The sequence below is a fragment of the Natrix helvetica genome (genome assembly GCF_964273705.1).
Source record: "Natrix helvetica genome assembly, chromosome: 4".
Taxonomy (NCBI): Eukaryota; Metazoa; Chordata; class Lepidosauria; order Squamata; family Natricidae; genus Natrix; species Natrix helvetica.
The window spans coordinates 129,509,187-129,653,365 of NC_138550.1; the positions used below are offsets into that span (position 1 = coordinate 129,509,187).

General features: G+C 36.7%; 4 protein-coding genes across 14 annotated transcripts; 1 reads left to right on the top strand and 3 right to left on the bottom strand.

Annotated features, from left to right (window-relative positions):
• Positions 1–410: 410 nt before the first annotated feature.
• On the bottom strand, positions 411–28,061 carry PLAG1 (PLAG1 zinc finger). Of its 5 annotated transcripts, none has more exons than XM_081953006.1 (4): positions 27,828–28,061; positions 14,578–14,681; positions 6,833–7,191; positions 411–6,344 (listed from the first exon to the last, which is right to left on the bottom strand). In XM_081953006.1, exons 3-4 carry the CDS (start codon positions 7,072–7,074, stop codon positions 5,081–5,083), a joined length of 1,506 nt encoding a protein of 501 aa, XP_081809132.1. In that variant the 5' UTR covers positions 7,075–7,191; positions 14,578–14,681; positions 27,828–28,061; the 3' UTR covers positions 411–5,080. The 5 variants fall into 5 exon arrangements, with proteins under 5 accessions (XP_081809132.1, XP_081809133.1, XP_081809131.1 ...); XM_081953007.1 differs by having other exon boundaries at positions 14,541–14,681; XM_081953005.1 differs by having other exon boundaries at positions 14,520–14,681.
• Positions 28,062–28,252: 191 nt separating this feature from the next.
• On the top strand, positions 28,253–53,105 carry CHCHD7 (coiled-coil-helix-coiled-coil-helix domain containing 7). 5 transcript variants are annotated; one of them, XR_014175382.1, is made up of 8 exons: positions 28,253–28,384; positions 31,798–31,905; positions 34,490–34,588; positions 36,735–36,864; positions 37,871–37,915; positions 47,791–47,878; positions 48,734–48,866; positions 52,928–53,092. XR_014175382.1 is itself a non-coding variant. In XM_081953014.1 (5 exons), exons 2-4 carry the CDS (start codon positions 31,855–31,857, stop codon positions 36,837–36,839), a joined length of 255 nt encoding a protein of 84 aa, XP_081809140.1. In that variant the 5' UTR covers positions 28,253–28,384; positions 31,798–31,854; the 3' UTR covers positions 36,840–36,864; positions 37,871–37,941. The 5 variants fall into 5 exon arrangements, 2 of the variants coding, with proteins under 2 accessions (XP_081809140.1, XP_081809141.1); XR_014175381.1 differs by having other exon boundaries at positions 47,791–48,866; positions 52,928–53,100; XR_014175383.1 differs by lacking the exon at positions 28,253–28,384 and having other exon boundaries at positions 31,837–31,905; positions 47,791–48,866; positions 52,928–53,105.
• Positions 41,332–63,500, bottom strand: SDR16C5 (short chain dehydrogenase/reductase family 16C member 5). 2 transcript variants are annotated; one of them, XM_081953011.1, is made up of 7 exons: positions 63,335–63,500; positions 54,124–54,465; positions 53,114–53,245; positions 48,754–48,853; positions 47,506–47,650; positions 45,573–45,698; positions 41,332–43,205 (listed from the first exon to the last, which is right to left on the bottom strand). In XM_081953011.1, the coding sequence occupies exons 2-7, from the start codon at positions 54,439–54,441 to the stop codon at positions 43,061–43,063; spliced, it is 966 nt and encodes a 321-aa protein (XP_081809137.1). In that variant the 5' UTR covers positions 54,442–54,465; positions 63,335–63,500; the 3' UTR covers positions 41,332–43,060. The 2 variants fall into 2 exon arrangements, with proteins under 2 accessions (XP_081809137.1, XP_081809136.1); XM_081953010.1 differs by lacking the exon at positions 63,335–63,500 and adding an exon at positions 63,102–63,304.
• Positions 63,501–84,916: 21,416 nt separating this feature from the next.
• On the bottom strand, positions 84,917–95,389 carry PENK (proenkephalin). 2 transcript variants are annotated; one of them, XM_081953012.1, is made up of 4 exons: positions 95,266–95,389; positions 95,025–95,148; positions 93,920–94,060; positions 84,917–85,878 (listed from the first exon to the last, which is right to left on the bottom strand). In XM_081953012.1, the coding sequence occupies exons 3-4, from the start codon at positions 94,055–94,057 to the stop codon at positions 85,213–85,215; spliced, it is 804 nt and encodes a 267-aa protein (XP_081809138.1). In that variant the 5' UTR covers positions 94,058–94,060; positions 95,025–95,148; positions 95,266–95,389; the 3' UTR covers positions 84,917–85,212. The 2 variants fall into 2 exon arrangements, with proteins under 2 accessions (XP_081809138.1, XP_081809139.1); XM_081953013.1 differs by having other exon boundaries at positions 95,025–95,144; positions 95,266–95,365.
• Positions 95,390–144,179: the final 48,790 nt, after the last annotated feature.

Genomic DNA, 144,179 nt, shown 5'->3' on the forward strand with positions numbered 1-144,179 from the left:
GAAAGGGTCATTCGACCCCCAAAGGGGTCCTGACCCACAGGTTGAGAATCACTGGTGTAGAGGTTGAAACATCAAGCTAGGAACTCAGAGACTGTGAATTTCAGTTCTGCCTTAGATACAAACGGCTTGTCATTTTCTCTCAGCCCTAGGAAGCAGCTGTGGCAAGCCATTTCTTAAAAACCTTGCCAACAAAACTGTAGCAACTAGTTGAGGCAATCTCCAGGAATTAAAAACAAATTCAGCCCCCCCCCCCCCAAACAAAATCCAGGATAATCTTTAAGGTGTTCTAAGATGCAGCATAATTAGTGGCAAACTATAAATTCATTATTTAGGAAAAACCTCTGGTGACTTTTTTGCTCTCTCATACAGAAATTTCTAATGTGGGGTATGCATTTTACCCAGCAGTTCTCCTTATTATTCTCAGGCCAAATGATGCAGTGATGCTATTTATCATTCTTCTTTCAAACAGTAAAACTGACAGTTATCCACAAATATAAAAAGGAACTCAAAGACATTAGTAGTTACCGGAACAACAGATAAACAACATACAGCAGCTTAAATTCAGGCATATTTTGTACATAACTAAAACCATTTGTAGTTTTATTGATATTTTGTGGAGTTCACATACTTTTTTGTACAGCAAACATAACACTGTAGGCCGCAAGAAGCTGCAGTACTATTGTTTAATAGCAGCAAGTTATATTTTTATCAGGGTATGTGGACAATAAATAGTCTGTTTCTTTGGATATGAATGTCTAAAATGAATTTCTGCTGCAGCTTCATAATGTGATAGCTATTTTACAGAGCTTATACACAAAAATATATATGCAATCTTTTGTCTATATTTTATACAAATACAACAGTAGTTTGTGAATACATTGTAAAGTACATATACATGATAAGCAACACAAATTTCCATATCACAAGATAGTAATTTTAAATGAAATACACAAATTCAGTCTGGAATGCATTTTTCTATTTTGACTCAAAATCTGTATCACTGAAACTTTTTAGCACACAAGTTCAAACATTTCTCACTATCTAAAAATATAGTTTCAGCAATCCAAGCTTGTTTCAGATGTTATCCTTTTTATGTTAATTCCCAGTCTGTCAATATTTAAGAGCTTTTATAAACAAGTATGTTCTTCACTTCACACCATATTTAAAAGCCCCATTCTGTTTAGTTTGGATGATAGGTTTATTTGGGCATATATGTCCAAGTTTTTACGTTTTGCAAGTGTATATGAAAAAATTGTGGTATACAAAATTCATTAATGACAAATTAAGTCACAGTATAAAAATATACATATATAAATCTAGTATAGGCCTTTCTCTATGGATAAAAATACATCAGTCTAAATGAGACAGGGAGATTTGTAGCACCATGAGGAGTTGTATCCCAAGTTATATTAGCAGCATGATCCACTATATTTGTAGGAGTGTTTCTGAGAAGATAAACATTCATTCTGGTTCAATTGTACCACTGATGAGGATACTGAAGAATCTTTTGCATGCAGTTAACAATAGTTCTATGTTAATTAGGGTTAAATACTTATTGAAAGTCAAGGACTTTCAACACGTGGGCACCTTTATAAAGGTGAAGGGTATGTTAATCAACATGACTTACTTTAAATGATCTCTAATTTCAAATGGGTGGTTAACTTACTGTATACTGATATGATGTTGATAGGCAGCTGTCATTCATTTACATTTAATGTAAATGTAGAGATCTTTGTACTCAAAGGCACATTATTTTAACCTGATCAACCAGTGTATGAGACAAATAATTAAGAGCTTCATTCTTTTCGTTATATTAATAGACATAAGATCAAGGTATGTTGAATTTTAACAATAGCATTGCATGGCAGGATATCACACTTTGAAATTCTGTTTATTAATATTCTGAAGATTTCCCTTCTATGAATACTAAACTTCACTAAACTTAAAAGGTACTCCAAATGATATGTACAGGGCGGACCTGTTAGTCAAAACCCTGTGCTTAATGTCATTCCCATTGAATTGTATGGGATTTCGCTATCAATTGTGGGCACATGACTGCAACCTCCAAGTTCTATGTATACACCTAAATATGGTTAACCACTCAATTATTGGACTGATATTAAATGGCAGTAAAAGACATGTTTAAACGTGTAAACCTACTGTAAAACTCTTTAAAAAGACACTCTAGTTCTGTGCAATAGAGCAAATTGATAAAAAAAGAATACTTTATGATGTACCTGTTAATAGTTACACTGTTTACCATATTGTACCCAAAGCATTATACCAAAGGCCTGCATATGTCATCTAATGGCACTTGAAAAAGTAATATTCTTTTAAAAAAGCAGAAAGCATAACCTGCAAGAAATTTTTATAAGATTTATATTTTTGTTTTGAAAGTGCTATATCTTGTATTATGTGTAACACAGAAATTGATCGAGCTTTAGTTTAAAACGCACACTCACACACACACGCACACACACAGCGTAAAATACATAAAGAGCTCACTAGGTAAAATATCCTGAAAATATGTACTCTTAACATTCATTATTAGCTTAATAAAGCAATCAGGTCTGGCTCATGTTTTAGTCAGTATATGGTTTTTGGAAACCTCTACTGTCAAATGAATAAATCACTCTATTCCACAATTCACGACTAATAAAACATAAGCAAATTATATATATATGTATATACATATATAATATTTTTAAATCCGTAGCATACAAAGTGTGGTGCATGAGCAGCCAGCACACACAACACTTCATTCTTAAGAGTTAACCAGATAATTATAAAATAGGCTTTAAAATTGAAATTTTAAAGTTGCCAATGTCTCTGCTTAAATGATAGTCATAAAGCACTAGTGTGTAAATAACGCCCATACTGTCATTCTGCTTCCATATATTCATACATCTTCAGTGACAGTCACACAAGGTGTAGCCATTTAGTAAAGTACTAACTGAATGAGGTTCAATATCTTGTCTGAAATTCTATTGCTAATTTGAAATGCACCTGTTCTCTAATTAATCCCATTTTAGAACCTGAAAGAGCTGCCATAACAATATGGACCTTTAACATGGATCAAGGATTACTGGAAAAACAAGTTCTTGTTTTTTAAAAAACAAGGTAACCAGCAACTAATACTGAAAACAGAAAACATTGTTATAACATGATTTATACATACCAACCCTGTCAAAAATTATAAGTAATGTAGTGGTAAATATGAAAAACTTTCACTTCTTTAATGAGTGAAATTTTGTTTTAATTATCTGTCTAATGACAGTATTTTCCTAGGAACACAATTATGAGTAATGAAAAAATCTGGGATAAAGACAATGAAGCTGAAGCCAATTCTATTTTTAAGGGTTGAAAGTAATCACTATCTACAAAAAAGGCACATAAGGACATTTACATTTCTTGTAGAATATGAGTCCTTTGAAAAGACAAAGACTTTTCCTTTCTGAAATCCCCCAACCCCTGGGATTAAAATAACGGTGCTAAAAGCCTGAAAAGCAATATTGAACAAATCATTCCATTAAAGATACATTTTAGCAATCTGTTTCATAGAAACTAAAAGAAGCAATCATGCAGCAGAGCTAATGACTACTTTGAGAAATTATTCTCACAGCATATTGGAGCAGCTTACAAAATTTGAAAAGGTATTTTCCTTATTAATACATCCTTATTTTAATGCCTTTGGAACAAAACACTTATAAAAAGTTACTATTCAGTAATAAAATTTAAATACATCAGTATAAAATAGTAAAATCATACCTGCATATTGTTCCTACGATAAAGTAGGAACTTATGATACAAATATTGGGAGCCAAAGCTCCTTAATGGGAGCAACTTTGTTTCTGTTAAATATATTTCCTTTAACTACTTAACACTCATGTATTTAACCACACTAATGAATAGACATAATTATATGATTTAAAAGTCTAAAGGTATCAGTGGATATGTTTCCAAATTACAGCAAAAGTACATTTTCCATTTTTATATCACAGTTTTTCTTTCTTTTGGTTATTGGGAATATAAGAATGTGTTTTGAAAAGAAATAGCAATTTGACACACAGCATGAATAGCTGTTTTGCTATTAGTTTTTCTAAATACCTTGAATATTAAGTAAAAGTGGCATAAGCAATATGCTTTTACTTCACTCCTGAGAGTCCTGTTTTAAATTCTTGGCATTGAAAAAAAATCACTAGCCAAATACCCAGGTGTGGTAAGGAAGATTACCATCAAAGGTCTTGCAGAGGGGATAATATATGTCATGAAATACAATTCAAAAGTGATTAGCTCCAATGTAATTATGGAAAAAACATATTTGTGGATTTACATTCATTTTCTAACTTCAATTGAAATCAACATGTGAAACCTTTTGGTGGATTTTGACTCATCTTTTAAATGAGAATAGCAAATGATAGCTATTTACAGAATGATGAAATATAAATATTTATATTTCAAGGTAAGCTCTTAATTTTGTCTCTATTTAGATTTGCCAATAAGGCATACTTTTTTTTTTTGCCAAATCGTACTTCTTTGTAATTGCACTTAAATGAAGCAATACATTTACACCCTTAATTGTGAAATTATTTAAGAAAAAATAATAGGTCCTTCAGACCTTCTTAGAAATCTACATGTAAAAAGCTTAACAATTTTTCATACTGGTAACAAATGTACTCATTTATAATTCATTGTTTCAATTGTTTTATAAATTTTTCATGAAACTGAATTTTTAATGTTTTTTTCCTTTCTTAAAATTATCAGAAGAGCCACATTTAATTACCATAAAAATTATCAAATCTCAATGAAGCTTTAAAATAAAAGATCCATAACATTCTGGAAATATTTTTCCATAGACTTTTTAAAAATTGGCAGTGAGGATACAGATTGTTTTAACAACCAGAGTAAACAACTGTGAACAAACACATTCAAACTATTTTAAAAGTTAATTTGAATTTTATACTGGCTTAATGAGACTGGTACTGTACAAAAGTAGATTTACAAATGACATAGTAGGCACTACAGTATTTAAAGTCATCTAAGGCTTTCTACAGATTTGTCACAAGGCCATTTTCGCATCTTATTGGAACGCTTGATGAAAACGTGGTAGAGTTGTGGTTGTGTTTAGACTGCTAGTGAAAGCTGCAGACAATGAGTGAAGAGACCCAAGACTAATACCATTACCAGGGTCTTGAAGGTCTTGTGCCTGTGGAGGAAGCTGAGTCATAGATGAGTGTGCCTCCTCTTGTGAGTAACTCATTCCAAGATTTCCCACAGAAACAGAAGGATTAAAAGGAGGTCCATTTACTGGTATAAAATTGAATAACTGAGAGAAGTCCAGTGATGGGGTATTTAGAGGTTCACTTATAGAAACAGAACTTTTGGAAAGAGAAACATCCCCAGATCCATCATCTAGTGGACCTACTTGAGGATCCAACCCTAACTTAGAAGATGATGCTCGAGAATCTTGGGATGAAGAAGGCATACCACTTTGCAGTTCCATTAAGTAACTTTCCATTTCCCCTTTCAATGGCTGGTCTTTCTCAGTCATAGAAACTGTATATGAGGTAGAACTGAGTGGATATTTTAAAGAAAGCTGGTGAGAAGGATGGATTGATTCCATATCTATTGGACAAGGCATTCCTAAAGGTAATGATGTGGCAACCATTTGGTGTGCAGATGTTGAACTCTGCATGGACTGAAGTTGTGTGTTGTATAGATTTAATTGTAGAGTGTTTGTAAATGGCTTTGATGTCAGTTCAGTGGAAGATAAAGACATCACTGGAAGCAGCTCATCCTTTATAGGCACAGAAACACTGCAAGTAAATGGGTCAAGAAGGTCCATTGGCTCTGTTTTGACCTTCAAAAGTTCTTGATTATGACTTTTCTTCATATGCCGTGTTAGATGATCCTTCCGGCCAAATCTCTGTGCACAATACTGACAGAGGAAGTCCTTTCTTCCAGTGTGTACTACCATGTGTCTTCGGACATCCTTTCGGGTGTAAAACCGTCGATCACAATGTTCACACTGGTGTTTTTTCTCCTTCACTCCACCTGATGATTTGCCTGCATGAGTTTTTAGGTGCTCCAGCAGTACGCCTGTGCTTTCAAATGTCTGCAAACATACTTTACAATTGAGATCACCACTTGTTGCAGCATGCAAAGCCAGGTGACGCTTAAATCCAAGCTTCGTATTGTAGTTCTTTCCACATTCTTCACACTTAAAGGCCTCTTTATTGGGATTATGTGTATGTAGGTGATTCTTTAGATGATCTTTTCGATGAAACATTTTCTCACAATAGTTACACTTGTGGGTTTTCTCAGGAGAATGAGTAGCCATATGCCTTTAAACACAGATATATTCTGTAAGTATTTATTTTGACCAGAAGGTACATATGCTCATTTTTAAGGTACCTAAATACTTAATATTTTTGAAAGAAATTTACATTACATGTCACTACAGACAATACATATCATACTAAAATGTAGCAACACACATTATAAGCTAATTTATTCAACTGATACTTTAAAGATTTTAAGTTACATTAACATTTTATTATGTAGTATTACTTATTAGAGCCATACCCAAAGTGCTCAGTCTATTCATTTCTTTGTAACAACTTTATATAACTGAAATGATTTAAACTTGTCTCTTCAAAAACACACACACAATATTCAGATTTGTTTATAATATTAAGCACTGTAGTTTATAATTGTACAATTTGATGTCTAAATTAACATTTCCTCTCAGAAAAGTCAGCTGAGTGTACACAGATATATATTAAAATGGCCAACACATAATATAATCTGAAAAATAAATAGAGTTTAATACCTTAGTAATTTGTACTTAGAAACAAAGGCCTTGGTGCAGTCTTGTTGTGTGCACTTGTAGGGCCTCTCTCCTGTGTGAGAGTATGAATGAACCTTTAATTTCTCAACACTGTTAAAGGCCTTGTCACACAGTTGGCAAGGAAAGTTTTTTCTTGGTTTGGATTCACCACGCTTACGTTTCCCTGAAGGGACTTTCTGGGTATCTCTTACTTCTGACAAATCACCAGGAATGACAGTGGCCATCGCAGCCTAAACCAGGCCTTCTTGTTGGACACTTGGGAACTGCCCAACTCCACTAAATGATTTAGCTTTAGATGGCTTCTCAAGTTTCATGTGGTCGTTAAAGAAAGCAAAAGGGGACTGGAAAAAAAAATAAGAAACAACTATTTGTAACTACACTTAATTTTGAAGTTTACTTGCTATGTGATGCTTTTGAATAAAGCATATATAAAATTAGGTTCAGCTGGTCTAATGTAATATATGTAGGCGCTTTTTAGACTATTTATTACAGCTCAAAATTCACTGCTCAGGATGGACAGATCCACATTTACTCTGAAGTACCTCATACTGCTTTATAGGTTTTTGAACTAATTTATCTGTTTCATGAAATTTTAGAATCAAAATTCAATTTGGCTAATATATACTTCCAAAGGATTGTTGTCTGAATCATAGCATTGTGAAAAATGAATGCTATAAGATACAGCAATAAGGAAGTAATGCTACAGAATAGAAAGAAGGTCTGCATGTTTGAAGGGTCTCATGTTTATATTATTAATTTTACTTTTTACATCTCTCATCTTCATATAAAGTTGCAAGAGAATTAGAAGTCTTATATAAAAGCAACAATCTGTAAAAAATAGAAAAAAACCCCAAACTTTATATAAAAATAAAAGCATAACAGGCAATCCAAATCATTCTTATTATTTGCAAATCAGAAAATTTTTAATCAAGCTCCTTCTTTAACATCTTATCCTGAATATTTTTTTAAAAAAATATTATGAGAATATTCACAGATGCAGATCCTCCAGGTATATTCTGAAGTTATAAACTATTCAGTAAGTTTTTTTTCTATGCAATGTTTTAACATATGAAAATGGCCTAATATTTATTAGCTAATTATTTAGATATCTTATATCCAAATTACCTAAACCTAAGTATTAGTACTATAGGTGCAATTGCTTTAATTTGTATCACTCTAAGATAGGTAAAATTAAAATGGGATCACAGATAGTAAGGCCACAGAAATAGATTGGAATAACTGACATATAGTTTCAAAAAAGACAAATATAAGTATAGAAGATGCCATAATAAGCTGAATAAAGCTTAGTTTCTTCACAGAATTTGATATATTTTGTATAGTCCTTCTAATTGGTAAATCCATTTTTAAAATGTCCAATATCTTAAAACAGGGGTTACAAACTGGTGGCCTGCACGCAGGATGCGTCACGTGCAGGTCACATCCATCCCATCTCCGTGAATGGGGAAAGCATCACGTTACGGCAACATGATGTGGTCAGTTTGACACCCGTGTCTTAAAACATATATTAAAAATGACAAAAAACTGTAACTTTCCTGAAAAAGGTAGTTTCTTGTAGAAAACACAAATTAACCTAACATTTTTCTTCCTGATTAACTTCAATTTTATTTTAGTTTTAAAAAATTGAATCTGATTTTTTTCTTTTCCTTTTTTTCTCTTAAGGATGTATTTTATATATATTAAAATTTGGTTATTTGCAGAATAAGCTAGCTATTTAGAACAGAAGAACCATTTTTCACTAAGATGTGTTAAGAGCCAGAAAATAGATAGTAAAGATACTTCCTCTGGGTTATGTGGCTTAGTCAGGCAAGACGTTATCAGATAAATCAAGAAACAAGTATGGCTTGTCCCTTCTTACCCCATGTTAGATTTGAAGCCTAAGAAACCTATCAAAAAGGGCTGCGTGAATCCTGAGTTGGGGTTAAAATGAAGTTAAAAACCAACCTCCCTTAGAGCAACCAACAGCAGTGTTTGCAGAGCGCATAAAGGTAGCTTTGAAAGAAGGGCAGGTAGGGGTTGAGGGAGATTGCAAAGAAAAAAACCTGATGAATTATCCTTATTAGGTCAGTAAAATTAAACTCTGCCCACCATCTGGATCAGCAAATTGTCTAGACAGACAAGAAAGTTGGACCCTCAGCTTGCAAATACTTAATCAGAGAAAAGGAAGGGAGCCAGGGACAAGTACGGAATTACGTATATGCCCATAGTTTAGGCTGTAATGCTTACTAAGACTGTTGGGCAAGAGCAGTAAATTTAGCCTTGGACTTCTATTTACTATCTTAGTTAGACATTTTATTTTGAATGTTACTTTGAATTTTGATTTGAATTTCTGATGTTCCAACAGTCAAATGTTTATTTTTAACCAGTGTTCCTGAATTTTGAGCAGCTGGTTAAAATAATTTCTGCATTTCTACATCTTTGAATAATCTAGTATTTGCTTTCTGTTAGTTGCTAGATGTCTACTTGGGTCTCTACTACAAACATAATATTGACTCCAATACTTCTGTAAACATAAATTTCAAGCAATGGAGTGTAATGGATTTTTCCCCGCTTTCTCTCTCTCCCTTCCCTTTTGACATCAAAATCTGTTCTGGAAATTTATGGAGCTTTCATTTGCATGGACATGGTTCTACAGAGTTGGGATTACCGTATTTTTCAGAGTATAAGACGTACCCTTTTCCCTCAAAAAAGAGGCTGAAAATCTGGGTGTGTCTTATACACTGAATACAGCATTTTGTGCCTCCCGAAGCCCCACCCCCTTCACCAAAATGGCCGTGCAGAGCCTGTAGAAGGCTTTCAGAGAGCTCCTGGGGGCTGGGGAAAGCAGAAATGAGTGAAAAACAGGCCATTTTTTGCTCAATTTCCCCCCCCCCAGTCCCCAGGGGTACTCTATAATCCTCATAAAGGCTATGCATGCAATATTCGTGTTGGTAGATGATCTCTGGAGGGCCAGAGATAGGGGTTGTTCCTCTATCCTGGTCCTATTAGACCTCTCAGCGGCTTTTGATACCATCAACCATGGTATCCTATTGCGCCGGCTGGAGGGGCTGGGGATAAGGGGCACCGTTTTGCGGTGGTTCTGCTCCTACCTCTCCGACCGGACGCAATGTGTGTTGGCAGGGGAGCAGAGGTCGACCCTGAGGCCGCTCACTTGTGGGGTGCCGCAGGGGTCGGTCCTCTCGCCCCTCCTGTTCAACACATATATGAAGCCGCTGGGTGAGATCATCCATGGTTTTCGGGTGGGATACCATCTGTACGCTGATGATACGCAGCTGTACATCTCCACCCCGAACCACCCCAACAAGGCCGTCGAAATGATGTCCTGGTGCTTGGAAGCCGTACGGGTCTGGATGGGAGACAACAGACTTAAACTCAACCCCTCCAAGACGGAGTGGCTGTGGCTACCGGCCCCCCGGTTCAACCAGTGGATCCCATCGCTGGCCACTGGGGGTGAGCAACTGGCCCCCGTGGAGCGGGCGCGCAATTTGGGCGTCCTCCTAGATGCCCGGCTGTCTATGGATGACCATGTGGCAGCCGTGGCAAGGGAGGCGTTCCACCAGGTTCGCCTGGTGCGCCAATTGCGCCCCCTATTGGACCGGGATGCCCTTTGCACAGTCACTCATGCGCTGGTGACGTCCCGTCTGGACTACTGCAATGCTCTCTACATGGGGCTCCCCTTGAGATGCACCCGGGGACTGCAGCTGGTCCAGAATGCGGCCGTGCGGGCAATTATGGGGAGTACGAGGTACTCCCATGTAACACCTCTCCTGCGCGAGCTGCACTGGCTCCCTGTAGTCTACCGGGTGCGTTTCAAGGTGTTGATTACCATCTTTAAAGCGCTCCATGGCACAGGACCTAGTTACCTGCGGGATCGCATCCTGCCCCATACATCCCTGCGACCAATTCGCTCTCACAGAGAGGGACTCCTCCGGGTGCCGTCCACTAAGCAGTGCCAGAGGGCGGTGCCCAGGAGTAGGGCCTTCTCTGTGATGGGCCCAGCCCTCTGGAATGACCTCTCCCCCGACATTAGGACAACTACCGATCTCCGCTCCTTCCGCAAGAAACTCAAGACCCACCTGTTCCGACTAGCCGGCCTGGCTTAAATTAGAACTATATTCTCTAATCCCCCTGGCAATTTTAAATGATAAATTTCAAATTTTAGGGTATTTTAATTGTTTTAATTTTATTGTTACTGCTTTTAACTTTATGGCTATTTTATTTATGAATTGTAAAATGTTTTATGTATATTCCTCCTCCGTGTCATATGCTTGTATATTTAATTGTACGCCGCCCCGAGTCCCTTCGTGGAAAGGGAGCGATTTATAAATCGAATAAAATAAATAAATAAATAAAATATTTTTGACAAAAACCAGGCCCATTTTTGTGAAAAACAGGCCATTTTTTGCTCGTTTTTTTTGGGGGGGGGACCCTCCCAGGAACACTCTGCGAAAAAGGGCCGTTTTTGGGAGGTTTGCAGAGTGCGACCCCCCCTTTTTATTTTGCCTCTTCAAAACCTTGGTGCGTCTTATACTCCAGTGCATCTTATACTCCCAAAAATACGATAAATATTTATGTCTCTCTTTTTGCCTCTCACTGATTTTGCAGTGGATAGACTTTTGTTATACCCATGTATACCAATTCACAGGTTTAGATCCTACAATAAACTTGAGTTTAGTAAGTTCATCATTCCCACTTTTCTCCTTGCAAAGCAGGTCTCCTCTTGAACAATTTAAGTGGACTGTTAAGTAAAAGAAAATTACAACCCATCTCATATTGTTCAATAGGGGTTTCAAATATTCAGAGAAATTTTTAGAGGAAAAGGTATGGCAGAAATAAGAAGTGCAATGCTTTTTCATATGATGACTTAATTTACTATGTGATCCAAATGAAGTTTTTGCTAGCTGCTACTACTGCTATGTAGCAAGTATATAATCAATGTAAAATATCTTCTTTTTGTATAATAGCCTTTGTTTAGTAATGGAAAAAGTAATTGCAGTAAGTAATTCTTTTAAAATATACATGATTTTTAAGGAAAAAGTATTCTAAAGAATACATATTTTAAAATCCAAATGTTATAAAAATGAATTATTTTAGGTGTTCTCACAAATATCAAAATATTAAACACTTTAGATAAATAGTTTAAGATATGGACAGATAATTTTATTTGGTCTTAGGTAGGCAGATATTAACTTTTAAGTACATGAATACTCCTAATCTTTCAGATTTATTCTAATTGCAATTAAAGAGGCTATGGAAGTTTTATTTATCACTTTGCAAATATAACTGATGAATTCTTTATAAACATGTTTTAATGCTATGACTGGTAAAACTGCAGCTATACAGTAATAATTATTTTTAACTCAAAAATGATGAGGAAGAAATGGCATTTAAGGAAGAAAAAAATATCAGGTCCACAAAAGACTGTTGATTGCTTAACAACAATTGGCCACCAGAAAAGTCTGAAATCATTCTAAAAACTGAAGTACAGGAGGATGGGGTTATTTATTGGTAAAAGGGTTTGATATACAATTTGTATTTATCAAGCACAAATTTGTCATATCTTAAACAATTCAGTATTATAACTGATATGCTAAGGGAGGGAAGAACATTGAACATTTTCAATCATAAAAAAGTAACTGATACCTGTCTTAAAGCAATAGAAGGCCTAGTTTCTAAGACAACTGAATCTTAACCAAATTAATAATATTGGTATATATGTTGCTCTGTAAATTTCAATATTTAATTCAATTAGACTGAACTTTAGAATCTCATTTTTAAATTATAATTCTACTCAAATTAGTAATACAATCATAATAAGTCATTTTTTTAAAAAAAGCTAGCCTTGTAACTATTCTTATTAACACTAATGCCTATTTAACTAATAAAGTATATAAAGATGTGGAACTAATAAGTGAAACATTGTAGATTCTATTATGATGATTAAAGAACACTAAAAAAACCTGTGAGTAAGCAGAGAAAGAAAAACAATAAAACGCAAGAGATTTTACAGAATTGCATTATGGAGCAGGAAAGAATTGACATCTTGTATTGCTCACTATTTTCCCATTAGTTAATCTTCACATTCTTAAAAATAAATGCACCTTAGGTTGTGATGGCCAACAGAACCCTTACCTCTCAGACTCTACATTCCCATTTTGTAAATTAGCTGTCTCCAACATATTTTTCCTGTCCGTATTTAATATTGATCTTCAAGCCCAGCTGTGATAAAATCTTTTTAGAAAATTCAACTAAGGGTAATAAATTAAACTCTTCTTTCTTACCATCTCCCCTGTTCTTTGTATTAGTTGGCTTCAAATAATGCTTCAGCAGAATTTTGTTGGAGAAAAAGGGACAGTGATTTTCACCAATCCATTCTTCCCACTATAGCATATCCTACAAATAGGGAATTGGCCCTATCAGTTTAAGTCTGCTTTCTTTTCCCCAGTGCACAGCATATACCAACAAATGTTCATTTTTTCAAGAATAACTACAAAAGTTCACAGGACACATAGGTGTTACATTCATTGCATCTTGGAACTATGCAGTATAGGTTCCATAATATTAATAATATGCTACATAATAAGAGCCTCGGGTTCAGATGAAAAAGGAAGCATTTTACAGGTAGTCCTCAAGCTCCTGAAGCCTCCGGAGGGCGTCTAGGGGGAGTGTTGTTTTCACTCTCCCCAGGCTCTTAGAAAGCCTCTGGAGGCTGGGGAGGGCGAAAAAAACTGTGCCAAAAGCAGGGGGGGGGGGCTTGCTGGTCGCGCGCACATGTCACTGGGTCGCACACATAGCATTATTGGTGTGGCACGCTGCACATGATCCCCCCTGCGTTCCCCCTGCTTTGGCATGGGAGCCAAAAAAGGTTAGCCATTATTAGTCTATGGGCTGGATGTGACTTACCATCTGAAATCATGCAGCCTGTGATCCCCAAAAGATGTACATTTATTCAACCCATGAGAGAAAGGAAAATAGCACTTATTGCCTGCTGCTCTAAACTTATTTGATTATGAATTAATTAATTATGAATTAATTATGTGAATTCAAGTTATAATAAAATTCAGAATTATAGGTCCTTTAAAAAACAAAACAAAAGGATTTGGGCCTGGATCGAAAAAGGTGTGGGCATGTGAATTATCTGAAGAGAAAACTGATCTTCCCTTAAAATTACATTATTGAATAATACCACAAAAAATGATTGGTTTTCGAAAGCAGTAGGGAGTGAGGGTTTTTTTTGGTAGAGAGTGAGAAAATATATATGAGGAACAGTGCAGAAAAAGATTATCAGAGAAGTTCTCATGTAAATGATGAACAATGTGCATAGTGTTTTGAAGCCCAGCTGCTTTTGGTTCTGTTATCCCTAGGGTAAATTTCTAAATAATTAAAACACTAGCTTATTATTTGTAGTTGTCAAATATTGCTAATTCAATTGTGGATGTACAGGCTGAGCAATGCAGACAGTATTTAATATTGTTGCTCAAATATTACACTTCTCAAAGACCAGCTGAAAAAAATTTGAGCAATGTCTATCTTCAGCTTCAGTACACATTATTCACATTCGTTCTTTCACAACTGTAAAATGAATAATACAGTAGCAACTACTATTTAAAATTATATAACAAAACAATACTTTCATATATATATATTATACCATTTTAAAAGATGTTCATACTCAAAATAGTTTTATGGTAGCCTCTGTCAGTGCACACCTGGTGATGGGCAACGAAGATAAAACTTCAGATTTTGGTCTTAACCAGTTCCACTGACATTTCTAGAAGTAAACCAGAATCTACTGCTTCCCATTTTTGTTGATCTGAAAAAAAAGAAAGAAAAAAAAAGAGCTAGACATCATATGATCCAAATATTTAACACAATTTGTACTGAGTTTCTGTTATGGCAGCCTACATGGTACCTTTATTTTATGAACATATAACTTGCCTTTCTATTTAAACAATTTTCAGGAAAATAGCTGAATAAACCAACCATGTAAACTGTTCACGCCAAACATCTTGAAGTTAGAGAAACATTATATAGCAACAGATATATGTATAAACACAACTCGGTGCATCAAATATTGCTATACAAAACATGACCCATTAATCTAAAAATCAAACTTGGAAATACAAACTTGGAAATAACTGATTAAAAAAACCCCAAGGTCCAGGATTGCATTGACAAGACAAGAAAATATAGGACAGTGTTTTCAAAAATGCATTTCATGGCATATAGTAAGTGTTAAAAGTGAATCAGATCCACGTTTCCAGGGCTGCATTCATGATAGTTAAATAGTCATTTTTCAGCTGACAGATATTGGATTATGTATACAAACTGCAGTTTTAGATGTATTTGTTGAGGAAAAGATATATGTACACCCATGATTAGAAAAAAAAGTTATTTCAGGAGTACAAAAAGTTTTGTTGAAGAAACAAGTGCCTAGAAATGTATTACTGCATGAAAAAGCATACTCATTTTAAGCTCTGATATTCAGTAAAACTTTCACATGCTGTACGCTGCATTTCACTTTGTATTATGCCTGCTTACAATTAAGTTCTATACCTCTGCATATGTTTTGGTCTGTCAGCTTCAATCTCTTTTCTCTGCAGGTTAGGTTAACAAACTACATCAAACCATACAAAACAAATCAAATAACATTACAACTACTATCTTTTCTCCATCACCCTCCCACATGACACATAAATTACTTTACTGAAAGAAGCCTGTGATAATGAGAGTCTCCTCTATGGTCTTCAATTTTCGATGCAACACCAAGGTTCTTCCCTAGTCTGCTTCTGAAAATTCTTGTTAAAGCATACTGTAGAAGCATGAAAAATGAACAAACATGATATATCACTCAAGCAAGGTACTGGTTTCAAAATAATGTTATGGTGACACACAAGCTCATACATCCAATGTTATTGTTTCCATGTATTAAAAAATATCTCCGTCTATTTCAAGTAAAACTTTCTATATATTCTGCATTTATTACTATTATTGGAATATGCAGAATTTGGTGCGCATGAAAGGGAAAGCTGGAGGAAAACAAAATTATTCACTAAAACAATAGGACTTCATTTAAGTTGACAATGACAGATATAGTTGTCATAACTAAGGACAGATAAGGACAAATCTTCCTATATTTCATACATCTATTTGATGTATTGGGATCAATAATTCTATGTCCCTGTATTTATTCTAACAATTTTTATGATGTCTGTTAATTATAATATATTTGATAGTATTAATGATGCAGCCCTTTGTTTCCACAACTATGAAAACCTGACTGTCATCAAATTTAATTTCATGGTATGCAGAACTTCTAAAATGTTAGTGTCATTCATTTATGGTAATTTTTAGCAAGCCAACCTGATTACTAGAATCACATAATATGTTAAGCAAAATGACCAAACATCCTTTATAACTTAGCTTTATGTGTGAATCCAGTCTTACATTATCACATCTCACTATAAGAATATACTCCTGCTGCATGTGACAAGGACAATGATGTCTCTAGCTTGCTAATTATTTACGGGGATTCTCTGAATACAAAGTATTTCTGATCTCCTGCAAACTTTAATATGCATTCATGACTTAGAGTTGAACAGTTTAAAGTGTTTTATAGGTAACATAATCTAATGTTCAGACAATATGCTTAGTCATTTTGCAAACTAGTTTGCAAAAAGCATTACTTGGCTGTTTATGACATAGAAAGATAGTTGGCTAGACAACTATCTAGCTTCAAACACTTCTGGGCCATGGGTGGATGCAAGCTTCAGGTTGCCACTTCCAGCCTGCAGTCTCTTTTACTCAATCCGTCCAGCAAGTTGAAAAGAGACATTCTCATCTTTCCAGTCATCCTGAATATCAATCTAAGTGCTGGGACTGTAGTGTAGAGGAAAAAAGAACCTTTGCCTGGATTCACATATCATCCTAAAATAGTTTGTCTGGCTTGCGCTGAAGATGAACAACCTCTAACTTGCTCAGACACATTTTTATAAAAGTATCAATATTGTGATGTGTTTCTTATTTCTTTAAGCAATAGCAACAGTCCTTATAGGTCACATTCTTTCGATATTATTCTGGAAAGCCATGGTGTTTGTAATATCTATCAATGTACAAAGTGAGAATGGGATCGCTTTTGAAACATGACAGTTTCTAAAGAAGCATTAATTTTCCTAAAGCAAACATTCTGCTAAAGCAATTTCTCCCAAAGCTATATTTTTAGTCGGCAGCAAAACTAAAAAATCTTCTGCAGCTAATTTAAACAAACAAAAGGCATCCAACCATGCAGGTAGAGTTGTTCAGTGGCTTATTAAAAGACCTTTAATGACCATAATTCACTACAATAGACTTGGGGGGCAAAAAGTATGCCGTATTTCTGTACTGGATAAAAAATTGTTTTATTTATACATCTTTTTCAGCTATGGCAGATTCATTTTTGAGAAATATTCCAATATATTGCAGACACACAGAGGTAGCTTCTGCCTGCTGTTGTTTCATTCCAAATTTTTGGATATATATTTTCTCCAAACCAGGAAACACGTTTTTTAGATGACTACAAATTCTCCTGTTCAACACTATTCTATTGGAAGTTACTATTCATTTTATATGCATTTAAGGCATTTGTCATAAGATGACTGGACTGCCATAAGGAAAAAGCTAGACTATTCTGTAATCCTAAAATTCTACCCACCTTAGGTCCTGCTTCTACCCAACAGCTGATACTCAATCGCTGAGATGACTATTTTTAATTTCCTCTTTGCCTAGGGATGTACCTCATATAAAATTTACTGTTAATGTGATTTTAATATCTTTTATATCTGTACTTTTTATATGTGGTTTCACCCATTTGTTGTGTGTTGTCCAGAACTGCATTTGGTGGGATGGGCAGTTATATAAATTTGATAAATTAAAAAAATGACTTTGATTATCCACTCCATCCTAGGTAGCAATGCAAACTATATGTACATATAAAGAAATGGCTAACAATACTAAAGACAGATCTTGCATTGATTTTGTATGTTGTCTATATATTGTGGGTAATTATTTTTATAACAAAAAATGAACAGTTTAAAACATTACCTGGAGTAAGCAAAAACTATCTTTGTAGTTTGTTCAAAAGCTCCTATTCCTCTGTATTACTTTTGATAACTTCAAAGCGATTACCACCACAATGAACAATTAGTCTGTAATATTACTACAAAATTACTATATTATATTACTAGTAATTTTATATTACAATAAAATAAAGTTATGCAAAGCACTTGCTTTGCATAAAATCGTGGCACAGATGTATGTCTGGAAGGCTTGTGCAGATGATTAAAAATGGTTCCAGTTGCATTCATGTGTTTGCACAGGCAACTGTTCTCTGACTCCATAGACGAGTCTACATATGCATATACAATCCTTCATAGCAGTTGTATGATTCTTCCAAAGCACATGGCTTGTTCATCCTTTCAGGAAAGGTTTTTGTTTTTCAAAAGTCACTAGGACTTCAAAAATAATAATCACATTATTAATAATAATTTTCATTTTAGTAGACTAATTGGGAAGATAGGATCCTCACTATTCACACGACCATACATTTTTAGAACATTATCTTTGTGTTTTATATATATTTTTATTACACAAATTACAAGTAATCACAATTGATCTATTCCACACAGTCTGTTGCATAGAGTTTTGGTAAATTGAGGTTTCATTGTAATTTTTTTACCTTCTAATATTTAAATTAAAGACAATAACATGCTTTGTTATTGTTTAAAAAAAACAAACGTTATTGTTGAAGAAAGCCCAACATTTTATTTTTTACTTAAAAAGATATAAACTAATTGAATTCTGAAAGCACATTTTGAAATTTATATAAGTGGCTTGAATTCTAAACTTCTATACTTGGCCTAACTGTTGTACAAAGGACATAAATGATTCTTCAACATAGAGTAAATTGTAATACTTGAGTTCACATCTTCACTCTTGATACTAAACTAATACCTCCATTCTCCAATTTTGTGTTCATTGAACGTGTAAAATTGCATACCTAACAGCAACATTTTTAAAAAGTTCCTGTTGATGCTATGGATTACAGCTGAGAAGGCAAGACCTAATGAAAACCCTACTGAAAATTTCTCCCACTTCAATATTAAGGCTTTTTTTTAAAAAAAGTATCCTAATGATTCTATTACCGAACAGTAATATCTGGTATAATCTTTATTTGTGGAGCTTTGTTCCAGGTAACTCTTGGAGGCTTGTACTAAGATGGGATGGGAAGGGTTTCCTAAACCAGCAATTAACCATTAACCACTGATAGGTAAAGTATGATTATGTTCCTCAAAGTAATTCTTTGTTTTAATTTCTGTAGATTATGCACTTGTATATAGAAAAACAAATTGCTGCATAAGGAAGCAGTCTTACCATAACAGCGACTTCAAACTAAAATATCTCAGTGAGGCACACCCCCTTAACACCTACTTATGCAGGTGTTAAAAAATATAACTTCTCTTTCCTTTCATATTATCATTATTACATCAATGTTAATGAATTATTTAAGTAAAATTCTTCCAGGCAATGAAACAAGAGATTAAAATTATAATATTATCTCATGCTATATAAATTCTTAAATAATATTTATTTGCAACAATCGTAGGATTCTTTGGACACCAACAATTCTTCAACCATATTGCAAACGTTTATTTTACTGTTATTCATCTTGAACTTCCATACTTGATAGTCATTTATCAAGGAAAAGGTCAAGATCTTCAGGTTGAGAATTCTTTTGGAACTAGCATTGTCTGTGGAAGTGCCGGTTGTCCTAGACTTACAACTATTCGTTTAGTGACCATTCAAAGTTATAACAGCACTGAAAAAAGTGACTCATGACTGGTTTTCACCCTTACAACTGTTGCAACATTCCTATGATCATGTTATCAAAATAGAATCGTTTTTGAAAGAAATTACTAATTTATACTTTTATAAATGATATCAGTATATCTTTTCAGAAATACAATTATTCTGTTTTTCTGCATTAAAACTGATAAATACATCAGTTACAAAAGCTTTCAGGGAATGTCTTTCACATTTGATTTGATATTAATATTGCAAAAATGCAGAACTTTAAAATGGAATGTAGATTTCAGTGTAGTACTGTATTAACTTTACCTAACACTATATTGCCTGTTCATTATTTTTGCAGTTTGCCACACTATCTTCTCAGTTGTAAAAGGCAAAAAGACTGCAGAATAAAGAAAAATGCCTTAGCATTAAAAAAAAAAAACCAGCAAGGAAATTTTGGATCCAGTTCACTGGACTCATTTCTCAATTACATTTAATTCTTTAATTATGACGCAAGATCAGAGTGCTCTTGTGTCTAGAAAAACTACATACATACAGGACTGCTCACTGTCTTATGCAAAAACTAGAATCATATTAAATTGCACTTGTTTTTGCAGTTCAGACCTAAGCAAAATCTAATGTATGTAGATAGTTGAGATTGCTTTAATTTCTTGGATAGAGATGAGTTTCCTAAAACTTTAATAATTTTTTTAACTTAACAGGTTTCGACCACTTTAGTAAATATGAAAACTATTTATTACACACAATTTCCATTAATACTGTCTAGAATGTTATTTATCATATTAAGCAAGGATATTGTTATTCAGAGAGTATATGAAATAGTAATAACTAAATTCTTGTTATATAATTTGCATTTTATTACTGGAAGATTTGTGGAATCTACCACAAATTCATTTACTCCCCTAGAAGCTGTCTGCTATCATACGTATAACTAAGAAAACCAGTTATAAATGAATTGAGCAAACTTTATGGTTTTGAGTATTTTTTTAATACATTCATCTAGAAATAAAAGAAAACTAGGTAAATCACATACTGCAATATTTAAGTAATCTTGTGGCCCTTTAAAAACTCAAATATTTTCTGGGCATAGGCTTTCATTAATTGTAGCCCAAGCTTTTTTTTTCGTCCATACACATAAATTTTACTAAATGTATTTTGTATATATGCAAAATGAACAAGATGTAGATCCAGTTTGTCAGATAGTTAAGTCTCAGAATTTAGTTCCCATTTCAATGTGGTTTATGGTTTGCTTCCAATTTCAACTTCTTGTTATTAAAAGCAACTTGTAGTATAATGAAATCATGGATACTGAAATATAAGTTTGTCTTCAAATGCACAGTTGTAATTTTATTACAAAACCAAATAAATGTCTATCATTTTTTAAAAAAACTAGAACTTGTATTAATATTCCCTGCAACTTTAGGATAATTAAGGAAATTCCCATGTTTGTACCATACTAAAACCATTGCAAACTAATTTCATCTATTACGGACTATTTTTTTAATATAAGAAAATACAAATTATTCCATTACAAATCTTTCCCAGAATCTTTCTTTTAAGCATACATATAAATGGTGTTATGTACAGTATTTAAAACTTTGCTCAGTTTTGAGCAAAATCTAAAATACTGTGATAATACACTTTATATATCTTACACTGTAGGTTAGATTATTTCAACATGTTTTGTATGATTATTAAAGAAAATTAATCATTTTATCTAAGAATCTGGCAAAACTAAAAAGAGAAAATCAATCATTCAGAAGCCAAATTAACTAGTAAGAAGCAGGCATCAGTAAGCTAGCTAGCAAGCAAGCAAGCAAGCATACATATACAACAAGGATATATCCTTTAGTAAGAAAAAAATAATATTGCACTAGAACAGTGTTTGGAGAGACTTGTATGTAACTTCCACATTTGAAATGTCATTCATGACAAATAGTTTTTGTCCATTATTCCATACACTTAGGAGGATGTAAGACAGGAAGTAAATAGGCTTATAATATATGTTGTATGTATTTTAACCAGAATAAACAGTACATGAATAAGGCTAGCAATATAATTTTAATATCTATGGGAAAAATTCACAGTATTCCTAATCCAATTGTACATTTACTGGACCATTAATTCAATGTAATTTGAATTACATAATGGAACATTAGACTGAAACAGTATTTACCAAACATCCAATTCTATTTCGATCAAGAAAAATCAATTTTAATTTCAGTGACACAAAAAAATTAAATCATATATATCATATATCTAAAATATAAATTATTTCTGAACAAATGTGATTCTAGAATATAAGTTGCAAAATTCCTTCCCTTTGAAGTCTCAAACAAAAATATGTAGTTTAAAATATAGCATCAATAAAAAAATACTGTATCTTTGCATGTTATACAAATAATTGTGAAAATGTTAGGAAATGATTTGTCAAAGAATTAAATTTAGCAAAAAGTATCCCTATTATTTTAGAACAAAAGTATACAGTATTTCTACGATTATTTTCATCTATGTATCTTTTTTCCAGCCAATTACAACTCCTCTCTTAGTCATCAATTGTTGTGCTGATATTTTAAAAAAATTGTTTTTACAACAGCATTCTGAATTCCATAGATAAATGTATATCCACATAATGTAACATAAAAAGATACTCTTTTCAATTTTTCAAAAAATATGATAAAAACACAAATATTCCATTTATTAAAATGGAAAGTGATCCAGTTTATCCCATCATTACATAGATCATATTAGCCTTTTAAAAATTAATTTTAGCTGACAACTGCCTAAAAGCTAATGTCTGCTAAAAACTTTTAATCTGATTTCCAGGGATATTCTGCACATACACACCACAAATGTGATTACAATAGTTTTTCCAAATATATTTTCTTTTCGTTTTTTCATTTTTTCCCTTCTAAGTATGTTTCCATTATCTTTCTTCATGTTCCTATTTCTTTTTTCCCCAAGTCTCTTGGCTCATTTAGCTCCAATAGAACAGCATATCCCTAACCTTTCAGAGAGATATGAAATGAAGTTGATTCTCATTTCATATATCTTGCTCCACATTTTTGTTTTGAAAAATTACAACAGATGTCACACTTTAAATTATATCTCTTAACTGTTTGGGTATTTAGTGGTCTGGAGCAAAAATATACAAATACATGGTAAGAGGTTCATTTGGGAACAGATTAAGAAAGCTTTTTAATTTTAATAAACCTTTTTTTCCACTTATAGTACTAAGTTTTATAATTTCTACAAAGTACTAATTTCTACACATTCACAACTCTGGGTATTTTTGCAGTAATATACAGGATTAAGCAATTGTTAAAATAGATAAGAATTGTAATTTTTAACAAATATATGCATACTAGTTGTTTGAAGATAAAGGTCTTTCAAAAATTTATACCATTAACTGAAAGTACTAAGTTATATCATGGTTACCTTAGTACTGTAATTTTGGTTATCTAATTGTTGTGCAGACACAACAGACACACACAGATTATATGAATACATTATACATATAATTGTACTATCCAATAGCAACTAAATATACATAAAATTAAGACAAATTAGTTTTACTGTTTTTCAGAAAAACACTCTTCTGTTTCATCCTCAAAAATCTGCATTATTGCAAAGAAAGAACTACCTTATAACTGCCTTTCTTTCTTTAAATATAGACAATTTTTTGTTTCTTGCATCTTTTACTTAAAGCAGTAGCTGTCTGTAAACTTTTAAACATTCTATTTCAGACAAGTACAAATTATATTTGCATATTTCATTTATTCTCATAGTTCTCTAACACTTTTTAAATTGGTTAAAAGTGACCAGCCTGTCATTCAGATATTTACTAGATCCTTCTGCTGAAATCTACTGGAATTATTAATCCCTATCTTCTTTCAGAAGGATATTGTCATCACTTAAGACATTTTAGCATTTTAGTGTGACTCACTGAAGATTTGGATACTATAAACCTTTAACACATATTCAGTATCCCTTTAAAATTTAACATGTGTGAAAACCATTACAATTAAACTTATCAGATACAAATGATAATCTCTAAGTGTAAAGTACATAATTTAAAGCAGTTTTCAAAAACTTTTCTAAGTGTAAAACAAATTTACATAAATGACTGAGATAATGCATTAAACTGAGCAACTTAAACCTCTATATCAAAAGAGTAAAATTACAATGGAAAGAAACCATTTGATAAAATATTAGTAAGAGGTTGAATATCATAATTGAATTATTCATGCAACAAGCATGAATACCTAACTAAAATTTAAAAGATTTTGTGGAACAAGGTTGAATTATAAAGTAGCATGGAGAATAAAATGCACTGAAGAACTATGAAATTTCTAACATTAAAGCATAATAGAAGGTGGGATTTTATATTAATTCAAGAATTTTATAATCAATATAACTTCTTAAAACATTGTTTTAACTTTTAAAAAAGAATTGTATATTTTCAGTAATAAAATATCTATATTCTTGGAGCTCTATCCAATTTTTAAAAGATTAAAGATTTTAAATGATTAAAAGAATTTAGAAATTCACCTGTTGTTAAAAAAATAAAATATATTCTAGAAGCAAACACTTTTCTCAATATTTTACCTTTAAATATATTTAGGGATAAACAACAGTCTAATTTAATTTCATTAAACTTTTCTATAAATGGAGAACATTCATAAAACAGCAAGAAAATAAAATTCAGGTTGTATTTTTCAGAACAATTCATTTTTTAACAATGAATTTATCATGATATCAGTATACCACATAAAACTATATCAAATACTAGTTCTGTAAATCTATTTTAGACCATTTCTATTATAAAAGGCAGATAAATTTTATTTGTTCCTCTGTGAAATACAATTTAATGTGAACTCCAGAGAAATCAAGATTCATGCTCAAAACTCAGCATTAAGGTAATGGCAATGTTGAAAATTTCTATTCATGATCCGCAAATGCCATAGTGTATCATGTATTTAGGGTAAGAATGGAAGACTATATGTCTATTTCCTATTTATTTCTTTATATATACTTATGAATGTCGTGACTTTACTTGGTGATTCAAAATTGCTTATGTACTGCAAATCTCAGTTACTTAAGTGACATTCTTAAAACACATGGCATGCATCAGTTATTTGAAAGATTGTTTTTCTTAAAGTTTTTTTATTGTATTTGAAGTATTAGATATAGCAAAAATAAGTGAATCTTCATTAGTTTAAAAATAATCTACTCCTTCCCCAAATGAACTTATTCTTTAAAAATAATTGCAATGATTAATTTTTTAAAAAAGAGATAACTTGAAAATTTGGTGTTTTTGTGCAAAGTATTAAGCCACAGGATTGTTCACAGTCAATACATTTATCCAAGGAAGTGACAAGATCACAAGGCTATAATCTTTCAGTTGCTCACATAAAAGACACATTAAAACAGATGTTCATGTACACAAAATAAACAGTGATAAGTTTCATCTCAACATTAAGGTCACCTTTTGGGTAGAATACTTATCTAAATTCACTTTCTAATTTATACTGTGTAAAAGCAAGTGTGTTAGATGTGTGTGCATGAGAAAGGTGAGAGGTGTTACAATATTTTTTCAGGTATACTGCTATAAGCTTTTAAAACATATATGGTAAATTCTATATCACAAAGACTAATATTAAAAGGCACTGGAACTTCAAATTATTAGGTGACTATCAACCACTGATTCTAAAAATGTCACCTGCTTTCATTTTATATTGTATTTCAATGAAAACAACAGAGACATCATAAGCATATGTAAGGATTTCATACAAATTAGGTCCCCTAAGTGATCTAGCCATATATTTTGACCAGGTTTGAATATCATAAAAAGACATACTTTTACTTCATTTCAACTGACAACCTCCCCCACCCCTATATTGTGTAATTATCAGCTCCCGCATGCCTTCAATTGAATTTATGTTACTACAAAGGAAACTTTGTTATTCTAAGTAATTATAATGCTATAACTTGCAGACACTATTTCAGTTTCTACACATAACATTACAAAAACAATTTCCAAAGCACAATTTAATTTAAATTCAGCCACTGTACAATATAGCCTTATGGCATCACAGCATGTAAATACATAGATCCAATCAATATCCATAGGAATCACACTGGAACTAGTGCAACTCTGTCAGCTTAAGGGTCATAGTCTCCCTTCTGAGTTTAATGTGTGGCTTTACATTTTAGCAAATACAGGACAACTGCGTTGCCTTAGCTAGAGTGACATAGGTGAGGATAGCTAAAAGAGGAGCTGTCTCTTTAAGATACCCTGCTCTGTCTCTGATCCCACGTGGAAACCAACATCAGCAGCACTTTCACATCAACTTTAATGTGATGCAAAGAACACATCGTTTTTATCTGGAGAAAACTATAGATTGCAAGCTTTGTAAAATACAAACCAAGTGAAGTAGGTATGCTAGACCAAGTCACCGGTTCTCTCCCAGAATCTCACTACATGTATTTTCTGCCAGTTCATTCTAAGGAACGCTGCTGCTTTAACTCCGCATTGTACAAACAGAATGCACTTTACAAAGAGGAACCCCAAACACTTGAGATCCACAATCAGCCTAAACATATTCTATAGACAGGAGAGGTTTACATTTTTTACACTGCATTATATCATAACTGGGAGAGAGACAGAAAGGCAATCTCGAGGCAATTCATTTCGCGCCACCTCCCCTTTCTTCCATCTATGCTTCTACCACCACCCCCCAGACAAAGAAAAGGAAGGTACAAAGTTTGGCAAACGTAGCAGTTACCTTCTTCGCAATCAGCTCCACATTGCCCTAAAGCTGTGCAGCTCGTGCATTCCCACCTCCCGCCACCATTCAAGGAAGAAAGGGGTTTTTCACGTTCTCGCAGTGTCGGGAATGAGCTGTAAAAGGGCTTTTGCCTTTCTAAAGCGATCATCAACAACAAAAATAGGCATCGATTTTAACTCCTTGCTCTCCGAGAGTATTAAAAATCAACACGAAGGTGTGCGGGTTCAGTGTGATCTTTTCAGGGCCAATTCGGGAGCTCGGGCGACTTGGGGATTTTTTTTAGGAATTTTCAAGCTATTTTTAATTTTGTTATATGCCTCAGTTCTCCCTCCATTTTGGTTGTTTATAATACTGACAACAAGCTGTCCCTGCTCTCTCTCTCCGGATCTCTCCTGCTTTCAGTTAACGAACCCCGCCGCTCCCCTATGCTGCCCACCCTCAACCTTGCTCGCCTTCCTAAGCTTCTCTTCCAAACCCACAGGAGAAAAGGGAAAGAAAGCATCCGGATCCGCCGAAGTCAAAAAGGAGGCAAATTCGTTTCTTTATGCTGCGGGATGGGGGGAAGCGGAAAAAAAAACTTTTGTCCAATGAAAAGAGGGAGAAGGGCGCTGGATGTCCCAAAGTGACTCCAGAGATCCCCCTAAAGCTTCATCTGCGAGCACCCCGGGACTCCGTCCGGGAAGAGCAATCCCCTAGCAACGTTTCTGCGCAAAGTGTGTCCGATTCGGCGACACCGCTGAATTTTCATTAATTTTCTCTCATTTTGGGGCACCGCGGACTCTAATGTCTTCCGCTCCTTCCTCGCTGCTGCTGCTGCTGCTACCGCGGCTGTCACTAGATTCACAGCACAGACGCTGGAGCTCAGGGGAAGGAGGGGGTGGAGAAGACACACATACAGAGAGACGAAGTGTGTGTGCGAGGGGGGGGGACTTTTCTCCCAAGTTTCTGCAAACTCCCCACTTACTGAAACAAGCGCGCGCGGGTGGGGGGGCACTTCTTCACCGTTGCAAGAAACCCGGACCGAGGCAAAGGGGAGGGGGGGAGGGCAAGCGGGGAAGATAGTAGTCCCAGCAAAGTCTGGAGAAAGCGAGGCTTACTTTTAGGGTGCCTTTCCGGGCTGGATTCAGGGATCCCCCAAGAAGCCCAGAAGGGCTAAAAAGAGAGATGGAGCCGCGCAAACCTTCCCCATCCCTGCTCCGGCTGCTGTTGCTTCGCTCTTCGCGTCCCTCCTCCTCCTCCTCCTCCCCCTTCAGAATTTAAATAACCCTAATATTTCCCTGCTGAACCCCGGCTGCAGAACCCCCAACCCACAGCAGACTCACCCCGGGAGCCTCAGCATCCCTTCAGCGCCCGCTTCCCGCCTTTTACAGGGTTCTCCGATTTTTCTGTAATTTTTTCCCCATATTTCGGGCTGGACGCGGCGGGCCTGGAAATTGTTTGCTTTCCCCTCTTTCCAGCAGCCATTGTAGTGTATGCGCTGCGGTGCAGCTCAGCCTGCCGCACACGCCGCGCCCACACCGCCAGCCGCCCACACACGCCGCGGGTTGGACACCTCCCCCTGTCACTCAGCCTCCTAGCCGCGCCCAGTCGGTGGCGCCTTTCGCGCTCACAGCTTGCCCCGTTGGTGGGAGGAAACGCCGCTCGGGATAGGCCGGGGAGGAACCGAGCAAAGATTGGCCAGTCTGCGGCGGCTTGCCGCTGCCTTTCAAAGAGCTTCGGCCGCCTCCATTGGCTCAAGGAGCTGTCATTTTCCGCCGGGCTGCGGGGCCAGAAATGGGTAGGCTGCGCCAGTTATAAGGTCGTTGCCCAAGCCGCTGACGTCTTTCGAATTCGAGACGAGCGTTCGGGCCGCGGGCTGAGTTCCCTGGTGGTAGCCGAGGTGAGTATCTGCTCCGGAGCGGCGTCGTGAGAGCGCGGTAGCTCGCCTGTGCTATGTGAGGCGCTTTCGTCCGTGCAGGTAGTCCTCGCCAGAGCTGCCTTCCTCGCGGCACCGCGGCGTCCGAGAGAGACGCTGCCGACCGGCTCTGAAGAGTCTGAAGAATGCGGGGAAAGGAGCTTAGAAGAAAAAGGTGGCCGAAGCGGGCCTCGCCCTCTTTCCCCCGGTCCGTTTCAGGTACTTGAAGGCTTTTATCTCTTGTCGCGGTGATCCCGAGTCTCTTAGATTCGCTTTTCTTTCGTGGGTGGTCCACAAACAGGCCGGAGTGACTTTAGGGGATCATTATCGCCACTGACCAAGATGCTGCAGGTTCCTGTCGGCTAAATTACATGGGGGCCCCCGGGAGCAGTTCAGTCGACGGAGGCTCAATCTTCCTTCTACATTTCCCCCTGATTTGGGGTTCGGAATTACCCTTTCTGCACCCGCTATTTTTCCTTCCTCAGTCGGTTCCTGTTGAGAATGGCGGTGTGCTCCATTGAATTGTACGGAAAGTTGGATTCCGAAGCTCAGAGACAGCTGTTTCCTTTGTGTTTATAGACTTCCCGAAAGCTTTTCATTGAGAAGTATGCTACGGAAGGAACGTATTCATTTACTACATTTATGTTCCGCCCATTTCACTATCTAAGAAACTCTGGGAGGCTTACAATATAATAAAAGCAAAGATGTAAAAGATATTAGAAACTATTAATAATTAACAGGGGTGAATGAAACTAGGAACCAGTTAATTCCATAAACTGCTATCATAGAAAAATACACAGGAATGTATACAACGATGGGAAGATTTTTTTATACATCTGCAACACAGTTGACCTTGTCAGGTAGAGTTGGGTACCATTGACTTGTACCTCAACGAATCTTGAAAACATTAAACAAGGTTGAATCTATAAGTATATATACCTAGATTAGTGACTAATAGAAAATCTCAGGTCTGTAAAGCCTAGAATAAGACCACTTCCATATACTATTGTCTAGAAAATAACAAAGAAGTGTTATTCGTTCATTAGGGTTAAAGTAGACTCAAGGAATCTTTATTGTATTCTTAAATAGTATTTGCCTTTGTCAAGTCTAACCAGAAAGGTCAGCGCCGAAACATATATAGACCTGAAAGAAAAGTGTTTTGGGGACTTTATTTTCAGTGCTGGGGCCACTTTGTTAGCTTACCCAACTCTTCACTTTTGCAACAGTTTTTTGGAGGAATATGTTGCTATTTGCTATTACCATTTTTAAATCATTGGGAATATAGGCATTTCTCCTATGCACAGAGATCTAATAGAATGGCCATCAATTTCACAGAACTCAGTCTGCATATATTTCCACCAAGGAAGAAACATTTAATAAAGGATTCATTTCCTAATATAAGATGTAGGAATAGATTACAAAGTGCTTTAGCCTGAGTCTGACACAAAAAGAAAAACTATTTTGTGGTGGTAGAAACTCTGTAAACGTAATATATCTTATATTTCAGAAAAAGAAGTTACAGATATTTTAGAGTTCACAAGGCTATAGTTTAGTTGTTAGTATATTTAGTAGTTCTATTTTGTAACATTTAAAGAAAATACAGAGCTTTAAATATAAGCTGTATTTCAGCAATCTGTCAGTTAGCCTGCAAACTTAACATAAATTGTTAACTGAATAAGTAAAAGTCTAGTTTATATAGCTATACTGTATACTGCTTTATCATAAAACGTTTCTTTAAAATTTGTTCTTTTTTTAAAACCAGAACCAGTGTCCAGAATACATGAATGTCTCCTTATTTTGAAATGAAGACATGACCATATAAGTGTTGTAAGAATCATAAGAATTGAGGTAGTTGATCCCTAAAGTCAACCTTGACTTCTGACAGTTTCAGGTGGTTTTTCAGTTTCAGACAGTTTCAGGTGGTTTTTTTGGGAGGGCGGACAATATTAAGTGGTTGCCAGTACTCTGTTACTTGATTTGTTATGTTGAGTTGAGATATATGTTATCTGAGTTGTCAAATTAAGTTATATATGTTGTCCCATTTCAAGAGTGCTGTATTGTCAGGCTCAAGCAAGCAGGTCCACATGTGAAAGTTCAAAACTACTGATTTATTTCTCAAGCCTATGCATTCTCAAACAAAGGGTTTGCACCTCGATAAAATTAGATAAGAGTCAACTGCATTCAAGGGGGTGGGACTTTGTCCCCTTGTGACTGTAGAAACTCTATAAACTGATACCCTGCGTAATTCGTCCCTTGACTGCAAGTCGGCCGCTTATACCATGTATAGGAATCTGGTAGTAGATGTTCAGATTAACACATTTTATTAAAAATTATAATCTTTTGTGTATTTCTGAATTTTGGCTATGCTAACATGGCTCTCCTGCAACATGAATGTACCAAATTTTCAAAAAGTGTATTCTTAATTTAGATACTAAAGCTTGGAAAATTTCTTACTGCTTTGCATCGATCAAATTATAACTTGCTGCATTTTAGTTAAGCCAGTAATTATATACAATTATATCACAATTGATTTGGTATGGAAATTATTCTCATTGTGCTTTGCCTTTCCCTTAATTGTCACTGAAAAGCCATTCTGTAAGAAATAGTAGATAGAGTGACAGGAAACATCAGCTAAGAAAGTTTGCTCTTTTTAAAATTTATTCTTGGGGATTATAATAAATCCAGATTTTTTTTCGATAATATCTATTACAATTGATATTTTTATTTCATAGCTTTTAAGACTGTTAGCCGAAGATCCCAATTAATGCTGTGTAGAAAAAATAGGCCTTGTATTGCACCTCCCATGCCATGGTTATACAAATATATTCAAATGACCTGAACCCCCTAAAGATCTAGCTCCAACATCTTGCCACACTCTGATAGCCATATTCTGTGGAAAATTGTAAATTCCTAACTTTAGGATGGGAAAAATATATATTTCTTCTTTATATTTCTTATATAAAGTGCAAATTTTCTGGAATCAGATCTGTCTGTGAAATATGCTTCACTTTAGTCAACTTTGGCAGTTTCAAAGTTATATCATATTTGCATTACAGATTATTTGTTTTTTTTAAATTGTCACCTATTGCCATTCTTTTCCAATTACTAGGTAAAAAATATTTTTCAGAACTTTGTGCTTTTTTTCAAAGTAATGTTAAACCTCATAAAACCAGAATCTAAAAAAAATAATATTGAACATACTAATACATAATATGCTTAATGAACATGATGTTGATGCAGATTTTCATACTTATTTGCAAACAAAAAAAATATTCAGAATTTTCTACAAAACCTTTACTTTCTTTCCTTAAAATATTATTTACAAATCCCTAAAGAAAAGTATTAAATTTTTGTCAGACAAAAGCTGTCCTGACACGTTGAAATTGTCTTTTTTTTAGCTGCTGCCTTAAAAGAAAAAAACCACACACAGAGAAAAACAATACAATACTGACTTTATGTCCCAAAAACGCCGATTGCAGGATCATGACATTAATCCATGTTTAATGGTAAGTTGAGTTTTTATAAATGGACATTGTGAGTTTTAATTTATTTTTGTGAAGTACCTTTACGTAAGAATGTACAAAATACCGCAAACATAGCAGTTGACTCTGGATAGTTTGTGTCCAAACAGAAACATATATTCTAGATATCTTAGTTTATATGTAGAATGAAATGGGGCTGTGTTCTTTTAGAAAGATTGGTCTAGCTAAGCATGATTCAGAGAAGGGCTGAGAGTTTTTTTTTTTTAAATAGTCTGAAGCAGAGGTGGGTTGCTGATGGTTTGGCCTGGTTCAGCCAAACCGGTAGTGCCCCAGAGCAGCTGAGAGCAAACCTGTACAGTGGCTTTTTGGGCCCTTATGGCAAAAGGCAAATTGCATCTGCGCGCACAGCATGCGGCGCCTGCACAAACCCCAGCAATCATCTGGTTGTCACAGGGGTGGTGAATTCACACACATGCACAGCATGAGTCAGACATGCACACAAACGGAACACGTTTACGCACAATCAGCGAACCGGTAGTGAAGGTGAGTGCAACCTACCACTGGTCTGAAAGGATTTTCTTGGCAACAGCTTGTGAAGACCTAATCAGTGGCAGTTGAAGAGATGCCGGAATGGAAAGGATATGCTGTGCTGAGAAATCAAGGATGGCAGGAAAAGGAAGGTAAAAAGTTGGGAAGATTGGAATGGTAGGCAGGTGGGATATAAGCCACACTAGATTATCATACATTGGGATAGCAGACAGACCAGAACATTGATGGCTGATATTGAGGGGCTCTTGTAACTAGTAATATGTTCTGGGTTTATTTCTGTTGAATTGCAAAATCATAATGGTTTGGAAAACCTCTGAACTTCAGTAGTTTGAAACAAAACATTTCTTATTGTTGACCTTGCCCTCCTGAACAGTATTTGTCAGAGATACTTACAGTGCACACACTCTTTGTATTCTAGATTTGGCTCTGTTCTGATGCCTACAGTTCAAGTGCAAATACCTTAATAACTATTATTATACCTTAATAACTATTATTAATACCTTAATAACTGTTATTAATAACTACTATTAATATAACCTAATAATAACGAATATCTGAATTCTATAATGTTTTGTGACTTGTAACGCAACAATAAAACAACTATAAAAGGAGTGGATAGCAATAATTAAATAAATTAAAATTTAATATTTTTTTTAAAAAAATATGCTGATGTAAGGCTTTTTTGAAGTTTCCATTTGCTACTAAACTAGTTTTAAAGTCTAAGGATTTGTTTTGAAATATTTAAGAAATATTTATGAATTCAAAAATTTCTACCTTTTGAAAAAAATAAACATTTAATATAAGAACATCCTGCTGAATCAGATATAATTCAAAATCTATGTTTGAATGCTTATCTATTCACTTGTTATAATATTGTATTTTATTATAGATTTCCTTTGGTTTAAATCTTATATTCATCATTTTTTCTGTCACATATAGATGTATATAGCCATTCTACTATTGGATATTTTACCGGGATTTATTACTAATAAACTGATTTTATATAATATAATTCAAGATCCATTATTTTCTTTTGATTTATTTTTTCAAGATACATTAGCACAAAGATTAATCCTTTGCAGAACAAGTAAAAATATAATTATCCATATATACCCATAAACAACTTATTTCTTGATAATAGAATATTGATTACATCTAACAACTTTAAATACTAATTATCATTCTATATCTTTTTAAAGAATAATTTTATTACATTTTTTGAAGTTATCATGAATATAATGTTTTTATTGGCTATTGTAATCTGTAATTTAACAACTTAAAATCTTTTTAAAATATTTATACAAAACTTGACCTAAGTCTGGTATATATCCAAATAAAACATGGGCTCTTCAGTGCTATTATGGTTCTGTTTTACAGCAACAAGAATTCTGTGTTTCTTTCCTTTCTCTTCTAATAATCTCTATGACAGAAGCTTTGCTGATGATGCTTTTGGTTTGGTTTTGCAAAGTACGATTTCCTGAGTTCACCTTGTCTTATTTTCTCTCTCTCAACTCCTTTCTATGAATTGAGAAGTAACTCAGTTGAAGATGTAGTTTCTATCTAAATTTTAATTGTGATTTGTTATAGGTGATATTGTATGATATTACAAAACCTTTCAGGAAGCTGTTAAAACTGTAGTCAGATAAGGAAACTATTTCTTGCATATTTCTTGGGATTCTAGTATATCTTTTAGTTTATCAGTTATATTTTAGTTTTTAAAAAGCCAAAGAGTTTGCATCCTTATCAAATTTGGTTTCATTTCTTGGTAACAATATTATTTTGTTGGAAGAATTTTAAGATACCTATTATCTTAATATTTACAAAACTATAGATTTAACTTTTATCCTAAACTTAGTTTTAATGTCTTAGATTAATACTTTGAAGAAACAAATAGTAACACTATTTTTAAGTAGGATTTTATTCTAATATAATTATTTGTAAGATCACAGCCTTATTGTTTAGTTGCCTTTCAACGAATGAAGATGCCAAATTGTGCCATCTTTGAAACCGAGAAAATCAACTATTAGGTTTTAATGTTTTATTTCCTTTCATATTCAAGGAAAGTGATGCTTCTAGAAAGTGTTTGGAAGTGAATCAATCCGATAAGGATATGTGTGCCATCTATTTTTTAAAGTATAAAAGTTGCCGAAAATTTTGGGTAAGTAGATTTGAAAGGCTTTTAAATAAACATTTTCAGGGAAGCAAACAGAAATAAAGCTTTAAGGGTCAGATTATTTATTGCATCATTTATATGAATTTATATTATGTCTATGAGCCCTTCATAGCCACAGAATCTAACAAAATGTCAGTTCAGATTAAAATTTAAATAGTAAAAATTAAGATAAATTAAAATACACATTCATTATACACAACAAATTAAAATAACCAAGTAAACAATTTCCAAGGGTCCAGGAGAAAATGAATGGTTTTCACATACTAAATGCTGACATTGGTTCTTTGAACCTCAGGGGCAAACTAGTCTATTGAGACAGGGTACTTTTAATAAGACTTATCTTCATGCTCACTTCTCATTGTCACTGGGATCCGAAGTATCTCATTCTGGGTTGAATGCATCAGAATGGGCATTTTCTGTTCGGAGAAGGTGGCCCGGAAGATAAAGAACTATAGAGTAAAACCACCAATTAGAACAAATTGGCAACCAATGCACTGCCTGCAATATATCTGAGATGCTGCTGACCTGGCTTTCAAACATCAGTAAGTGGATTACTACATTCCGTACCAAAGGACATTTCCAGGAAGCTTTTAAAAGAAACCTTATAGAATGTGCTGCAACAATTCAATCTTAAATTGGTAAGTGTGTGTGTAACTGTTGCTTGTGCTGGCTGATCAAAAAAGGGCTGCAGTTTCTCCATTAGTTGAAACTGGGCAGGGCTGTCCTTACCCATCCTTTATTTACCGAGCAACCAGATTGATTTATTAATTTGTTGATTTGATTTGATTTGTTTTAAACAGCCATCCATTTCACAAGAGTGAGTCAGATTCTATAAACATGAGAAAATCTTGGAAGTTGCAGCTGCTTTATCATGTAAAAGGAGAAGAGTTGATGTAGGGGGATAGTTTTTGAATGAAAAGTATTTAAAATTTTACTCATATTTAACTTTATATTCTTTTATCCACCTAGTCTCCAGACACTGTTAATGATACCAACCACTTTTCACCTTTGCCCATGTAATTGTAAATATGTAATATATGTAAATACAACCAATTTCATTGTATAAATGTTATACAATGACAATAAAGGCTATATGCTATACTCTAGATAGTTATCTTAATACCTCAACCTAATCAATGAATCACCTGCCCTAGTGATTTCTTATAGAAGTTAAATTACATTGGGAAAAATGCACAGCCTATGGTATCCTATAAAAAAATGACTAGAGATTTAACTGCTTAGCACTACCAGCTGGAACACTGAGACAGTGCCTCCACCCATTTCTCATAGAGGGTAAAGGAAATTATTTCAGGTGATAGTATGAAACACCTTTTAGAGGATGCATCAGAACAAACACATTCTTTATATCCAGGTCTTAAAAGATAAATGATGGGTAGGTGTATCCCAGTGCTTTAAAATATGCATACCTACTAAAGAAAAAGAAAAGGAAGTAAGAGAATCTCATTAATTTTAGTTCTGGTGAATTAATGCTTTGAGACCATTCTTGAATATGTCCATCACATGCTCTCAGAAGTCCAAATGTGACCACTTGCCCAGAGAGGTTGTCTTTCATTCACTTAATATTACGGGTGAAAGCATTTATTCCCATGTGAAAAAACCTAGTTGTGCATACTGTGATGTTATACCAATCTGTTCAACTAAAATCTACCAAACTATATCCCTTTTTTATTAAAAAAAAAGTGACTCTTCTGGTAGATTATTGACATTGAGCCTCTAGGCCTAACCACATTGTGGCTTCATTCTAGTAGTGTCCATGTATATAAATCAGTGTCTATGCATATAAAAAGAGAGAAAGCATGATGTTGTCTGTATAGTTCTGTCATGTGCAAACTCTCCTGACTCACATTTCTATGAATGGCCAAGTTCCATCTCCAAACTATTGAGTGATGACTGTGTATGTTAAACAGAGTGATTTATCTTATACTAATGTTGAAACAGTATTTCAAAAATAAGTACTCTAAATGACAGCGTTAACATTTAATTTAATGGAGCAAGTCTTCTCCAACTATAGCAAGTAGTTTGATTTGCTGAACTAAATATGTAAATTTATTAAATATTCGTTGATGCAAAATGGATTTAATCATAGTGTGTTATCTGTTTTTATTTCTAGCATGGGATTATGATGCAGAGAAAACAAGATGGAATAACACCAAATATGCCTATAGCAGAAGAAAGAAAGAGAATCCTAGCTTCATTGGGAAGAGCACCATATTGACCATACAGTTTTATTAATATAGAATCTAATGCTTTTACGATAACAGTGTGCTTTATTATATTTTAAAACGTGGTTTCTGGATAGCTGCATTGCTACTATTTTGTACTGTTATTTTTTACAAAAAAACAAAGAACCCTGAAACTTTAAATGTCTAAAGAATGAAATGCATTCTTACATGGGAAAAACTTGCAGAAATAAAAAAAAGGTTTTGATTTGATAAATTTGTGTGTTTTTATATTTATTGTACCACATAACGTCATATATTATACATGGAGAAAGTATTTCAAATGAATTACAGATAATGTAAAACTAGTTTTTAAATGAAATAGTTGAAAACTATTTCTCATAGATTTTATTTCTCAAGGAAAGGCAAAAGGTTACTCATTTTAGATCAGTGAATCATTAATTAAGTAAAACTTAATATCCTGTTATCTTAAAAATTACTTTAAAGAATGATATTCTTCACTGTAATGCTGATGGTTATAAATCTATAGATATTTTCACCTTTAACCTCAAGTGTGCCAATTCAGTGGCATTAACTAACATTTTTATTAATATATTAAGTTTGGTATACATCAGGAGTTTCCTAGAAAAGGTGCTATGTAGTATTGTCAAAAAGTTTAGTAAGAACTGGACACTTTCCACATGTCCAGCAGATATCAGCTTGTAATTTATATATAAATTTCAGTATAGATGGAATCAAGAATCACTAAATTCATTTGAAGCATTATATTTAGGGTCAAGATATCACAGCATTCATATTGTTTTATATCTGTTGCATGAGACCTTTAAAAATAGCTCATTAAATGTATTAATTTTGGCAATATTTTTCTTCCCTCAAAATGTTATTTATGAACCTCTTTGGCCTTTATTTTTAATTTTTAATAAAATATTTTTAATACATTTTAATTTAAAAAAAATAAAAAATGTTCAACTGAATAGTATTTACATGTATTTTGATGTACTTGTAAAGTTCTTGAGAAACATTTCAACTTGCTCGTTAAACTCCCTTGTTCATCTCTTGCTTATAGGATATTATTTGAACATTATGAGGAAAGTCTGCAAAGAACAGCCAGGTGAGCTGGGACGTACTTGTTAAAGGGTATGTTGTATAGAAGACTTAAATTAAACACTGTTAGAGTTACACAAATTATTAAAATGAATAGATTTATACCTATCCTTCTGTATAAACCTTTGTATCTGAACCATATTTAATTTTTTGAGAGGAAAGGGTGTTCCAGCAGATTTGATCTTGTGAATTATTTCAGCTGATGTTTTCATTCCTACTTTTATTCGTACTGCACTTTTACAATTTTTTAAAAAATAGTTTTTTGATGCTGAGTAGAAACAGTTCTGCATTATTAACTAGGCAGCTAAACTGAAATTAGAATGTGAAAAATTGACAGCAACATTTCAGACAATATTGAAACTCTTCCCATATTTAGTAAATTATTAAATAAACAATTGTTTATTACTGTACTTAATCCTGAACTCAACTAATGTGTCATGTGTCATCACAAAAGTTTGGATTTTACATTTATGTTTTCTGACCCTGTTTAACTGTTGAATCTTCAATTTTTCAAAATGGCATTATATAGAATTGGATTACAGAGAATTAAGGATGAAAAGTGACTAGAGGGAGGTGACAAGTTGTCAACTATTCTTAGAATGTCTGCAAAATAAGTATTGATGTGAAGTTGTTGGTTGGCTTGATCTTTTAAAATACTCCATTGCTGATTTTTCAGAATCCACCAATATTCATAAATAGTTCAATTGTTTTTTATGATATCCTTCACTCCCAAGATTGTATTTGTTCAGGTCTAGTGGATGGAATGGGTCTATTTAGTTCTGTGAATATACTGGATATATGAAGCGTTAAGATTACAGATAGAGAAGATAAGAGATTTTTCAAAAACCTGAGTATGTCATTTACAAAAAGATCAAGATTTGTTCTCTATTACTATATTACAAGATATAGGCTACTGTGAAATGAATTTAAGATACAGAAAAACAAAACTTACTGAATCTTGGAAAGTAATGCATTTAAATCAGTTAACTAAATAGCTGATAGGCATCTCTTCAGATATAGAAACAAACTAGATGAATTTATTTGAGAAACCGTAATTTGAATTTCTGCATGAGTAGGGAGATTTTATGAGACAATTATTATATTAATGTATTACTAATATAAATATATTATTTGCCTGTTCATGATCTTGAAAGAAAGAATTTGGATTGATTAAGTCTTTCATGTACAAAAACATGGCTCGATCCTTTTTTCTAGAATAAATCGTTATTGGTAAATATATTTGTCTTCTAGATAAGTAAGGTAATTTCAGATGCTATTAGAAATATGACTGATATATTGATATATGTAATTCATTGGGGAAAATAGTAAGGCATGTACACAGCATTGTCGATGTTTAAATTACTAAACTAAAAAAGCATTTATAAAGTTTACTACAACTTAAGTGGCATTGATGCCTGTTTAACAACTAGGTAATATTCCTAGATGCTAAATAGGATTGGCCTGGTTATAATTGATGGAAGGTCTCTATAGAATACAAGGGCTGTAGAATTTAGATTGGTAGGAAAAATAGAATAGATCCCCCCACCTCCCCAGTGGCAACTTCTATATTTTTGTCAAGAAAACTGCATGAGTGAGTTTTCTAGAATTGAGCTTAACAGAAAACACTGTTTTTTACTTGATGACTATCCTAGGATACAATAGTTTATTGTAGAGAAAGACCTAAATACATCAAAATATATTATTTATTTATCAAGCCATTAGTCATGAAGTTACACCTTTACAATGTACAGTGTGGTAAATTATTCTAAAATTATTGAAAATTATTTGTAGGTGAGGATGTGGATGAAACTGTCTTTTTAATGCACATAATCCCAAATCATTGTGAATTGGGCAGCTATATAAATTTGTTTAATAAAACAAAGTCTCAGTAGCTCCTATTTCCTAGCAAGTTTTGGAAGTAAAAGTTAAAGATTAAAAACAATTTAGAAAATAAGAAATATGTCATTAATACACACACACACAGATACATATATACATTCTTTTCATTCTTCCATCATTTCCTGGTTTCTGAAGCTGCAATAATACTTCCTTTTATTGCCAATCACATGCTTCTCATTAAAGGAGTTTAGATTTTTGTTCTCCAGTAGTAGTAGTAGTAGTAGTAACATGCATTTAGTGAACTGGAGAAACTTCTAATTGTCAATAACTCCGCTGCCTCCAGTGGGCCTGGTCACATTTACAGTCATTTCAGAAAAAACATTGCAAAATATAATTTTTCAAAACAAGTAGCAGAAATATTGCTAAATAAATCTTATTTCTTTTATTAATGTGCTTCCCTGTAGCAAATCAACTATGTTACCTAGTGAAATTCCACAGCTGAGAATAGACTTGAATCTATATCACTTTTGTTCTAGAGCAGGGCTGTCAAACTCCTAGCCCATGGATCGGATGCATTATGCTCTGGCCATGCCCATGTACGGATTAGGGAAGGAGAAAAAAGTCCCAATATGTCACATGACGCCGCTGTGATGATGTGAGGTTGACACTGCTGTTCTAGAGTAACATCTTAACAAGTAACATTGTGTCTTTCTGGGCTGAATTCAGAGGTGGTATTCAGTTGGTTCGGATGAACCGGTAGTGCAAATTTTAATTGGTTCAGCAAACCGGCAAATACCACATCTGGATTACCCTGCCACTGGTCACCCTGCCCGCCAGCCGCTTGTCCTGGCCAGTCACTCTTCACTGTGTGTGGGTCCTCACTTGCACATGTGCACTCTCTAAGTTGCCTGCTTAAGCTGCCTTACCATCGGTGCATGTCTGTTGTGCCCCAATTGAGTGGCCCTGATCTGCCTTCTCCTGCCTACAGGTAAGCCTGCGACTCGTGCTAGTCCCCCATCGTCCTCGGAGCTTGCCGTCCCTCCTCCCCATCATCCCTGGGCTCTCCCTGGGGCCTCTGCCTGCTCACCGCTCACCTTGGCTGGGTTGGGGAATGCGCCATTCCATGGCTCTGGCATTTCCCCAGAGCCTCCGCCACTAGCCTAGTGACGCCAATTCCCTAATGTTTTGGATTTAGCTTTGTTTAGGATGTTCAGTTTCCCAGTGAAAAGTCTTGTGTCTGTCTGTCCTACACAGCGGCTGTTACAATCTTTACATTGTATATTGTAGATGACTCCTATTTTGTTTCCTTGGGCTGTTGTCTCTTCTGCTTTATTTAAGATGTTTTGAAGGGTTTTAGTTGCTTTGTGTGCTACTATGATGACATGTTTTGTAATGGTGTGTTGATTGTAAGATGTGAATTCCTGAAAGCTTGGAATTAAAAGAGATCAGCCACCAATTGAAACATAGAAATAAACCATATTTACATACGATGCAAAAGAGACAATAAAAAAACCTAAACGAAAAGACCAGAACACATTCTTTCCAACAGCCAACACCGAAATAAGTAGGAATTAAGACCAGGCAAATAATTAATAAGCCTTTACTGGTTCCTTGGCATAAATTGATCATGTGATGGTCATTTTACTATGCATTTATATGAAATAACTTTACCAGCTAAGGCAGGAATGGCAAATTTGCGGCCCACGGGCCAGATGCATCACACTCTAGCCACATCCAGACCCAGTTTAGCAAAGGGGGAAAAAGTCACAATGTGTCATGTGGCGACAAGTTTGACACCCCTGAGCTAAGGTATCTAAAGTTACTGATTAAATGAAAGAGATTATATATGCTCTGTATTAGGGCTATGTAGTGAGTTGGACGCCTAATCTCTGTAAATTATCTGATCTTTTTCCAGATCAGAAGCCGAATTCAGAAAAAGAGATCTATTCTAGTGAAGTTTCAGGCCTATGAATCCAGCCTAACCTTAACAAGGTTGCTACATTTAGAGTTGCATAGACTTTTCAAATACTCAAGATAAAACTTTTATTATGGACTAGCTCAAAGCTGCATAAAACAGTAAATAGGCTTCTGGAAATATATGATAATTCACTTTTATATTTATGGCAATTTAAACATTTGGGTATGGTGATGGTAGTGGGTTTCTCCCCCTCCCTGCATTTTTCACTAGACTCTGCCCCTATACTTCATAGATTTGAAGTCAATCAGTTGACCCAACTGACATCTATTACCTGATCTCCCATACATAATCTGGAATAGAATAAACAAAACTATGGTACCCACTTCCATTTTTTGCTGGGATGCAATAAAATTAGAGGTATAAGACAAAGCATTTTATAGATCCTATAATATAATTTTAATAATTATAAACAACATTTTAATGAAAGAAAGCATGTTAAGAAACTTTTTGCAAGAGCAGTGAATCAAGACGTTCATAAACTGGTTCCCAACAAAAACAGTTTTCACATCGAAATAGATGACCCTTGAAGTGCAGTGTTAATAAAAAAATGTTGATTGGAGACTACTACATTACACAATTTAAAATTTGCTAATATTAAAAATACTGTTTTTAGTAATTGTATTTTAAAATAGTTAATTTAATTAGATAAAGACCTGTGATTCTTTCCAGAGCATATCCAAGCAGAGGTATAAATATTGTGAAAAATCTGAGCGATAATTGAACTCATAAATATTGCTAGTGCTGTAAGCCTCTTCGTTTAGTATCTAAAATGGCAAGTTAGCTGATACAATGTTGTCATGACTGGTTACCTTGAAGCTAACATTTTTCTACTGCAAGGTCTGGAAAGCCAGAGCCCATGAGATGTTCCCATTCAATTTCTAGGTGGGCAGTTGTAGTCAGTCTGGATTAGGATACAGAACATCCTGTGAACATATGAAATAATACCTGGGCGTTTTTGAGGAGATAACAAGAACCTCTTCTTCTTCTCATCTAAAGTGAAAAACCACAATCTCCTGGGCCAAATGGGGTAATTAGACTCAACTAGGTCTTGAGCATCTTCACCTTATATCATTAGTTTATTAGTTTACATTTTCCTTGTTTCGCTCAGTCCACCAAAAAGTAATTTGTCCCTATAACAAGTAATTTTTATTAAAATAAAGCATCACTATTAAGTTATATTTAGGTAATTGTAAAAACAGTTGTAGTTACAATTATTCATATTCTTTTCCCATTATTTAACTTGTTGCTAGTAAGCTATTTCAGATTTGTTGTTTTAAGTGTACCCTTTCAGCAACAAAATGAAATTGGAAGTTCTATATATTGGATTCTCTATAATTAGTCAAGGGAACCTGGAGGTTTTATTGATTTTGTCTGATATTTGTGATCATCCATCTTCTTTGTCTGACCTTTGAATCTATTCATAACGTTTAAAATTCCAAAATAGTCATAAAGGATATCAAGTGTTTTTGCAGGAACAATGCTAAAAAGAAAAGAGAAGAACATAAGCCACCCTATACTGTATTAAACTTCGAGTTGCTCTCAGTTTTACGTTACGCTAGGTTTACACCAATTTTACACATTGTTTAAGAAGCTAAACAGAATTAGGTGAGATGGACAGTATATAAATTTAATAAATATTAAATGCAAAAGCAACAACATAAAATTAAATTTTATAGCATAGCAAAAAACTAAAATTGTAGACAGCAGATGATCTGTAGAAGCCAATAAAAGCCCCTCCTAGTCATATTAAAAAGATGACAGAAAATAAGAGAACCAATTTAATTCCCTTTGGAAGAGATGTATATAACTCAGGTAGGGGCATACACACATATGAACCTTAAATATCCTAATTTTTGATCTGCTATTCATCAAACAGAAATGTCTTTATTTGCATTTACCAATTTTCTTTGAGATGTAGAAATGCAGAGTATATATATATAGTAAAACTATCTAACCACTCTTACTACTGTTTTGACCCACAAATAAAAATACACTGATATGTAATAATTGTTCTCTGGATTCATGCCACTAGTAGCTGTTTACACTTCTGCAAACTACTGCCTCTCTGGGTTTACCATGAGTATGATTCAGGCATGCATGCTTACAATTTAGAAGCAAATAAAACCTTTCTATTTCTTGTTTTTCAATTAATGTGATTGTTCTTTTTGTCCTCAGGTTTTGCATATAGGAATACAATGGTGATTGAATTGTGGGCTTTCTTCTCTTGAGAATAATGTCCATTTAATCCAGAAATGTTAACCCTATTCCAGGGCTGGATTTACAGTAAAATCCATTCAGGTTCTGTCTCAAAAAAAACCAAAAAAAAAAAAAAAACCCCAGCCTTTCTGAGTACAAAACTAGAAAGACTAATCAATGTTAACTCTGTAAACCTCTTCGCAAGGGCTGTAAAGCATTGTGAAGTGGTATATAAGTCTAAGTACTATTGCTAACTGCTACCTTGTCCATTGCTGGGCTATCACCAAAGCAAAGGTTATTTTGCAGATTCTTAATCTCTACAAGTAACCCCACCCCAAGGGTCAGCCCCTTCTCCTGATGGAGAAACTTACAGTATCAGGCTCTAGTCAATACCTGAAGATGACCACATTTCAATTTTGCTCTAAGTGTGACTGCAGGAAAGCACTGGAAACAAGCTATGTCTGTTCTGCATTATGTATACTATTTATTTTATGCTGGCTGCAAGCAATAAAATGTGCCTTCAACAATATCCTAACTACAAAGTGGTATCTGAACTTGATATTCTCTCTAGAAATGGTTCTATTGTAAAGATGCTTGCCATACTTTTAATTTTTTGTACCCACCAGGTTTATTGCCCCCTACTTTTTAAATTGAAATCAATTAAAATATAATAATAAACTAATAAAATAAAGGAAATAAATCTTCCCAAGGACTGGTGGCACACTCAAAGAATATACATCAGAAATTGGATGCTCCATCTGCTACACTGTTCTTTGCCGTTTTTCTGTGAAGTACCATTCTACTACATTTAAGATACAGTATTCACTCAGCATGTTCCTTATTTTGTGCTATTGGATGAAAATATGTATGACACTAAATATCAACTATTGGTGAATCCATCTTTTTTGTACTTTTATATGAAACTGAGTATCAACTTTAGAATCTGTTCTAAAAGAAAAATGGTGTCATTTAAGTAGTTTAGCCTGGTGCCTTCTTCTGACTAATTCAGTTTAATTCAATTAAAACAACAATTGAATTGGAATGCATGCCATACTTTTAATCTTTTGTACCCACCAGGTTTATTGCCCCCTACTTTTTAAATTAAAATCAATTAAAATATTATAATAAACTGCAAAGCAAAATACCTATTTTTAACAACATATGCATTTCCAACTATGACTTTTTCTATTATTGATAAAGAAAAATGAATGGTTGCAAACTAGTGCTTAATCAAAAGAGGAAAATTAAGACAGTGGTGGGTTCTGGATCCTGTTCCAACAGGTACGGTTGGAACGAGTCCAGCGGCGTCCAAATGGACGCGCGCAGCAAGCACCTGCATCTTAGCGCCTGATGCTCCAGCTGCTCTATGGAGTGTGGTGCAGGCGCTGTATGCGCTGTGTGCAGAAGCGCGAACCTTAAAAGGCAGGTAAGGAGCTCGGGCGGGCAGGCCCTCCGGAGCACAGGAACGGAACGGTATCCGGTGCTCTGGGTGGGCTCCGGTACACCCGTACCAGGGCGTACCACCTGCAACCCACCACTGGCCTAAGAGCTCTTTCAATAGAGAACACAATTTGGGTGTTACCACCTTGTTTTTGTTGTTCAGTGGTCCTTTCTCACACATTTTCAATTAATTCCAGCAGAATAATCTTACCTTTTTAATATGTTAAACAAATGTAGACTTCGTGGTATAAAGATATATCGTTCATTTCGGAGTATCCCAGACACAATTCTTTCAACAGCATACTCTGGATCTATAATAGGCAGCAAGTGAGACCATCTGATGGAATAAAACACCACCATTTTGAATTACATTTTTTTGTCATATTTCGTCTGTAATAATAGCAGTTGAAGCTTAAAGCAATCATCAATACGCTTGGAATCAGCACCAACCAACCAATATTGTCTCCCACTCTTTCTCAGTAACCCCAACATCTTCTCTTGTTCATGCCCTTTTTCTTATGTGTTTATGTGTAATACATATATTCACATACTATTACAATACAATAATTCAAATTACAATAATATAACTTACTACAATAAACACACACACACACACACACACACAGAGGGAGGGATATCTCACATTTGAATTAACAATGGATAAAATGTTCAGACAATCTGCGTTTAATTTTCCCTATTTCATCCTCAATTTGTCATCTGTATTTTACTCAGTTCTTCATATGCCTTCTTTATAAAAGGCTTTCAAGCAAGATAATTTATATAAATAAATCCCTTGGTTTAATTTTTCAACCTTTGTTAAAAATTGATTTTAGATCTGGTATTTTATCAATCCAGTAAATTCTTCCTTTAATATTTTAAGGCATTTATTATCATCTGTCTGTGTACTTTATATACCTCTCTACCTATCCATATTTCTCATTTGGCTTATACTGTTTTATCAGAATCTGGACTCTTTATTTTCTTAGGACAACATTTCCACTTTTTATAGGTAGTTTTCTTAATTTTAATGGGGTAATTTGCAAATATTCCATTAATAAGCATTCAGAAACCAAAACCAGTTTTTACCAATATAGGAAAATATTTATTGTTCAGGGTTGAAATAGCAAATATTATATACCACCTCAAAGTATTTTACAGCACACTCTAAGCAATTTACAGAGTCAGCATTTTGCTCCAACAATCTGGGTCCTCATTTTATTGATCTCAGAAGAATGGAAGACTGAGTCAACCTTGAGCCAGTCAGGATTGAACTGGAAGTGGGCAGGGTTAGCGTACAAATACTGCATTCTAACCACTATGCCACCACAGCTGAGAGGTCCTTGGTGCTCTCTGAGCTTGGTTGTTTTCTATAGACATTTCACTACTGAAACTAGGTAATATCGGTGCTAGAAAGGAGTGGGATTTGCTCTCTGTTTATATACCAGTAACTTGCCCTGTAAAGGTTGGTGTGTGTATGTGGAGTGGGGATAGTCTTGGAGCTTTTTTAGTTGGGCTGTTTACTGTTAACTTGCCTGGCTGTTCCTTGATTAGGGTATTGTTTACTTCTTGATTTTAATGGCCAGATTTTCTCTGCTGAAAGGTCTGGTAGGCTGAATAAAGCAGTGGAACTTGGAACAAAGGAAATCCTGATACCTTATGAACTTTGTCCTCCAATTCTGTCAATAAAGAGAAAGGATTTGATTTGTCCATTGAGCCAATCACCATATCGACTACATGATTCACAATTGAACATGCAATTTCTTTAACAAAGCATGTTCTTTTATTGGCTTTCCTTTTGGGGAAAGTACAAGATGGCTGAACCAGAACCAGTATTGAATACCTCATATTACTAAAAGTATTGTGAGCAGGACCTCATGACCAGGAGTTTCTCCAAAAGAATGTACTTCCATGTATGTGACTTCAACATACAACAGCAGATGTGTGGACTTCAACTGTAGAAATATCAGAAATGAATTCTGGTAGAGAAACTGGAGAAATTCATATACACAATTGTTACTAAGGTTGCAAAATGCTGTAGAAGACCAAGTTCCATTATATTTAAACCTGTCATCGCTATTTTTATTCAAACCTGTCATTATTTTATGTAATCATTTAAGGCCACATATGAAATGTAAACAACTCACTTTGATTCACAGCCTTCAAACATTCCAGTATTAACTAGATATGGACAGACAATTGTAGATTTAACACCATTCTTTTTCATTGCCAACATCTCTAAAGCTAGAGATTCAGCAAAACCCAGAACTGCAAATTTACTTGTACAGTAATCTGAAAAGTGAGAAAGAAATAGAATAATATGTGCATGAAGCAGAATAGTCTTCCTATAAAAATATTTTGGATATCAGATATAAGCATAACTAACTGAATAAAAATCAATAACAATTGGCATCTTTTGTTTGTACTTTCAGAGGTCTATTTTCTATGTTTACAACATTGCTGCTAAAGAGTCTGGGAATTTTGAGGGTAAAGAAGACAGTCTTTCGCTACCCTCCAGATGTGAGAAAATGCAACTTTCTTAATTAATATGCATATGTGTTATACTTAATAGCAACAGTAATTATTTGTTATTGGCTCCTGTCCCACATTTATGATAAAATGTTCTGTACTTAAAATATTATGAAATATGAAAGAAGGAATAATTAAATAAATGGACAACCATCATATTCACGGCATTTAATTCAATTACCGGACTATAAGACACTCCCCCGCCCCCAAAGTGGGGTGCAAATATTGTGTGTCTTATAGACCGAATGCGGCCCTGTTTTTGGCCTCCTGAAATCCACCCACCCTGCACGTCCCACTTTTGGCAAAAACGGGATGTGTGAAGGGTTTGGGAGGCATGCAGAGTGCTCCTGGAGACGAGAGGGCAAAAATGGGCATGTGGGGGCTTCAGGAGGCCAAAAAAACAGGACACGCAGAGGGTTTGAGAGGCCTGCAGAGTGTTCCTGGGGGCTGGGGAGAGCAAAAACTGGACCTGTTTTTGGCAAAAACGACACCCAGAGGGTTTGGAAGGCCTGAGTGTGGGTCAGGGAGGGCAAAAACTGGAGGCACGGAGGCTAAAAACTATTTTTTTCTTGTTCTTTGAAATCTAGGTGTGTCTTATACTCAGGTGCGTCTGAAAAATACGGTACTTGAAGTACATTGCCTTATCATTTTTTTTCAAAAATGTCTAATACTTCTATAAATCTGATTACCTTTCTTTCATATTTCTTTCTTTTTTTCCTACAGTCTTTTATTTCTTGTTCAAAGGAAACACTGACTTGTAACAAAAGTTGCTAACTCTTTGGCCTACCTAACTGTCAAATTAAACTATCTATTAAGATTAAAAGTTATTTTTCATCTGTTCTGCAGCACTTTTGCCATATACTAACCTGCCATTTTGTTGACACCGTAACAACCAGCTGCACTTGAAATAGTCACCACATGTCCGTGATTAGAAGCTACCATGGCTGGAACAAATGCTTTGACAGTCTATGAAGAAGAGGTAAAAACAAATACATTTCAAAATATGAATATATAAAAAATATTTAAAAAAAATTGAAAATTTTACTTCAAAAATGACCTGATCGGGGTAGATACAACAATATTTCAGAGTTTCTGAAAAGTCTTCCAGTCTTTTACTTCAGCTATCTTTCATTTTGGTCTGTTCTGGAATGTTAAAGCAATCTGGAGGTGACCAAGGATGGGTCTAAGTCAGGGGTGTCCAAACTTGGGAACTTTAAGACTTGTGGACTTCAACTCCCAGAATTCCCCAGCCAGCCATGCTGGCTGGGGAATTCTGGGAGTTGAAGTCCACAAGTCTTAAAGTTCCCAAGTTTGGACACCCCTGGTCTAAGTGGTGGTATCAATCTCTTTGAAAGAGGAAAGGGTACATTCTCTCAAGAGGTCACTACTAGATCCCTCTTTATGGGGATAATAATCACCTAGTCTCCAGACTTCTTTTTGTAGAAAATGTGGAAAAGATGATTGGATTTTAGCTACAAAGAGTATTAAGAGAAAACAGATTATCTGGACTTGTGTCAGTTGGATTGAGATACAGTATGGAGAAAGGGTTAATTGTGCTTGTTGATAATCTTTGTTGGGGACAGGATGTGTTATGGCACACCTCCATCCTTGGGCACTTGATCTCTCAGTGGCTTTCAATACCACTGACCATGTTATTCTTGTATCCTTCTAGACTAGCTATGGTAGATGGAAGTGGGAGGAACTGACTTTTACTGGTTGACTTCCTTCCTCAGATGTCAGTCTCAGTCAATGTTGGCAGAAAAAACCCAATGTGTGCACCTCATGACTATAACAAATTTAAATAATAACAGTATATGCAGGGCTATTACAATACAATACAATACAATACAATAGTAGAGTTGGAAGGGACCTTGGAGGTCTTCTAGTCCAACCCCCTGCCTAGGCAGGAAACCCTATACCGTTTCAGACAAATAGCTATCCATCATCTTCTTAAAGACTTCCAGTGTTGGGGCATTCACAACTTCTGGAGGCAAGCTGTTCCACTGATTAATTGTTCTCACTGTCAGGAAATTTCTCCTCAGTTCTAAGTTGCTTCTCTCCTTGATTAGTTTCCACCCATTGCTTCTTGTTCTACCCTCAGGTGCTTTGGAGAATAGTTTGACTCCCTCTTCTTTGTGGCAACCTCTGAGATATTGGAATAATGCTATCATGTCTCCCCTAGTCCTTCTTTCTCTTAAGCTAAACATACCCAGTTCCTGCAACCGTTCTTCATATGTTTTAGTCTCCAGTCCCCTAATCATCTTTGTTGCTCTTCTCTGCACTCTTTCTAGAGTCTCCACATCTTTTTTACATCGTGGCGACCAGAACTGAATGCAGTATTCCAAGTGTGGCCTTACCAAGGCATTATAAAGTGGTATTAACACTTCACGTGATCTTGATTCTATCCCTCTGTTGATGCAGCCTAGAACTGTGTTGGCTTTTTTGGCAGCTGCTGCACACTGCTGGCTCATATTTAAATGGTTGTCCACTAGGACTCCAAGATCCCTTTCACAGTTACTACTACTGAGTAAGGTATCACCTATACTGTACCTGTGCATTCCGTTTTTGTTGCCTAAATGTAGAACCTTACTCTTTTCACCATTGAATTTCATTTTATTAGATAGTGCCCAATGTTCAAGTTTGTCAAGATCCTTCTGTATCTTAAGCCTATCTTCTGGAGTGTTGGCTATTCCTGCCAGCTTGGTATCATCTGCAAATTTGATGAGTTCCCCATTTATTCCCTCATCCAAATCATTGATGAAGATGTTGAAGAGTACTGGGCCTAAAACAGAGCCTTGGGGTACTCCACTGCATACTTCCCTCCATGTAGATGCAGTTCCATTGAGAACTACACGTTGAGTGCGGTTGGTCAGCCAGTTACCAATCCATCTGGTGGTGAGGCTGTCTAACCCACATTCTTCTGCTTTATCTAGTAGTAGGTTATGGTCTACCTTATCAAAAGCCTTACTGAAGTCCAAGTAAACTATATCAACGGCATTCCTCTGGTCCACTAATTTTGTCACATTATCAAAGAATGCAATAAGATTAGTCTGGCATGATCTGTTTTTGACAAATCCATGTTGGCTTTTGGCTATTATTTATTGAAAGAACATTTATGTAAATACTAAGTACTATATTATAAGGCAACATGCTAGATTTTGCTGCAGCCACACTCCTGATATAATATAATACAGAATATATTCAGGAGAAATAAATGTTTATTCCACTATGTAAATAAATAATAATTTATGAGAGTCTACCATAGATTGAAAGTTATATTTCTTTACAATTACCCCAATTTAACATTGTCATTGGCATAATGAACATAATTGTAAGCCATTTTTAAAATTCTGCACATTTTACATTTCGCTAGGGCTGTTATATTTAGCAATGGTTTTAGTTTTCAATTATTTGTTATTTGTCTGTATTGTATTGTATTGTTTTGTACTGTATATTATGTATCATTTTATTTACAGTTATTTGTTTAAAGTGATATCATTTCTGGTTCTATAAATAAATATGTTCATTTATTTTACAAGAAATCTTCCCATCAGGACCAATGAAAAAAATATGCAAGAGGTTAGCCTTTTGCATTATAATACCCTTGTAAAATCTGAAATCTTGATAAATGCTAACACATCTAATCTAGTTCAATTCCAGAAGTTCAACAGTACTTTGTTGTTCGACAAGTAGTTGAAACTTGGAGCCAACTGCCAGTGAAGGTAGTGGATCAATTCTCAGTAACTGGATTTAAATATGATTGGGATAAACACATATCTATCACTTAACAAAAATAAAATAAAAATAATAAATTAAAAATAAAACAAACCTCTCAAAGGGCAGATTCGATGGACTACTGGCTTTTTCTGCTATACATTTATATGTTATTGCTGTGATATGTTCAAATTTAGTATTTCATATATACAGCTAACCACAGCTATGGTTCTTGGGTTGTTGTTTTTTTACCGACCACTAGAGGGCATCAATAGCAAAAATGCAGACTTTAAAACTGCATAGAATTGCCAGGAATAAAAGACTGAAGTCAAAGGTAGAAACAAAGAAAAACAACATTTTTGAATAGCTTTGCAATGGAGACAGAAGAATTTTTATTATTTCTTGATAAATACAATGTTTAGAGAGGCATGACTTAAAGGGTTTTAAAAACTTCTAGGGTTGAACCCGTGATTGCCAACAGCACTAACTGATAGTGTGAATCTTCGTCAAAATCAACATCAATATCTGTTTAAATAATTGGTAGAATTCCAGATTTTGGGTCTTTTTTCTTTCCAGAATTTGTTGGATACCGGCTTACATCTCATATCTGCCTGGCTAATAATCAAGACAGTTAGATAGTATCCTGCCCATTTTGTTTATGTTCACCCAAACTTTCAATTTGTTCCACTACAGTAAAACTTGGTTCAGCTTTCTATCACGTTTACAATAACTATAGTATTCTTCATTTCTTTTATAGCAGCACAAAAGCCATAAATGAATACCAATATTAGAACTGGGGAACTTTTTTTCATTATTTTCAGCTTCTCAAGTTGAGTGACAATAGTAGAGAAGGGTTAAGGGATGTGCTTTAGAGAAAATTGTAGAGCTTTTTTTTTTTTTAATGGAGAAACAAATTACTAAAAATATAATCTTTTGTTGATTGGGGACAGTGGGCTACAAGCCCTCTGCAGGTTGAAAATGATAAGGGGTTTATTAATGGTAAGGAGCTCACTATATGGCTGCATCTTAGAGATCACCATGTAGTCCTTTTGTGAAAGAACATGATCCCATTGTAGAATTACTGCTTTGAAATTATTGAATCGTCTTCTAAGAGAACCTTTGTGCAATTCTAATAGCTTCTTCAGTAGGACAGAAAAGTATTATGTGGTGGTAGAATTGATTGGGGGCTGAGGACGTTATGCATAGCTTTGAAATTGCTTATGAGAAACACGGTTTATAGTTATGATTTTCTTACAATCATGTTCATGTGGTCTCTCTTGCCCTTATCATCTTTCTTGGAATATGTTTTATTTGTTTGCTCTTTAGAAATTTGATCAGAAGCTAGTGAGAGAAGATATTCTACTGTGAAATCATTTCTCTTATTGATCAGCAGATGATGAGAAAAGACAAAGGACTTTCCATGGCAGTTCTGTAAGGCAATTTTTGCTAATAAAAAAAAACAATTCAAGTTAATACTGGATATACTTTCACAATTAATCAAAAATTTGTTACCCAGAAGTGTGCCATTGTGTTCACTTGAATACTCTTCTCTAGAAGCATATCTGGGGTGTCCAAAAACATCCTTCCTGTTATGATGCCAGCATTATTAATCAGGATACCAACATCACCAACTTCCTTTTTCACCTAGAACAGCCACAGAGCAGGCCCAAGTTAAAACAATTGTAGTAAACTTACATAATTCAAAAGAAAGCACAGCTACCAAAAATCTTCATATAGAGATTTTCATACGTTTGCATTAAACATGCAATCAGACATTACAGTACATTAAATGGAGTCTCATCCTTATTTCATCTGTCACTTATAGTCACACTTCACTGTTCAGTAAAGTAGACTTCTTTAAAGTTTCACAGAAGGGAAAAAATACTGGGGCAAGTTGCAAAATAAAACATTTTTTTCTCCGATTTAAATTTCACCTTCATTCCCTTCTATTCAATATGTCATTCAGCATTAAGGATCTGGTAAACTTAGGGGCTTCACTGCTGTTTGAAAAGACATCACTAAGAATTGAGATGCATGTGTTTTATGACAAAATGCTATCCCAGAAGTCTCCGTGAAAAAGACTGTTATCTGAATAAATCAAAGACCACAGGTAGTATTAAATGACATAATGGTGACATATACACACAAGTAATTTGGAATGCCATGTACTTTACTCAGATATTTCTGCATTTCAGCCAGCAGAATATTTCACTTCGTCATGTTGGCTAGAACTACTGGGGATTCTGGTTCAACATCTGGAGGACTACATATTATGCACTTAACAACTGGATTCATACATGTGAACCTATAATATGATTTTGATTTTACATGTTGTATAAACCCAGACAGAGTGCTTTATAAACCATAATCTATTGCCTAACATGCTGGGTCAATCCAGTTTTAGTTTAATGCAATATATGATTCCAGTGATTTACAGATGCCATATTAGCAGATGGAACAAATGTTTGATGGCTAAATAAAATACTTCATGTTGTAAGAAACCTATAACAATATATAATTACCTGGGCTGCCACTTGATAGACATCTTGCCTTTTGCTGCAATCACAAATGTAGTCATGTACTCTCACAGCCCCAATTTTACGTGCTAATCTAACTGTTTCTTTGATTCCTTCCAGATTAATATCCCAAAGAACTAAAGTAGCTCCAAGTCGAGCAAATTTTAAAGCCATCAGCCTTCCCATTCCACTTCCAGCTCCAGTTATAAGCACTATTTCACCAGCAACATTTTTCTTCCGTGCATAGATAAACGATAAGAAAAAATCCATCAGATAATATATACACAGAAAAATGGTTTTCAGTGTTTCCAGGAAGAAATTCATTTTGGAGACCACGTTTCAGATTACCTGTTGAATAAATTCAAAGATGAGTTAAATCCATTGCAAAACATTTATGTCTTGTTTTCACCTCCTTTCAGCTGGGATTCTTTTCTTATTCCTCAGGATCCTCCAGAGGGTAGATCAAAACTAATAGGGTTTATCGGTGAGAAAGAGGCATGTGTATATCATTCCTGTGGGCAGTGTGACTGATGAAGCTAAAGCAACAAAGTCCTCTAAATAATTTTTGACTATTTAACATTTTCAAAATCTTGTATGCATAGAGAAATTAAATAATGAGCAACATTTTTACGTTCTGATAAATGTATTACAGACAATTCAAAGTTCAACATGACTTCATAGAGAAACCTATATAGATATTATATGAACCTTATATTGTGACACGAAGTATCTCTGAAATTATAGAATATCACTGAACAGGAAAGTTATAAAATCATAATTGTTTACTTTCAAAAATGTCCACTCCTAAATACCATTCCCTTTTTATTTGCTTTCTTGGTTACTTCTGATTCTACCCACTTGGTCAAAATACTGGTTTCTCTTTTCTCCATTTGAATATATTTAATGATTAAGAAAGTTCAGGAAAAAATAAGTAAATAATCACTATTTAGGCATAAGTTGTGGGTTTGTGTTCAATGCAGTGGCTGTCAATGTCTTAATTCCAGTTTCTTCCCTTGAAACGGAACTGAACTGAACTGAACAAGTGTGTCTGAACTGAAAAGATTGAGAAAGTAATGGAGGTATATAGAATTTCCATTCCCAGGATACTTTTTGTTGTTGTAGAAAAGGAAGTCCTTGGGGAGTGAGGACATTATTTAAAGGATAAGAACAATATTCATGTAGGAGGGACTCAATTGTTAAATAACAAATCCATATCTTATCACACTGAAATATTCCTTTTGGGGAAGGAGACTGTGGGTCATTGGTTATGAAGTAATTATATTAATAGGGAAATGGAAAGCTTGTTTTGATTGTCTGGTGTCTTGATTGCCTAGGGCAGACCTGGTCATTTTATGGCCCACAGGCCACCTCTGGCCAATTGGCTGTCTTGTCTGAACCATGGCAACAGCAGGAGGGGGTAGTGATGTCAGAAAGGAGCAGTGATGGTGGCAGGTGGTGCTGTGATGGCCCTCCAAAACAGTCTGTTTCTCAAGTGGCCCCTTGGAAAAATTAATTTGCATAATGTGAAGGCATTGCTCTATATAAACTGCTGGACAGTAGTAGCCAGGAAATAGAAATTGTGGTCCATGGCATCATCATCAATAATAGCAAATGTAGTGACCTATCTAGGAAGCCAAATACTAGGAAGGTGAATTATTGAAGATTTTTCAGCCATAATCAGAGATTTCTTCCTTGAGCTTGATCATGGTGATACATGGACATAATCATATTTTCATCTTGGCAATAGAACAGAGGTGCTATACTGTTAATTTCACTCGCTTAAACTTCTCAATTCTATCTAAAACCTTGGGATATCTGTGTGGACAAGTATTAACCAAATCTTAGTTTTCACTCACATTATGTACAGAACACATTTACCGTATTTTTCGGAGTATAAGATGCACCTTTTTCCCTCAAAAAAGAGGGTGAAAATCTGGGTGCGTCTTATACACTGAATACAGCATTTTTTGCCTCCTGAAACCCCGTCCCTTCACTAAAATGGCCGTGCATAGCCTTTAGGAGGCTTATAGAATGCTTCTGGGGGCTGGGGAAGGCAGAAATGAGTGAAAAAGGGGCCAGTTTTTGCTCTCTCCCCCCCCCCCCACAGCACTCTACAAGCCTCCTAAAGGCTATTCATGCCCTTTTTTTTTGAAAAAAAAAACAGGCCTGTTTTCACGAAAAACAGGCCAATTTTGGGAGGTCTGAAGAGTGCAAAAACTTTTTTTAAAAAATTTGCCTTTTCAAAATATTGGTCCGTCTTATACTCCAAAAAATACCGTAAGTGCAGTTGCTGATGATACCTTAGAATCTCTTTAGAATACATTTTTTGAGGAAAATTATGCGCTTTTATTCAGTATATCTACAGCTTCCCTCCTGGCAGAATTCAGTCTCATTTATTGTAGTTAGAATATATCTGTATTATCTAAAATTCTGGCACATTATGAATAGCATAGATAATGCCTGCCTCCCCCACCAATTGGATGGAATGATAGAGATGGGGTTATGGAGTGCTACATTCTGATAAAAGCAATACCACCTTAGCATGCGAGACGTTTGAACAGATGATTATTAACTTACCTAGCTGAACTAGACTTATGATTATTATGGAGATGAAAATGGGACTTTGACTTCTAGTTTTCATGTAAATAGATACTTTAATTGTTATTGTTCAAGGAGAAATAAATTAGAACATTGTATCCATTTCCATTTGTCTTAAAATATGCAGACTTTAACTGAATGGAATTCTAGCAGTTTTCTCAGTTTATTTAATGAGAGGACTTTATAATATTTCTTCGGAAGAAAAGCTTTGCAGTGTTAATTTCAATGTATAGAAGATATCATTCCTTGTATATGGATTTATTTTAAAGCGGTCCTGGGACAAATCTCCCAAAGATTATCGCCGCCTTCCTACTGTCTCCTGCAGCCTCATGGCTCCTCAAAAGCACAGCAGAGGAGGAGGGGGCAGGGGTAACGGGGCTCAGCTCAGATGCTCCGAACAGAGGGGGGCGCCGCCACCGCTGCCACGGGAGGGAGCCAGTAGGAAGGTGGAGGAGGGCAGCAGGGGGAAAAAAGCCTCATGGGGGACGCGCCGCCGCCGCTGCCATGGGCAGGAGCTTTGGCAGCTTCACTTCTCACTTCTCGCGCGTCCCCCTCCACTCGGAGCATCTGAGCTGGGCAGCGCGTTACCCTGCTGCCCCCTCCTCCTCCGCCGTGCTTTTGAGAAGCCATGAGGCTTTTTTTTCCCCTGCTGCCCTCCGCCGCCTTCCTACTGTCTCCTGCAGCCTCATGGCTCCTCAAAAGCACAGCAGAGGAGGAGGGGGCAGGGGTAACGGGGCTCAGCTCAGATGCTCCGAACAGAGGGGGAGGCGCTGCCCATCTAGCGTTCTCCACCCCCAACCCCAAATCTCTCCGGATCTGCTTATTGCTATTTCTGCTATTGCGCCCAGCTACTGTATCTCTTTGGTGCATGACAGATCCGGGCGGATTGGGGGTGGGTGGGTGGAGAACGCTAGATTGGAAAGTTAATGTTTTAGATGAGCCACCGGCTGGAGGGCTGGGGCCATGCAAGAAGCCCGCTCAGGGAGGGAAGGAGGGGAGGAGGGAGTGAGGATAGGAGGAGGGAGTGAGGAAGTTGGGAGTGGAGAACGCTAGATGGGACACAATCAAACTTGATTCAAAGGCTTTGCCTACTGAGATCGGTGCGCTGCCATCCAAAATGCTATTACTACGATCTCTGCCGCCTGGAACCGCCCGGGAAGCGGCAGGTAAAGTGGGCGCTGCAGCGATCGTGGTACCAGCATTTTGGATGGCAGCGCACTGATCTCAGTAGGCAAAGCCTTTGAATCAAGTTTGATTGTGTCCCATCTAGCGTTCTCCACCCGCAACCCCAAATCTCTCCGGATCTGCTTATTGCTATTGCTGCTATTGCCCCGCTACTGTATCTCTTTGCTGCATGACAGATCCGGGCGGATTGGGGGTGGGTGGGTGGAGAACGCTAGATTGGAAAGTTAAAGGTTTTAGATGAGCCACCGGCTGGAGGGCTGGGGCCATGCAAGAAGCCCGCTCAGGCAGGGAAGGAGGGAAGGAGGGGAGGAGGGAGTGAGGATAGACAAGTAAGAGGGAAAGAGGAAAGAAAGCATGAGGGCAGAAGGGAGGTGGAAGGAAGGAAAGAAAAGCAGACACGCTGGAGGGAAAGAGGAAAGAAGGCAAGCAGGCAGGAAGGAGGCAGAAGGAAGGAGGGAAGGATGGAACTGGAAGGGAGGCAGGGAAGGAGGGAGGGAGAAAGGAAGGATAGGAGGATAGGGAAAGAGGAAAGAAGGCAGGCAGGCAGAAGGGAGGGAGGTGCAAGGAAGGAAGGAAGCACAGATAAGCAGGAGGGAAAGAAGGCAGGCAGGAGGAAAGAGGAAGGAGGGAACTGGAAGGGAGGCAGGAAGGAAGGGAAGGAGGAAGGGAGGGTGGAAGGAAGGATAGACAAGTAAGAGGGAAAGCGGAAAGAAAGCATCTGAATGTACTAAACACAAGTCTTCAGGGAAAAGATGGATACATTGTGAAAACTCAGCTGTCAGTTGATCTTAATGTTATGAAATGAAAAGTATGCCATTTGCAATTAACTTGGCATAAAATAATTCATTTGCATTTAATTGTTATTGTTCAAAGAATGTTCAGAAAAATGTTCGGCCCTCCAGCATGTTCACTTCATCCAATCTGGCCCTCTTTGAAAAAAGTTTGGACACCCCTGTGTTACATGGTTGACATAAAATTGTTCTTAAACTGCTGTTAACTTTATACAGTTGATATAAAATATTTTACTATAGTATTTGGTTCAGAATCTTTTTTTTCTAGATTTTCCTCCTTTAAAATTGGGTGCGTCTTTTATTCCGGAGCGTCTTATAGGGCGAAAAATACGGTATTTACTAGGGACTGATAAATTACAGGGACTCATCAACACTGACTCAATGACACAAAATAAATAATTAAACTATCCACAGCTTATAGTAAGAAACAAAAAGGGTCAAGATAGGTGCTATAATGGGGCACCCAAAGCTCTACCTTTTGTTCATGGACATTGCAAAGGCAAGCAGAACTTTTGACTGCAATATCGCTGCCATCACCTAGCTGCAAATGCCATACCATTACCATACCTTGCTTTGCAGACAGATATCCTTGTTATTTGCATGTCAATTTTTTTTACATACAATTCTTTATTAAGGGTTAAGAATAGCTTTATTATATCCTGGCTTAAATCCTATTGAATTTAGTAGGAATACTGAGCAAACTGAGTAAAGGGATTTATATAGTCTTACTCTGCCCATGATTTATTGTATTTCTATCCATCCTTCTAAAGATATTAAATTCTGTAGATATTTCTGTTTGATGTTTGCCTTCTTTATGCCTGCCAAATAATAAAACTGGCTAAGTTACAACAGAAAGAAGTTAGTTATAAACCCTTTTTCACACTTATGGCCAGTGGTGTGTTGCTACCAGCATTACTACCAGTTTGCTAGTGCGCAATGGAATGAAAATTACTGAGAAGAAAGGAAAACAGCTGAGGAGCGGCAATTCAAGCTGCCAGACTGGATCAGCTGAGCTTCAGAAGCTGGAATAAAGGTAAATATAACCCACTTTTTTAAAAAAACAGAGAACCAGTTCACTCTCTGTTTGAAGCTAGCATTACTGGTTTGGAAGAACCGTTTCGAATCGGTAAGAACCCACCACTGCTTATGACCATTTTAGCATCCCCGTGGTCAACAATCAAGCTTGGCAACTGATTCATATTTATGATGGTTGCAGTGTCCTGGAGTCATGTGATGCCCCCTTTTTTTGACTTTCTGACAAGCAAAGTCAATGGGGAAGCCAGATTCACTTAACAACCATATTACTAATTTAACAACTGCAGTGACTCATTTAACAAATATGCCAACAAGAGTCGTAAAATGGAACAAAACTCACTTAACAAATTTCTCACTTAGCAGCAGAAACTTTGGGCCTAATTGTGGTTGTATGTTGAGAATTGTAACCTGTACAGAATTGTAAAATCACCAGCCTTCAATTAACTACAGATTTTTTTTTATTACTATAGACAATCTATACTAGTAGTCCTCAAATTAAAACTGAACCTGCCAATTCTGGTTGTTAATTTGTGACAGTCATAAAGTGTGTCATCATGTGACTGACTCAAATTCCTGACCTTTTTTGTAGTGGTCATTAAGCGAATGCCATGGTTATTAAGTGAATCATTTCTTTGCTATGGGGCATTCTTGCATATCAATTTAAGTTTAGAACCTCCTTTTGAGCTGAGAGTTATGTTGAAAGACTCCTTGTTTTTAACATGTCTGTTTCCATCTTCAATGTTTTTTACAGATATTGTAATACTGCTTATTGTTTCTTCTAACTGTGCTCTTAAATTGACAAACTCATGAGAATATTATCTTTGTTGGCTTGATTTCTCTTCTCTCGAGTATCTCCACAGTTTGTTCTAACATCCTATTTGTTTTCTTCCTTTTCTTCATTTTTGGCAAACTTCTTTTACATTCTTCCTTAATAATTTCTTTTGAGTTATTATTCATAATTCATCTGTCTCTATCAACAAGGTGATTCTTGGTATTGTCCCTTGAAAATGATGGATATATGTTCCAGATCACATACAAATTGCCTGGCTTTCTTCTTCTTTAGCCTAACTCGGAACAATTCATGTCAGCCTTCCCAGCTAAACCACATGGGAAACATGACTAGATGAACTAGTTCTACTTTATTGTAAGAATCTTGCAAGTCTAAAAGTATTCATTTACTACCACTACTTTAAATTGCTTGATACATTAGGGTGGCTCCTTCCTAAAGCTTCTTTCTCTGACCATTAAGCCACTCGGAATGCCTGCCTCTTCAATCCATTTTATTTCTATATATTCGACCTGGTGATGTTCATATGTAGACGTGTTGCCTTGATTGTTGAAGATAATTCAGCACTTTCATTAGTTTTATGCATCTTTAATTACAAGACTCAGTGGTAAACTTGTGAACAAATATTGTTAAATATAATTTCTAGTGGTTCTGTTAAGAGAGAGAGACAGACAGAGAGAGACAGAGAGAGAACTTTTCTAGACTGTCAACAGATAAGCTACAGCTAATATTTACTACATTTCAGCTCAATAGCCAGTTTTGTACTCAGATCACACAACACCTTCTTTCATCAGTTTAAGAACATTGTCTAATACTTCCCAGATAAATCCAGTTTCTGAAATCACAACAGTACAATATATGAAACTGCTCAAAACAGGAAATCTTGACTTTGGGATTTACTGATTTGTTTGTTGTTATAAAAATGTCAAGAATCCTATCCAGTTAAGTGTGACTCTAGAACAGTGATGGCAAACCTATGGCACACGTGCCACAGGTGGCACACGGAGCCATTTGTCAGGGCACGCGAGGCACTGACTTTCAGCTGGCCAGCGCGCATGCATGCACTGGCCAGCTGAGTTCACCGTTTTTAAAAGCCATTTTTTCGCCCTCCCCAGGCTCTAGAGGCTTTATAGGAGCCTGGGGAGGGTGAGAAGAGCCTCCCCCCCCCCACGGAGGCCCTCCGGAGGCTTCAGGGACAGTCCGGAGGCTTCCCTGAAGCCTTCAGAACTCTTAAAATGACCCTCTGAGCAAACCAGAAATGACTTCTGGTTTGCTCAGAGGGTCGTTTTAAGCGTTCTGAAGGCTTCAGGGACCGTCCGGACAGTCCCTGAAGCCTCCAAAGGGTCTCTGGGGGGGCGGGGAGGCTTTTTTCACCCTCCCCAGGCTCCTATAAAGCCTCTGGAGCCTGGGGAGGGTAAAAAAGCATGTAAAAATGGGGTGGTCACGCCTGTTGTGCGCGCATGCACACTGGGGGTGTGTGTGTTGCACATTGCATTATGGGTGCGGCATGCCCGCACACGACCCCCCTGCGCTCCCCCCATTTGTGGCACGCGAGCCAAAAAAGGTTCGCCATCGCTGCTCTAGAAGATGGTGCTTATCTACGTTCCTTAGCTGAGGGAGTCAATGTTTTCCGAAGACAATTTCCGTGGTCATGTGGCCAGCCTAGTTATACTCCAAAGGTGCACGGAACGCAGTTACCTTCCCACTTAAGTGGTACCTATTCATCCACTCGCTTTTGCAGGCTTTCAAACTGCTTAATGGGCATGAGCTGGGGCAAGTAAAGGGAGTTCACCACTCGATCACCTCCATATATAAAAGTGAAAAGACAAGGCTATAATTTTACTTGGTATTTTACAAAACTGAAAAAAATGGACCTGAAAGCTTTCTCCCCCCCCCCATCCTACACTTCTTTCTCTTTCTTTTCATTTTCCATATCCCCACTGCCTTTATTTTCATATGTATTGTATATTATGACAGTTTTAATACAAACAATACAATATACTAAATATACAATATACACTGCATATGCAGTTTGGTGGGAGGTAGTCATGCTGCCTGATTAGAGGATGATGGTTTTTAAGTGGGAGCAGAGATATGTTTGTATTTTTTTTCCAATATGTTGAATAGGTTTGGTTTGTTACCCATCTGATGTTACACTGTATAAAAAGGAAGGGCCTTATACACCCTTTAATTAAAATAAATCAACAGCCCAACACATGGATTAGGCAAAAAGTTTAACATTGCCTATGCTAATTTCAACAAGATGTGGGCCTGACCATACGTAACTTGTGCAAAAACGAGAGGAAATTCCCTCTCAATAAAAAGGAACTGCTCTTGTATTCAGGCCACGTAACTCTGAACTTTGGATTAAAGGAAGCAGTTGACAAAGATTAACAGGACGAATCCGCAGATAGCAGCCGTTTCTATTCTTCCACCACCCTGTGTGTGCGCGCACACACGAAGTGAAATCTATTCGACAGCGTCTCTAGGGTCCTAGCCCTGAGCGTGAAACAACCACAATCCTCCGCGCCCCAGACCCACGCCGTAGAAGCTTTCCAGCTAGTTATCGGCCCCGCGCATCGACTTACTCAGCTGCTTTACTCCTCCCGGTTCGAGACCTCGCTAAAGAGGAAAAGCTTACACCCGTACTGCGAACAAGAAGGCCGCTACGAAGCAGTCCCGCCGGCGCAGATGTCTCTAGATGGCGGTCCAGAAGAAGACCCGCCCATCCACCCCAAAGGCGGTCCTACCACCTGCGCTACGTTCGGACGGCTGCTTAGTCTAATTGTATTCTAATCTGCAGTTCCAGGAGCGAGTTTACCTTCCCCACTGTTCAGCCAATACTGTGGAAAGGAGAAGTTGACGGACAGGGGTCGGTTTCTCCAGGGGAAGCAGGAAATTCTCCTCCACCGTTCAGCACAGTTATCCCAACTTCGCTGCCGAGAGGGCGGGGGGACGGACTAGAAAACCGAACGCCCCTTGGCACCGCGGTGGATGGCGTTAACCCACTTAAGCATCCCTTAAAGAGGGGGAATTGGATCCCTGTCAGCTCTGGGCGCAGTAGTTATTAGTTCTTTCCGCCCTTAAGCGAGCCAGGGTTTAATAATCTTCACTTGAAACTGAAAAAACCGGCATATTCTGTTTCGATCAGGTGAATGTGCTTGAGGCAGTTTACTCGGGCCGCCGCCTTTTGGCACTTTTTCATTGTTGATCATGAGATCCGGTGGAGGAAGGACGGTCGTCTCGGGAAACAAGAAAGACACGCTAAGAAGTGAGAAGCAGGAGTGTGGCCGGGGAAAGACAGTTCGTGAAACTAATCCCCACTATCCCACCTCAAAAATTTGAAAGCATGGGTTTTTAAAAATTTGCCTCATTATAACAGCGATACAACCTAGCAGTTTATGATCATTTGGAATTCAATTAGACTAATTAAACTCTTCCCAAACTTGCGTTATTAAACTGAATTATGTGCCATGTGACGAAGTTAGTGAAAATGCGGAATGAATTTCAAAAAAAGCCAAGTATTGTAAGTCATGAAGGAGTGTGTGTGTGTGTGTGTTAGCAAAGACGAAGATTGATTTTAGGTGATGCAACTCAACAGTTAAGCCAAATTATACCAAAAAATTGGAGAAGGTGGGGCTGTCAAAATGTGAAGTTTCAATTTATCTTCAGCAAGCTTGACATTATTGAATTAGATTATGTAAATAGAATAATACTATTTACATAATCTAATCACTTGTGCAATTTCTTCTTGGAGCTTGTGAAATAGAAGTATTGTTTTCTCCAAGCACCAGAAAGCTACTTATTGCTGTACGCTGTGTAATATTTGTTTTAGCACACATTGCAGATTTCCCCCCCTAATGCACTCAATATAAAACAATAAGCTTTATAACTCATTAGTAAATGTATAAGTTAAGCATCTCTGTAAAAAGCTGCCTGATTAGTTAAAGCAAGGTAACATCTTGGAATATGAATATATTGGTTAAACCACTCTCTTGGGAAGAACAGTACCCTCTCTTTGGGGGGTTAAAAGGAGAAATCATTATTAAAATATGGATGACAAGTCACACATATCTTAGACAAATTTCCATTCAGTACTTTTTCCATATTACATAATCGTACAACTTAAGAAAAATGTAATCAATAATCCTGATCATCTGCCTACTATCCAAAGGTCAAATCAAGTAATTAATATGGTCTAAAGGCTGAGAACTAGCAATTTTCAAGCCATAAATAATTATTATGAAAACATGAAACAAATATTTCAAACTCTTGATAGCCAAAAAAAAAAGAATACCTAAAAGTTGTTTATTCAAAATGGCAAAAGGAAAGGATTTAAGACTCAAAATGTGGAGCTGACATTGATACACAAACACATACTCAAGACTTGACTTTTTTAGTAGCTAGCTTTCTACATATATAGCAATAATATATGCATACAGCAATAATACACACATTGTGATATACCTATGTAGCTATTAGATAGTTATGGAACATGGAGTAGTATTTCTAGAGAGTTAAGACATATTGCTCTAAGAATTCATATAAATTCTTATACCTAATACTATTCCCTTGATATAATATAAAGGTTAGAACATTGGTTATAATGTTAATAATAATAATATGATGTCATAAATGTTATAATATAAATATAATGTAATATAATAATATAAAGTTATAATCTTGTCCAACTCTGTCCAATTTACAAGGTTCAATTATTGTACTATTCCCAACTGATGGCCATTCATCCTGTATAAATACTCCCAGAGATAGAGAGTCCATCAATTTCTGACTCATTATTTTACATTATTGAAAAGCTCTTATCTTTTGTGGGTTTTTTCCTGAAGGATAATTGAAATATTTCTCTAAAACTACTGTTTCTTGTCCTGATTTTTGAATAGTTCTGAACTATTATGCATTTCTGCAGTCTTTCCCCTAATAATTCAGTGACTTGAGCTGTTCATCTTTATCCTAGCATTTCCCATGTGCAGGGTCTGCTTTTTGGATTAACAAATGTCATTTCATGTGATCAATGCAGCAACCAGAATCAAACTGTTGATCCATTACTTGTGATAAAAATTTACTGACAAGCTTGTTGTTCAAGCCTGACACTGGTTGGCCTGTATTCAGCTGGGCATTACTCTTGTGAGAGGATAATTGAAATATTTCTCTAAACCCACTGTTTCCAGAGAAAATTATCCAGCAGAACCAAGAAGGACAAATAAGACTCCCCACCACTCATAACTCACATTGTTTATCATATGATTTTCCTCGCAGAACCGTTGTGCAGTTTGCTTTCCTCTAGACATATTCCACTTTGTCAATGTTCTTCCTAAAAGCAGGCCAGGGCATAATATTTCAGTTGCAGTTTGATCAATGTAGAATTCAGAAGAATAATGTGTTATCTCGACCTTGATGTTGTACATTTGTTTATGTAGCTTAGGACTGTTTTTGCTTAAAAAAAAAAAGAACTTCAACATCCTGTTCACACATGTTCAGTTGTGTTTAACTAAATCTTTTTCACAGTAGTCTGAATTTCTGTATGTTGAAATTCATCTTAATGAATTTTGCCTAATGTTGAAATATGTCAGGATCGTTCTGTGCCTTAAGACTTTTCTCTAAGGCATTTGCTAACTCAAGGCAGTGAACACATACTTCTATTTTCCCAATAGCAACAATCCTGTGAGATGAGTTGGTGAGAGAGAGTGACTTGCCCAAAGTTACTTGACTTTGACTTTCATGCCTAAGGTGGGACTAGAACTCACAGTCTCCTGCTTCTAGTCTGGTGCATTAACTATAGACCAAACTGAATTTGTATTTCTACTATATTTTCTGATGTATACTCATTGATGTAATTTTTCACCTAGCTCTGTATTCATCTAATGGGAGCATCAACTACTATAAGATACTAGCCTTCCCCCTATCTTTGTGTTATAATATCAAATCACAATTTCCAACCCCACATTCAAATCATTTATAAATATGTTGAACAGCATAGGCCCTACCAAAAAGCTCCATTTATTTATGTATTTGCCCCCTGTATTATCACATCTATTAAGATTTCACATTTTTAAGTCTTTGTAAAAAAAAAAAAGACATAAATCAAGACATTCACCATTTGTGACCAATCCTTATTATTATCTGAATTGTGCATTTCTGGGAGCATAGCATACAATTTTCTGTTAAATGAATACAAATTCTATATTCATGCTACTTGAATAGATCATGATATAGCCTTTCTTCCTACTAAGCTACAAAAAGCCAAATGATAGCTTTGTAGCAGTGTAATTTAGAAGCTAGAGAAGAGAATAAAAATCAAAGCTAGTCAGAAAAGCATGAGAGTTATTATATCCTGAATGTTTATCTCAGAAGAAATATTTTTGATAGGTTCTGAAAATGCTGTCCTAAATCCAATTTAGTCCATTAAAACTTTCCTTTATCTGCACGAAATATTGTAATAAAACATTAATCGATCAAGATTCTTTGTGCTCCAATTCCTGGCAAACATGGTCTTTTGCACACTCTTGCAGCAGAGTTCAGAAAAAACTTTCCAGGAAAGGTAAGTCTGTACTAGCATAATTTTGCCCTGTTTCTTGCTGTTTGACTATGAACATGAAGAAATAGCTGGCATGAAACAATACCGAGCTTGATTAATAAAACTCTAGACAAATCAATTTTTTGGCAGCTGTTCTCCAATAGAAGCCCTTGAAGTGGTATATAAGTCTAAGTGCTATTGCTATTATCTTGGTTAGTATCAATTTCCAAATTTCCCTCTCACATATAAGGTTTCTATTGGAGAACAGCTGCCAAGAAACTGATTTGTGAGCTTATATGTGAAAGGAAAATTGGGAAAATTGATACTAACCAACATAATAGCAATAGCACTTAGATTTATATACCACTTCATGGTACTTTACAACCCGCTCTAAGCGGTTTATAATGAATTGGTATTGTTTTTGAATTTCTTCAAATAGGACCCCAGATAAAATTATTTTTGTCGGATAGAATCTGGTATCAGTTTAGATCACAAGTCTTTATTTTAAAAGTGTGTTTCAAATAGAATTACACTATTCTTGGGTTTTTTGTGTGAGGGGGTTTCAAATTCTCCTTTGAATGTATTGGTAGTATTTGCTTTACTATATTTTGAAAGTAATAGATTAGACTTTTAGCATACATTTTCATTGGTAACTATTGAAATCATGTAATCTTTCACTTAATTATTAGAGGAGCCATGGCAGTAAAGTGCTTAGAATGCTGTATGGCAGTCTAATTCTGCCAACTGCCAACAGTTCGATTCTGACACGCTCAAGGTTGACTCTACCTTCCATCCTTCCGCGGCTGATAGAATGAAGACCCAGATTGTTGAGGGCAATATGCTACAAAGCACCGTGAAGTGGTAGTGCTATTGCTATTAAACTGCCATTGTGCTTTTCTTTATCTACCACTTACATGTTGCTTTTGTCAGAAGAAAATAAAATGAACTACCTATTGCTGTCCTGCCTTATCTTTGAAAACATTTTGTTCTAACTGCACTTCAGACTGCCTCATTTGTACATGTAACCATACACTCTGAGAGAAAAGAAAAGTTGAAATCTGACTGTTTCATTCTCCTCTGCATATATATCAGGGACACTGAACATTTTATTCTTGACAGAACATTTCATGTAAAGAAACATAATCACTCTCAAACTACAAATCCTGGAATCAATCACACAAGAATATTCTGCAACAAATTGATCATGGTTTCATAAAAATCTCACAATACAGACCCTTGTAGATATGATCTATCCGCTGCCCCGCTCCGCGCATAACTTCCAAACTCCAAAACTTCCAGCATCGGCCGCTCTAGGAGTGCTCTCTATGGTGGGCCGGCTGCTGGAAGACTCTGTCTGGAAAACTCTCTGTCCGGCAGCCGGCCCACCAGAGAGAGCACTCCTAGAGCGGCCGATGCTGGAAGTTTTGGAGTTTGGATGTTATGCACGGAGCGGGGCGGCGCTGGAGCGGGGCGGCGGCGGCGGCACGGAGCGGGGCAGCGGCGGCGCGGAGCGGTGGCGGCGGCGGCGTGGGGTGGCGTGGGGTGGCGGCGGCAGCGGGCGGCGGCAGCGGGTGGCGGGCGGCGGCAGCGGGTGGCAGGCGGTGGGAGCTGGCGGTGGCGGCGGGCGGTGGCAGCGGGCGGCGGCAGCGGGCAGCGGGTGGCGGGCAGTGGCAGCGGGCGGCAGCAGCAGGCACTCCCCAACCTAGCGGTATACCGAAGGCGGCAAGCAACGTGAGCGCTCCCCCCACCCCCGGCTCCTGTAACTTGGCGCTTTCAGGATAACGCTAGGTCAGTGAGCGCGGGACAGGTTGTATTTTCGGGGAAACACGGTACCTAGGCATTTTTTACATCGGGCGAGGCCGGGGTCCTTGCAAGGGGAATGGGACTATGTGTGTAGGCGGCTCCTCAGCGCACAGCCTCAGATTAGCAGAGCCGCGATCCCCTTCCCCTGCACACATGGTCCCATTCCCCTCCTTCCTGAGGCAAGATGAAGGGCACCGCGGCTGCGCTGATTGAGGCTGGAGCTGAAGAAACTTCTCCGTTTGGGCTGCGCCCCTGCGATCGGAGCAACCACGTGGTTTGATGACGTCACCAGCCTCACCAGTCATAAACGTCACCGCACGTCACTGTTAAAGATGTTACTGAATACATAAGATTCCAGATTTTCTCATGCTACCCATTTTAGATTTTTTTTAACCAAATTGTCTATTTCAGCATGCTCAAATGGAAATATATGTATCATAAAGAAGATAGAAAAAGTAATGAAGAAATATATGAAAAAGCTACATTTTAAAGCCCTCTGATAACATTCCACAAATTAAATAAGGGCATTGGATTGTGAAAATAATAATAATCAGAATTTATTTAGAGGCCCACTAAAAGTGGTGGCTTGTATTCAAGATTATATACAAGATTGCTATTAAAATAAATATCTTCAATACATTGCACTACATAAAACAAATATTGCAAGAAATTAATTCTATATGACAAAAGCTAGAGCCCAAATTCTACCACTGCCACCACCTTTTATAGTTTCTGATTTTTTTGTTATTCCAAATAACCTTTAATTCTTTTTTTGTGATTAAAATTACTTTATCAAAACCCAACAAAAAAACATTTTTCATAAGCCACATTCCTATTTATTCTGTGATAAGATTTCCTTCACTTAAATATGTTTACATTGGTTCTGTTTTACTAAGTTGCGTGATGTACTTTCCTGGAATAGAGCAGACATTTCGAAAAAGAAACAAAATCCACTTAGATACTTATTTTAATGTGGTATCTCTAGAAAAGACTAGATGTAGTAGCTCAGAGTTGAACTGTGGGGTCTTTGGTGCTCTCTCAGCTTGATTGTTTTCTTGCAAATGTTTCATTACCAAACTAGGTAACATCATCAATGATAGAAGGGAATGGGGTTTCCTGTCTTTATATACATTGGTAGCTTGCTCTGTCAGTGGGGGTTCATGGGGGTTCCTTGATAGGCTGTTGTATTATTTTACTGTGATTTGTTACTTAATTTGGGAGATGTTTTCTATTACCTGATGTATACAGAATGTAATAATGGACGTTACTATTCATTTAATATCAATGAAAAAAAGTAATATGGAAGGTAACTTAAATGCCAACTACAATTTTTAAATAATTTGCATTTATGTTTTCATAATATAATCAGTTAACTTCAGTTTATATTTTATTAAGGCACATAGCTTAAAATAACTGAATGGATTTACTTTTAGGAAATGAATGGCTTTATAGTCTTATACATAGGCTGATAACATTGATTTGATGCCTGTTCTTCCAGCCCAAATGTGGTAATGCAGTCAGGTGAGTTGCCATTAATTCCACATTCTGTCAGTCACCTCTGCCAAATCATTTACATAATTCATGTTGTAAAATTGCACCTTATACTTTTGCAACTGCTTATATTTTGAAAGATTTAACTTTTCCCATCCCACTTTTTTCTGTTGCCAATTACATTGTATTTTTATTTTATTGTTATTTTTGTTTAGCACTACTGTGCCTACCTGAGAAATGACATCAAATCCATAAATGGTTTAAGGAAAAGATTAGACTTAAGGAGAAGCCAATCTAAATTAAGCACCCACATAATTTTAATTAAACTGCATCAGTTCCACATGTGAAGCAAAATATGTATTTATTCCCTGTGAAGTAATAGGATGAAGAGGGAAGTGCTGACATGGGGAGCCAAGTTTCATATGTATTTCTTTTTCCAGGCAGTATAAAATGACTCAAGAAAAAGAATTGGCTGAGGAAACTAGACTGTCCTAGGTTGAGGAAATGAGGCAGATCCAGGAGGGACACAAGCAGTGGTGGGTTTCAAATTTTTTTGGAACCTCTTCTGTAGGTGTGGCCTGCTTTGTGGGAGTGGCTTGTTGCCCATGTGACCGGATAGGAGTGGCTTGCCAGTTGCTACCCATGTGACCAGGTGGGAGTGGCTTGCCAGTTGCTACCCGTGTGACCGGGTGGGAGTGGCTTGCTGCCCATGTGACTGGGTGGGAGTGGCTTGCCGCCCATGTGACCGGGTGGAGTGGCCAAGACAATGTCACTGAATTATTTGCCCCAATGGATAAACTACAATAAGATTAAAATAAGTACACAAAATAATAAAAGAGCTACTTACAGAAGGAAGGTGACTGTCCTTGCCAGTCTTCAGTATCACTGACTCCAATGAATGGCCTGCACAAAGAAGAGACACAGAAATGAACTCTTCCATTGCATGCACTGCATTAGGATGAAACAAGCACACAAAACAATAAAGACAGCTACTTATAGAGGCAAGATTACTGCCTTGCCGGGTCTTCTGCACACCACCACCTCACCACCTTGCTCCAATAATATGCACAAAGAAGAGACACAGAAAGGAGGACTTTAATCACATGCACTGCATTAGGATGAAACAAGCACACAAAATAATAGAAAAGGAAGGTTACTGTCCTTTTCTCCGTCTTCTGCACCACCACCTTACCACTTTGCTCCAATAACCTGCACAAAGAAGAGACACAGAAAGGAGGACTTTAATCGCATGAACTGCATTAAGATGAAACAAGCACACAAAATAATAGAAAAGGAAGGTTACTGTCCTTTTGTGTGTTGAAGTCACCCACTGACCACCTTGCTCCAATTAATGGCCTGCACAAAGAGATACAGAAAGGAAGACTTTAATTGCTTGCACTACTATATTAAGGATGAAACAAGCACACAAAGCAATAAAACAGCTACTTACATAGGAAAGATGACTGTCCTAGCGGTCATGCTCTGTTGCCTCTTCATCCTGTTAAATAATACTAACTGCAGAAGAAATAAAACAATATTGGACTCAATTGTGGTTGTAAGCTGAGGACTACACTACAGGTAACAAAAGGGACCTCTGTTTTCACCCAAAAATGTACAGTCTTTTCAGGAAGGATGTCCCCCAACAAACAGGAAAGATATAGTCTTTCATCCAAGAAGTTAGATCAAGAATGAATGTCATAGGTAGATTCACAAAACAATACAGATTTCTTTTTCTGAAATTTAGTTCTCAGTTCAAAAAAACAGGAATTAGTTTCAGTACTTAGGTTGGTCCAAGTAGCTATTCAAGAGTTAGTGGTTAGAAGCAATGGTAAAGCAAGATATGGATTTAAAACCAGAAATATTTTGTTGGTTATTTGAAAGGGAGTACAATACATATTTAATTTTACACATGTTAGCAGCTGCTTAATTGTGTTTGCGCAACAGTGGAAAAACAGAGATATGAAAGTGAATAAATCTTAGAATGTACAGGAATAAATAAATTGACAATTAAAATCAAGAAGGCTTTGAATACTTTTTCACGTGGGATTTGTTTTAGCAATTGCTAACTAACAGAAACAGAAATTAGAAATCTAAAAGTATGAAAGAAAACACCAATTATGTAAGGAAAGGTCACTAAAATGTATAAGGAAATATTATTAGTACTTGATCATTATTAATGCATAGATAACTGTGAGACATTACACACCCACAAACTATGACAGTGCCAGGAAAACAGCAAAAAATAACAATTTCCCCCCAAAAGACTGCAGATGAAACCAGTTTTTTTCTCTAACACTAAGGGCAGGAAAGACAAAGCCACTGGAATAAAAACCATCAAGGCATTGTGGGAAATGATAAAGGACAGTGCCAGGAAGCTCACAGAACCAGCAAACACCTCACAATTACCTAAACAACCAAGTATCACACAGAAACACACAAAATCTGGCAAAGCTCCCTTGCGCCAACCTGGCCTGCCCATAGAAAAGCACCCACTTGGAGACACATAAACCATGCACCAATCTGCACACTTAAAAGCAACATATTGCATCACAAATAAACCATTTGCAAAAAGGAATAACATTTCTTGTAATAAACATATTCTATAAACAATGAATAAATAAAAATTCCCTAAAATAATTTTAAAATATATATTTTATAAATAATAAAAAGAGTCCTTAAAAACCATTAAAATATTCTATACACAATAAATTACAATAAAACCATTAAAAATATTCTATACACAATACTTTTAAATGTATTGAGTGTAGAATATTTTTAAATTGTTTATTTTAATTTATTGTTGATAGAATATTTTTTTTAAAATAGTCTAAGACAATTTAAAAAAAGATTCCACGCACAATAATTTAAAATGAAACCATTAAAAATATTCCATACACAATACTTTTAAATAAAATGATTTAAAAAAATTCTATACACAATAAATAAAATATTCTTTTAAAAAAACATTAAAAGCATAAAAGAAAAAAAAAGGGTCACTTACCAGCAGGCAGAATCAGCAGCTCTCCGATGCGATGGATGCTGCAGGAAGCAGGCAGGCGACGAGGCAGCAGGTAAGCTTGACTGAAGGGACAAGGGACAACCAGGTCAGCTAGGCCCACCGCCTGGCAGGCGTAGCCAGCCAGGTGAGACTAGAGATGGGGGGAGGGGACAGGGGGTAGCAGGAAACCCTCTTTCGGCCACGCGGCATACACCAGCTAGCGACTTTCGCAAGACAAGGCCTGAAAGCCTTCCTTTGCGAAAGCCGCGAGCTGGCGTAAGCTAGCCTCTACCCCCCTGCCGCCGCCCACCTTCTTTCGGCCATGCGGTGTACGCCACTCGCGGCTTTCACGAGCAAAGGCCTGAAGGCCTTCCCTCGCGAAAGCCATGAGCTGGAGTAAGCTAGCCTCTCCCCCCTTCCGCCGCTGCAGCCCACCTCCTTTCGGCCACGTGGCATATGCTAGCTCATGGCTTTCGCGAGCCTGAAGGCCTTCCCTCGCGAAAGCCGCAAGCTGGCATAAGCTAGCCTCCCGCCGTCCCCGCTGCCCCTCATCACGCTTAGTTGCTTACCTGAGGGAAGTAGCAAACTGCTGGAAGGTAAAACAAAATGAAATGAAGTGAGGACCCGCCACGCTTTTAGAAGCAGGCGGGTCAACTCCAGCCTGCTCACTGATTGGTTGGACTCCAGCCAATAAGTGATCGGTGGGCTGGGCTAGTTTACTGCGGACAGGCGGGGGAGCGAGTGAGCTGCAATGGAACGTTCAGGGCAAGTGAGCGACGGGCGTTCCGGAACTTACTTCCGGTTCCACTGGTGGAACCTACTTCCGGGTCCACCGGTGGAACGTCTTCTAACTGGTTTGGTAGATTTGACAAACCTGCTCTACCAAACCGATGTGAACCGGTAGGAACCCACCTCTGGACACAAGCCAACTTCCATTGAGAAAGTATTTTTATTATAAAAAGGAAGGTACAATTTTTTTTTTTTGCTTTTAATCAAACAAAGTTGTGATTTCTTAGTGCAGTAATTCTACATTCAATTCATAAAAATCCTTATGTCCTATACCAGTATTGGCTACCCTTTTCGTCATCTTGTGTGAAAGCGAGTGTGTGCATCTTGGGAAAGCGAATGTGCGCAACAGCCTGCACCCGGGCCCATAATGCAATGTATGCACAAATCCCCCCCATCTCATTTTGGGCCTAGTAGGCATCCCTGCAGCCTCCTGGGACCAAAAATGGGACACGGGGGGGGGGGGGCTGCTGCATATTGCATTATTGATGCACCCCCCACGCATGCGTGGCAGAGACCTGAAAATCAGCTGGCTGGCAGGATGTGTGTGCACATACGTGGTGGAGCTGAGCTGAGGCACGGCTCGTGGGCCCACAGAGAGGGTTCTGCATGCCACAATCCTATACAGAGTTCTACACTGTTCATGTTCATAATTTGTATAGTCCTTATACAAAATAGCCCCTACTATAGTTTTTATATGCTATTTATAGTTACTGTCTTTATTTCTTATACATATTCCCAATTGCTTACTTTTCTAATTCTAGTTTATAAATCTATGCTACGTTAACTGTATTTTGCCTCTCTTGTCTTTTTTGGAATGGGTCTTTATTATAGCCCCCTGCTGGCAATTACCAAGGGCTTAACTGGTTTTGGCTATTCTCCCAACTGTGGAATAGAGAGAAACTAATTATTTCCCCACAACTGAATTTCTGTTCTCTCTGGCTCTGCGCTGCCACTGGGGTCTACATAAGGTTTTGCTGGTGCTGCTAATCCAAGTGTGCCACCCTAGTGTGGAGGGCTGTTTGGTCTAATGGTTAAGGTATCAGGCCCCAAGGCAAGAGGCTGGATTTCAGGTCCAGCCTTGATTATGAAAACCAGCTGGGTGATCTTGAGTCAGTCCTTCTCTCTCAACCCATGTTACCTCACAAGGTTGTTGTGTGGAAAATAGGAGAGGACGGTATGTTTGGTATGTTTGCCAACTTAAGTAATTTGTAAAAACAATAAAGAGGGAATATAAATAAATAACAGATACTTCTGGGGTTGCTGATGCCTATGCTTCACTCACCCACGACCTCACTTCTCCCAGCTTTGCTAGCATCACTCCTGGCTTCTCCTTCATTATTGAAAAATCTTTGGCTTCTTCAGTCAGGGTGTGTTGTGGCCCAGCCGGTGCCGGTGCCGCTGCCACCAGACTCCGACAGCGAGGTGTCCTCTGAGTCGGCTCAAGAGGAGGTGGGGGACCCTGGACAGGGTTCCGACGCTGAGCAGGGCGCAGAGAGGCTGGTTGGCCACCAGGGGGCACCTGAGGCATGGAGCAGTGGTGAAAGCCAAAGGAAGGGGGCTCCTGATGTCATGCCTTGGAGCAGTGGGGAGGAGTCACAGGACAGTGAGTCAGACAGCAGTGAGCTATTAGATGCTCGTTACCGACGTGCTACCCGGCGTAAGGAGCAATTGAGCAATTACCGGAGGTAATGGCTCTCAGCTGCTGATCATTAGACTCCTCTCCAGACTATAAAGGGACTGCTTGTGGACACACCCTTTGCAGGAATCAACTGATCATTGGAGTTGGAGAAGCTCAGATCTGTGTCGTACTTTGGCAGGCTGGATTGCTGCTAAAGGTTTTACCTGGATTACTGTCAATCTGTTCCCTGGACCTTGGCAGGCAGGAGTGCTGCTAGGTGATTATCTGGAGCTTGGTAGCTGGATTGCTGCCAAGGGGTGTCGCTGTAGCTGGATTGCTGCCCAGAGTGCTATCTTGACCTTGGCAGGCTGGATTGCTGCCAAGGTGGAACCTGTATGTCAATAAACATCTTTGAAGAGACTTGGTTTCGGAGTGCCTTGTTTTACAAGAGGAAGGGGGGTCAGAACAGGGTGCTATATATTATTTATTTAGTGCCGACTACACTCCTTTGCTATAGAACTATGTGCCAAGTCCCCTTCTCGTTCCTTGCAGAATACATCCTCCCCTCCGAAACAGATGCTGGGAGACTATGATGGGGATTTTTTTTCCCCACTTCTTCCCGCTTACTTAGTATGGGTTTTGCTCGGTCTTGTAGATTTATAGTCTGACATGTACATGTCCCTGATTACTTACAAAACTAAAATTGTCCAGGCTTCTTTTCTTGTTAAACATTCTTGTTCTTTAAAAAAATATCATTGATCCATGTGCAAGAAGGGGATTCAAGGTACTATGCAGGCTAAATGACTGAGTGATAATTGCAGCATCCAGAACAGGAATGGCAGCATTAGAGAAGAGTAGTAATAGTGTACAAGAAACCAGTATGGCAGCATTTAACAATATTAGTTGACAAAAAAGGCAGTGAGTGGTGGTGCCACAACAGTACAAATGTCAATGGATTACTACACATTTAGAAATAGCATGCATTCAATGGAATGAAACAAAATGGAGGGCACAAAGTTTTCAATGTGTGAAGGAATTGACTAGCAAGCCTGGTCAGTAGGATTTTCTTCAAGATCAAGTCAGAAACCTCTACTCTCAAGCAACCCTAGTTGCAGCCTATGCTGACAATAGAGACATGTGGTGAACAAAATAATAATAATAGGAAAATGGAATAATACCTATAAAAGGAAAACAGAATTATAGCTAGGTTGGATAGAAATCAACAGAGGAGTGCCAAGAACAGAGAATGTAACTAGGTGTCAGCCTCTGCTTTGCTGCTTGCTTTCGGCTGCCATTGAAACGGGCAGGGGGGGAGATAATATGGTATTTGGGAGGGGAAGCTTAAGCACAGAAGTGAATGAAGAAGGGAATGATTTTCTCACCATCTACTGCGCATGCTGCAGATAGTGGAAGTGCCACCAAGGCCAACCGTCCGGCATACCAACCTGATGATGGGTTTTGAAACTGCAGCCCACATGACACCTGTGGGGTGTGGGGATTGGACTGGGGGTTGGGATTACTAGGGGGAGGGAGTTGGGTAACATATTGATATCTATGATTCCGCGCGCTTTTGCCTCAGATCTTGCTTTGCTAGCTGCTTTCTACTCATAACCAGTAAAAGTACTCTTAATTCTGAAAAATGGAGTTGAGTGATTTCTTTCTTGGTTACTGATGGAGGCTGCCCTGACATTAAGCAAGATCTCAGTTTCGCATTCAACCCGGAGTTAACACCTTCCGAGGGGAATGCAATAAAATTTCAAACTTCAAAAGAATGTCCCACCCAGGCAGCGACCAGGAGGAAGACGTGGGAGCAATTGCATCTTCTTGCCCTCTGGAAACGGAGTGAATGGCTGGACTACACCTGGAAGAACAATCCGTTTGCTCCAGATGGACATTGGGAGTGGGGCAGAAGTATGATCCTGAGGAAACTCTGTTTGGGGTCACCACAAGGAGACAGAGGCGACCAGCTGCTGAGTGGCAGGGGGTCGAGAAGGTGAACCTTATGATGTCTCAGGCCATGAAACTCTTCGAAGAGGTGTGTGAGAGATGATGGTTCCGTGAGAGTGGTCCTGGAAGAGAAGATCTTCTCCCAGAAACAGAGGGGAGAACTGCAGAGGGTCTGTTCTGCCTGAGAGAGACTGGGGCTGCGGATGGGGATGATGAGCAGGATGAACGAGACCCAACCCCAGTAGCAGCGGCCACCAGAGACATCCCAAAAGGGGGAGGGGGTCCCCGCAGATGCCAGATGGCCAAAGTTCCTCCACTTGGAACGAAATTCGGTGGGGAGGCAAAAGATTTAGGATTTTTTCTGTTTCAAGTACATGCGTCAGTTTGGTGAGGATTTGCCTACAAAAGAAGCCAAGGTAAGAATTGTTACCCTGGCATTAGAAGCTAGAGCGGCTGATTGGATGGTTGCTCTGCATAACACTAATTCCCCCCTACTGAGAGATTACAATCGGTTTATGGCTGCCCTGAGGAAACGCTTTGATGATCCTCTCACAGAGCGAAAAGCCAGAACTAAATTTAAAACCCTCACCCAGGGAAACAGGCCAGTTGCTGAATATACACAAGAATTTCGTGAATTGTCTGTTTATATGAGGGGTTGGTCCGAACAAGCCCTGTTGGATGGCTTCATGGATGGTTTAAACAAAGATATATACAAGAACTGTGTAAACAGCCGCCCCCCCGCACATTGCAGGACTGGTATGAATTGGCAGCGGATGTAGAAATTGATTAGCCCGAGACAAGTACCGTGATGACAGTGAAAAAGAGAAGGCTACTTCCCCACCAAGCCCTCCAAAGAGTTCCAAAAGGAGGGAAAAGTTGGTCTACTAGCAAGCCCCAAGTCATCACCTGTTTCCGTTGTGGGAAGGAGGGGCACTTCGCAGCAAACTGCCGCACCAAGATGGGACCAAAACCTACTACTGGGGGAGAGAGAAAACCAGACAAACAACCCAGGAAAAGAAGGGAAACCACCATGAAAGGGGTGGAGCCAACTACGCAGTTCCATCCCACCCTAAGGGAGGGGGAACCATCCTCCTCATCGGAAGAAAGTGAAAACAAATCTGACGACGAACGTCTGGTAAGTTCCCGATCAGGCCCCATGACTATCCCAGTAGAACTAAAAGTGCCCTCTACAGGAGGACAAGAGAAAATGTTGGCCCTCTTAGATTCAGGATGCACACGTTGCATCGTTAGTCATGAGGTGATGGAAAAACTGGGGCTGAAATTGAGAACTTTAAAAGTTCCCATTGCTTTTTGCCAGCTGGACGGCTCAATAGCTGGGGCGAGCCCTGCCCATTTTGTAACTGAGCCAATAGACATGTGGATGGTAACTCACCAAGAAACTATAAGTTTTATTGTTGCCCCAGGAATGGATCGGCCTCTCATACTAGGATTACCTTGGTTACGAAAGTGGAACCCACACATCGATTGGCGGAAAGGGTGGTTGGGCATCTGATCCACAACACCTCCCGAGGGTGGGGGGGGATCCAAAGCCCATTAACACTAAACATAACCTAGCAGCCACAGGACAAAAAAAAATTGAGGGGGAGAAGAAAATCCCAAAAGAATATTGGGACCTAAAGGAAGTTTTCAGTGAGAAATCCTCTGATAAGTTACGCTCTCACCACGTGACAGATTGCAGTATTGATATTCTCCCAGGGAGGAAACTTCCAAAACCCCAAATCTACTCAATGACACCCCCCCTGTGAAATGGATGAATTATGGAAATTTATTGATAAAAATTTACGAAGGGGGTTTATTGAACTGGCCAGGCCCCGAGTGGCTGCTCCAGCGCTGTTGAAAAAAAAAGATGGCTCTCTTCGCCTCTGTGTGAATTATAAGAACTTAAATGCGGTGTCTGTACACAATGTTTACCCCCTCCTTCCCTTTACCCAAATGTTGGCCCATTTGGGTAAAGGGAGGATCTTCACAAAATTGGACTTAAGGAAGGCTTATTACAGAGTCAGGATTAAGAAGGGAGATGAATGGAAAACTGCTTTCAACTGCGCACTTGGTTGTTTTCAATTCCGAGTACTCCCTTTTGGCTTACAGGGGGCACCAGCGGTTTTCATGCAACTAATAAATGAAGTTTTACATGACTACCTATACAAAGGTGTGATAGTCTATCTTGATGACATCCTTATTTACTTGGAAACACGTGAGGAACACGTGACATTGGTGCGTTCAGTTCTCAAAAAACTCTGCACGGAGGAGCTTTACGCCAAATTTTCTAAATGTGAATTTCACCAGGAAAAAATTGACTACCTTGGTTATCGCATCTCCCACAATGGCATCGAGATAGACCCAGCTAAAGTCCAAGCCGTTAACGAATGCCCCCCCGCACCTGCAAACAATTGCAGAGTTTCTTGGGATTTGCAAATTTTTATCGTCAATTTATTCCATCCTTTGCCAGCATTGCGCTACCCATTACAAATCTCCTTAAGTCAAAAGGAGAGGCCAAACCCAAACCGGGGAAGGCATTATAATGGACTATGGAATGTCAGGCCACATTCCAAAAATTAAAGTGCCTCTTTGCAGCTTAACCCGTTTTGAAACACCCGGACATGGATGCACCATTTATCGTTCAAGCTGACGCTAGTGATGTGGCGGTGGGGGCAGCATTACTTCAAGCAAACGCTGACAGGCACCTGCAGTCTTGCGCTTACACCTCCCGAAAACTGACAGAGACAGAGAGGCAATGGGCCATATGGGAAAAGGAAGCTTTGCAGTCAGGTAGGGTTTGGTGACCTGGCGACATTTCCTTGAGGGAGCTAAACACCCTTTTGAGGTGTGGACTGATCACAAAAATTTGGAAGCGTTAAAGACCCCTCAAAAATTTTCTCCTAAACAAATGCACTGGGCGCAACATTTCAACCGATTCAATTTCACCCTAAAGTACATCCCTGGAGGGAAGAACTTTATGGCAGATGCATTATCCAGACTTCCACAATACAACAGTTCCAAGTTGAGCGTGGTACTTCCAGTCACCCCAGCAAAACGTCTTACTGCTCCAATGGTTACCAGAAGCCAAAGCGACCCTAAGTTGGAGGTCACAACAGACCTCATCTGCAAACTCAAGGAAAGTCCGACTACTGGTTTAAGGAACATTCAAATGAATGCACCATGAAAGATGGACTAGCTTGGATAGGCGCTAAATTATATGTTACTGCAAGCATGAAGCCTTTGGTGTTACAACGAACTCATGATTCCCACATGGCAGGGCATTTTGGGTTTGTGAAAACTCTGCATCTCATCAAAAGACAATTTTGGTGGCCCTCTTTGAAAAAAGACATTGAATCATATGTGGCCAGTTGTCCTGTATGTGCTGCTGCTAAGCGACCTCCAGGGAAGCCCCAAGGCCTGCTTCAAGGTGTAGCCCGTCCTGAATCCCCGTGGAAGGAAATATCAATGGATTTCATTGTTGAATTACCTGAGAGTCAAGGAAATACCGTGGTCTGGGTAGTCACGGATTTGTTCTCTAAACAGGTTCATTTTGTGCCTTGTTCCAAGATCCCTTCAGCTAGGTCCTTAGCTAAATTGTTTATTACACATATATACAGTTTGCATAGAGTGCTGGAGCACATAATATCAGATAGAGGGGTACAGTTCACCTCCCTCTTCCGGAAGGAATTTTTGAAGTTGATTGGCTCTGCCCAGGGGTTAAGCTCCGCCCACTATCCTAAGACTAATGGTGCTTGTGAAAGGACTAATTCTGTTTTGGAGCAATACCTCCTGTGTTTTATCAATTATCAGCAAGATAATTGGACTGAACTGTTACCACATGCTGAAGTAGCGTACAACAATTCTGTGCACAGCAGCACCGGTTTCACCCCGTTTAGGCTTGTCTTTGGGCAGGACTTTGTGCCAATCCCAGAATTGCCCCGTGAAAAACCACAAGTCTTGTCCCTTTCAGAGTGGAGTGACCAGCTCCAAAAGGTTTGGCCCATAGCCCAAAAAACATTGGAGGCTGCTCATCGAGCACACAAGAAACAGGCTGACAAGAAGAGGGTGAAAGAAAGGGAGTACAAGATTGGAGATCAAGTTTTTCTGTCTACCAAATTTCTCCAAACTACTCAAAAGTCGAAGAAATTAGGGCCTAAGTATGTTGGTCCATTTCCTATTGTGAAGATCATTAATCCTGTTTCTGTACGGTTCGAATTGCCGAAGTATCTCAACCGCATTTACCCTGTGTTTCATGTTAACCTTTTGAAACCAGTGCACACCTCCTCTGTTCGGGCACCCATACCGCTGCCTCCTGCCTCTCTTCTCATTGAAGGAGAGCAACATTTTGAGATCAAAGAAATTTTGGATTCCAGGAGACGTAGAAATCAGGTTCAGTATCTGGTCTCCTGGAAACATTTTCCCCCATCCCAAGCTGAATGGGTTGAGAAGTCCCATGTTAGAGCTCCTAGACTTTTGTGAAAATTCTACTCTACCTATCCCGATAAACCCTGACTCTTATTGCCATACATATGTCTAATCTTTCTTGTTCCTGTTTTCTCTCTACGTTTTTTTTCCAGGGGTGATGTCCTTTCCTGACGGAGGGCCGGAATTCAGCCTCTGCTTTGCTGCTTGCTTTCGGCTGCCATTGAAATGGGGAGGGGGGGAGATAATGTGGTATTTCAGAGGGGAAGCTTAAGCACAGGAGTGAATGAAGAAGGGAGTGATTTTCTCACCATCTACTGCACATGCTGCAGATAGTGGAATTGCCGCCAAGGCCAACCGTCTGGCATACCAACCTGATGATGGGTTTTGAAACTGCAGCCCACATGACACCTGTGGGGTGTGGGGATTGGACTGGGGGTTGGGGTTACTAGGGGGAGGGAGTTGGGTCACATATTGATATCTATGATTGCGCACGCTTTTGCCTCAGATCTTGCTTTGCTAGCTGCTTTCTACTCATGACCAGTAAAAGTACTCTTAATTCTGAAAAATGGAGTTGAGTGGTTTCTTTCTTGGTTACTGATGGAGGCTGCCTGACACTAGGTTAAAATATATAATAAATTATAGAATAAAATAAAAGATACTCCAAAGGATTGAGCATTGACTTTTTACAATGGGTAAATTGGTACCAATTAGGATATGCAGAAATAGATAGAAAATAATAATTTACCACAGTAAGTAAATCAGACTTCAGGCTACTTACATACCCCAAGTCAAATTAGCACACATCATTACTTTTTATAATAAAATTGACTTTTGTTGCAAGGGATAGATAATCTGTATATAAACTAGTCTGTGCTACTGCTGAATCTACACCACTTCACATGAAGAACTGGTTCCTTTCATTTCTCAGCTGACTTTTTTAAAGTAAGGATGGGAGAGTGTTTTTAGTGTCTTTACCATTGTCTCACAAGAATTATGTGTAGAAGCAAAGAACAAACGGGATACCTAGTGTAGTGTTAATTCTAGACAACTCAGAGCATCATTTTTATGCTATTACAGACAGCATGTACCATTTAAAACCTTCATTTGTATCCTCAATACAGAATGATAAAGATTTTTTCTCCAAAGTTTAGATGAAGTGGGCCAAAAGTCCCTTTGATATAGTGCATGATATATAGAATTGTTTAGCTCTCTCCCAATATGTTCAACAAAGTACACTTTATTAAATGTCTTTCTGTAAAGATAATAAGCTGTAGAAAATGTGACAGGCCTGAAGTCCCAAAGATGGCTTCCAGGTCTGACACAAGCATTTTCCTAAATATGCCATCCCTAGGTTAAAAGAGAAGAATGCTGCAATTTTGCGTTTCAGGATATACAATTCTTCTATTCCTACTTGCAATGCAACCAGGGGTGGGATTCAGCCAGCTCGGACTGGTTCCAGCAAAATGGATGGTTCTGCCCTCCATCCCTCCCCAGAGTCTCCACATGGCCCATTCATCATGCCGTGTAGGTACAAGGCCCACTTGGAGGGTCTGGAAGGGCAAAAAGGGCCTTCCTGAAGTTCTGGAAGTCTGGAAACAGGCCTGTTTCTGGAGGGCCTCTGGAGCCCAGGGGAGGCTGTTTTTGCTCTCCCAGAGGCTTGGAGAAGTCTCTGGAGGGTGAAAAATGAACATTCCAGAAGTCTGGAAACGGATCCGTTTCTGGCTTCCAGGGGGCCTGCGGAGCCCAGGGAAAGCCATTTTTGCCCTCCCAGAGGCTCAACGAAAGCCTCCAGAGTCTGGGAAGGGTGAAAATGCCGCCCCCATGGTGCAGGAAGCCAGGTAGGCCATGCCCACCATGGCCACGCCAACCCAGCAACCGGGCAGAGAACCGGTTGCTAACATTTTAAAATCTGACCGCCCCCAAAAGTGCTCAAAAGATGTTATATCTAGGGTGATCTTATCAGCTTTACTATTTCTGGGTGCAGGGTAGGGGGACGAATACAATACGTTCTAGCCTGTTTTCCTTTTATTCATCCATATTCCATTATAAAGTCACAAATTAGTACTAAATAGCATTTAGAGAAACAGTACCCTTACAAATAACTATAGACATATAGACAGTCTCTTATGACGGTAGAAGCTAATATGGATACTGTATGGACTGATGCTGCCCAGGCTTGATCGCAAAAACAAGCAACCAATCTCTGGAGACATGCAAAACTTTAAAATCCTGAAATATAGTGTGTGAATACAATTCTGCATTTAGGAAATATATTTACATAAGTAATTCTGTTACAAGTTTTGTGTTTGCTAAATTTAAGATCTATTAGTAATGTAATTTCATAACTATAAAGCTTTTATGGTGAAAGCCTCAGAAATTATTTTGTAGAATTAATTAAGTCATTGCATAATACAAAGTTATAAGATTGTATTCTTAATTTTCTTAAAGAAACTAACATTTAGGAAAATTGCATTTGCTTACTCAGTTTACAAGCCAATTATAGAAAATGGTTATGAAAATAATATCCCTTTGGATTAAATCAAATTGGATTATTGCTTTGAAGTGATGAAACGTGTTCTTTACAAACATTAAGGCTGGTATGGTAAATAGTAAGCTTAAATATAAATTATTAGAATTTCTCAAGGTGTTGAAATACAGAAGATTTTAAAAGTAACCTTGTGAAATATTTTCAGAAAGTGAATGATTTCTATTTCATGGACCGCATAAAACGCACATAAAACAGTCGACTGTTAAATGTTCATAACTTTAGTGACCACAAAAATTGCCTCAGGATATTTTATGCAGTTAAGATGAAGAATTTATTATATATACAGTTAAACAATTACATTCTTTAAAGAAATGGATATGGTAATTAAAATACAATAGATTTAGCATGAAGGTACAACTAGACAAATTAGACTAAAACAGAAATTATTTTTAACTTAAAAGAGCACAAAACCTGAAATAACACACAATAAGTTGCATTATTAACCAGGACAGTAAAAAACTGTACAGTACAAGCAACACATTACAATAAATTATGGTCAATGAGGCAGTCTTTGATTTGGGATCAAAAGAACAAAATAAGGAAAGCTAAAATCTCATAAATCCACCATATCTCTTTTCCATCTCTGGAGCCTCTTTGGAATAATTTTCTCCATCATCATCTGAAGGAAGAAGAGTATCAGCAAACCGCTTGAGAAATCCACCATATCTTTTCTGGTAGTCCAGCCACCATTCTGGCCTTCCCACTCGTCTCATGAATCCACCATATCTCTTTTGTAACTCTTTGGCATCACCTTCCAGCTCAGGACTGCGCTTTATGCTTCTCATGAAGCCACCATATCTCTTGAGGACCTCACTATCACTATCACTCAAGTCCTGATAATGTCCTACTTCAGCATTTTCCTCTGTTGCAAGAAGCTCCTTCAGAAGATCAGACGAATTAGCTAAACCATCATCATCTGAATCTTTCTTCATAAACCCTCCATATCTTTTAGCAAGAATTTCTCCAACATTGGGTTCCTCCTCTGGTTCTACATGATAGAGCTCATCCATCTTTTTCATAAAGCCACCATACCTTTTCATGAAGCCACCATATTTTTTTGCTAGCAAATGGCTTTCATCCTCTTTTGGACCGTCCACTAGGATGCTGCTGCTTTCTTGGGGAAAGCCCAGTTTAGTAATCTGAAGAAGATCCTTGCAGGTTTCCCAGGCTTTGGCAGAAGGCAATTTTCCTTCACATTCTAGTGTACATGCCTGAAAAATAGTTTGATTTATAAAGTTATTTTAGAGGTAGAAATAACATTTGAAATATCGTCTTATGTTTCAGAATTTTAAATTCTGAATATGGCCAAATATGCTATCTTTCTGAACTGATGATCTAAGTAATTTGATCAAAGTTGATCAAAACGATCAACTTCTAAGCATAGGAATAAAAAAGATGGAATTAAAAAGATGTACTCCTCAAAACAGTAATCTGGCAATACTGATAAAGATTTTGCATGATTTGAGAAATACAGGATTGCTGTGTTTATGGATAGAAGAAAGTACTCTTGAAAAAATAATGTCTCAGAAGTTCTATACATGACTATCAATCCTTATACTAATACCTTCATGACTTACTACAAACATATCTTCAGCACAATGTACATGTGAAGAGATTTTGCTTGCTTAGCACATATCCACATAGTGTGAAAACAAATATAGTCAGATTGCCCCTGTCTTCCCAATTGTTGAAAAATAAAAATTCTGTAAAAAATATTTGGGGGATAGCTAAGTGTAGAAGAAAAGAAAAGTAGATGAAACCAAGAGCAGTGGCAGAAAAGTGACCGAAACAATGATCAGATTATATAAGTACGATGCAAATAAATATATATCTATCGTACACAACTGTTCAAAGGAGACTATTATAATACAACTATTTTTTGAAATAAGTATTTTGCATGTTGTATCAATAAAACCACTACAACATCACTTCATAAAAAATAGATTAGCTAAATTGTTAAGAATGATGCAGAATAATTTTATTAGGATTAATCTCCAAAGCCTTCCTAAGTAAACCTTTACTAAGTTTACTAACAACTTTAAAGTGTAAATAATGAATATATGGTCTTTCTTCTTCATGTTCATGGAGAACCTAGATTTTCCACTGAAGGGAGGAAATAACAGAGTATTTTTCATTAAATGCATATTGCATTTCATTTTCCCAGCCTTTGAAAAAATACACAGGACTTCGGGATAGAAAAGAATGATGACCATTATTTCCTGCCCCTTTTCTATAGCATGAAAAGGACTACACTAAATTATGCTTATATCTCTTGAAATCAACAAGGCATGTCAGTTTTTATTAATTAAAATTACACTGTTTTAATGAGTCTATGACTAAACATGAATCTGTCTATACAGTGTTATGATTTGAGTAGTTGATGCCAATAAGACATATTCATTTTTAAACGGAGGGTTATGCTTAAAATGATCTAGTTGGATCAGTAAACTGATTCCAGAATTATTTCACTGCATAGTTCGTAGAAACACTAAGGTTCAGCCCAGAGGTGGTATTCAGCCAGTTCTGAGTAGTTCAGAGAACCGGCAAATATGCTGGCTCTGCTCCTGCTGCCTCCCAGCGGACCTTCTTTTGTTGCCTTGAACAGGAGAACGGAACTGGAAAGCAGGTTAGTGGGATGGGGAAGGAATAATGTTCCCCTGCCACGCCCACAAAGATCATTGGTATGAACTCTGGATTTAGTTTTTAGGATTATATGCATGTTGATAGCCAGTGACGTGCAGTCAGGGGAGGCAGAGCCTCACCACTGTCAATCATGAAAAGGAAAAAAAAATGTAAATGGGAAAAGGTGAGTGCTGAAGTGAGGTTAGCTAGCTGCTGCCTCACTATGAATGACTGCCTGTTTAAAAAAGCCTCTAAAGCTCTGAGCTCTTCCGCGGGCGAAAGAAAGCGCTTTAGTCAGTGGGGTGTCGGGGGAGAGGAGAGAATGCTCAGGCATTCTCTCCTGCTCTCCCCCCCACCCCGCTGACTAAAGCGCTTCCTTTCGCCCGCCTGAGCTCTTCCACGGGCGAAAGAAAGCGCTTTAGTCAGTGGGGTGTCGGGGGAGAGGAGGAGAGATTCTATCCTCTCCCCTGACACCCCACTGACTAAAGCGCTTTATTTCGCCTGCGGCACAGCTCAGGCAGGTGGACGCTCAGAGCCCCTGGAGCCCTTCCGCCGAGCAGGGTGCTCCCTCACAGCTCCTGTCGTCCATTCTGGCAGGCACCACCCACCCGGGAAGCAGCTGAGCTGGGAAGTACCGGCCGGCAGTTTGGCTTCCAGAGCAAGCGGTGTGGGCGCCGGTGGGCTCCTTTGGGCTCCCGCCTTCCCAAAGCGCATCCCTGTTTTTGCGGAAAGCAAAAGAATGGAGAGGAAACGGGGAAGCTTCGGGTGGGAAATGAGGCCATGGAAGAGAGTTTTGCCCTTTGCTGGTGAACATGGATCGGTCTTGCGCCCATCCTGGAGAGATCCCACCCTGGCCTGGCTTTCAGAGACGTGAAAGGCTCTTTCCTCAGGCGGGCATCTTTTCCAATGAAATAGATCGAGACAGGAAGATCATTTTATTACATTTGAAAGTTTTGACTAAAACGGATTCTCTCATTCAAGGAGGGAACCCAAAGACCATCTTTCCGTCCCTTTTATCAAAGAAAATGCCATTGGACAGGGCAAAAATAACTCCTACTTTGCCCTGGAAATCAGCTACATGGAATTAAACACTATAATCCAACTTCTCTGTGTGTGTGTGTGTGTGTTTGAGAGGGGGGAGAGAGGGGAGAGAGGGAGGATGGAGGGGAAGGTAAAAGAAAAAGAAAAAGAAGGAAGAAAACTTATTTAAATAAGTTTAAAGCTGTTGCTTTAAATCGGAACTGAGCATGCCTGGCTGTGGAATTCTGGGAGTTGAAGTCCACAAGTCTAAAAAAATTGCTGCCTCACTAGCCATAAACTTCACCGCACGTCACTGGTTGACACATATTTAGTAGATAGTTGCATGTTCAATTATTGATTGTTCTGATTGCACCCAAAGTAAAGCTCTTATGCAAGGTTTTGCGACTATCCAAACAGATTCCTGGTGTTGCCTAAGCTAACTACCTTTGTTTTATATTGCATAGCTAGATTAAAGAGAAGTATGCCAGCAATGTTGCATAAGTAGTTTAGTATTTACATAAATCTTATTTGAGCAACCATCTGTAAATCTCTTATGATGGATTGTATCTGAATACTTTGAATTATATATAAACTATAAATCCCCTGTTTGTCCTTCATTTAAGAGATTGAAAACAATTTTGAATAAAGACAACATACACAAATACACATATCTATGCTCTCTCCATTTAAACGATTATATATGTCTATGAAGTTTAAGGACATAAGCTGATAAAAGCAAAGCAAAACAAAAAGCATGTATTAGTTGGCAGTTCAGCTAGCTTTAAAACTAGCAAGGTTTTCTACAGATATTCTATAATCACTGATGCTGATAAGTCAAATGTGTGATGAAATATGCACCTGAAAAAATATGCACTAGGGCAGTTTTCCAGGGAAGCAGATAAACCCAAATTAAGAGACTGGGTAATCCAAAACTGGATGGGTAAGGGAAGAAGAGGTTCAGTGTAGCCACATCCTATAATCTCTCAGCATCGGTCTATTATGTTAGAGAGCTTTAGTTTGGCAAGATTTTGTATATTAGGTGTAAGCAAATAAAGAATTGTACTCAATTAAATTGCACTATATTGTCTTTGGACTTAGGTCTTACAAAAATTTTCTTATTGTGTGATATTCTCAGAACCTGGGATGGCATCAATTTTGGTATATGGAATACTGTATAATAAAAATTCTACTCAAATGCTGCTTTCAAGGAAATTGGTTTAAGAAACTCAGAATTATTTCAGACCTATCTTGCAGAATCCTGGCAGGAATGTTCTAGACAGACAGATAGATAGGTAGGTAGGTAGATAGGGAGGAAGGCAACAAAAAGACAGACAAGTATGCATACATGCATACAAATAAAATATTTTAAAAAGATTTTGCTGGCTTGATTCAATAAGTAGTTATTGAGTTATATGAAAGATGATTTCAAGCACAGGTTGAAGAAAGAAATGCATTTTATAATTGACATCCTAAATAAAGGATAAAGGTTACTATCCTAAATAAAGATTAAATTGTATAAAAATTGTACAAATAATATTAAACATTTTGGACCATGAGAATTCATTTGGAGTAACCAAGTGGAACAAAGATAAATACATATACTGAACCAACTCGTAATTTCTTCACTTTCAGTGATCGAGCATCCACAATTTATGGAAGCAAGTTGTTCCACTGATTAATTGTTCTCACTGTCAGGAAATTTCTCCTTAGTTCTAAGTTGGATCATTCTTTAAGGATCTTCCACAAGTTACTTCTTGTCCTTCCTTCATGTTCTTTGGCGAATAGGTTGACCCCTGTTCTCCGTGAGAGCCCTTAGTACTGGAAAACTGCTACCATATCACCAGTAGTCCTTCTCTTCTTTGAACTAGACATACCGAGTTCTCAACTGTTCATCATATGGATCAGACTCCAGACCACTTTATTGCTCTTCTCTGTACTTTTATAGGGTCTCATTTTTGTATTTTAGGGACTATGATAACTTGTTTTCCAAAATTGGTCCATTCTTGGTCATGTCATTAAGATCTTCAAAATGTAATACTAAAATGATGGTCATTTAGACTAACCATTTACATTCATAGCTTTCAGAAAGCATTTTTTGGTTTTATTAGGTCTCTGACATTCATTGTCTTCTTCCATATGTCAATCTAACTAAAATAGTTTGGTTTTTCAAAAGAGGAATAATTGTTTTGAATTCATCATGGTTGGAAGCAAATAAGTCACATTTTTGCAAAATGAAATATATAATTTCCTTCCTTGACTGACTTTTTCTCCAATTTCTGATTACTAAAAGGATGTTAGGAACTTCAGAAACTAGAATAAAGAAGGAGTAATTCATGCTATTGAAGTTGGCCATTAGCTTTATTTATAATAAATGCTTCTTATTCAAACTGAAAATTTGCTATTGCTTTACTTAAACATTTGTTCTTATTTTTGCTTTTGTTTTTCATGCTTGGAATTGCACTAGGTTGATTTACCAGTTATGACTGCAGATTTCTTCTACCAGTTTACTTCTTACAGCACAGTTTTGATGAAGGAATAATTTATATTCATTAGGGATCTTTCGAGAACCCATAGGGAATCATGACTTTTCTCTGAAGTAAGAAAATCATGCATGCTTGGATATGAATATTTGGCTATAAATTATACTCAGTATATTTCAATAGAATCGTGATGCAATTATCATCAGCATAAATCTGTATGTGAACATTATTATACAGAAACATTTGAACACTTCTTGGTTTTTGAAGTCTAACAGAACATTTAGCTCTTGCTCCTTTTTTTGCCTCCCGATAGTGTTAAATCTCATATCCAAAACATTTTTAACCTTTGCAGACAGATTCAATTAGTATATCCTATTGTGATTATGGTGAATGTATATATTCACCAGTATAACTATCAACCATTGATTGATAATCCTAACTTAATAGATTTGATGAGGAAAAAAGAAAGAAACAGCAGAATTAAGTGAATGTAATAGATTAGCGTTAAAGAACAGCCAAAAATATTTTAGAAAGCTAAAAGGAACAAGAGCCAAATGTATAATTGTTGAATTGTGATACCCCTGTAGCATTAATTTATGCAATCTCCGGTATATGAGTTTACTTTATGAGAACCTTTCATTCTTTATGAGAATAATACCTATTTCTTTTTGGTTTTTTACTTCTACTATTCTAAACTAAGAAGCAAAACCAAACAAGATAGTTATGGAAAGAACTTGTTATTCAGGATGTGATTAAACAAAAGGAAAAATAAATGGCTAGCTTGCTCAAATTTAAACAAGATATTTATGAGCTAAAAAATCAAATGATTAATTTCAGTTTATTTTGCTTTCTCATTTGATGTAAACTTATGCTCAGAAGTATGTCCATCTTTACTCATTGGGATGGACTCTTGGAAGTCTATGTAGACCTATTCACCAGATTCTATTCAATTATGCTGGAGTATAACTCCCATTTTTGTCCAATACAACCATTCCTGAAGTTCTTCAAAAGTTTACTGTAGCGAAGCCTTTGGTGGCCATTGTTCTAGCTTGTAGTATCTTTCTCTATCTTCAGAGGGCTGTTATTCATTTTTCACATTGAAGGTCTGATAAAGGAAGATGTGCTTAATCATTTGGCTCTGCTGTTTACTTTTCTTTTGCCTCCATTTTCTTTATGATAGTAATTAATAACTGATTTTTCTGGTTAATATTATTTTTAAATGTATATATTTATTGGAATAATAATGAAACTAATGATGCTAATTATTTAACAGATATGATTGAATCCAAGCCCAAACTCTTTCTCTTGCTTTTCATGTGCATGCTGAAGAATGAGTGTAAAACCTGAAAAACAGTACTTTTTTTCCCTCAAAAATATATTTTGGAAAAAGGTCTGGGAGCTTATTAAAATGTAGTGTTGGCTGCTGCTTTGCTTTTGTCTCAAAAGGGCATTGGCAGCTAAGAATATAGTCAGACACATGTTTCTCTCTATGAAAAATCTAATTAGTTTCAATTGTCTTACTTAATTATTAACCAAGGAGATTATATAGAAGAATGCACCTTCTCTTATGGACCTGATGAGATTTTAAAAACAAATTCACGGAAGAAGAAATAGAAAGACAGAAGAGGGAGGAGAAAGAAAAGACCTATATTACTATATTGTGTTTTTGAAATTTATATTGTTTTGCATCAGATTAGACCCCAAAAGGTAAAATGCAAAGCAGATCATGACCAATTTTTAGGCTTGACAGAAGAAAACAAATAAATATAAGAGTATCTTTTTTAAAAAATTGCTTCATAGAAGAGAAGAACACTATTTGAACAATAAAAGCTCAATTTCCTCTGCATATCAGTGTAGCTACGTACTTATAAAAAAGTAAGACACTAATTGGATAAAATCTCTCCTATAAGCTATGGCACATATACATACAATCAAGAATACCCAGGTAAGAGCTGGATCTCCAAAAGTAGAAAAAGTATGTTATACTTCCCCAAATTTAAATAGAAATTTCAGTCTTTCCTGAATCATATTATTCTCACTCAAGAGTTTATGTGAGACTTAATTGATCCAGCTTGATAAAATAAGATGATTGACAGTGTCTTCATCAAACTGACTAAAAGGAGGGGCTACCGAAACCAACAATGGCAATAATTATGGGATTATTATAATAATATGAGATTAGCACGATACAGGGAGACAATAATAAACCATATAACTTAGGCATTGTTGTTTGTACTAATTCTAAAACTCATAGCTTCCATTAAGTCTGCAACATCATGAACTGAATTATGAGAAAAGCATTCCATCCCTTTTGTACTATTTGCTATCCATCCATTCTTTAGAGGTTACAAGAGCAAGCATGTTCCAATACAGTGAGTTAAAGAAGACTTAGTGAACTCAATGATCTGGCTGTGATGAAGTATAGGAATATAGCCAATGAATTTAATGCATGTTCAGTATTAGTCAATGAAAGTATATATAACTTGAATATTTAATGTATAATAATATTAAGACTGAGATACACTTTGTGTTGTGGTTTAAGGCAATGGGCCAGAACTGGGAGACTATGCGTTCCAGTTTTAGGCAGGTGCCCAGATGGGTCAGTCCTGCCAGGCACTCTCTTTGACCCTGAGGAAGATAACAGTGACAAACTACTTAGGAAAAAAAAAAAGAAACACGGGCAAAAAAATGCAGGGACTTGTTCAGGCTAATGCCAAAATTAACTTGAAAAAATAATAATAATAATAATAACATAACCCAAAAAAAACATCAATTTTCAAGCAGTAATTTACTAATGACTGAAGTTATAACATTTAAACACATTGAGGAGAAAAATCAAATAAATAATGCTTTATGTTCTATTGTAATTTTGTTGATGAAGAACATCTTGGCGTAATGCTTCTATCTATAGTTGACATATATTAGATTCAATGCACTGTGTCGACAATATACATGGACAATAAACCATAACGTAAATTCTTTTAGTGATAATTCAAATCCATCGTTGACTGGCTAATCTAAATTAGTAATCTATTTAATTTTGAGTTTATAATCTAGTTGTGCAACTCTGAAGTATCAAGCTGAGCTGGGAGAAAGAATCTCAAGATAACAGTGAGTAAATTCTGCTTACCAAGGGGTTGATATCAGCATGATATGCCAATTGATGGGCACAGGATGCACAATCTTTTGTACATTCTGCCTGAATGGCAAGGATAAGGTATGCGTTAAGAGCCAAAAGCAAGAAATAACACCTCAGAAGCAATGTCATGGTCTGCAAAAAGAAGAATCAAACTCAGTCACAGTATTTTCTTTTTTTATACCAGCAATAGATTGCATTAAGAAATACATATGGAAAAAGAATCTAAGGTGTTTTTAGCTGAATTATGCCAGCAATAATGTCTACCATGAACGAAGGTGAATATACATGTCCCAGGATAATGTTGCAGGATCCAATTTGGGTCAGTCACCAGGACTAGACATTTAGACTTCCAAGCTTTTGGATACGTGCTGGAGCCCATCCTCAGGAAACCTCTCTCTCGCAGAGTGTGTGCTTTGGACTACTCTATGTGCTGTACTTATAAGGTGGCTGTCAACACCTAAAACCCCAATCAGTATCTAAAAAGCCACACACAACAGCAGCCACACATAGAATAGTCCAAAGCACACACTGTGAGAGAGAAGTTCCCTGAGGATGGGCTACAGCACCAAAGCTCAGAAGAACCCTGATCCTGCTGGCCACCCTAGGCTGGATCCTGCAATAATGTCTATGATTACACAGGTGAACAATTTCATGCATGTGCTAGAAACAATGAAAACATACAATTAGAATACATTCTTTGAAATCGAGTGTAAATTTTTTCCCTTTATCAGATCTCAAATAGCAGCAGTTTTTTTAAAAATAAATGTTGGCTTTTATACAAAGTTTCAGTATAACTTTGGGGGAGGGGAAAGGGGGGGAGGATAAATATCTTAATAACAAACTAAGTAAACCATAAAATACTTAACATACTTTCACGGGATTATTTAACCTTGAACAATGAACAGTACCAGATGCTGTAATAGAACCAGCGACGAACGAATTTTATCCCGTTCGCCGCGTAATCTGATTCCTTTTGCAACTCCGCCGGCAATGAGCCACGGGAGCTGCGCGAGTGAAATCCAGGCTAGGAAAAAGCTGGATAAGGCTAGAGCTGGAGCTCAACTGTCCCCTCCTTCCCCCCCCCGCCCAGACTTACATTTCTCCTCTGCTCCGCGATATACGGTGCGCTTCTTAAAGTGAGCGGCGAAGTCTCTCGATCAGAACCTCTCGGCGAAGATCCGACGGAAGAACTTCGCGGGGGCTTTTCTCCAAGATGCTAACTAGCGAAGATGCAGAACAAAGAAGGGAAAGAAAGAAATGAATAACGGAAGAGGAGAGAGGAAAGGAATGGCAGATGGGGAGGAACGGTCCGCTGCAATAATACAAATCAATCTTACCGAAGAGAAGCGACGGCGGCGCTGGTGGGACGACTTCCTTCGCTTCCAAGAAGGGTTCTCTCTTCTGAGCTTCGGAACTCTTCAGCAAAATCAGGAGCAAAGAAGTGGGGAAGGCGACTTTATAATTAGTCAAAAAAGGAGACGCGGGCAGCATTCTCCCAATCGCCTACTGCCCTCCGTGTGACGCAAGAGCTACGACAGCCAGTAGGAGTGAAGCATCTGGTACGGGGTGGGGGGGAGTGGGGAGAGACGCATCAGCGTGCCTAGGGCCAAAACAAGACTCACGATTCTGTTGTTCCCTTGAGTGAGTGGGTGGATGTGGTAGTCATCCCCCACCTGATCAGGATGATATTTCACTCCAGGATAGCTTTTCCCCAGCATCTCAGTGGGGCCTTCCATGTTGACCTTTGGGTCCAATCAACTTTGGCTACAGGGGTTTTTCAAAAGTTCTCCTTTTCTGCTGGAGGGTTCTGATCCAGACCCCCATTCCAGGGAAAGCTGGAGTGGAGTGTTAGTTCTTTCCCACAGAAGCTTATCAGAAAGAAACTTGCCACATCCAGAAATTTGCCCGAAAGATTTTGTCTTGATTTGAGCCCTAAATTGCATTGTGACTAGAATCTGCAGAGTTTCAGTTCTTCCCTAGCTGGAGGAAGCATCAGGAGAACACTAGGTAGGGGCAACCTAGTCTATATCATTTATTCCTAATCTTTCTCCCCACTTGTTTTTCAGAGGCTCTAGGAGATGCTACTTAGGATTTTGTTGTTTGTGTTGTCCAAAGTATAAAGGTCTGTTGCTCATAATGAAATCCAATTTTTAAGAACACACTATGGGTTTGGCTGCCTGAATGTACTTTGACTGCTATGTAGAGATCCATCAGGAAAACAATTTACTGCACAAATGTAAGTAATACCATGCAAAATCTGCCCTGCAACATACATAGGACAAACTAACAGGACAATAAATGCACACATCACAGAACACAAGAACGCAGTGAGAAAAAAAAGAAAAAACTTCCTCCCCTTTCCAGCACAGGACATGAAATTAATTTTGAAGGAACCAAATTAATTTCCAAAACTGAATACTTCAACAAGAGAATAATTATGGAAGCTATTGAAATAAAGAAACACCCCCACAACATGTATAAACGTGACAATGCCTCCCGCCTGCCAGACATCTGGAAACCAGCCCTGGTAAGCAAACGAGCCCCACCCACCACCCAGACTGTTACAACACAAAACAACAATGGACACACAACCAGCACCAATCAGCACCAATCTATATATATAGATGACAACATTAGACAGAGAAGACAGACAGACATACACACACACACACACACACACACACACACACACGTGTGTGTGTCTATGTCTGTCTGTGTGTGTGTCTTGTCTGTCTAATGTTGTCTTAGAAACAAAACTTTTTAACATACAATTTTTGTGATGTTAGATGATTTTTAATCATCTTGATTTTTTATTTTTAATGCACTTTTAGATATCTTCAAAACAATTATCTTTAAAAAATGATAAACGTTTCTTGTATACAAAGTATTGGCTGATTCTATTTACTACTTTACTCTGGAATAAACTATGCCATTTTTAAAAGATACATAAAAAAGAAAAATATACAAGTTCAGATAGCTGCTTTTTACATTTTTGATTAACTTTTAGGTGAAATTCTTTCTGTTTCTAACTAGTATACTATTCTAAAACTACATCATGGGAAGCATCCCTGAGAAGAGAAGCAATTAATTCAGTTATGTCTGAAAGAGCACTGATTAATCAGTTAAATGACTCTTCATGTCAAGAGTAGATACTAGAAGAAAGGCTTGAAGCCAAGAAAGTGTCTTAATTAACTATATTGAAATACATCTCTCTTTATTTTAATACCTTAATACAACCTCCATAAATCCCATTAGTGGAATATAAGGAAACAGGTTTCAATTGTTGTCCTATTATTGGTGAAATGAATGAATGGGCATGTGCTTATTTTGTACATGAGCTCCAAATAGAAACTCACATCATTAGAACATAAAGTTCCCTGAGCCTGATTGCAGATGATGACATGGACATGTACATCTTATTTTACTGATATTCATATATCATCCGTATTTTTTTAAGTTTTTAAAAAAATCTAGTCTAGCCTAACTATTTAACTGGTTCTGCTTAGGTTCCTCTCAGCTGAATATGAGATATTTAGTAATTCATTTCTTCTTATTTTGTTGTTCTTATCCTCATGCATTTTTTCCAGATGCCAGAAGACCATTTTATGTGTTATTTCTATTCATACCATGTATAAAAAGCATCCCCACAAAATGGTCTGAAATCACTGCTTCTGATTGCTTCATACATTACTAGAATTCATAAAAATAGAATGGATAGCTGTTAAAACTATTCTAAACTCAGAGAAAAACTGAAATGAAGATTAGATATACAGATGTTTTGAAAAGATACAGAAAATACACTTGGGGAAAAAAAGTTGAAGAGGCACAGCAAAGAAAGAAAAGAAGATGGTTCACTGGATATTGTTTCAACTGAGAAACAATATCCATTGTATCCATCTATTTGGCAACACGGTGGCCAAAAAGAGGAAGAAGAGTTCAAAATACTGCTGAGGATCCGGACTGGAATATTCAGCCTTCAAGTCTGCAAGATCGTTTTGCTTTATATTTTTTTAAATAGAATCCTGAGGTCTGAGGAGTCCAAGATTCTTAAAGTAATCCTTTAAGAAATCATACCAACACATAGTTGTTCCAGATGAAAATCCACTTCTGGCTACCCTGAACCTTTTTTATTTCATTCATATTAGGGAAGAGATGTTGTCATCATTGTTTGCAAATTGCAAATGATCCAGAAAATGTTCTATTTTTTTGTAATAATTTAACAAGAAATAGGAAATGCAAGACGGGAAAGTAGAATTCATTGTAGGAATGATTTAGAGACATCACGTGAGTGTATCAACATTATGTTTCTGTAATTCCACAAATAATTGCCACAAGACATTGTCTATTTTAAATTTTTGAAACACTTCCCTTATCTGTATGCTCCTGTGGTCACTCTTTCATCTTTTATTTACAGAGTAAGAACCCAGGTGAAAGCAAAAGAAAGGAGCTATCTTGGGCATTCCTTGGACTTCATCATCACATTTAATCCTCCCTGCATCTTTTTCAGCCAGTTTTTTACACACTAGAGGGCACTCATTGCCTTGTAGCAGATTTTCAAAGACAGACTTTTTTAACAGCAAAGAAAGTTTATTCAATACTGATGTTGACTGAAAATCATATGTTAAAGCACAACAAGCACAATATGTTTTGCCATTGTAATTGTGATGTGAGGGTATGGCTGTGTGTAGTCCCATACTCTAGAGAGTGAACCTAGAAGGAAGGAAACAAGTGAATAAGGTTTATGTTTGTATGTACTATACTGAAATGTTGGAACAGATGGACTGATGGTCTCAAACTAATCAGAGGGTTGCCAAGGCTGGAACTACTTGATTTAGCATGCTGTCTGAATATGCGGTAAGGTGGGTGAATGAGAGCTAGGTAAATCCTTAAATCTACACCTGTATTTATAGGAAAACAAAACAGCGTTCTGTGGTGAATTAGGCAACTGGCTCATATAAGCCTCTGTTAGATAGTCTGATAATAGTCATAGGATTTTGTCCCTTTTATCTTCCAATGATTGCAGATTTGCCTTCATTGACTTTGCAAATTGCCAGCTTTTTTGCTTAGAAGTTTGTCCAGAGTTTGGTACATACATTCACAAAATACTGCAAGTCATAATCACTAGTATTTAATAAATTTAGCATGGATTACATTCAATCTTTCATTTCTATAGTGCATAATGTCTTTAAAAAAACGCCACCACCATAACTGATACAATGTAACCTAAAATAAATTATCCAAGAAAAAGGATTCCACAGGCATGTCTGGGATGAAAATCTGATTTTCAGTCCAGAACATAACTATGTCGTAGGTTTTGGTTTTTCAGATATTTTTTACAGACAAGAAATTCATTTTGTTTCATTTCCATTGTTGTGTAGGTTAATTATTCAGATAATTTTTTTGCATTTTGCAAGGCAATGAAAAATGAGAAAAAAATGCAAAGTATCTCTAGCAAATAGACAATGAGCTTTCTTTTGTTACTTAGCTTACAGTAATAGTTTTGTAAGCACCCTATTTAAATACATTCTTGTATCTGGAAGATGCTTAGAATATAACATGAGCACACAGCAAATATGAAGGTTTCTGTGGAATTCAAATGCTTATCCTTTTGTGTATTTTTCCATCAACAAAGAAGTAAATGTTTAGAAATGTTTTATTAGACATCGCTATTGGCAGTTCAGTTTTGATAACCTGAGAGTTTAAAGTAATGAAAATATCTTCAGCTTTCCTATACTGTAGGAATGATTTTCTAAACTCACTGAAGTAATCATTTGCTAAATATTTTGAACAGTGAACAGTACACCTGTGAGAGAGAGACTGATTAACTTTTATAATATAATCCATATTTTCCTGAATCTTCAGGAAATTATTGACTAGTTTTTGTGAAATTGCTGTGAATGAGACAGAATCCCCTCAACTCCTATAAAATTCTAACAGTTGCAACTGTTTAAATAGTAAACATAATTAAATATTGAAAAAGGAAAAAAGTGCAAAACTACAACACTTGAAGTAGAATTACCTATGGTCATAAGAATTCTCTCATTTTCTTTTTCTTGAAATGATTTTCTTCTAGTATATTGAGAACTAAACTAAGTTGACTATAGCATTATTTTCTTTATTATACTTATAATCATGATAGTTAATAGGCCATCTAATGCTAACAGCTAGTAAAACTCATTGTTCTAAAAGGTGGCTACCTACGTAAATTAACAGAAGAATCATTTGCAGCTCAGCATCTGAAAACAGTCTAGATTCTAGACAGAGCCATGTACCAAGCTTAGTGGCATTGCAGAAGTGCTATGCTTTGGGCTTCTTCTGGGGTGTTTTTATGACTTCCCAGTTCAGTCTAGAGCAGTGTTTCTCAAACTTGGCGACTCTGGGAGTTGAAGTCCACAGGACTTAAAGTCACCAAGTTTGAGAAACACTGGTCTAGAGCCTTTTGGGCTCTCATATTTTGTAATTAAAAGAATTGAGTTGAATTGAGCCACTAAAATTGAGGTACTTGCTGACTATTGGATAAGTATCACATGCCTTCATTTGCATTTTTGCTTTCCCATACCTTAACCTAACCATGAATTCAGCAAATGCTATAATTTCCTAAGGTTGCATAAGATACTGACCCATAGATTAATAGCTCTGGTTAGATTTGCGTGAAACAAAGGAATAATAGATGGATAGTTTTCCACATAAACAAACTTATAATAAACAAGACTTATTTTTGTGGTTTAAGTGGGTTCTAATCAAACAGTGAACTGCAATCTACAGAAAAGAACCTGGAATTTGTTTCCCAGCCAAATGGTCCTTTACAAAAGCCAGAATACTTAAAAAGGGTCAGCTAGCATTAATTTTATCTAAAATGGAAATGGAACAACCATAATGGTTAAAAGATAATGTTTCCTTTTAGAGTGGAAAATTTAATCTGAAATACTCTCAAATTATGTAATGCTCATTGATACTTAAAGGAAAAAAAATGAAATAATTGTATATTTTATAGTTCAGTTGATTTAAATGTCACACTCAAGTATATCTCCCAGACACAAATAGTTCTTATATTAGTTATAATACTAACTAAATCTTGAGATAATGTATATAAATATAATTATTTCAAGCCTAAATTCAAATGGTGGGGAAAGAACAGTATGTAAGCACATTAAAAGCCATACTTTTCAAAAGAAAAAGGCTCAAAAGTAATCCTTAAAATAAATTATTTTGACTAATGCAAGAGCTGTGGGATTATGAAAAAGTTAAGATAGTTATGGCTGTGGATAGACCACAATTTAAAACCCTGTTGAAAAGCATAAACAATGAAATTACAGAGTCAACTGGGATTTTAATCAGATTACAACTGATGGATTATACATATTGTGATGCATAGCTACACTGCATAACAGTATCTTGTTTCAAACTAGATAGAATGCAATGGTGCCAGTTAGTATACAGTTTACATATAACCCATTCTATTGGCATCAGTCAGATTTAGGGACATAATTACATTTATTCCAATTTTTTAAATATTAATTCATAGATGAAAGATTTACTTAATGAAATTCTTAAAGCTATAGTACCATTGAGTAGAATGTTGAAACAACTTAAAGGCCAGCTGGAATCTGATTTGTCGAGTTCAAATCACTAGGACCAGATGGATTACACCCCAGGGTTCTGAAGGAATTGGCAGACGAGATCTCAGAACCACTGAACTATATCTTTCAGAGATCCTGGAGCACCAGGGAACTGCCAGAGGACTGGAAAAGAGCTGATGTGGTTCCCATCTTCAAAAAAGGGGAAAAAATAGATCCAGGATCTATCAACCAGACCTATCAACCGATTTCAATACCAGGAAAGTTTCTGGAAAAGATAATCAAGCAACGAATTAGCGAACACCTAGAAGTAAACAAAGTAATAGCCAAAGGCCAACATGGGTTTGTCAAAAACAGATCATGCCAGACTAATCTTATTGCATTCTTTTACAAAGTGACAAAATTACTGGACCAGAGTTTACTTGGACTTCAGTAAGGCATTTGATAAGGTAGACCATAACCTACTACTAGATAAAGTTGAAGAATGTGGGTTAGACAGCATCACCACTAGATGGATTCGTAATTGGCTGACCAACCGTACTCAACATGTAGTCTTCAATGGAACTGCATCTACATGGAGGGAAATATGCAGTGGACTACCCCAAGGCTCTGTTTTAGGCCCAATACTCTTCAATGTCTTCATCAATGATTTGGATGAGGGAATAAATGGGGAACTCATCAAATTTGCAGATGACACCAAGCTGGCAGGAATAGCCAACACCCCAGAAGATAGGCTTAAGATACATAAGGATCTTGACAAACTTGAACATTGGGCACTTTCTAATAAAATGAAATTCAATTAAAATGAAAAGAGTAAGGTTCTACATTTAGGCAAGAAAAACAAAATGCACAGGTACAGTATAGGTGATACCTTGCTCAACAGTAGTAACTGTGAGAGGGATCTTGGAGTCTAGTGGACAACCATTTAAATATGAGCCAGCAGTGTGCAGCAGCTGCCAAAAAAGCCAACACAGTTCTAGGCTACATAAACAGAGGGATAGAATCAAGATCACGTGAAGTGTTAATACCATTTTATAATGCCTTGGTAAGGCCACACTTGGAAAACTGCATTCAGTTTTGGTTGCCACGATGTAAAAAGGATGTGGAGACTCTAGAAAGAGTGCAGAGAAGACCAACAAAGATGATTAGGGACTGGAGACTAAAACATGAAGAACGGTTGCAGGAACTGGGTATGTCTAGTTTAATGAAAAGAAAGACTAGGGAAGACATGATAGGAGTGTTCCAATATCACAGGGGTTGCCACAAAGAAGAGGGAATCAAACTATTCTCCAAGGCACCTGCATGTAGAACAAGAAGCAATGGGTGGAAACTAATCAAGGAGAGAAGCAACTTAGAACTGAGGAGAAATTTCCTGACAACTAGAACAATTAATCAGTGGAACAGCTTGCCTCCAGAGGTTGTGAATGCTCCAACACTGGACGTTTTTAAGAAGAGAATGGAAACTATTTCTCTAAAATGATAAAGGGTTTCCTTTTAAGCAGGGGTTGGACTAGAAGACCTCCAAGGTCCCTTCCAACTCTGCTATTGTATTGTATTATATTGTCTCCTGTATCAAAACTCCTATATCAAAGAAATAAAAATGCAATTCCAAAGGGCACAAAAGAAATTATAATAATAGCTTTATTATAATCAAGTAAATGAATTCTCAGTGATAAACAATTTGAAATTTGGAGTTTTAATCCTATAGAGAGAGACCTTTTCATAATCAACATTCATACAAAACAAATAGGTCCTAAAATGTGCTTCACTGATTTGAGAAATGCAATGCTGAATAATTATTGTTGTAGATGAACATTGCAAATCATAAATTGATAAATGATTCCAATTGCGTTCATCAGTAATGTGATTTGCTGTCTCTTGTGCAGAGTGAATAATTAGTATTTCTCTGCTTCAGGCGTCATGAAGTGGACCTCTTCTGGTTTGTTTCATAGCAATTTTATTTTATTTTTATATTATCATCCAAAGTAATTCTATAATAATACAATACAATAGCAGAGTTGGAAGGGACCTTGGAGGTCTTCTAGTCCAACCCCCTGCCTAGGCAGGAAACCCTATACCGTTTCAGACAAATGGCTATCCAACATCTTCTTAAAGATTTCCAGTGTTGGGGCATTCACAACTTCTGGAGGCAAGCTGTTCCACTGATTAATTGTTCTAACTGTCAGGAAGTTTCTCCTCAGTTCTAAGTTGCTTCTCTCCTTGATTAGTTTCCACCCATCTCTTTCTTCAAAAGAGAAATCTTAATATTATCTGCTTTTTCTAAGAGTTGAACTACAGTTAAAGAATTGAAGATTGGAAGGATTTTAAATCATAATCTTCCTTATGAAGGCTGATGAGCCCCAGCAGGAATGTTCAAATATCAGATATACCCCATTCTCTTTAATAATTAAAAGAGTAGATTAATGAATAAATGTAAGAGGAATAAAAGAAATACAGTTTCATTTTCAGACACTTTTACACCATGCTGTGTGGCTCTATGTCATATAATTCTGTTGCACATTTTATGGCTGTAATCATAAAATCTTGATATCAAGAAGAAAATCACGTGCCATACAAATCCTGGAACAGGGGTGTCAAACTCATGGCAACACATTGTCATGTGATGTATTGCAACTTTCCCCCCCTTTGCTAAACTGGGGGTGGGTGGGTGAGTGTAGCCAGTGTGTGATGCATCTAGGCTGCGAGTTTGACACTCCTGTCCTAGAGCCTTGCAAAGTAGCAACAGTAATAGTACTTAGACTTATATACCGCTTTGTAGAGCTTTACAGCCCGCGCTCAGCAGTTTACAAAGGCAGCAGATTGCCCCCAACAATCTGGATTCTCATTTTGCTGACCTTGGAGGGATAGAAGGCTGAATCAATCATGAATCAGTGAGAATTGAACTGCTGGCAATGAACGGGATTAGGTTGCAATACTGCATTCTAACCACTGCACCATCACAACTCTTGTAGGTATATGTTTCTTTGTTGGATTACTTTTTTGCTATTGTATAGGGTGACACCACATTGTGCTGCAATCTTTAAAGGAGAAACAAACAGCGATTTACTTTTAGAAGCACTTGGGAACATTTTGCTTTGTGAAACAGCTTCAGAGGAATTCTTTGTCAGGGTGTGAATTCCGCCCTGTAAATTAACGAGGTGTGAAATCGTGGCTTCTTCTTGAAGCATACTTCTAAATAAGCAAAATAAACCCGAGATATATTCTAAGAAAAACATTTTATTGTAAAGAAAGTAAAAATACAAAACTTACTAGCTAAATAATTACATTTTGGCAGATTTCCTGTCTGCCTTGGCAGACGGACAAAAGAAGAGAAGTAAAGTGAAGGTATGGAATGTGTGACATGCGCAGTGAAGCTTAGATAAGAAACAACTCATTCTACCGTATAACTCAAAATGTGGGCACAGCTGGCAAACCAAATAAACGCAGTGACATTCTTCACCTCTTCAAAACTTTGCGCTCTCTTAAGAATGCCAATCTTGTCAAAACTAGAGCCAGAGTCTGGCACTTTGGGTGCCTACCCAAAAGATACAAAGTAAGGGGTCATTTTCAATGCTTCTGCCCTTGGTACATTTATTTATTTATTTATTTATTTATTTATTTATTTATTTATTTATTTATTTATTTATTTATTTATTTTAATTTTATTTATTTATTTATTTATTTATTTATTTATTTATTTATTTATTTATTTATTTATTTATTATTGTTAAATTATAAGCTGCCAATCTCACCATCCAAAACCATTTTGGGCATCTTACAATGCAATAAAAATATAAGCATTAAAAATAATTAGAAATATAAAATCACTTTTAAATTCCAAAAGTTAAATATGGGCTAAAGAAACCAAGGGTTTGTGTGGCGTCAGCCTGGTGCCTTGCCTGTCAATGCACCACCCACCTCCAGCTTAGTATATCTCCATTGGGACCTCAACTTTCTTCCTTGATGATGTTCTCTATTTGCCACAGTTTTCAAGCAGGCAACCAAGAAAGTGTTATTTCATTTCCTGAACAGCTATGAAGTTGGGTTGTAACCAATGCTGGAGGTCAAGCAAATTAGCATTGGCTGCAGCAATAAGAAAAATGACCTAGGAAAGGCCATACTATTTATGCAGTCCACAAAAAAGGAACCAGAATGAATACATGCCAATAGCACAGGCTGTATTTCTTGAAAACAATAACTCTTCCCTTCCTCTCTTTTCCCCCATTTGTAACAGACTCATTAAGAACATTTAAAAGTGCAGTCTTAGCAGAATTAATATTGATTTTTATAAAGCTTATTCCTAATTTAGAATTGCATCCAAAATAATTCTCATTCCGCAACATGCTTGAAACATAAAAAGTTAATGTCAGTATTGAAATTAGGGCTGAAAGTTGGGAAAATAAAAGCCAGTTATGAAACGTTATGCAAGTGTAACATATATATAACACATACATACAAACATACATATGCTTACATACAAACATATATCATATACATACACAGATTTACATAAACAGACTCTTTAGCTTAATGGAAGCTGCTCTTATTTTATGTAGGCTAAGAATATGTATTCAGATGAATTTTGGATTTTGTTATGTACACCAAGGTCCAGAGATAATTATTGCAGGTATCTGAGGGCACACTGACAATTAAACAAAACCCGTTAACTATTATCTTGATTGCAGTTAAGATTCTTAAAACTAACAAAAAAAATCTGCAGGCTGTGAAGGAGATTGTTCTCTAGTTAAAGTAGTGTATATTCTTTGCAAAAAAATAAAATAAAAAATAGGCCAAAGGGTTAAACAATGATAAAGGGATGGATAGTATTTCTTTATTTCTAATAAAGATAGACTCATTTTCAAACAATAAAAAACACAAAAAAACAAATATAATATCTGAATTCAAACATCATCCAATGATTTCAGAAGATCATGAAAAATATATAAAAGATGGCACTGTAGAAAATTCTGGGTTTATTTCCTAACTTTCAAGTTACATTTTTACCACTCTGTGCCTCATTAGATCTAGCTGTATGTGGAATATCAATGGCTTTCTGAAATTTACTGTCATATGGCTTATGACAAGATATACACTGGATAAATGACAGCATGGGTATGGTATCAAGATGCTCTTATTTTTCTCTCTCACACACAGCACCTAGGATTAATGTTCTCATGATAATGCACAAATAACAGGATAGAAAAGGGAAAAATAGCCACTGAGAAATTCTCCATTACTACTGGAAGTAATTTTCTAAAGAATAGAAATAGGTTAGTGGTTATGTTCATTGGTAGTACTTACAGGCCTTGAGAAGGAAGGGAGGGAGGAAAAGTGGAAGACAAGGAGAGGAAAATACTACCAAAGGTGAAGTGATTCATTTTAAAAAAATCATTTAAGCAATAATTATGTATCTAGCCTAAAAAGAATTGGAGAGATTATAATGCAATTGGGTAAGTATGTGGAGACTTTTACGTTACTGTGATCCATTGTAGGACATTACGTCCTACTCTATACAAAAAGGCAATTATTTCACTGAAATGTAGTGAGTCAGTTACAAATTGGCAACATGAATAATTCCAGCTCTTCTGTTAAGTGTCCAAGTTTGAATGGCAGGGAGAAAAGTACAATAACAGCCTCATATAAACTAAGAAGCAGATTGTCCTTAGATCATATCCAGTGCATGCTGGGTGGCAAGCAATTAGGTTGACTATAGGCATGAAATATTCAGCTAAAACATGGAAGGAGTTCTGTAACTTGTTTGGTATTGTAAGCTGGTAAAAAAAGAATCATATTTCTTTTCATCGCAAATATTCATTCTGGTTATGTAGAATGCCATATTTGGATTACAATCTAAACATCCTCAGAATTTATTTTTAAAATTCTGTATTACAAATTACTTCATTGAGATTCAAGATTGTGACTGTGTATTCATACCTAGACAGAGAAAGAAACTGCTCCCTGACTTCAAAAACTTTGTGAGAATTGAAGACCTTAAGGATAATATGAGTACAATCTTAGCAGATTATATTAAGAGAGATAAAAAAACAGCTGTGGTGGGATATGGATCTAGTCTATAGGATAAATTCAGCATATGCTAGAAGTCATAATGTTCCAAGGGAGGTGCATATTAAATTCCTCAGGAGGACCACAAGGGATGAGGTGCTTGGGACCCAAAGGGAGAGACCATTAAAATATAAAGAGGAAGAAATTACCATCCTTAAACAGATTCCAAAAAAGATAAGAGAGAGGAGGAGGAAGTATTCCTCCCTATCAAAGAAATTATACAATAAAAGAATTTGGTTTAGATGGTTATTGCCAGAGGGAATGTTGATCTTCTGGGAGGGAAACAGGATTAGAATTAATACAGTGCAGGAAGCGGAAGCCTTCATTAAAAAGCATCTCTCCCTCCTAGAGGACGAACACAGTGAAGGTAGTAGAAAAGACAGCAAGGTGCAAGACAAGAGGAGGGGGGGGGGGGCTGAGGCTCCCTCTGGGCACAGGGAGGAAGGAGCAATATTGAAAAGGCTCCGGTCACAAAAATAAAAGTATTTGAAATAACAGTAATTGGTGATATTCTAGAAAGTGACAAAGGAAAATGAATGAACACATGGTTGACAATATAGAATAAGACTTTGTTTTCTGCTTATCTTTTATCTTTTGTTTTTAAGATTGTAAAAATTGTGAGTTTTGGATGGATTTCTATCACTAGTGTGGGAGCTGCCAAATTTTTTTGTATATCCCCTTACCTTTCCCCATAAATGTATAAAAACCAATAAAAGTTTTGGAAAAAAACCTGTGAGAATTATGGCATTTGAAATAGTCTACCAACTTGGTGAATGGTGAATGAACAGACAAGTTCTTGCTTGAAATTAACTGACAGCTAAACATGTGTCTCTTCCAATGAACTTTCAAGCTGACAGAGGTAAGGCTTGGGATTTTATAGGCAGGGAGATCCATTATAAATCCACTCCTCTTAAAAATGAGGACAATAGCTAGGAACTGAGGTTAAGAAGAGGAACAGGATTGTTTTGTTTTCCCAGCAACCTTCTCCCTGCTGCAGTTCCCAAGAGCCTGGAAGGGAAGCTAAGACATAATTGAGATAGAAACAAATTGTTATGAATAGTGCTATAAAAATGCTTAGGTACAAATATTGTATATGATTTTTAACCTTTTATTTTAAATGTAAATAAGTCTAATATTTTGTTTCTGCTTTTTATTTTTTTGGAACAAACTCAGTAATTCGGTGGGTTTTTGTTTTTTTTTGGAAACTTGGAACATCTTTACAACATAGTTGTCCGTCCACAGTTTTATTTTATTTTATTTTTTAATAAAAGTTTTTTTATTTTTTATTTTCAAAACAAACACAACACATCCTTCTTTACATACTGTAGAAAGTGTATCAGTTGGTTGCAAAAAGGCTTTCGTGCATCTCTTCCACAGTCAACAAACATAATTCATATTAACTCAAGTATTTTAACTCAGATATAGTTATACATGTTACCACTATCATACCTCCATTTTCATTTGACTATAGTTGTTTAAACGTCCTTCATCATAAAATATACCAAGATGTAATACATAACCACATACTAGCATTTCATTTACTATTTCTAAAATCCTCCAATAACACTGAATCCTTATGTCCTATTCTAGCTAAACATCCATAATATTTAGTAACAAAATTTTCTAATCCTCCTTTCCAAATCACTGTTTACAATCTACATCCAGTTTCCTTATGTTGTACCCATACATACATATATATGTTATTGTCATTATCCCTCCTTTATTTGACTATATCCTACATTATATCATTCCCCCCCTAATAATCAAGACTTAACTGAATCTAACTTAATTCTTTTTTTTTAAATTAACTTTTATATATAATCCAAAAGGGTTTCTAATCTTCCTTTCATGGGTACCATTCAATATTCATATCAGTTATTACTTAACATAACACTACACATTGTATACATTATCATTATCAATTATTTATTTAACTATATCTATTGTCACTAAATTTCACTAAGTTTAGCTAGTTTTAAATTATAGTCTTCCATCTATCAACCTGTATCTTTCCAGTAGCAAAACAGTCTCATATCTTCTGCCATTTGTGGTGTCAGTCCTCTAATCATCTCCTTAATCAACTTTGTATGGACTCCTCTTAGCAACTCTTTGCTTATAAAATCTCTCATGTAATTTCTATGCCCTTCTTCTGTTTCCTTAATCAGCTTATCTTTGATTGTTGGTAGTGTTATCAATGATATTGCTAATAAAATTTCTCTCTTTAAATCCATAGATTCTTTTGTTTTCTCTTCTTCTGTATCTTGCTATCTGGGGTAGATTTCCCCTCCATTTAATTCCTCTTTCAGTATTCCACTCTTTCCCTTTTCAGAGACTAACCAATTACCATAAATATCAGCAATTTTAAATTTTTTATATTCATTTTCCTCTTCGATTTTTAGGATTGTAACCCCCACTTTTTCCATTTGTTTAAAGTCTTCAACTTCTTCATCATATTTTGCTGTTAGGTGCACTAAGTCTTCCAACTTCTTCTCTATCCTCTCATGTGCATCTGATAATTTATGTATTTCTGAGAATATCTTTTGCAGACTTAAAATGTTTTTCTGCTGTTGAAATTGTGCCATTATCTCCAGATAACAAACACTGCTGCTCTAACTTAGAAGGTTTTAACAGGATTAAGCATAGATTCACAATAACATTTCATCTTTCTCTGGTTAAAAATATACTTCAAAGGAACATCTGTGTGCTTTTCTTCTTATCACTCTCTAGAAACAAGCTGTGAGACCTTGAAGTGCCAAGCCAGGATAATCAATGAAAAAAAGTGTTTAGTTTCCAATACACAAACCTCCAGCCTCTGAGTAGCAGTGTTGCAATGTTACAATTTCTTTGTTTATTTTTGTATCTTTTTTGTATTTCAAGTTAAAAAAAGTACAATTCTTAAATGAGTTAGAAAAACACCCACAGTAATGAAAGAGGAGAATTTTAGTCCATAGATTACAGAGAATAGTAAAAGAAAAAAAAATAGAAGAAGGAAACTTAATCCATTCGTTTTAAAAGGCTTGCATAAATTCCATCCATGAAGATAGCATTTAAAAAGTAAGATAACCCACTGTCCATTTCAAATTTAATTCCGCCGCTTATTTCTTCTGTTCTCCAATTTAAATTAATTTTAAGTTTTTTATAGGCAGTCACTTTTAAAACAGTAATAATTCCTCACCAGCTGGAAACACTTTCTATTTCCATATCCTTCCATTTTGGAGCCACCCCGACTCATCAGCCAAATGGCTGGATTTTTTGTCACCGGCTTGAAGAACTTCTCTTGGATCAATCAGGGACTTTGCGATGTCCCTGAGATCAGCAAGATGTATTCTTCCTGTTCACGTCTCTGCGGGACGGTTTAGGTCCGTTTGGACCACCCAGTGGCAAAAGTATCGAATGCTATCTCAGAACATTAATAATAATAATAATAATAAATATTTATTTCTTAGCCGCACCCTCTCCCGAAGGACTCGGGGCGGCGTACAATAAAACATATAAAATACATATCTAGACAAGACATACATATAACAAAGACGTATACTAAGACGTGTACAAGGAGGAGGTGAGCTGATGAATTGAGATTGCACATCGTCTCATCGTGATTTCAGCTCCTCCTCCACAGTTTTATATTTTGATAGACCACAATCTACTTCTTGTAGGATTGAAAAATGTGGGATAGACAGCATCATCACCAGGAAAGACTAAGGGTAGCATAATAGCAATCTTTCAATATTTGAGGGCTGTCACAGAGAAGAGGGGATCAACCTGTTTGTTCTAAGACTGAATCATTTATGTATGTATTGGTTAGAAGGGTTATAAAACAAAGGTTTCAACCATAGGGACTGAGGTAAAGGTGTCAAGGTGGCAACTTTTAATAATAATAATAATAAGTTTGAATTTATTAGCCGCTCCCTTTCCAAGTAGGACTCGGGGCGGCGTACAATGGAGCATATAAAACATAGAGGATATATAAAAAGCACATAGACATACATACAAAACACACATACACATACACGGACACGGACACGGAGGAGGTAACAAATTACATCATATAGACAGTTAAAAATCAACATTAAAATACCCCAATTGTAAGAACCCAATATGCAATTAAAAATTTAACGTTTAAAAGACATTTAAAAAACAGTTAGGAGGAATAAGAGAAATTACGATTGAGCCAGGCCAGATAATTGAAAGAGGTGGGTCTTCAGCTGTACACGGAAGGAGCGGAGATCGGAAGTAATCCTGATGTTTTATCCTGTGATGAAAGCCCCATCTCTTTTCTCCATGCATCATATTGAATATTTCATATAAATAATTTTTTGGCATGATTTGAATATTTTCTAGTTAAACATTCTCTAGAAAAAATATAAATTTAACATTAATAAAATCAGTACTTATAATAGGACTCACGCACTAAAAAATAATTTGTCTTCTGTGAGTTACTGAAATGTTGCAAGTGTTGCCTTTTTCTACAAGGCAAAAAACCCCAAAATAATAAGTCTATAAAATGGATAGACTTTTCTTTACAAATCAAATCTCATTAAATCATGGATGAAATGGAGAGTGCACAACTTAGATGGCCTAAGGTAGTAAAATATTAAACTGCAAAAGTCAGAATTCAGTTTTGTAATTTTTAGGGGGGAAAACAGCTATGGTATTTATTTGAGGTTTTTAATAATTGTGTGTAAATGCATTAAAGTTACTCAGTTTAGACACGTTCTTTGAAAGTATCCACATGAAAATAAGTAAAAACTGCTGATATTAAATATTGACAAGTTTATCTAATGATAAATACTTGAGAAGATATCTTGTCATAATTTCATGGAAAATAAATTATAAAGAGAAAAATAATAGTTGAAGTGATATTAAAAATAGTAGAGCCACCTCATCCATTCCCTGGGGTCCCTAGCATGCTGACATAACCAGATTTTTAGACCTCCAGAATCTCAATAGTGATGTGGCTAACCTTATCTAAGGAGGGAGAAGAACTCACAGTGTGGGCAACATAGCTGTTAGATTGGGTAAAGGATAGGCACACACAGGCTTAACGGTAACAATAGCTCTTTATTAACAACAACAAGTAAGAACAATCCAGCGAAGGTTGAGTCTAACAGCAGGCTGTTATATTACTGTCAGTACAAGGTTTAAAATATGGCCATTTTGGTCATTTTCAGCAGCTTTCAAAAGCTTTGAAATGGATGCAGCAACAAATGAAAGATTCACTCTTAAATTACTCACCAAGATTATGTTATTGCAGATGCATAAATTTTACTCTAATTCGCATACCAGGAAATGAGTATTTGGTTGAGTTTTTTCTCGGTTCCAGAAATCATTTCTGATCGTACTAAAGTATTGTTTTGACAGAGTTCTGGAATGTTTTAGTTGAAGATGGTAGTGTTTTCAGTTTGCATTTATTTGATGGTTTCTATATTGCAAATATATAATGTGTTTTATGTACTCTATGCCTGCTGCATTAGGCATTCTCTGTAAAAATAATCTATATGCTAAGGACAGAGCTGGGTTTTGTATATGTAGATGTTTATGTATCTAAGTAAAAAGCTTATTACTGTTGGATTCATCTTAAATGGATAAAACAGCTGCAGCAAAATACTGCCTGATGGGTGATGTCACCAGGCAACCAACTATCTGTGGCCTTTTTCAGTATATTTTATTCCATTCTTTCTATCGCCATCTGTTAATTTCCATCCTTTCTCCTTCAGCAGTAATTTTTATAAGTCTTAACTGGCCTTTCTGCTTCCTCTTGGTTTGTTTTGTCCTTAAAGACAATTTGTACTTCGGAAAACCTGAAACTGTGTGTGGGTGGTTTACCTGAGGATAACATGTAGTTCAGCCCCTAAGGAATCTGCTATTAACATATACTTGAGATTGGAAACTGTGATCCTTAATTACAAAGACTGCAAGTCACAGCAAGAGAGGTGAGCATCTAATTACCTCATGATCAACCATCAACCTACTTGCAGGAAGCAGTCCAGCAGCCATGCTAGCAAACAACCAACCAAAAACAATCTTTGAGTATTTTCCAACTCTGTTGGGTTATTAATCATCCTAGACTAGAGGATCTATGAGTGAATATCAGATGTATATTATATATTATCCATCTATTTCTTATTTTATTTTTCCTTTCTGTTCGTCCAGAAAGACTCTTACAACAATAATAGTAATGATAACTTTTGTTACTTTTGAAGTAGCATTTACATCACAGTGAATTTGTTAGTCTTTAAGGCCATTTTAAAATGTTCACATCAGAGCTTCATTTTTACACATGCTTCCAGATTCAGCTTAATACTATCCCATTGATCCTAGCAAGTGGAACTCAAAATTCCTGTGCAGTCATGCCATTCGACAAACACAACCTGGAAGCTGTGGTGTCAGACTGACTGGATGATGGTTCAGCAAAACCACCAATTTATAACCTGGAAAAAATAATCTTGCAATGAAACTGAAATAATGGAAAACACCCCCCCCCTTTTATAACACAAAGCATCTTATTCAAGCAGCCAACCCTTTTCAGCCAAAGGCTACACTTTAACTAATTTAGAGGTGGACTTTGAAGGGAAGTCATTTTGTTTTCCTTATTGAATATGCCAAGGATATGAAGAATGCTGAAATGTACTCTATCTAATCTATGCATCTTTTTGTTTGTTACAGATCTATTTTGTTTGTGAAAAAAGAGAAAAACTGCGGTCAAATTGCATATTTGGAAAGCTCTGGTATGGACAAAGAAGGATCTAAGGATACATATGGCTAATAGGCTTCAGGTTGCCCATCCTAAGTCCAGATAACAATGATTTACAATAATTTTAGTTCATTTTGAGTTTGACACCCCTGATCTAGACCAGACTGACTTTCTGAAGAGACTACTGGACTATATTTCTGATTGAATACTACTGTTGATCGTTTCCTGAATGCTGCTGATTTCCATTGCCAATTTTCTGTAATCAGAGTATTAGTTGCCATTGTCCAGGTTGAGGGAGTTTCAGGAGATTTATAAGGAAGTCAAATCCCCACATAATCACTTCACTAAGTAAGCAAATAGAAAGCCCAACAAATAGTGTGTCAACACTTTGTGTATGAAAGTGGGAGATATTCATTGTTTATCAGAGGAACACAAAAAGGAACAGAATTTCTCCTCTTATCTGTGCCATGATTGTTTACATCCTTGAAGAAAACAACAACTATACATGCTACAAGTGCAAGATGAGTGGTGTGCTTGAAGAGAAGGAGTAGGAGTTAGAGGAAAAGCTCATCAGGATGATATATATTTTTTTAATTGGACAAAGGAAGTATTTGCAGTGACTAATAGTTTCCACAATGGACAGAAATCCTCAGTTTAGGGGGAATGTAGGAAATGTAAAGGTAAATGTATGTGCTAGTTGTTCCCAACTCTCCATTTCAAAACCAAAGAGCCAGCACTGTCCAAAGACATCTCCATGGTCATGTGGCTGGCATGACCCACCAAAAGTGGTTTCTATTTTTCTACATGCATTTTTGCATGCTTTCGAACTGCTAGGTTGGCAGAAGCTGGGACAAGTAATGGGAGCTCACTCTGTTATGCGATGGTAGAAATTCGAACCACCGAACTGCTGACCTTTCTGATCGACAAGCTCAGCATCTTAACCACTGAACCACTGCGTTCCTTCTTTAGGAAATGTGGGAACCTCTTAAGAATAAGACACAAAAAATATAATTGCATTTATTCCAATAAGATTTTTTTTAAAAGAAGCACCCTAGGAACTCATTATGGATGCACAGAGCACTTTTGACTGAGCAAAGAATTAAAAGAAATATAAAGGAAACAGAAGATTGATTCATCACCAAGGAGATGTACCACCAAAGCAGCTAATATTTGCAGACAGGAAGAAAGGTTTAAATTGAAAAGGAACTTAATTTACAAAGCAAGCTAAAAATAACAACAATCTTTTTTTTAAAATGTCAGTAGTAAAAGGAATAAAAAAAGAAAGGGCCAGGCTTTTGATAGGAAAAAAAAGATAGGGTAGGGGTATCAAAGAGGGGATTCTGCTAAACATGTTCAAATGAATCTAAACTAAATAATGACAAAAAGAGGTAAAGCTACTATGTTTTCCCCAAAACAAGACAGTTTTTTTTCTTTTGATCCCCAAAATAAGCGCTTGGCCTTATTTTCAGGGTGGTCTTATTATTTTTGGGGTGCAGGAGACGGCGAGCATGGTCACCTCATGGCTGCTGCTGTGTTGCAATATTTTTGGGGAGGGTTTATTTTTGGGAGAGGGCTTAGTTTAGCGCATGTGATCAAAAGCTTGAATTGGGTTTATTATTCAGGGAGGTCTTATTTTCAGGGAAAAAGGGTAAGCCAGGATAAATAATGAGATCGTTAGCAAACATCTGGCTAAGAAAAATAGTTAGCAAGTATTTGAATGACCTTAAATCTCTAGTACTAGAACAATTACATTTCAGAATATTGAAGGAGTGATTTACAGCTGGCTAAAAAGCTATACCAAACAATTCTATATCATTGGTTTTATCTCTTCCTAGAGGTAAATTTCAGGTGGCATAGTACAGGGCTTTTGTGATAGGATCTGTGCTGTTCAAAATATTTATAAGGGACTCGGGTTTGTGTTTTGAAATTTGATTATCAAATTTGCAGCTAAAAGAAAGGTAGGACATAGCAAACATCTTTATAAGACAGAATTGGGATTTAGAAGGAGCCTGATAACTGGAACAATAGGCAGAAACAAATATGTTGAATCCAAAAGGGCAAATTCTATTTTTGAGGTAAGACATTCAAAGGAATGGTTACAGGATGAAGGGAGTAGGTTAGAAGCAAATGTGGGGGGGAAATCATTTTAGGAGGCTCAAAAGGAGCTGTAGTGGCTCAGTGGTTAGAATACAGAATTGCAGGCTGACTTTCCCCACTACCCGCTTGAGGTGGATTCAGCCTTCCATACTTCTGAGGAAGACGAAATGAAGACCCAGATAGTTGGGAACAATATGCTGACTCTGTAAACTTCTTAAGGAATGCTGTAAAGAACTATGAAGCAGTATATAAGACTAAGTGCTATTGCTATTATAAGCTGGACATGACATAATGCAGCTGCAACAAAACCTAATAATAATAATAATAATAATAATAATAATAATAATAATAATAATAATAATAATAATAATAATAATAATAATAATAAAATTTTATTTGTTAGCCGCACCCTCTCCAGAAGGACTCGAGGCGGCGTACAATAAAAACACATAAAATACAAATATAGACAAATATAGACAACCACATAAATATAGACGTATACGTGGAGGAGGTAGACAGATAAATGGAAATAGAATTAAGATTGCAATTTAAAATCCCCTAAGTAAAATTACAAGATTAAAAGCCCGTCAGGAGCGATATGATCAAACTATGGTTGAGCCAGGCCAGCTACTTGGAAAAGGTGGGTCTTGAGCTTTGCACGGAAGGAGCGGAGGTCAGAGGTAGCCCTGATATCCGGGGAGAGGTCATTCCACAGGGCTGGGCCCGCCACAGAGAAGGCTCTGCTCCTAGGCGCCGCCCCCCGACACTGTCTGGTGGACGGCACCTGGAGAAGTCCCTCTCTGTGCGAGCGAATTGGTCGTAGGGATGTATGGGGCAGGATACGATCCCGCAAGTAGCTAGGTCCTGTGCCATGGAGCGCTTTAAAGATCGTTATCAAAACCTTGAAACGCAATCTAGGTTACATTAGTAGCAGTATTTAAAAAAATACTTATTTTCCCTTCCGCCATACTTAGAATAATGGGTTCAGTTCTGGACACCATATTTTAGAAAGACCATTGAGAAATTAGAATTTTTCCAAAGGGGACATCCACATTAATGAGGAAGCTTGGGAAAAAATATGAATAGTGTTTGGAGACAATGAGAACGTTTAACCCAGAGAAAAGATATATATGGGAGAGACATGATAGTTGTATTCAACTACTAAAGAGTTGTCATGTAGAAGATGGGGCAGAATTCTGTAGAGATCCTCAGTCATCCAGGTCAAGGTTGTCCCAAAGGTGCTTTTTCAGAAGGCAACTGGACTTTCCTGTTTTTTCTTTTGAAGACAGTTTGCTTCTCATACAATAAGCTTCTTCAGTTCTGACAGGATACTGGGTAATGGAAGGATTTATATTCTTTTGCAGACAGATGATAATCTCCTTTTATTGGGTCATTGAAGGACCCAGATTGTTGGGGGCAATATGTTGAACTCTGTAAACCACTTAGAGGATGCTGTAAAGTACAGCATCCTCTAAGTGGTATGTAAGTCTAAGTGCTATTAGTATTTTATTTTGCATTTATTATCCCACTGTTTATTTTATAGTTAGATAGGAAAATAATTGTTGAGTTGGTTAAGTTGTTTTATCACTGTTTTGTGTCAAAGTACATTGGGTGCAGTAGCTTTTTGCATGTAATTTAAGTGTCTTTCGTGAATTGCATATATCTGATATCTCAATTTATTCCAGTATAGTCCTAATTAGAACACAGAACAAGTCTGTAAGTGTATGTGGGTGTGAAGGAACTGAAATGCATACTAGTTTTTCTGAAAACTGAATGAGATTTTATTGGTAAAGCAGAAAGCTGAATAAGTCCTTTAAAAGGACAGATTGGTTTGATTCTAGGTGTGAATTGAGCAGAATAAGCCATGAATTGATTGTAGATTTGCTAACTGAGGCTCATCACATATTACATAAGCCATTGAAGCATGTTATTGAACTAAAGTAATAAATCACAAGTTGGCTGATAATACTGGGCATCACTGAAGTATCAGATAGAAATCTGCATGATAGCTTTGGAAAGCAAGTTGGTGAAAAGATTCTTCACAATTCTAGTACACGTTGGATAGTTATTGAAATGACTATAAAAGTTTCAGAACCAACAAAGGTAATATCATAGCCAAATGTTAGCACATTTTGAACTATTTGTAGTTTTAATCAAGGCTAGAAGAGCTTTTCTACCAGCTTCAAATCCTCAAATTGCATTTCTAGATTGTTTGTTTCTTTTTTAAGAGCCTAAGCTCAGTGACTGTACTCACAAAACACATTTAATCAGACCAAAATAAATATTTAGCAGATACACTCACAACAAAACTTAGTTAGTGTAACATTGGTTAAATGCATTTATTTATTAAGGCTAAGCATATTGGCTTAACACAAATTGAGGCTTTATGTTCCAATATATTATAGCAATCTTGAAAATGAATTGTTTCAGAAAACTGGAGGAGTATGTTGTGTGGCTGTAATCACTGGTCCTTCACAAAGATAACATATGATTATATTTACAGGAGTGAAAATCATGGAACGGGATGTATTTTAGTATCTTTTGAGTGACATTAAGCCATAATTTATCCTTTCAAATGGCAATATTTTCCTGGCATTGAGACAATGAAAGATATTATTGTATTCCTCAAAAAGACCAGAATTGGTTCATCTTCATCTTTATCCTTCATCTTTGACAGTTTCTCAGAATTTATGGTACTTGACTTTGTTGTTTCACCCTGAAATTGTCTGCAATTGCTTGTTTTCTCCTGATTAGGGAAGAGCAACTGGAAAAATAGATTTTTGCAGCTGAGGAGCTTTTACTTCATCCAGTATTTCCTAGTTTCTTTTGGTAGATTAATTTCCAAATGGTTGGTTATATAGAGAGTGGAAAATATTGTTTTGGAAGGTAGCTTTCTGTGAAGCTAGCTTCTTCTTTTCTGTTACTCAATATAGTAAAGGTAAAGGGTCCCCTTGCACATATGTGCTAGTCATTCCCGACTCCAGGACTCCATTTCTATGCCGAAGAGCCAGTGCTGTCTGATGACAATTCTGTGGTCATGGCATGACTAAATGTTGAAGGCGCACAGAATGCTGTTATCTTCCCACAAAAGGTGGTCCCTAGTTTTCTACTTGCATTTTTTACATGCTTTCGAAGTGCTAGGTTGTCAGAAGCTAGGGCAGTGATGGCGAACCTATGGCACGCGTGCCACAAGTGGCACGCGGAGCCATTTGTCAGGGCACGCGAGGCGCTGCCCTGTCAGCTGGCCAGCGCGCATGCGCATACTGGGCAGCTGGATTCACCTTTTAAAAAGCAATTTTTCGCCTTCTCCAGGCTCCAGAGGCTTTATAGGAGCCTGGGGAGGGCGAAAAGAGCCTCCCGCGCTCCCCGGAGGCTTCAGGGACCGTCCGGAGGCTTCCCTGAAGCCTTTGGAACGCTTAAAATCACCCTCCAAGCAACCTGGAAGTCACTTCCGGTTTGCTCGGAGGGTGATTTTAAGCATTCTAAGGGCTTCAGGGAAGCCTCTGGATGGTCCCTGAAGCCTCCGGAGGCTTCCGGAGGGCCTCCGGGGGGGCGGGGGAGACTCTTTTCGCCCTCCCCAGGGTCCTATAAAGCCTTTGGAGCCTGGGGAGGGCAAAAAAAGCATGTAAAAATGGGGGGGGTTGCGTGTTGTGCGCGCATGCCCACTGGGGGGGGTGTCGCATGTTGCATTATGGGTGCGGCACGCCCGCACACAACCCCCCTGCGCTCCCCCCATTTGTGGCACACGAGCCAAAAAAGGTTCGCCATCGCTGAGCTAGGGCAAATAATGGTAGTTCACTCCGTTACGTAACGGAGTGAGCTCCCATTATTTGCCCTAGCTTCTGACAACCTAGCAGTTCAAAAGCATGTAAAAAATGCAAGTAGAAAACTAGGGACCACCTTTTGTGGGAAGATAACAGCATTCTGTGCGCCTTCAACATTTAGCTGTTGAAGCTATTGAATTAAGCTTCTGTGAATGAATGAAAGAGATGAAAAAAGAGAGTGACAAAAGAAGTGTGCAAAAAAGAAGAAACATGTGTCCTCTTTGTTTTTTTTTAAAATAACTATGGTTACTTCAGTCTCACCTGACCAGACCATCCCTCATCATAGACAATAATAGTTCAGTTCCTCTTGAATTCCGACATCCCTGAAAAATATATACAGTAGCTTGTATCACTTTTCCAAAGAGAAGCAGATCAGACTTTTGCCTAATCTTCTTTGTCATGGATAAGATTATACTAGTTTCTTATATGTATGTTTTTCTTTTCATATACATTGGTATCAAAGGCTTTGATCACTTATAGAAATTATTAATAACATTTATTGCGCACTTCCCACAATCTCCTACATGAAGAGTATTGAACCCAATAACATTTTAAAGAAACGTTCAAAAATGTGGTTTCTATATGTATTCCACAGCAGATGTGAAGTGCTGTAAACTGAACCATCCAAAAAAGAAAGAAAAATGTAACCATTAAGTACAGCTAAATTATAATGGAACAAAATGTGTTATTCAGCCTCATGAATACCAAGCAAGTTTGTTATGATTATTGCTGCAATACTACAATGAATTTTCAATGTGATTCATAACAAGGGATCACAATGAAAAATGCTTATCACATACATATTGCTTTAATTGTACATAACAACCATAAATAAATGCAAATGCATAGCTGAGAGATATTTTCCAATGGTGAAACTAATCAGACCCGGGAAAATTGTAGGCTGTTCCAGAAAAGCAAAGAACTTTGTATTTGCATTCCTTAATGTACTTTCACTTTTTCTATACACATTTGCTGATGAGAATTACACAGGGTGGTCACTAATGATACGGTACTGAAGTTCAATAGGAAAAATAAAATACTGTTTTAAAGAAATCATTAAAAATACACAGAATATTTTGGGGTACAACAGGTGGGTTTAGGAATTGTAGTACCGTACTGTTCCAATGATACTGTATTCTGTTTTTTAAAAAATGTGGAAGCACACTAAGGTATCATCAGTTTCATCAGCATAGTAGTCCAGGATCCTACTTACAAATCTGGTTTGAAAATGCTCCCAGTTTCCTGTATTTTCCATGAGGATTGAACACTGTAGTAAAGATGAATTGCGGAGAAAACTGTACAGATGATTGTGTCACGTGACGTATCGTGATCTATTGTGACATTTTTTGCCTTTGCAAAGTAGGGGTGGGTGTGGCCTGTGCCATGATGCATCTGGTCTATGGGCCACCAGTTTGACAGCCACAGATAGATTAAAGAGGCTATTTTATTTAATTTTTTAAAACATAGCATTTGAAGTAGAAAATGAAAACTATTAAAAAGGCATGCATTAGACAGAAGGATAATATGAGGGCGGTAGAATTTGATATTAAAAACGATGACTTTCTCAGGCAGTTTCTTAAAAAAAGAAACAGCCTTTAAATAGACATACTATTGTGTATCTTTAGAAATTACAAGATAAAAGCCTTGAGTTACAATATAACGAAGATAGAATTAATCCAGTTTTTTTCTATAGTAATATTCATTGGATATATTTGGTAGCAAAGCCCACATATTTTCTGAAAATGATTGTTTCTTTACAAAAACCTGACATGAGTTTTCAGAGATTAATTGTCTCCCTTCTCGTATTTTAAGACTGACGTTTTCTCTTGAGATGTTGTATACCTTGATTTTGCCATGGAAACAATTGCACATTAATTTTAAGTGTTTGCTCCTCCAGAAAAGGAGGAAAGGCAACATATGGTGTGGCGGAAACATGGTGCAAGCAAAGTTGACTTGCAAGGATAGGGGGAAAAATGATGTGTTATATAAATTAGCATTAGTTTTCTTGCATTTCTACTGTACTTACCGTGTTTTTAGTTTGTATACTGTGCAGAGTCATTATAAAATGGGTGATGTATACATTTGAAAAAATAGAGAATATTTGTCTGGACTAGTTTTAGCTGTGTTTTCATTCCTCTTCTTATTTTTCATTCCTTTTTTGTCTTCTGCATCATATTGTTCAACCTGAAACAGAATGGTATGATAGGTATGTATCTATGAAGGCAAAACATGCCTGCCAGTCTCCACAGATAAGTGGATTCTTAATTTAATCTCATGATTAATAAGATCATCAATACAAAGACCATACAATATGCTTTCTGCACTGTTTGGAAATACTTAACACGAGACAATTTTAGCTAGTTTGAGTAGATGCCAGTATTTTTTATTTTCTCGGCTAAGACTTCATTTCAATCTTGCTATATTGTGTGAACACTTTAACATTTGCTTGGGCAAATGGGCATTGTGATTCTATAATAAAATTCTACCTTCATAAAGAAAAATCCATATTCATGAATATTTCTTTCTTTGTGTGTTGCTGCTATAATGGTTTTCCAAAACAGTTTGCCTTCTTTTGGTGACCATTATCATGTAGAGTGAATTTCATTTGCAAAACATTTATTGAATTAACCATCATTTAACTTAAGCCTCACTTATTCCTATGATACATATAAGGAATGAGGAATGAGGGACAAAAATTCAGATCTTCATGCGATTCATAAATTGAATTGTGAGACTCTGTTTCTTAAAATGGGCTTTAGAAATCAGCTGGGATTGTTGCTGTTACACCAACTTCCTGCTGCATAGCAACATCCTTGCCTGAGCACCTTGAGGCCATTTCTGACTTAGTGGTGGAGTTCTACAGATTTATGGTTAGGGGGGATTTTAATCTCCTTTCCCTGAAATGGGGTCTGAGGTGTTTTGTGAATTCATTGCTACCATGACAGCCATGTGCCTATCCAGTCATCCAGAGCTCGACTCAGGATAGTGGTCTTACTCTGGATTTGGTAATCCTATCGGAGCAAAGGCAAAGTGATCTGAAATCAGAGAAGCTCTTAGGGTCCCATCTGTCATGGTAGAATCACTCCCTGATTTTTATGGGGTTCTCTAGTACGACTGCTTGCTGCAAGGAGGTTGGACCTATTTATTGGTCTGCCCCCTGGCACCTGATGAACTCAGAGCAATTTCAGAAGGAATTGGGGGTTATCCCTGTTGGTCTGTTACATTTAATATCTTGGTTGTCACTCTAAATAAGGGTCTTGGATTCGATTGCGCCCATGCAATTTCTCTCTTCTTGGGATGCTGGCACGTCCCTTGGATTTGAATGAGATGAAACAAGAGAAGAGGTGTCAACAGAATCTCTGGCACTCAAGAAAAGGAAAACTAGAACAAACATGGGTTAGAATTACAATTAAGGCCAACTTTGTTATGGTAAAGGTGGTGAAGCATCAGTACTTCACTCTTATTGCATCTGCAGATTGTCATTCCAGACCCTGCTTTGGATGATACAAGCCCCCCCCGCCCCCGGTAAGGTAACATTGTCTTACAAGGGCACACAGAGAAATTTGTGCAGCTCCTTTTTGATCAACACCAGCATGTATTTCTGAAGCAAATGATTGTATCAGCAGAACCTACAATATAAATACATGAAAATATAATATTATTCAATATTACTAAAAATCAGAATATCCACACTTACTGGAAGTAAGTATGATGATGTAAGGAGAAGAAAGTTAGCTTGCTGCCACAAGCAAATCAGATTTGGTTTGGGAACTTTGATGCAGCTGCTGCCAGCATCATTGCTCTCAACTGCTATCATAACAGCTACTGATTTATTGTTTGTATATCCCTTTTAATGATTCATAGCCAGTTTCTTTTGTATGTCCAGTGTTGCATCTTTTTCCATGTTGTCTTGTAGCTTATCATTTGTTAATGTACTTTAAACTCAGACTTGATTTTGTCATGTAAACGTATTCTGTTTTGCCAATGTCAGATGGTGGCCAGGTGCCAGACAATTGGTTCTTTGAGGAGCCAGAGATAATGAGCACACTAGAGGATAAGAAGATGTTAAACTTTATTAGTAACTTAGCAGGCAGATGTAAACAATCATAAAAGCATAACATACCAAGCAGATGCTCTCAGTTCAGCTGTTGGATGCTCTAGTTACAATAGTGGGGAGACACGAAAGGCCAGGTTTTGCACAACACTGAGTGCTCAAGCCAAAAAGAGCAATTTTCAGAGTTTTATTAAAACTTGGTACTTCCGTGGCCTGGAGATTGCAGGACCTGACCTTGACTGGATGATGCATAACTTTGGGATGGGAATGAGAGTTCTGAAAACTTTACAGATAAGCCAGACTGCTAACCTAAACAGTCTACTGTTATGTGAAGTTCCTCCCCTCTCTTTCCTTATTCATCAAGCAAAAATGAAAATTAAGCAAGTAAAACAGCTTAGAATGAACTCTAAAATACTAGAATTTTTTTTAATATGAAGGAGAAATTAATGCATGTCACTTAATTCCTCAAAATACAATCGTCTTCCACAGTGCCTCTGCATCAGAGGTGTCAAACTAGTGGTCTATGGGCCAGATGCATCACATGCTGGCCATGCCCACACCCACACCCAGTTTACCGAAGGGAGGAAAGTCATGATATGTCACATGACACCACCGTGATGACGCAAGTTTGACATCCCTGCTCTACATCTTTCAAAACATCTTTTAAACAACGTCTCTCCACAGACAGATGTCTCTGTTGAAGCTATTATCTTGTAGTGTGTTTATGAGGAGCAGCTTTCTGGAACACTTGTGGACAATTTCAAGTCCTATCCTTTTTCACAGACATTTGTCTATTCATTGGCTTTTCATTCTGTTGCTGTTGTCACTCTGCTTTTTAGAAAGCTGTCTTCAGTCTGTTATTTCATCTCTGAAGGTCAGTCAGTGGAAAATTTGAACAGAACCCACACATTGGTGAGATCTGAAATGACTCTTACTGATTTCTTTTTAAATTGTTTTCTTTAGCCACTTTAAATTATTTAATATGTAAGAATAAGGCTTAACATATTTGGATTACTAAAACAAGTAGTGATTCTCAGAATTGATATACACAGAAATTGGACAAATAGGTACACAAAAGAGTCATACGGATGAGAACCCGTGATTTCCAGGAAATAGACATTATTTAAACAAACATTTAATCACCATCCAGATTCAAAATACTGCATAGAAAAATCTATTGGCCCATAGGGTAAACAAAAGGCAACACCTGTGGATTGTGTGATATAAAGAAGGAATTTGTGCCCTCACTTTAGTAGTGATTAATTAACAAAGAACAATTAGACAATCTAGCTTTATTCAGATAGTCAAGAAAAATTCTTAATTACCAGCCATGTCATGTTGTATCTGACAGCTTAGCTGAGTTCATGCCTAAAACTCAGGTCAATTGTATGAAGTTCCATGTCTGGCAATTTCTGTTGAGGTTTGCATGGAGTCAGACACAAAGAATTACATATGAAAAGATAATAGGGCTCATTTTGTGACAACAGCATATTCCGTACTGCAAAATTAATAATATGTTCCCTCTGTCCCATCTGAACATTAGTTTGAAAAAACATCCATTATTTTTCCTAGTACAAGAGCAGGAAAATTCTTCAGTAATAAAAAGCAAAAAGTAAATAAATAATTTATTTGCCATTGTAGTCAAAGCAAACAATACAAGCTTTTAAAGGATCAAGGCTTTATCATGTTACATATAATAAACTGCCACCATCTGAAGGCATATCTATCTTTTCAAAGTAACTTTTTTGCTCATCTATAATACAGATGGGGGCTGCAGTCAAGAAATTAAAAGACGCTTGCTCCAGGGGAGGAAAGCTATGGCAAATCTAGACAGCATACTAAAAAGCAGAGACATCACCCTGCCAACAAAAGTGCATATAGTCAAGGCTATAGTTTTCCCTGTTGCAATGTATGGCCCGTAAGAAAGGCTGAGTGCCAAAGAATAGAAGCTTTTGAACTAGGGTGCTGGAGAAAACTCCTGTGAGTCCCTTGGACTGCAAGGCAATCAGACTGGTGAGTCCTAGAGGAGATCAACCCTCACTGCTCTTTAGAAGGCTAGATCCTGAAGATGAAACTCAAATACTTTGGCCACTTAATGAGAAGGAAGGACTCACTCGATAAGAGCCTAATGCTGGGAAAGATTGAAGGCAAAAGAAGAAGGGGACGACAGAGAAGGAGGTGGCTGACTGGAGTCACCAAAGCGGAAGGCATGAATTTAAATGGACTCCAGAGGATGGAAGAGGACAGGAACTTTGTCCATGGAGTTGGGATAGGTCAGACACGATTTTGCAACTAACAATAACAACAACAAATAATATAACAGTTCAAGTAGTGCTGATATTTAATTCTTTAACTGCACGCAGACATATGGATTGCTAGCACAAATACATGGCAAAATATATCAATCGTTATAATATTGTTTGTGTGTAATTTTCCTCATTCTGCATTAATTGAAATTTGACCTATTTCAGATATTTTAAAAAATCAAAGTGATGCTTGAATATAATTGGCCCTGCTTTAAAACCAAGTCATGGAATGACAATATATTTTTAAAGGAAAAAAAAACCCATTCAGTTGTAGATATATTAAATTTCCATGAGTTGCTTTACTTTGACATAGTATGTCCATACAAAGCATCTCTTTGAAGCAGTCCTATAAATTAACCTTTCCTCCTAGCTCTAAAATGATACACAATTGTCAGACTGTACTGCTCTGCCTTCTTCTGAAGTTTCTCTCAGCAATTCCAGTAGTTGGAAGTAGATTCTGAGTGCATACTTTTTAATGTGCAGTAACATCCTTTAATTCTTCTAGTCAACTATTGCCTGGTGAATTTTGGATGTCAATCACCTTGAGGAAAAGACATCATCTCTGTCCCTTACCAAGAGGAATTGGGATCCAGGGTAGATCTTTATTTTCTGCTTGCCTCATCACCAGTATGGGCCACTCACTACTCTTTAAATGCTGGAATGGATGAGGTTAGCCTTCACCCACAATACAAGTTAAGGGTGTGAATATGCTTTTAAATGATATACCCCCAATTTGGGATTCATCACTATATGTGTACAAACCTCATAAGGAGTAGCTATAAAGGCAATAACAAAAATTATTCTTTAAATTTGGAAAGATTAGTTTACCATTAGTCTTTGTACTGATAATATGTGCTTACTTTCAATAGCTATTATTTTGTTGGAAGACTGAACTGTTCAATTCAATTCATTCAAAGTTTAGTGTTGTATTTAAAAATCAGACTAACATCTCATTGTAACATCATATATTCTTGTTTTAACTGTTTCCTTTTTCCTATTTTAATTATTTCCCTCCCCCCCAGTCCTTTTCTTTTTAGTATGTTAAAACTGTAGTAGTAATAACAAAACATTCTTTAAGATGAAGCAGTACATCTTGATAACTTGTGTTTCAATGTGAATGTTTCTGTGCAAGATGAAGCAGCTCATCAAAGCAGGTTCTGCTTTGGGAGCAACATCCTTCTGCCAGACATCTACCAGTGGGCTTTGAAGATTTGTGCTGCAATCTGTGAACAACAGAACAGGAAGCAGAAATTATGTTATTCCTTATTACTTTTCATAAATGCCTAGATGATGTTGTAATTAGATGCCTAGATGTGTTGTATATAAATAATTGCCTAGATAAATGCCTAGATGTGTTGTAACTAATAACTATTGAAATAGAATCTCATTAAGCAACAATATTATGTTGAGTTAAATTCACAACAGATATATATATAAAGATTCAGAATTTTCATCTGAGATATTGAGTTTTATTTTCAGTTGAAGCAGAGCAAGTTCTCTTTTTAAACCACCATGTTACCTGCCTTAATGGAAAAGGAATCCAATTCTAAAGTCTAAAAGATACAGTAATCTTCTCATCTTAATACAATTCCTGGATGTTCAACGTGAGCTGAGAGATATTTGAGCAGTGATTTCTTTGCCTTCCTTATCATTTTCTCCCTCTCTTTTTCAATAAATGAATAAATATTTGATGTTTCAAATTATTTCCAAAGATAAACTTCATTGATAAGTTAAAAACCAAATTACCCAGCAAAGCACACATTGAGTGAGCCAGTGCTGTTGTTTTTACTTGCAATAAAGTAAGCATGTGAACCAGATGAAAATTTTTGCATAGAAATCAAGAAATCTTAACCTACTTTTCAGGCTGATTTGCTTTTACAGGTAGCTTCCTTTTTAAAAAAAATTAAGTTCTCTCAACAGAAATTAAAGTTTCATGTATTCTTCTGGGAAATTTCCTTTTATCCCCATAAAATAATGTTTTCAGAAGATTGAACCAATATCAACAGATCTGTGAAAGTATGAAAACTAAACCAAATGTCTGATTCTGGGATTTTTTTTAAAAAAAGTTTTCAGTAATGCAATATAATCCACTGAGAATTAGCCTGGAGATACTCTATGAGGCCATAATACCATATGCTGTCAAAGAGTATAGCACAATTTTATCAAATTGGTAAATACAAGAACTATTTTATCTGTCATGAACAAACAAAAGGTTAAAAAGTTATGATATTTCCATACCAAGCACATCTAAATTATATTAAAGGAACCAAAATATATTTACAATTTCCCAAGGCATTTCACAACTTGAGCGCCCCTAACGTTTGGAAATTGAAAGTTGAACAATTTGACACGACCTATCATAGTTAGATATAACATATAGTCTTGATCAGTGTTTCTCAACCTGAGCAACTAGAAGGTGTGTAGACTTCCTACCTGAATTTCCCAGCCAATATGAGGTTGAGAAACTGTGGTCTACACAATTCTGAACGTGCAAAAATGTTCCATTGATGTTCAGTTTATCCAGGTATTTTACTCAATTCATGAAAAGATACATTATTTAAAAATGTACTAAACACAAATAAATATTGTCATCCATTTTTAAACATTCTGCATGATAATCTAGCCCCCTGAATGATTAAAACAACTTAAGCAACTATAGTTCTTCAACCACTGTTAGTAACAACTGATATTATGCAGCATGTTATGCAACTGGTACAATGTGATGGGGCAGGGTGTCCACCAAATGCATACATACTGTGCACACATGCGCACCCACCGCCCACGATACTCCAGCTGCTCGGGGGAGAATTGTGCAGGCACCGTATGCTGCATTCACATGTGCTAGTGGCCTGGTTGGGTTAAATACAGCTCAGGAAGGGGGGCAGGTGGGCCCTCTGAAGCACCATACCAGAACGGTGCCTGCTGCTCCCAGCAGGCACCGGTACGCCCATACAGGGGCATACCGCCTGCAACCCACCACTGGGCAAACTGGTTTAAAAGTTGGTTAGATCAAGAGAAGAAAATCTGGGGGAAAAGATTTGTTAGCCATCCTAATGATGATTGTTAAAAACACTTAGAGAAGCATAGCTGGATTTTTGCACAGATAGTAAATCTTCCTCAGCTCCCTATCAACAATACATTCCTATTTACTCTGAAATAGTAATTTCGGAATCTGGGGTTGAAATCAGGAATCCATTTATTTGTCAAACACCAGGCTAATAATTAAAGTAAAAGTGTAATCTTTTTTGTCTCTCTTTCAAAATGAAAGAATTGGACATTACTGCAAAAAGATCAAAAGTCAGTTTCTGAGAGTGTTGGCTACAAATCCTAAGGCATTATCCCCCCCCCAAAAAAAACCCCCACAATTTTTATACTAAAGAAAGATGGAATGAATTCCTCCTCAGGAAAAATGGAAAAGCATTCTCTGTTATAGTTTTGTTTTTCTAGAGCAAACTACTGATCCAAAATATATGAATGTTGAAGTTTTATTATTCTTAACATACATTCTTGAGTTTTTAAATGTGTGGATTCCCATATTTCATCCACCTGCCAAGCATCAATTATTCACCCACAGAGATCTGACTGTTGCCTGAAATATGAGGAATGTTTCATTTAGACAAAAATATGTAAAAATACCTATATAAACAAACAATTTTGCTGTCTGACTAAGATTTCTTTGCTCAAAATATAAAACTATAAGAGGTTTTTCTGAATCCATTCAAAACTTTCAAAAACAATGAAATCATGCAGATCCAATAATATCTTCACAGCATCTGAAACTGAAAATTAGCTATATTTTGAACAAAGAAGCTTATTTCCAGACATATTATTGATAGAAGATTGACATTCATTCTTTCCAGGTGTTATACAAAAAATAAAAATGCATAAGTAGCAGAAGATTATCTTCCACTTAGTAAAATTTTCAGTGCTTCTTTAGAAATACTCTGGTAGACTTTCTCACTGATATATGTATGTATGTATGTATGTATGTATGTATGTATGTATGTATGCATGTATGTTATAGTAGGAATATGAAAAAAATAAAGTACATTACATTTATTTTCAACTATCATTGACTTTTTTTATATATCTTTTAATTTAAGAATTTTAGAAAAAGCCCTTGGATTACATACAGATATTACACAGTCCTTAAAAGGCAATTTAGCAGCTGTTTGATATGATTTTTATATTTTTAAAGTAGGAAGTAACAACAATAATGAAACTTGAACTATCCTTTACAAGTGAAAATTTAATAGTCTCCCCCCAATTCCAATGTCATTCTACTGTTGCAATGTTTCTCTTCCTTGACAACTTTAAGATATGTGAACTTCAGCATCCAGAATTCCCCAGCCAGCATAACCTTAAAGTCTTAAAGTCACCAAGGTTAAGAAATATTGCACTATTGTATGCCTTTGGAAATATTTAATTCTTCCCTATCAGAGAAGGTTGTGAGAACAATGGGCTTATCGTTGTATCAATTTCTTCTCCAAGCAATTGCCTTTTCTTTTGTCCTTCCTTCACAATATTCTATGCTTCACTTGTTTTGCAATTTCTAATTTCATTGAAATTACCTTATATGTCATCCTTGCTTAAATTATCTTTTGCCTAATTTAGATCATTCATATACTAACATCATTCAATATTTGTTTCTTCTATATTCTCCTGCTAAATGAATGATTCAATAATTATGAGCATTTTGGACCCATAACGAATTGCCATATTCATCTAACGTGCTATTTTTATTAGTACAAGAACATTATTTATACATAAATCAGCATTTCAGTTGCACCTATAATAAAATGAACACCTGCCTGTTTTCTGTTTCAATTTTTTGAAAATTCTTGTGTACTTATTTTAGTAATGATGTTTCTAATTTTGAAGCATATTTAAATAAAAATAAGTATTTAATTGCATCTTTTCATGCTATCTATAGCAAAATTATATAAAAATAATTCGAAAGAGTCTCTCAATTTGAAGCTTCATACTAATTATCTGAGCCCTACTTTGGTTTTCCCCCCCAATACTTCCATCAAATTTATTGGAACTGTTATATCTATTAGGCAATGTAGTCTATCTAAAAATTTAGTTTGAATATTATTTTTGTTTATTTCCTTATTTTCCCCTTTTATCTCTATTTGGTTCTTTTCTACAAAGGTGGAAAAATAATATAAAAATATAAGCATACCAAGCAAGAAAGCAGGTGATCACAATTTTAAGTCCCACCTGAGACATGAAAGCCAGGTAGATAACTTTGGGCTGATCACTTACTCTCGGTTAACCCACCTCACAGCATTGTTGTTGCAGGGAAAATAGACAGAGGAGGAAGGTGCATTGGATATGATTGCCATCTTGAGTTATTTGTAAAAATAATAAAGGTGGGATACAATTAATAAATAAAAATAAATAAACAATGCAAAAAGCAAAGATGATGATGGTTCTTTGATTACATAAATGTTGTTCATTTACTAAAATGAATGACTTTTAAATCACAGAAATCCATAGAAAAAACCTTTGACCAAAAGGACAGTTTTTGATTCTATCAGGTGTTCAAAGGTAATAAAAGTGAGTTTGCCAAAAATGTATTTCTTGAAACATTTAGGTTACAATTTTGTGTAAGTCTTCAATCTTACAATCTATTGCCATGATGGCGAACCTATGGCCCACATGCCAGAGTTGGCACACATAGCCCTTTCTGTGGGCACGCACACCATTGCCAGCTTCTCTTCTGGTTTCTGGCATGCATGTACCCGCTGGCCAGATGTTCTTCCGAGCATCGGAAAACAGCCCCAAAAATGGCCAAATCTAGCCAAAGACAGGTTGTTTTTTGGGCTAGTTTTCAGGTCAGTTTTCAGAGTACCCGAAAATGGCCCAAAAACGTTTTTCAGCCAGCTGCTCTTCCGGTTTCCTGCATGCGCCAGCCAGCTGGTCTTCGTGGGCACCGAAGCACTGGAAAACAGCTGGCAAATGGTCCCCAAAATGCCCAAAAAACAGCATGCACACACCGTTCAGGTGGTGTTCGTATTTCCAGTGCTCTGGCGTGCACATGCACATGCATGCACGCACATTCTGGTTTGGGCACGGTGCCATAAAGGTTCACTATCACTGGTTTATTGGAAGGTACCCCAATGATAGGTAACATAAGACTGATCTCCAGGTAATTTTTCTGGACATATTTAAACATGTTTGTTTTTGAAGCTGTGGAGTCTTTCGCTTTAAAGAAATATAGTGCAAAAATAATTTCTTAGATTTAATAAATATCTTTATTGTCAAGAATGAAATCTTGTAACAACCCCTAGCAGTATAGCATCACACTGTCCCCTAAACATCTGATCTGTTGCTGAAATACCTGAATAGATGAAATTTAGGTCTGTTTCCCAAAAGACTCTTTTCTATGTAGTCTCATTTATACAGAAGTAGAACTGATGAAAACCAGGCAGCATCTTTATAATTCTATCAAGTTTTATTAGGAAGAAGAGTTTAGCCTCTAGATAATGTTTGATTTGTTGACTACAGCTAGGACAATATAAACACAGCCTTTATCTTTCACTGAGCAAAGCAACAATTAGTCTTCCCAAAGAGATGGCTTTTACTTAACCTCCTATAATCTGTAAATAAAGAGAATTAAGTACTCCAAAGGAAAGGAGAAAAACAAGGTGTAGGGGGTGGGGAGAAAAAGAATAAGAATGGCCTGCTAGTAAATGATGCAGGAGGCTCAAATGATCTCTTTCTCTGGTCATAGTCTCTGCAATGAATACGTGCTAAAATCTGAAGAAGATTCAAGGAGCAATTACTTTAGGTACACAGATTGTATTGGCTCTATTTGAAAGTGCTGCTTTCGTGAGCATTGCCTTGCTTTTTTAAATTACATTTCCTGTTTTCCCCCAATAAGCTTTTTGTATCTATAAATCTGGCTTCATTAGCTTGAGAAGGCAATTTTCCATTTAAAATTATTATCATATCCAAGCATATCCGGTTGCATGGTTACTATTTGTGATTCAGGAGTTTTACCATGTTATACAATACAATAGTAGAGTTGTTTGTTAAATTATTTGTCTGGGTTTAGAAAGATCCAAATCACTCTCCTTTCTATTTTGTCAGTGCTGGACCAGGGAAATCCTGGTCCAGTTGGACAGATGAAAGAGTATCAGGAAATAGTCTAACCGATACTGTTTTTTCTCATAAAGTATCTTTTACTTGGAAGAAGAGAGAGATTACTCCCTGTTTGGCTTTTATCAGTCCTACAAAAACCACATTGTGAGAGTTGTGTTTCTAATCTCAGCTACTTTTAAGATGTGTGGACCTCAACTCAATGCTGTCTGGGGAATTCTGAGAATTGAAGTCCATCTATCTTAATGTTGCTGAAGCTGAAAAACATTTTTTTCAGAGAATAAAACTGGTGGGTAGCTAGTGCTTTTATGAGAAGGTATCTACTTGCCTAAATAAAATAAACAAAAATATAAATTTGAAAGATAGGAGGCATCCTGGAGGAGAAGGGACCTATAGGGAAGGCATCAGTAGTTTCACCTATTTTCCTGCTTTGTGAGCCACAGTAAACTGTGGAAGTTTGAAAGATGTCCATCATCCCAAGAAATTGCCAATTCCTAATCCAAGGTTCTTTGAACCACATAAAAATACTATATAGCAATTTTCCGCTGTGTCGTAAATTTCTTTCTGCATCTAGCTTCTGGGATAATTGTAATGTTTCTCATGTTCTTTCTGGCCCAACAGGTTCTTGATACCTTCTGACAAAGATTCCATCAGGTAACTGAGGTTTTACCACCCGTTTATAGTACAGCAAAGTCCTTATTTCTTTTACCTCCTTAATTTATCGGATTGCAATATTCATTTACAGCATTGTATACAATTGCTTTAAGAAATTCCTGACTATGGCTGCTTAAGTGTTGAAGAGCTTGAAGAAGTCACTTCTTATTGGAGCACAATTTTAATATATATTATGTAAAGATAAAAGTGGAAGAACAATAAGCTTTATCTAAATCATTTGTGTGAGAATTCCAATTAATTTATAATCAGTTGAATTCACAGAATAATTCTTATGCTATTCCTGAGCACAACAGATAACTGATTAAAATATCTTTCAGTGTCCACCTTCTTTTCACACATCTTTTCAACATGTTGCGTTATGACTGGAATTCTGAATACTTGTAATTCTAGCTTTCTTAGTTTCTTGTCCTTTTCCCCCTTTCTTTCAGTACTTATTCTAATGAATAATAGCACATCAGAAATATGTATAGAATATAATTTCCAAGGACTGTAAAATAAAAGAGAAAAACTGTAGTGAATAACTTTTCATGCTTGTCAAATTTTATATAATACTGTGCTAAATGTTCTTCACACAAGAATCCTGCACAAAAGACATATGAAGTTTAGTTTAGTTAATTATTATTTATTCCACATCAGTGCATTCAGACGATTATTTATACAATTTTGGGGGAGGTGGAAATCTTCATATAATTACTTTGGCATGTGCAGATGTTTGACTTGATTGGAGACATCACTGGAAATATTAAAAGACACTTATATTGTCTCTGAATACTTCTGAAAAATAAATATTAATAACTGCATATTTAAAAGCTCTCTGCCCCAAACCCCGTATGCCTCCTCATTATAGTGGGAGACAAGTATGGCACATATATGGGCCACAATAATATATGAAGACACTAGAAATGGGAAATCACTTAAATGACAATAACAAAGGCCTTATTTCACAGTTTATAGGAAAAGGAAGCGGTAAACCACTGCTTTATTTTACCAAGAAAAAACATCCATAGTCAAGATAAAGTGATTGCCATGTCATGGGCCCCTCAGGTTGGATGGCACCCAACTGTGTTACTGTGGAAAAACTGATGATCTTTCAGAAAACTAATGTTGCTCATGTCATGGCTAAATTAAAGCCTTCTGGACATCTTGTTGTTGATGTCACCATGTAGCAAAAGAAAGTTGGACCTGCAAATACAGAATTACTATGGGGACATGGAACATAAGAAGAATAAACACAGGAAAGTTCAACAAAGTGAAAGAGGAAATGAAACTTGAATGGGATAAAATTGGAAAAGCCTAGAACTGGATGCTTTCAGTCCAATGACCAAGCTGTTTACTGCTAAGAACATGAAATGTTTTTAAAAAATAGTATTGCTTTCACAGTCAGGAAGGATATAGTGAAGCAGTGCTTGAGTACAGTGACCAAATGATATCAATTAGATTTTTCAGACTACACTTTAATGAGTTATTCAAATTTACATTGCAGTGTTGTAGAAGAAGAGAAAGGTGATGGATATCTAAGGTCAAGTTCAGCCTGGAATTAACAAAACATAAAAACCAGATGTGCTGCTTGTGATTGGCAGTCAGAATGCTGAAATTAAAAAAAAGGTGAGGAGGAAAATAAAATTGGACTATATGACCAAGGAAATAGAAATGAAACAAATAGAAATGATCCGCTTCCACTTCCAATAATTTCTTTATTGTCAATACAGTCTTCAAACAACTAAAATGATACTTTTACATGTGGATGTCTTCAGAAATCAAATTGTCTATATTGTTGAGTGAAAAAGCTCAGGTACAACAGCAAAGACGTGACCAGGGAGTGACTGTAAACCTATCACAAAGTGCGATATGCATGTTCCAGTTCAGGGTAAGCAGAATAATAAGTTATTAAAGAAATCATCAAATATCACGTTAAAGTTCTTCACTCCATTGATAGGGACTCAGAATAACTATGAGATGAAAAGAATTTGTTAAGGGTGAATATAAAAGGAGACTGCCACAACCAAGAAAAACAAAAAAAAATGGATGTCAAAACAACAGTGGAAATTGCTAAGAACAAAAGCTAAAGCCAAGGTGAGACAAAAAAAATTAAAGAGCCTCAGGAAATGGTTAGGAGAAACAAGGAGCAATATTACACTGTAGAGAAATTAAAGATGGAAACAGACATGAAAAGCAGATATTTTCAAAAGGTCTTTTGGTTCAGAAGGAAGTTCCAACCTTAAACTGTATGCAATAAAATATTTTAGCATGCTTGAATCAGATAGCAATTGATTTAAAAAACAGAGAACTATACTGAAATGTAGAGATATCAACTTTCAAGATACTCCAGAAGTTATTTCCTATGTACAAAAGCCCACAGAATTATAAAATGGAATTAAATCAGCATTCCAGTCATTATCAAATCAGAAAGTTACAGGATTTCATGAAATATCTGCATAAATATGGTATAACTATGGCAAACAACAGAAAGGTTCTAAAGAAAGTATTCAAACAAATCTGGAGAAGGAAAGTGTCCAACAGATTGGAAGAAATCAGTGTATATATCAGTACTAAAGAAAGGAGACTTACAGTTTTTGCAAACTATTGTACAGTCTTCATAATTTCACATGCTAATACAATAATACTTAGGACTAGCCAATAAAGATAGAGCTGCACATGAAAAGGGAATGTTCCAGTTATTTTAGTTTTTTAAAAAGACCAAGAAACAAGAAACATTATTGCTTGCTGGATAATTGAGAAAACCAAAGAATATTTTAAAAACGTATCAATATATAGTTTATTGAAAAGAAGCTTCCATGCAAGGACTGATGGGGAAGGTGAGGGTTAGAAGTCCTTGTGAGCTCCATGATGGGGGCATGGCAGTAGAATCACTAGCCTAGACCCAGTTTCTGGCTAATGAAAATCTGTCCAGATATAAGAGATATTTGGGTTGCCCAATCACTTTAGTTTTATATGAATATGAATCTAAGGTTTTGCTTAATTTTTGTTCTCAGATTCATGTTTGTTTCTTTCATTTGTAAAATAAGGCTAAATGAGAGGAGTATTAAATAACTAGCAACAAATAACCAGTTGATTACCTTCCCAAAAAATATGGGTATTAACGTATAATTAATTTTTGCACCTGTAAATTATTCTCTTAAAATGACACGCCTGAAAATGGAAGATTTATGATATTAATTAGAGCTATATGACTCTCATTACATCGGCATGATGAGGAATCTATCTTTCATATTTTATTTTTCTCCTTTAACTTGCTGAATGTCAAACTATGCATTTCATGAAGCACACTAAGCCAGATATACATGAGGTAGTATGGAATCCAGCCTAGGGCTTCCCACAGCTGTTTCTTCCGAAGATTGCATTTTGTTCTTTCCAACTCAACCAAATGCTGGAAAGTAATTTGTAGAAAGGACTTGGGACCGTTTGCCTGACTGTTCTCATGGTAACTCAAACAACAGAATAGAACCATATTTGGTGTGGGAAGAGAAAAGAAAGGAACAAAAAGAAAAAAATCAAGTTCTAGAAGCATTCTTCCTGTGCATCTTTGTGATGGAGCAGTTGGGTTGGCAATTGGACTGCTAGCAACTGTTCCATTCTAAGCTCCTTCCCTTCTCCTCCTAATTCTGTGATTCAGGACAAAATGTATGCAGCTATTGGTGTTTTCTTGGTATAAACATCTCTCTTTCTCTCCCTCCCTTCCCCCTCCCTCTCTTCCTCTCCTCCCACTCTCCCTCTCTCTTAAATTCCATATAAAGGGACTATGTTAAAGAAATTTCCATAGTTAGAATGTAAAATATTTGAATTTATTTAATTATGAGATAATCATGAAGTGTCTGTGAATATTCGCTTTCATTATTATAATATATTATTATAATATATTATATTATATATTTCCAGTATATGTAGCTGTCATGGCTTCCCTGATTTACATCACATTCTAAGGAAACTAGGGAATGCCTTTTGCTGTACAGTAAGAGAGAACACTGTCACCCTAAAGCAGCAGCTCCCAATCTTTTGGGTACCAGGGATTGGTCCTGTAGAGAGAGGTTTTTCCTGCAATCCAGAGGGGGCATGATTTCAAATACTGCCTGCATCCCACAGATGGGATTTCACTTGTTTGCACGGCCACTTTCTGGCATCCCAAAGTCCAGTGCCTGTCTACAGACTGGGGGTTGAGGCCTTGCCCTAAAGAGAACCATGCTTTTGATTAATTTTAGACAACTGGTTCTCTCTCTTCATTTGGTACAGAATCTTATCATTTGTATTCAGATCTGATTAGAGCAGGGGTGTCAAACTCATGTTGTCATGGCGGTGTCATGTAACGTATCGGGACTCCTCCCCCTTCACTAAACTGGGTTTGGGTGTGGCAAGTGCACGACACATCCTGCTCATGGTCCGGGAATTTGATAGCCCTGAATTAGAGGTACTATGAGTTACCAGATACATAGAAATGAACACTTACTTCAAGAAAAATATAAACCTATCCAATTTATTTTGGTCTTTCCTTGCTAGCACCATGTGTATTAAGTCGGAAATGAACAATTATTCATGAATTGAAGAGGAGAATGGTGTGAATGGATACCTTACCATTCTGCTGCCAATAATCAAGACTAATACTTTAGATGTCTATTATGGACATATACAGTATGTCTACAGTGTCTGAAGCCAATTATGCCTTAATCCATGAGCCATTGTACAGTTGAAATGTGGTGACAATTCCTCTGCACATTTCTAGGAATTGGTACCAATTGTACAACATTGGAAGACAGACTTAGATGCTGAATGCTGGGTAATTCCATAAGGCTTTCTCTATCCATTTTCAAGAGATTTTGAGTATGGTAGCATTATTCCACTGGTGAATGGCACTGTGCTTGATTCTACTATCTTCAGTTACACAAAACCCATGTTATTATCTTGCAAGAGGTTAGAATGAAGAGTAAATCTGATCTGTCCAGTTTTCAAATGTAAATTTAGTTTTTAAATTATTTTGATTTACTTTTTAAATTAATACACGAAGCAAAATTCAGTTATATTTCAAAAACAACATTTAAAAAGAAAAAGGCGACATAACACAGATCTATATATTAGAATTAAAGTGATATAAAGGTCAGTATTTTGAAAATATGTTTAAAATCTATATTAGGTAAATGCTGATAAAGAAACATGCATACCGGTATTTATATGTGGAATACGTACATGTGTGCATATTAAAACCTTATTGCTAAATAAAATATAAATGACTACAGATATGAATTCAGAATTGAAAAATGGAAATTAATCTCTGATTGATGCAAGTCCCTTGCCTCACAGTAGGAAAACTTTTTTTCATATTTCTAGTCCATGTTCTATTTTGTTTGTGATAGAATCAGGAAATTGTAGTGAGTACAGAAATCCAGGGCTTGATGACACCACAGGCTGTGTTTTGAAATGGGAGACAGAATTGAATTTTGCTTGCTGTGGTTATACAATTCATGACATATAACAGCAATATGAGCCAGCTCTGTGTTGTCAGAGAGCAAATAGTCTGACTGCGTCTTGCACGAGAATTATGAAGCGATTGCCCAGATACACAGCCTGTGAACTTTTTATTTTTCTTCTCTAAAATTATTTTTGCTTGCTGGATCATATCTTTTTCTTTTTCCCTTTTAAAAAACAAAACAAAAGGCCAAACTAATGTCAAAGATTGTCAGTAAACATCGACCTCACTCTGTGTTTTGGAGGGTGAGGGGGGTGGGTTTGTTTCAAAAAGTGTGAATACCACTTTATAATGCCTTGGTAAGGCCACACTTTGAATACTGCATCCAGTTTTGGTCGCCAGATGTAAAAAAAGATGTTGAGTGCAGAGAAGAGCAACAAAGATGATTAGGGGACTGGACGCCCCTATATGTTTTATATGAAGAACGGTTGCAGGAACTGGGTATGTCTAGTTTAATGAAAAGAATGACTAGGGGAGACATGATAGCAGTGTTCCAATATCTCAGGGGCTGCCACAAAGAAGAGGCAGTCAAACTATTCCCCAAAGCACCTGGTGTAGAACAAGAAGCAATGGGTGAAAACTAATCAAGGAGAGAAACAACTAAGGAGAAATTTCCTGACAGTTAGAACAATTCATCAGTGGAACAACTTGCCTCCAAAAGCTGTGAATGCTCCAACACTGGACATTTTAAAGAAGATGTTGGATATCCATTTGTCTGAAGTGGTGTAGGGTTTCCTGCCTAAGCATGGGATTGGACTAGAAGACCTTCAAGGTCCCTTCCAACTCTGTTGTTCTATTCTATTCTAAAAAAATGTATTTAATCAGCCATTCAGACCCACATATAAAACATGATAGTTTGTATTCGATTTGCTTCTTATCTACTCCTATCCAAACCATCTAGTACTACATTTTGAAGAGAAAGTAACTTGTTCCAAACCAGAATTAGCAAACTAAAGCATTTACTGCTACATAGAACTATGTTTAGGCATATAACAAAAACACAATATTTTGTAGGATTCTTTAGACCCACAGCATGCATTAATCAAAGCACAATTCACCAAATGCAGCTTTCAGATATATTGTATTACAGTCAAAAGATTTAAGACTTCTAAGAGAAAGAATTTTGATACAGAATAAAAATAATCTTGGCAGATGTAAAGTTTAATTGTCAGTTTTCTTTCTTAATTACAGTGATTGGCAGACTTCTATTGTTCTTTCTCAAATTCCTTTTTATGATCTCTTTTTCTGACACAAAAACTCAGGGCTAAGCAATGTGGGCCACTTATTGCTAAGTCTCCATTAGAGCCCTGCAACAGCCTATCACCGTATTGCAGAAATTCAGTGTCCAACTATTTGAAATTTACTATCAAAATGGCAGAATTTCATCAGGATAATTTCAAGTTATTTGAAAGGATTGGTAATTTCCTTTTGAAGGCTCATCATTATCGCTCCTCTCTTGAACTTCTGAAAAAGCTTTGGGGAAAAAAAAAAACTAAGCCCATTTTAGTGAAATAAGGTCATCTAATACTTTCCTGCAGCTGTCCAGAAGACCAGGAGGATGGTTATCATGTTGGCTAAAATGGCAACATTTAAATGTATTCTCAAAGACTGGTTTTGGCATGAATATATTCTGCAATTGTTTCCATCCATTTCTGCTTCTGGAAGTACAAAGTCCATCAGCCTATTTTCAAAGAGCTACAGTACAGTTCTTTGTGTGGATGTTAACCAAATAATTATTTGTAGGGGGATTATATTTATATATGTGTGCAGGAGTGAACCAGTGAGAAAGAGAAAGAGCTTTGTTTCTAAACATTGCTGTCATTTTTATATACTTGCACTCCAGTAGGAAAACTTTTGGCTAACAATTGCACTTCAGTGGCTATATTACAATACAAAATGATTACAGATGAAATAAAATGTACACCTAACCTAGAAGGCAGGCAAAAATTATTTTATATAAACATATCACCAAAAACAGAAGAACTTGGGCAAGTAAGGATATTTTGCAGCATATGAATCTTTAGCTCCAATTCTTTCAAAATATAGTTTATTCATGAAAAAAAAAACAGCATTAGTCTTTTCCAGAGAGCTATATGCAATGAATTATTTAGGGTGTAAGCTTAGTAACTCTCTTTGTGTAAATCCTACCTTCCTGTTTAGGAAGCACACACATTTCCACAATGGTTTAGCCAATTTATGGTAGGTTTCTTGCCCTACACATGTAACTCAGTGGTGCAATTCAGCCGGTTCTCTCCCGTTCAGGCAAATCGGTAGCAGTGGCGGTGGGAGGTTCAGTCCACCCGCCCGGACTTCATCACATCCCTTTTTGACACACTGTGCATGTGCAAAAGGTCCTGCGCATGCGCGGAGGTGGCACATGGGCTCACATTTGCGAACTGGTAGCAAAGGTAAGTTGATTTCACTCCTCATGTAACTACATCCTCAACTATGTGGTTTCACATCTAATTAGTATTATTGTGATGTAACATTTATATTTACAATATTGGTGATATAAATTCATTTTTAACCTATTTAAATCATTCACACATCCATCTATCCATCTCCAAATAGGACATTTTCTATATTTTGTAGCCTCCTGCTACTATTAATACACATGAAATTCTTCTCTGGACTATACCAATTATTTTCATAGGCTGTAATTTAGATATTAAGCGCTTGGAAACAATTATAACTACTTTTGAATCTCTCAATTACGCAGATATAAAGCTACCTTTTGGAAAAGGTAATTGACCATAGTTGTGACCAAATTATTCAATTTCAGTTCCACCCTCTCCTTTTCTTGACCATATATTTATTTTGTTCTGATTCTATATATCTGTGAATTCAAAGGAAGATAATTTTTTTTAAAAAACCACATAACATTCATATACCATTCCATGTATATTTCTTATAGCACATATATTGTATATTTATTTTAACTAGTATGGATATTTTTTGCAACCAATACTTTTGAAGCTGTGAACCATATTGTAACAATCTGAAAAGTAGGTGTGTTAGCACTCACAAATACATTTGTAAATCCAGGTGATGTGAATTGCATGATTAATACATTAAGATTCAAGGTAAATCAATGTTCTTCCTTCTCCATGCCCATTACACTTTTAATCCTGAGGATGTTTCTGCCATGTCGTATCCAAGGGTGTCCACAGGATCCAGTCAAAAAAGTCAATATAATGAAGGAGGAAAGAACAATGACATAGTAAAAAACAGGAGGTGTTTTGACTTTATTGACCCTAAAGATATGTGTATGTCTATGGTTCTATTTATGTATTTGGGTTGGCTTTCATTGGAATGCTTCTCAGGCACTCTATTCTTTTTTTTAACAGAGATTTTTGTAGATATAAAGCAAATAAAAGAAGTGCAGGTGGATGCAGATTATAAACAGTCCCATCATAAAATATTGTAAACATGGCGAGGTAGATAATCCAATAAAATCTCATTTTAGAGCACTGTAAAGACTGATAGTCAGTTCTATTCAAATTTACTTATATCCCTATTTCATCCTAAGAAAGAATATGAAACTCTTTGATATTTCAAAATATAAGAGGTTTCCTGAACTTTTATTCTCTTTCATTGATTAAGTAATATTTAATAAAATGCTTGCAAAGTGAATAGTTACCAGTAATGGACACCTAAGCATTCCATTTACTGAGCCAGAAGATAAGAACAAGCACACACCATTTATATTTAATGCCAGCTGAATCAATGAGTAGAAACTGGATGAAACATGCAGCAGGCATGAGCAAACTTTGAGCTGAACAGCTGCATTTCAGCTTACAGAGATTCTTTCATCTGTCTTCGCTTATGCAGTTTATTGAGTGAAATGTCCAAGAGTAGTGGAAGTATTCTTGTTTAAATCTCACATCAACATGAACTCAACAAGTGGCATTGTGCAAACTGCTATTTGATTATTTAAGATAGTTTTATTCCATTTTTCAGCAAGAAAATGTTCTCAGAATGTCTGGATACAATTAATACAAACAAGATGGCTTTTCTGCACAGTTTTAAAAACTAAAAAATAATCATAGGAAAGGAGACAAATGGGCAACATGATTGGGGCCCAGGGTGTAGAAAAACCAAAGTTAGATTCAGAAATTGAAGTTAAATACCACCTTCCATAATACAGAGCTGGAGTAAAAATAGTTTAATATGAGTAAGAGATGAATAGAACTGAGTTTTTGTTGCAGCTGATGGTGTAATCCTACTTCCTGTCTCTTCCGGCTGCTGCCAGAAGGAATTCAAATTTTCTCTGTTCCAATTAGTGTGAGAATTAAATGACCATAGATCATGGGTGTCAAACTAACAGCGTCACGTTGCCATCACGTGATGTTTCACAATGTTTTCCCCTTCGCGGAGC

What these genes read in the sequence shown, in the direction of transcription:
- CHCHD7 (XM_081953014.1), top strand. Translation starts at nt 31,855, where the DNA reads ATGTCCCAAAAACGCCGATTGCAGGATCATGACATTAATCCATGTTTA. An exon ending in ACATTAATCCATGTTTAATG is followed by an intron (nt 31,906 to 34,489) that starts GTAAGTTGAGTT and finishes TTCATATTCAAG; the next exon opens with GAAAGTGATGCTTCTAGAAA. An exon ending in AAAGTTGCCGAAAATTTTGG is followed by an intron (nt 34,589 to 36,734) that starts GTAAGTAGATTT and finishes TTTTATTTCTAG; the next exon opens with CATGGGATTATGATGCAGAG.
- PLAG1 (XM_081953006.1), bottom strand. Translation starts at nt 7,074, where the DNA reads ATGGCCACTGTCATTCCTGGTGATTTGTCAGAAGTAAGAGATACCCAG. An exon ending in TCTAAGTACAAATTACTAAG is followed by an intron (nt 6,345 to 6,832) that starts GTATTAAACTCT and finishes CTGTGTTTAAAG; the next exon opens with GCATATGGCTACTCATTCTC.
- SDR16C5 (XM_081953011.1), bottom strand. Translation starts at nt 54,441, where the DNA reads ATGAATTTCTTCCTGGAAACACTGAAAACCATTTTTCTGTGTATATAT. An exon ending in ACACAATGGCACACTTCTGG is followed by an intron (nt 48,854 to 53,113) that starts GTAACAAATTTT and finishes TCTTCTTCATAG; the next exon opens with ACTGTCAAAGCATTTGTTCC. An exon ending in CGGTGTCAACAAAATGGCAG is followed by an intron (nt 47,651 to 48,753) that starts GTTAGTATATGG and finishes CTCACTTTTCAG; the next exon opens with ATTACTGTACAAGTAAATTT.
- PENK (XM_081953012.1), bottom strand. Translation starts at nt 94,057, where the DNA reads ATGACATTGCTTCTGAGGTGTTATTTCTTGCTTTTGGCTCTTAACGCA. An exon ending in ATGCTGATATCAACCCCTTG is followed by an intron (nt 85,879 to 93,919) that starts GTAAGCAGAATT and finishes ACTATTTTTCAG; the next exon opens with GCATGTACACTAGAATGTGA.